The following is a 144,179-nucleotide window of genomic DNA, read 5'->3' as shown; positions in this document are numbered from 1 at the left end:
GTAAGGTTTTGTATGACCGCTGTATGTTGCCACCTATTAAGCAGCAGAATACGAACCGTTAAGGCGATCAGCATTTAAGGTATATCAAGTAACAAAATCAACTCAATATCGAAAAGAACACAAAATAATCATGCAGAAAGTTTTAAATTTGTCGAACGACAATAAGAAAGAAAGGAAAAATAGATATTCAAATGCCTCTAATGAATTCATGTACAACAGGGAAAGATGATACTAAGTTCACATTGAAGACTGTATACAATATAATACATAAGAAATATGACAACTACACGGTTTCCATAAATATTTTGATGACCGCATCTATCACGGTACAAGTAACAGGAGTTTATGTATGGAAAGAAGATGAACTCAATCTCACAATTAGGTTCTTTTGAGACATAATTCATGAAGTTTTAATTGTAACAAAACACCATCCAACACAAAAAAGTAAATTAGAAAATGTTCAGACTTAAAGGCGCACTGCTCATATTATAGTCATGGACATCATCAAAATTGTTCTTTGACAGGTCTTCGTATTGCCCACTGTCCTTCAACGAAACATTACTTCTAATTTTGTCCTCGGAATTGTTGTCTGAGGAACTCTCAAACTCAGATAAACAAATTGAACCAGATGTAGTGTCTATCTGGCAAAGGGTATCAATATTAAGACCTACACTGCCGATTGAACTGTTTCTAGAAGAGCAGGTTCTGAAGTCTTCTGCAGAATTTAATGGGGTTAAAATGTTTTCTGTCTCTAAAATTGCACTTGTGCTTGTCTGCAAATGATTTATAACAGATTTATCAGTTGATTTATTCTGACTTATCATTTCGGCATTGTTCTGATGTTTTCTCTTGGTTTCAGTGGCAGACAGCAACCACCGAGCTCCTTCTGAGTTGGTTGTTGCAACTTGGCTAGTCTCTACAGAAATTTTATGGGAATTTCCGGTCTCAACATCTTTGCTACATTTCCTATGATACTCCGGCCATGAATTTGCCCTTTTTTCATGGACACTATTTGTTTTTCCATCATTTTGTAAAATAATCATTGAGTACGGACGACAGTTTTGTATATACTCATGAGAACAAATTGCTAAGGTAGGTTTTAATGGATGTTTTACCTCTGTGTAGTGATGTGGGGCTTCGATGTTGTTCATTTCTGTGAATGATTGGTAAGAGTGAAGCTGAACTTCAACTCTTTCCTCCAGAATATCAAGATAAGATCTGTTAGAAAACACAGGGCTATCGGAATATGGCATTAAACTTGGATCAAGGCGATGTGCAGTTTCATTATATCGCATAAGTGTTATTTCATCAATGTAATCATAACTTGAAGAAGTGTCTATTGTGCTTGGTCGATGTTCTTGGAATCTCTCAACTTCGGCATTTTCGTTTGGTGCTTTTATTTTTGCAACATTCAATTTGCGACAAATACAGACAATGCACAAAATAGACAAAGCTAGCACAATGATAAAGCATGCTCCAACCAAGCCAGAAAACACAAATGTCCAATTCAATGCCAGACCTGACGAAAAAGAAAATATGACGCTTTTTATTTAAGCCACAGAGCAATAATGCATGGCATAAAATTCGCACTCGGGTGTCATTTCATCACAACAATGCGATATTTCGTTAATATTTCGCGGCATTGTCTTGTCAGGATAACCCCCTCATTTTTACGTTTGGCATTACAACTTATTTGTATAAGTAATAGATTCCAAGTAAAAAAAACCCACTTGATAAGATTCGATTATATGTGCATTATAAGAACTACACGTAGTTAGGGGTTGTTTGATAAAGTCCTAGCTAAGTACTCACCGGATAGGAATTTTGACCCTTTATCGTTTGCGTTCGTGTTGACACTTGTTGAGTCAATATCTGATTCAGAGGTATGAACTAGACAAAAGACAAAACAAGACAATGAAAGATTCATGCACAGCTTGAAGAAAGAGATTTTAAATGTTAAAAGAATATTCATAATGTTTTCGTTTTAATTTAAGAAAATTAAATAATTGCCTTTTTACGTTGTAATGCTTGCTTATATGAAAAGATCGTAATTAAAATTTTAAAAACATAAAATTTATTCGTGTTTAAGTATGGAAAAAAAATTGATAGCTACAAATTTACTATTAATCTTTTCCCAAGTATAGTCATGTTTACCTATACATTATATCATTTCACAGACTTATTAAAAAAAAATTAAATTATTTTACTTTGCTTTTTTTACTTGCTTGTAATGTATGTCAACGCAATTTTGGAGTGTGTTATTGGTAATATATAGCATAAATCGTAACGGATTTGTTCCACGTTTCATAGTTTTTCTTTCCCCATTTCTCTAACCAGCATCTTGGTGGATGTTTCTAGAAAAGCAAAGGTCGCGTACCCTACCGATGCATATAGTCCATGCTCCCAGTTGTTAGTACAGTCCGAGTTACTCAATTACGTTTGTTACTTTGAATGTATTCTTTTGTTATTTTATGTTCTTTGTTGTGTGTATTTTTTCCTTGTCTTGTTTGTGTTCCTGCATTACATACTTTTGATTTCCGCTAAAATCTTTGTTCCCTTGTTACTCATTCAGACATTTTGGTAATATGGTTAAGGTAAAACAATTAAGCCAAATCATTACCTAGCACATTAGTGAAAAAACAAACAAGAAGCTCTGTCTAGATCTAAATCACATTTTGTTATAGATGCTGTAAATCTCAATTATGAAATTTTCAAAAATGTTAAATACTTTGATGTAGTAGTCAATACTTTTAACAGTTTTTACAAGTTTAGGTTTGTCGTAGTTTTAGTAGGTATTTTTGCAATTTTAAATTCAATACCTGTGGCTATTACAGGCGTGTTTGTTTTAGGTATTGATATAATAACAATTACACCATCGACATACATGCTATACTGTAAAGAAATGTTTCAATTTGCTTGAAGGAAGGTTAAATTAATTCATAAAAACTTATTTATATTAAAGAAAAGAAGAAAGTATTTTCACCTTCTATAAAACTAATCAAATTACTGTTACAAAAAGATACAGTAAATAAATCCAGTTAATAGATAAACGTATTATTGATAAAATTTTGAAGAAAAAAAAGAAAAAATGTCCATGATATGCGGTCTGTAACTGATTGTGAATAAGAAACAAAAGTGAATTCAATGGGTTTTGACATGCATGAATTTACTTCAGTCTGTTTTATACATTTTTAATTACAAATGTATATATTTCTTTTTTGTAATAGCAAGGAGATAAAATTATTTATTAGCAATGACATTATAAATGATCAAATACTTGTGAATGTACTTGCCATCTGATACTGTCCTGGATATTTCTGTGTTTCTTGTTGAATCCGTTGTATTTGGCTCTTCTTTGAACAAAACAAAAAATAATATTAAGATGTATATAGTAAACAAAATAAGCCAAACAAGTTATACTGTCAATATTTTGTTGCGCTTTCAAGGATGTATACATAAGGTAAGGGACACAATAATTACAAATCATTTGAACGTTTGTATTCAGCATTTTAAATTGATGTGATATAACCAGCAAAATAACTTGGACTGATTTTATTTTGTTTTAAATGAAAGCTTGGTAGGCTTTGGCGAAATTGAATATGATACAAAAATACCACTGATTTTAAGAGTTGTGTCCGTTACCTTATTTTTACCTCCTGAAATAAATGACTACACATATTATTGACAGGGAAATCAATAGAACAAGGATTAAAACATTAAAGAACCTATGAAATAACAAAATAACATGCATATAGAAACAAAAGTAAATGGGCAAACCGGACTCCAGTTACAACTTGGAGAATGAACCAGGTGCAACGGTAGGGTATGGCTCCTCTTCTGTTCCAAATGAAGCTTTAGTTAAGGTTCGGGTCAAGTAAATAAATAAATAAATAAACGCAGGAAGTAAACAAACAGAGCTTGGCTTGTAAGAATGATTAATAGATGGGTTCTGCATTTAATTGTGTGTAATACCCACCAAAACAAATAAAAAAAACTTCTCATCATACCGAGCACGTTTCCCCGTTAGAATGTGGCTATTCCTTACGACCTAAGGATCGATATGTATGCGAAAACCTGTTGTCTGATAACTTTTTTCTATTTTAAGTAACAGCAGTCGTGTTTTTCCACTTATCAAATACTCAAACAGTCACGTAAAGAAACAATCACCTCAACTGTCAGTGAAATATATCTTGTAGTTACTGAGGAGAATATATTTTCATGAAGTATAACCAAAAATAGCAACGACAACAAAACAACTAAAAACAAAATCCACAAATGGCAATAACTGCAACATGGGTCATCAGATTTTCACGAACGTTAAGTGATAGAATGTTTTTTATAATGCTAAACAATTTACATCCACGTCATAATTCGGTCAAGTCTTACATTTTGTTTTAGATGTATGTGAAAAAGTGCTGTCTGAACCTTCTGTTCTATTCTAATAACAGTAGCCATGTTTTTGAACAAATCAAAAACGAAGCATATGCTTTTGGCAATAAATAACCACACTTTACTTTCATTGAATTCAGTCAAGCAGTTTCAGTTTCAGAGGATAAGGTGTTTGAAGAAATTGTTAACGCGGTCGAGGACAGACACAAAGTGATGGCAACAGCTAACTTGGAAAATGGCCAGATGAGCTTAAATTGTACAAATTGTATACGTGTTTGCTTTTGTGAGTATATGTTTGCAGTGTATGTGCAATTACACCAAACATGTGTTAATTTCTTTCACATTATCTGATTAAACCAAAACGTACGAATTTTTGTGGTCGACCTTAATGATAAGGTTATTTCTCTTTGAACGGCTCCATGATTGTCCCGTGTTTCACACCAATAGATCCCTAGGTCATCTTCCGTTACATCATTGATTCTCAAAAAGTATTCTCCTATTGTATTATTTCCTGTTAAGTGAAATCTGCTACCTTTTGTGAATTGTGGATTCAAGTTAGTGCCTATGAAAATTGCTGTTCCGTTCTGTCGCCATGTCGACAAGGAGAAAAAAGTTAAAAGTGCTACACATTCCAATGTAACAGTTTCCCCAATGTTAGTGGATATAACGTGCTCACTCCGAGTGACTCCTTGATTCATCCCAACGATAGCTGTAATTGTTTAGATATACAAGATCAGAATAAATTGAAGAAAGTTTGTTCGTAAAACACAAAGATTAATAAAAAATGATTATAAACAGGACATAATGCATATGTACCTCTTTGAATATCACAATGCCCTGTTTTCATTTAATTTTTGACAAAAAGATTTGGTTCGGAAGCAGGCGTATCTCTCCCCCACCCCTCCGACACTTTCATAGCTTGGCATACACTATATGCGTTGATGTTTATGATATCGGAAAAACACTCTTTGTATTATACATCACATGCGTACTTTACAAACATTATTATGTCATTGGCCTTTCGAGACGTTTTTGCACATGGAATATAAGATTGAAGAAAAAAATGGTTAAACATTGTACATTGTTTATTTGATGTTGTACAAAAGCTGTTATTTCCCCTTTTTATCTTATAGAAAGAACATGGTGCTTATGCGGCCACCTTGTTGAATTTTGTTACATTACCACATGTACAAGTTTACCTAATGCGTTTCATATGCTAAAAATAACCTTTTCCAGACGAATGAGTATTATAGTTTATTACGTTTTTTAAGTTATAGCCTCATTTACATTTATTATATAGATTAATGACAAAACGTAAGGAAACGGTGACAATTGTATACTTTATTTCTGTTGATACATACATGCAGATAACGTCAAGCCCATAGAAAATGTAATCGTAAACATAACCAAGAGGCTCCCAGGAGCCTTAATGGCTCACATACTTATTTTGCTTTGCATTTCAAGGGCAATAACGTTAATAAGGAGATACTCGACAACTTTGAGACATGAAGACTTGGAACATTTCATCAATTGAAAGTTTCATTTATACTCGTCAAGATATTAGCTGAAAACTGCTAAAAATGCTTTGATTTCCGCGCATTTTTGTAGGCCTTATCGTAAGGATCATTTCAGGTGTTCACGTTTCCTTCTATCTTTAACTTCTATACGCTGAAAACTGTAAAATCAAACGATTTTTAAACTGTCAAGCGCAATTACTCTTACAAAAAGTAATCTGACAACTTTGACCCAATGCAGAGTTTTGTAGGTCTAATAACGAGGATCATTTCGAAAATTGATACTTTAACAGTTTTTGAGATATATGAGAAAAACGTCTGTACTTGCCTTCTGATACTGTCCTGAATATTTCTGTGTATCTTGTTGCATCCGAGGCCTTTGGCTCTTCTTTGAACAAAAACAAAATAATAATTATAATAATTAGAAGTACATAGTAAACAAAATAAGCCAAACATATTTAAGTTATACTGTCCATATTTTGTCAATAGTTTGTTGCACGTTAAAGGATGTATACCTACGGTAAGGGACACAATAATTACAAATCATTTGAAAGTTTGCATTTGGCATTTTACATTAATGTCATGTAAGCATCAAAATAACTGATTTCATTCTGTTTTAAATGAAAGCTTGATAGGCTTTAGTGAAATTGAATATGATACAAACATATCACTGATTTTAAGAGTTGTGTCCGTTTTGTCTACCTCCTAAAAAAATGACTACATATATTATTAACAAGGGCATCAATAGAACAAGGATTAAAACATTAAAGAACAAATGAAATAACGAAATAACATGCATATAGAAACAAAAGTAAATGAGCAAACCGGACTCCAGTAACAACTTGGAGCATGGACCAGATGCAACGGTAGGACAAGGGTCCTCTTCTGTTCCAAATGAAGCTTTAGTTAAGGTTCGGGTCAAGTAAATAAGTAAACAGAGGAAGTAAACAAATAGAGCTCGGCTTGTAAGAATGATTTTTAGATGGGTTATGCAATTAATAGTGTTTGACATTCACCATTAATCAAACACAAAATAAATAAATAAAATATCAAAATAAAACAAACAAAAAAACCTCTTATTTGAATCCTTATGTGGTTGAATAAAGTAAGAAGAATTTAAGCCAAATTGTCGAACAAGATAAACGCTAACATAAATGTAGTCTTTGTGTAAATTACAATCCTTACCAACAGAAGTTGTCCTCGCATAGAATTTTTTTTCTGATGACCCCGTTGAAACTAAATGATAAAGTATGGTACACAACAGGTCGACAGCGAAATTAAAACCGAATATGACAAACAATATTAATTTTTGTTCAGAATTGTTAGGTAAACATATGTTGATTTTTTTACTCCTGTGCTTTGAAAACAATTTCTACATGTAGTGCATGTTTTTTCTGCAATTTCTTTTTTTTATTTACAAGGTATTTCAGATATAATATATGTAACTGATCATACTTTCTGATAAAAAAGAAAATGCTTAGAATATTGTGTACGTTTTATAAGCAAGTGGTCACTTAATTAAACTTGAGGATCCTTAGAGCCTAAATCGCGCATTTGGTTCATCAGCTACATTTGATTTTTTTTTTAGAAGCTACCCTATTTTTTTCAAGTCAATGTATAAAAAACTTTTTGCAGTACATGCAGTTTCTGAGTAGATTGTTAATTATAATATGTTTAAAAGCAGGGAAAAAAAACGTCGAAAATGGCAATTACTATAGCACGGGTTAACAGATTTCAATTTAACAAAACATGAACTAGATAAATCTCATCATACTGAACACTTTTTCTTCGTCTGAATTTGGCTTATCCTTACGACTTAAGGGTTGAAATGTATGCGAAAACCTGTTGTCTGATTTTCACGAAAGTTTAGTGATTGAATGTTTTCATGACGCTTAACAATTTACACCCTCGTCAGAATTCGGTCAAGTCTTAGATTTTGTTTTTAGATGTATGTGAAAAAGTGCTGTCGGAACCTTCTCTTAATAACAGTAGCCATGTTTTTGAACAAATCAAAAACGAAGCACATGCTTTTGGCAAGAAACCTTAAGGAAGAATAACACGAACTTTAAGTGAATTCTGGCCAACAATTTCAGAGAAGAAAATTATTTTTTTAAAGTAATATAATTAAAAATAGCAAAAACATTAAAGGCAATAACTCAAACAAGTGTCATTAGGTTTCTCGAAGATTTGGTTTCAAATAAATCTCGTCATAATGGGCACCTTACCAAATATAGAAAGATACACATAATGCAGAACATCCTAATAAAGAATCACACTTACTTTCATTGAATTCGGTCAAGCAGTTTCAGTTTCAGGGGAGAAGGTGTTTGAATAAATTGTTAACGCGGACTTAGACAGGCAACAAGTGATGGCAAGACCTAACTTGGCAAATTGCCAGGTGAGCTTAAATTGTACAAATTGTATTCATGTTTGCTTTTGTGAATATATGTTCGCAGTGTATGTGCAAATACACCAAACATGCGTTAATTTCTTTCACATTATCTGATTAAACCAAAACGTACGGATTTTGGTAGTCGACCTTAATGATAAGGTTATTTCTCTTTGAACAGCTCCATGGTTGTCCCGTGTTTCACACCAATAGATCCCTAGGTCATCTTCCGTTACATCATTGGTTCTCAAAAAGTATTCTCCTTTTTTATGATTTCCTGTTAAATGAAACCTGCTTTAGTTTGTGAATTGTGGATTCAAGTTTGTGCCTATGAAAATTGCTGTTCCGTTCTGTCGCCATGTCGACAAGTAGAAAAAAGTTAAATCTGCTACACATTCTAACGTGACATTTTCCCCTATATTAGTGGATATAACGTGCTCACTCCGAGTGACTCCTTGATTCATCCCAACGATAGCTGTAATTGTTTAGATATATAAGATCAGAATAAATTGAAGAAAGTTTGTTAAAAAAAATGAAGACAAACTGATAAAAACGATTATAAACTGGACATCATGCATATGTACCTCTTTGAATATCAAAATTTCCAGTTTTTATTTAATGTTTGATAGAAAGCTTTGGTTTGGTAGCAGACGGATCTCTCCCCTCCCCTTCCGACGCTTTCATAGCTCGGTATACACAATATACATTGATGTTTAGGATATCGGAAAAAAGTTTTTGTCTTATACATCACACATGTACGTGTACAAACACTATTATATCATTTGCCTTTGGAGTCGTTTTTGCACATGGAATACGAAATTGAAGAAAAAATGGTTAAACTCGTTTATCTTACGTTTTCATAAGCCAAAACTAATATATTCCACACGAATGAGTATTATTGTTTATCGCGATTTTTAAGGTGATAACCCCATTAACATTTCTTATAAAGATTAAATACAAAACTAATGGAAATGGAGATAATTGTATAGTTTATTTATCTTAATACATACATGCAAATAACGTCAAGCCCATAGAAAATGTAATCGTAAACATAAACAAGAGGCTCCCAGGAGCCTGAATGGCTCACCTGCTTAATTAATTTGCCTTTCAAGGGCAAAAACTCTAATAGGAGGTATTCGACAATTTTGACTCATGAAGACTTGGAACATTTCATCAATTGAAAGTTCTTTTGATCTATTATACTTTTCAAGATATAGGCTGAAAACTGCTAAAAATGCTTTGATTTCCACGCATTATTGTATGCTTTATCATAAGGATCATTTCAGCTAGGAGCGTTTCTTTCTATCTATCATAGTTTTAAAGATATTGGCTGGAAACTGTAAAATCAAACGATTTTTCGACTCTTCCAAGAGCAATAACTCCAACAAGGAGTCATCTGACAACTTTGACCTAATGCAGACTTTTGTCATTTCGAAAATTGGTAACAGTTTTTGAAATTTATGCGAAAAAACTTTTGTCTGACCCTTATGTTCTATTTTCAGAAACGGCAACCATATCTTTTTTCAACGAATCAAAAAATCACCAAATTAGTTTTTATAAAGGACATCTTAAGGAATACTCAACCAAGCTTGGTTATAATTGGTCAAGAAGTTGAAGAGGAAAAGAGATAACTTTAAAAATAGAAAAAAAAGTCGAGAAAGGCCAACAACTCCAACATGGCTTATAGATTAAATGAAAATTTGACCAGTGATAGATTTTATCATATTGAACACTTTAACCATGTCAGAATTTGATTAAACATAACAGTTTTGGAAATATATTTTCGAAAAACGTTTGTCTGAGCCCCATGTTCTATTTATAGTAACGGCGGCCATGTTTTTCGACGGATCACAGATCTCCACATCAGTTCGCTGCAGGATACTAGTTCCCTAAGGAACATTGAGATCGAGTTTAGCTACAATTGGTAATGCACTATCAGAGAAATTGTGAAAAATTGTTTACGATCGTCGACGACGACGACGGACTATAAGTGATGGCAATAGCTCATCTGGCCTTGGGCAAGGTGAGCTAAAATAGGTAAAACCGTCGAGAAATGGCAATAATTCCTATATGGCTTAACTGATTAAAACGCAAATTTGGCAATAGATAGCTCTCAGCATGCCGAACAGTTCCCTTAACAAACAATTGGATAAACTAAACGGTTTTGGAGATGCTACATTATGCGAAAACTTTTGTCTGAATCCTATGTTCTCTTTTAGTAACGGCGGTCATATTTTTCGACGGATCAAATTTTCGGCATTGTAGAACATCCTAAGCTAACATTCATACCAAGTTTGGTTCTGATTGGTCTAAGATTTCAAAGGAGAAGATGTTTTAAAGAAATAACATTAGAAATAGGGAAAAACATCGAGAACGGGGTATAACTCCAATATGGCTTAACAGATTAAAACGAAAATATATCCAGAGATAGATTTCATGATGATTAACACGGAAACATGAACAGAATTTGGATAAACTTAACGATTTTGGAGATATATACGAAAAACTTCTGTCTGACCCATGTGGTCTACTTTTATTAACAGCGGCCATGTTTTTCGTTGGATCAAAACTTTTCACTATAGTTCTATGCAGAACATCCTATGCATACCAAGTTTGGTTTTGATTGGTCGGGAAGTTACAAGGGCGAAGATTTGTGAAAGAAATAACATTAAAAAAGAAAAAAAAACGTCTAAAAGGGCAATTAACATGGCTTAGCAGATTGAAACGAAAATATGACCGGAAATATATCTCATCATGCTGAACACAGCTACATTACCTAAAATTGACTTAACCTAAAAATATGTGAAAAATTTCTGTCTGATCCCTATTTTCTATTCTAATTTTAGTAACGGTGGTCATGTTTTTCGACGGATCATAACTTTGCACATTAGTTCTATGCAGAAAATCCTACGGATCATTCATACTTATATAGGTTCTGATTGGTAAAAAAAATCAGAGAAGTAGATTTCTGAAAGAAATAGCATAAAAAATAGGGGGGAAATGTCGAAAAATGGCAATAACTCCTTCACAGTTTTAAAAAAGAAAAAATATCCAAAAATAGATCATATCTTTCTGAACAATTTGAATATGTTAGAATTTGGTTAAACCTTACAGTTTTGGAAATATATATATATACGAAATATTTCTGTCTGACCCCTATGTTCTATTCTATTTATAGTAACAGCAGCCATGTTTTCGACAGATCATAATTTTGCACATAAGTTCTATGCAGAACATCCTACGGAACATACATACTAAGATTGGTTAGGAAGTTTAAGAAAAGTTTTTTTGAAAGACATAACATTAAAAATAGGGAAAAAACGTCAAAAAAAGGACAACAACTCCAACATGGTTTAACAGATAAAAAGGACAATATGACCAGAGATAGATCCCATCATACTTCACACTGTTACATGAACAGAATTTAGCTAAACTTAACCGTTTTGGGAATATGTGCGAAAACTACTGTCTGACCCCTATGTTCTATTATGCGAAAACTGTTGTATGTTTCATTTTAGTAACGGCGGCCATGTTTTTCGACAAATCAATAATCCCCACATCAGTTCTATGCAGGATATCAAACGAAACTTTAAATACCAAGTTTGGTTTCAATTGGTCAAGTAGTTTCAGAGGAGAAGGTGTTTGAAAGAACCAACAATAAAAGTAGCAAAAATCGTTGAAAAGGGCAATAACTCCAACGGATAAAAACCAAAGTTTGACAAGAGATAGATCTTATCATGTTGAATACTGTTACTTTAACAGAATTTAGCTAAACCTAAGGGTTTTGGAAAAATATGCAAAAAATTACTGCCTGATCCGTGTATGCTATTTTTAGTATCAGTGGGCATGCTTTTCGACGGTCCAACATTGTCCACGATAGTTCTATGCAGAATATCCTAAGAAATATTCATACCAAATTTGGTTCTGATTGGTGAAGAAGTTTCAGAGGAGATTTTTGAAAGAAATAACATTAAAAGTAAGAAAAACGTCGAGAAAGGGCAATAACTAAAACATGGCTTAACAGATTAAAACGTAAATATGACCAGAGATAGATCTCACCACACTGCACACTGTTTCATGAACAGAATTAGGTAACCTTAACGGTTTAGGGGATATATGCGAAAAACTTATGTTCTATTTTTAGTCACGGCGGTCAAGCTTTTCGACGGGTCAAAAATTCCAACATCAGTTCAATGTACAATATGCTAAGGAACATTCATACTAAGTTTGGTTCTGATCGGTCATGCTGTTTCAGAGAAGAATTTTGAAAAAAAAACTGTTAAGGACGTCGACGACGGACGTCAGGTGATGGCAATAGCTCACATAGCCTATTGCCAGGTCAGTTTAAAATGTATTTGTGTACGTAAATGAAACGTACTTGAAAATACATGTAACAAGCTATAAATTAATTCCTAACTTACCTTGCAAAAAAAGAAGTAGATAAGGTCGCATGATTACATGAATAAAATTGTCCGGAAATTCCCCTTCAAGTTGATTGTTTGCAATATTTCGCAAGTTTCCATTATTCTGAATTGTCCTTTGGTAAGGTGCTTTTTCAGTCGATTTGAAATGTTTTCATGACACAAAGTACTTTTGACATAAATTCGTATTTTTTTAATCGATGATAATCAATGGGACTAACCCACGAAATGAAGCATGGAATACCTAATATGACCATGCGCAAAAAAAGCCCTGTTCCGATCAAGTGATGTGATCGATTGATTTTGAAAAAAAAAAAAAAAAAAAAATACGGAAATATAATTTAATTTCCGTGAATGAGACAAGAATAACAATAATGTTTGAAAATAATGCGGAAATAATAGACTATTTTAATGGTACAGAATATACATGCACATGTGAACATCCGATTTGTAGATCTCGTGAATTCTTTGTCTAAAATTCCATTGTGGTACTATTGCCATTAAATGTATTTGTTTCAAATGAATGTGCGATGGTTTAAAAGGGCCAGGCTGGTAAATAAAAAACTCAATTGTTACGTTTGTTTCTTGATATGATTGACCTCCAGAAAACTAATAAGAATGGAAATATCTAACAAGAACTCTATTTCCCATATTTTTACAGGACGAGAGTAAAAACCCCTACGAGATAATTGACTTTTTTTCCTAAAACGTTCATCTAAAACGGCATACACTTACATATATATTTGAAAGAGATTATCAAGGGAACCAAGGTTATAGCGGTCCTAATCAAAAGAATGTAATCCAGGGACAAAGACCAGATATTGAAAACAAACACAGACATCAAAGAACACAAAGTAACTAAAATCATACATACAAAGTAACAAAAGCAAATGAGCAACTCGGACTCCACTAAAACTGGGAGCATGAATCAGGTGCACCGGTAGGGTAAGCGTCCTCTGCTTTTCTAGAAACACCCGCCGAGTCAAGTCCGGGATAAATGAGGAAAGGAAAACTATGACACGTTTAACGAATCGGTTCTCATGATTCAGATGGATACAACGTAACGATCAACGAGGTCAATAACTCATGATAACGACCATAAAACTTCTGTAGTAATGACTTAACAACCCTGTTAACTAATTGTACGTGTGAGAAGTCTAACACTAAACAAAAAGTCTGCATAGTTACGGCAAGCTCTGGAAAAACGTATGCGTTCTGAAATGAAAACACAATACGCAAGTGCTGAAGATCGAACATTGCCAGAGTTGAAAGGAAAGTTGACAATACGGAATTAAAAAGGAAAAGATTTTGTGGTACTGCCGACAGAGGTGTCTGTTCTCGAAACTGTAACACACCCCAGAAGGATTCAAAATATGCCTATATGTATGCGACCACTGACCCAGAAAATAATAATTCCATCAGCAGGTGATAGTGCTTCGGAAGTGTAAACGAGGGTTATCGAGGCATGCATCTATATGTGGATGACTAGACTCTGACAACTTCATGTGTCTTTTTGGACCTGGAATGCAAAGTGCAGATGCCCTAATTTTGAAAAAAAAACACAAAAAAAAAAAACATAACAAATCTACTTATCTCCTTAAGTGTATGGCAGTGGTGGATCCAGGGTGAGTACAACCTTCTGAAGGGGTTGGGACCTATATCCCCTTTTTGTGGCAAATCAGGGGTACAAAAATAATAATTGTACAATGAAAAAAAAAACTTCGGGTGAAACATTCCACGTCTCCAACCCTATACTATAGTATGAGTATCTCCTTTCAGGATTATTAAAAAAAGTTGTCAATATCATAGCAATTTAATAATAGATTTATACAATACTGTAGGTGATCCCCCTGTTATGTATGTCTATTTTTAGTTATTTTTGGGGTTGTAATAATCAATACAGAAGAAATACTACTGAAGTAAATCAGCGACTGTGAGAATTGTGACGCCTTCAGAAATTAAAAAAAAATCAATATCAATAGATGTTGCCATCTTGAATTAGCAAAAAGCAAGATTAACCGTAGTAGAGAATCGATCATAGTATAATATGCATTAAATAGCAAGCGGACATGACAGAGAACACACATAACTCAAATCCGGAAACAAAATGATTTAAGGCTAAAAACCACTAATTCCACTTCCCATAGGCTTCTATGCTAATTTCACAATATTCAATGGCTTCTCTGGACTTTACCTTAACTTTAACCTGCAGATGACTATATATCAGCATGATTCTACATATGTCAGCTCACAATCCTCAGAATGGCATGTGGGGTTAGCAGACTTGCAGTGCAGTACTGGTCACCGGAAGTGAAGGGTCTATAAATAGCATGGGAAATCCCAGTGTTTTCACAAGATAGGGGTATATTTAAAAATCATTATGGAGATTAGGCTTCACATCACAAGAAGCAAAATGCACCTATAAAATGTACAGAAATGTTTTTCCTTTCAGAAACTCTTTAAATTTTTAAAATAAGATGAGAACTTTTTTCACAGCACTAAGAGGAACAGGGGTAATTTCTGCGTAGGACTATTTTTGCGTACGTTCCAAATGCTCATTGGTTGAATTGGTGGTCTGTAACCTTAATGATATTTTTAGATAAAAAAATCCTGGTCGATTTTGAATCAATTTATTTACAATTAAACGATGTAAGAAACCACAAGGGGCGTTTTGATTGTATATATTAGGTGTAATAAATCAAATAAAACAAAAATAATAATAAAAAAAAAACGTCTCTTTTAAGTCAAAAGCTTTAAGGTAGATCAATTTTCAAAATCGTCTCTTTAAGTCAAAAGCTTTAAGGTAGATCAATTTTCAAAATCGTCTCTTTAAGTCAAAAGCTTTAAGGTAGATCAATTTTCAAAATGAAACGTTCTCTAATTACCATGGTTGTTTGAAATGATTACGATCACAAAACCTTTGTTTAACCGTATGAGACAATGTTAAATTATGTGGTACATTGTAATAACCAAAGTTCAAAGAGACCACAAGAATTCATTATATTTTCTATACGTGTGAACCATTTTGAATGAAAACAATGTTTTATTTACAAATTTTATCCTGTTTGTTACATATAATCCTTTTCCAGAAAGCCATCGTTCTACTTTTTATAACAATTGGAAATCTACCTAACTTTTCATACAAAATTCAATTTGGTGTACTCTTTTTAATCCAAGTATTGTACAAAAAAAAAAAGATTCAAAATTACCATAATTATATTGAAATACCATACTTCACAACCATAAAGTAATACTTTGGTTACCATATAGTGTCAAAAAGTTCGTTCTGTATATCAATTTCAACTTTTTCTAAATGCTGTACATATCTTTTCTACATATTACGAAATCCCCCCCACATTTACCTTGCCTGTTTAAATATTTTACTAAAGCTTTATAATTTCTTCCGTTTAAGGTTTTCCATGAATTTTCAACACCTTTAACTTATTTTTTCTGTCACTTTACTGAAATTTTAATTTTACTGTCTATATTGTCGCTAATTTATCTTTTTGACGTCTCTTGTTGCGAATTAGCGAGACCTGGTAGGAAAACGGAAATTCCCTTTATTTTCACACCATGTGAGCATGTTCTAATTATAGCTATATATGATCTTAGCTGTAAAGAATCAATTATAAACGGTAAGTACGATGATGTCCTAGAGCTGACGTCAATGAATGGAAACCAGCATTTCTAAAAAGTTTCTGTTTGTTTTCTGTTATTGCAAATGCCAAATTGTTATCTGCCGGTGCACATGGTAAACTGTTGACGTGTTGTGATTGTGATGCCTGGTTGTGTGACAAAGGCGCTTGTTTCTGTCTATGTGAGGGAAATCCTATCAAACATTGGTCGACTATCTATGCCCAAGTAGAAGATAGTCGACCCCTGTTAGTATTTTCCCCACATATAGACAGAAACAAGCGCCTTTGTTGTGTGGCAGTACTGACTTGTGCACCACAACGCTGCGGCTGTACCACACACACACACACACACATTAATAGTGATCCTGCTGCCAGTTCGTCCCAAGTTTCAATTAATGTAACTCCTCTAGCTTATATTGTTAAAATGGATAAATATTGGATGAAAGTCAGAGTTGGTCCAGGAGAGGGGGTAATGGGTGTATGCCAGTACTCCTCCTTTCCAACACCAAGAAAAAAAAGAAAAAAATATACTAAATATTGTGTTGAATGTGGCAATTTATCAAATTCATTCAATAAACTTGTCATAATCTAGTTTCTTTTTATACTGATTCTCATATTTTGTTTTGTGTGTCTATTGTGGATTTTAAAATATATATCTTCGCTATGAAAAACTAAAATTTCAATAGATCCAAAGTGAGACAAGATGTCTCAAATCTGAAAACTGTATGATAATCTACAGAACATATGCAACAAAATTACAAAATAATTTGGGCAATTGCAGAGCTCATTTTGAGCACACTGATTATTTAAATATGATGCAATAATAAACTCTTGAACTGGAAGTCGTAGAGACATACATCTTAGGATTACTTGACCTTAAAAGGGGACATAACTCTTAAAGATGATAATGAAATCCTTAGCATGGTCAACTTTTAGTAGAATATGATGACATCTACATGTTCACCAAGTATGATCATGCTATCCTGAAAAATGAGTTCGGGAGACCATGTTGACCATGTTGATAAGACCCTAATAAGCGGGAGATAACTTCTATAATGGATGATGAAGTTTTTCATTGGGTTACCCTGTAAAAGTCCTAAATGAGATCTATCGATGGGTCAAATTTTGTAATGATATCTTGAAAGGTGACGAAATAGGCCGTGTCAAAGTAAATGTTGGAAAGGGAAAAAGACTAGCACTTTGTGACCTTTGACCTTGGATGCAAATGAAAGGTCTCAAAGATTTTTGATAAAGGTCCCATGTCTCTACAGCTTGTGATTCTCGAAATATAAATTTTTAAAACTTTAGTATGATATTTCAAGGGATATAACCACTGTATGGTTTGATAACAAAATACAAATTCATGTCTTTTTTTATTTGATCATCTGCTTATGTACATGAAACAGTTGTTAGATTGATTCTTTCTATTATCGTTTTCAAGATATGAGCAATAAAAAGAAATTGTTTTAAAGGGACATAGCTCTTAAAGATGATAATGAAATCCTTAGCAGGGTCATTTCCTAATTGAACATCATGATATCTACATGTTAACCAAATATAGTCATGATATCTTGAAAAATGAGTTTGGGGGACCATGTTGAAAAAAAAAACAAACGCCAATAAAAGGGTGATAACTTCTACAAAGGATAATGGAATTCTACACAAGGTTATTTTATAAAAGTCCCTAATGAGCTCTATCGATGGTCCAAATTTGGTAATGATATCTTGAAAGATGAATAGGGGAGAGCATGTCAAAGAAAATTTTGCAAATGACGAAAGAATGAAATAAAAACAGAAAAAAACAATGAGGTCTTTCCCATATATTAATATATATTAATAAAGACCAAACATTGATCTACATGAATCATCAATTAACAAAGAAACATGTATACATTCATATATAAACAAGTGCAAGTACCATCAATATCAATGCAATAAACAATATGTGTTGTAATATCAATGTATATAAAATATGCATTGTGATATCCCAGTTGAGGAATTGAGTTATCTATCTTGGACCATTTTTAGCACTATTATAATAAGATCATGCAATATAAATACAATGGTTAAATGTTTTATATTCTTGATTGACAGTATACATTCTGTTTACACCAGATATTATAACTTTAGAATCATCTATATCCATACTAGTCGATAAAAAATAAATTGATCTTCTTCAGACATTGAGGAAAATGAGGGAACTATATCTAAAATATTTGCAAATAGTTCATCCTGTTCCTTTATAATGAAATTTGATTAAATTCAATTTAGTCCTAAGGCCAGAAAAAAAAAACAAAAAAAACTGTGTTTCTGCTTACCCTATAGCTACTGGCACTTATTTTTTGTGTCTACCCTTAAGTGTCTGTCTTTGTAAGAATCAGGCAGTAGGTGAAACATGGTATGAAAAAACCCATCATTTTGATAGTGTAATTTGACAATTTGCACCAACAGAATCAAAGAAAACAGAGATTTTCCATTTCATGCTCGACCTTTGAGTTACGGTTTCATTGAAATGCACTGAAAATTAACATTTCAAGGGCAGATAACTCCGTCCGAAATCTCATTTTCTAAGATTCTGTTGAAAAATTTCTGAGCAAACCAGTGATGCATAGATCAAATAATGGTCTTTTCAAATAGAGACAGTGTCCTTGAGTGATATTAAATTGTCAGATTGGTGGGTTTTTGACCTGCATTTCTAAATTCTCAGTAAATACAGTAAGATCTAAAATGTGTAATTATGAGTGTTTTCTTTTTCTTTGTAGTTTCAGCTGCCTTGAATTGATCATCATCTCCTTTTTTCTTTGTGTTTTTATGTCAATTGGTTAAGCAGGTTGACATCCTCTGGTTAGGCCGAGAAAAAAATACCTGTGTTTCTATAAACATGTTTCAAACAACTAGGAAACTCTGAAAAATTTGGTACACCCTAAAAAAGGCTACATATTTTTGTAATTAAGTTGTTTTATGGGTCTATACTATTAAATGTGTAATTATTCATTCAAATCTGCCTGCTCTTAGGAGATAATCAATATTGAAAATCCAGTAGATTCTATTGTATTTGAGCGTCATTTACAGAGTTATCTCCCTTAATTTTGAAATCTACAGTGCATTCTATACAATTTTTATCTCCTAAGAGCACGGGTTATATGAAAAACCATATGTCAATTTCTGTTTACTATGACATTTCAAACAAATTATCAAAAATAAAAATATGTAGGCTTTTTACCCATGAATCACATTTTGCATGATCCTTAGCTGGAGTGCCACTTTAGAACTTGTCAAAAAATGGCCAAAAATCTTTTAAAGTGTAAGTAATTGTAAGAATCAGACAATATGGGAAAATCAGAAATATGCATAATAATAAAACGCATGATAGGAGTGTTCATTTGAATGCACTATACACTTATGAAAGTTTTTTTTAATATTCATTTGCTTATTTTTGCTATTATTTTCATATTTTTACTATTATTTTATAATTATTTTTTATTATTATTTTTTGTTAATGATATTTTCTTTATTTCTTCATTAATTGTTTGTAAAATTATTTTTAATCATTCATCTATTGTGCATTACATTATAAAATCTAAGGGAGATTATCATAACTGATTTCTATGGAGTACAACAAGAATAATATACGGGAACACTTCTATAATTGTTTTGGGGCACAATTGAACACCTCATATTTTGTTTTTCCATTTAAATGACTATTGGGGTTGCCAATATGATTTATGGGAATGGCAATTGTAGTTTCACCAAGAGAGTCTTGCTCACTGTAATGTTATATTTCTTGATGGGCAACAGTTATACTATCCATTGACTGTCCTGAAGTTTATACAAAAGGATCTCCTGTCATATTCATGGTTACTATAAATGCCACCCTTTTAATGACACTCCAAATACTTCACATAAAATATATTTTTATTTTTACTTAATATAGAAAAACAGATAGAAAGAAAAAATAAATAAACTTAAATTAATACACAGAGGTACCTAATATAACCTGAGGCAATGCTGAAATTGATAGTTGGTATCAAGGAGTATTAAATAAATCTGCTGTTTCCTGAATGAACAGCCCACAAATGTTTTAATATGCTGAACCATGTCTGATCAAGTTGTATTGGATTTTGACATTGTTCAAGGATAGACCCCTAGAACATCTGGACTTTGATCACATGTAGCCAATGAGACTAAAGAGGAAAAAAATGCAAAATATAATAATAGTAAAAACTATCAAGATCAAAACAAATGTACCATTCCATATAAAATTGAAAATTTGTGTGACACATAATAAAATCAGCCCCCTATTGTTCTTTGCTTTTCTTTTTTCTTTTGGATACATTATTTGATTTTTTTTAATATTGGCATTTTGCACTGTAAGTAGGGGAGATAATGTGTGTCCAAATTTTGTTTCAGTAATTTTTGTTTGTTTTATAGGGAAACTTTTGAAAAACTTACATTGGTTATTGTGGATTTTTGCTTAATTTGACTTGTTATACTATACATTATACTATATATGCTATCCTCTTTAGATTTATGCCTTTCTGTTCTTGTGATATGTTTCTCAGAGAGAGTACTTAGGCACAAGGGTGTAAAGGGAGACAATTCCTGGATACATTGTATTTACAAAGTAAGCACTACAAATTTTATAGGTTATTAAAACTAGTCAAATATCAAGTTATTACTTGCTATTATCTTCATCCTTTTTACATAATCATTTAAAAAAAGCACATAAAATTCCAGCTGGCAAACAGTTAAAACCACAAACCATCTTGTGCATGCCACCCCCTTTATATTGTTGTTTGATTTTTATATGGAAGTGATAAACCTGTCATTTGAATATGAATGTCTTTAAACATTATGTCAGTGCTTCAATTGCTAGTACAAGATCACAAAATTTTGTTTTGTGTGCTGGCAATCTCCTGTGTTGGTGTGTTAACATATAATTTCATTTTAGAAGTAACAAGCTCTTTGATTGGATAAAAAAAAAATTAGCATTTCTAATAGACCAAATTTTGTAATGTGACTATGACATCATCAACCTATTTTATTGATTTACTCGTTGAATTTATACTTAAGTTGAATTATAAGGAATGACTAGTATATTTTTTTGGTCTATTTGAAATAATCTCAATGGCCATGGTGCACACTTGAAAATAACCTACCATACAGGTTATTTAGTGTGCACCACATGATTGAGGTTATTTCTTCATAGAATGAAAAAATTGAACAGTCATTCCTTAAATAGATATAAAGTCCTTGAACTGATTCGCACAATTATTTGATGGATCGATGACCATAGACTGATTGATCCCTGACTGATCAATGACGGATGACCGGAGACTGATCTAATCACAGTTTTGTTATGTAAAATGACGTTGGATCTGTTTTAAATTAAAAAAATTTAAAATAAAAGTATAAATTGATGTTTAAATATATTTCATTATGTAAAGATGTGTAAAATTGACTAAGAAAACAACAAAAACTGTAAAGTACATTTACTGTGGTCACGTCATGCTATCACCAGTTAAATGGATCGATTTGACGGATCAATGACTGACCAGAAACTGATTGGTGATCAATGACCGATCGTAATTTTTGTTGCATAATAGGGATTTTACATTAAGCAAGATGTTGTGAAGGGAAATAATTCCACTTAGAATTTAGTTAAGAGTTCTGTTTTATAAGGGCATAGTATACCAGTACAGGTAAAAAATGGTGATGTGGTGATTTTATTTCAAGATACCTGAATAGGTCCTTATTGCATGTTTACTTTAAGTTGTTTACACGTTTGAATGCACTTCACACTGGTATCTCTACCTAAAAATTGTAATTATTGTCTTTTGTATTGCATAAAGTAGTATTTCCAAGAACCAATCCACATTATAGCATTAAGTAAATTATATTTATTAAGAGTCTTAGGAGTTTACTGTGTGCCTCCTACGAAATTGCTTAAGGAGGTACTGCATGAAAATAAAATCTAAATGTGTAAATTTTTAAGTTGTTTTTTTTTCCCAATTTTTTTTATTTGATGAATTTGAGTTATCTTTCTTGGCATGTTGAGGAATATTGAAAACAAGTTCTTTGTTTACTTAAACTTTGTATACTGATTAAGTGTCATAAAATACAGATCAACTTCTAATTTCAGTTAAATTGGTTTATTTACTCTATAGTTATGGCATTTAGTGTTGTTTTTACCTTCAAGTATTTTGATGGATTGGAGTTCTCTTTTACAGGAATGGAAACAATTTGTGAACATTTAAATGCACGCTGGGAGCAATCGTTTAACGTGCATTTAAATGTACGATAGGAGCATTTGTTTAAACGCACAATAGAATCGTGCGGGAAACCTGAACGTCTCAAGGAGTGTACTTATGGCCAATTGACATTATTGCAATAATGGTGAAACAAAAGTAATTTTAAAAGGTGATTGATCACTTGACCATTTGATGAGTTTTTCATGTTTATGGCTTGAAATGAAAATATTTTCTTTTTTTAGCAGGACATAGTACCAGTGTACTAATGAAACCTCTTTTTTTTCTTTCAGATCCATCTTTAAGTGAATGTTGCATTTTTTAAAAGTAATGAGTAACATACCTATATATAAGGCACTGGTAGTACTTGGTGTGGTTCTGGTTTCTAGGACTGAAGACCAAGGTATGTACTTCCTCAGAACCATTCCAAGCAACTATTTAATGAATCAGCAACCAATGATTTCATATTTTTTTTTATTCCAGTTTTCTTTGTATGTGTTATTTTTGTTATTTCATGTTATTTATTGTTTGTGACTTCATTTTCCCTGTCAAGTCTTTATCCTTGGATTAAATCTTTCAGTTAACACTGGAATCTAGAAATTACCTCAAAGTTTGTAACTACTTGATTTTCTTATCTTTTATAGTTGACTGGAGAGTAGTGAATAAAATTGAACAATATGGTGGTAATCTGACTCTTATATGCACATTTAACAAAACCTTAGAGAATCATGAAGATACTGTGAGTAAGAGGTGGTATAAAGGACATAAATTGTGCTCTCTCAATAATCAAACAACGGATAAAACTAAGTATAAAGCAGTGGTTGATACAGACAGTGTCAACCTCACTATAATTAACTTCACCGAAGAAGATATCAACCATTCATACCACTGTGAAATAGGATTCTATACTTCAGAGATGAAAGTTCTATCATTGGGGAGTGTTTTTAAAGGTAATTTATGTAGGTAAAGGTTTCTTATAATAATCAAAAGACAGCATTGACAATTGCATTTTAAGCAGCTGTTTGTAAAGAAAGTGACCTTCTCAGTCATACATTTAGATCTCATGGTAGTGTGTTTGTCACCACTACTGGTGGTCATGGGTTCAATCACTGGCTGAGTGAAACACACTGATGACTTTAAATTGGGAGTTACTGCTTCTCACCTAAGCATGCTACATATTGAATATCAGTCGAGTGACAAGTCATAGGTTGGTTCAGTCAGAATAATGAGTCAGAGTAGGATTAACTACATGTACATGCATATCTGCGGAATGTTGCTTCTAGTAGCTAGTACAACCATTAAAAATTCTAACTCAGCTTCATACTAGAGCAATGCAAGTGATCAAATGTTCTTGTCCTGAAATACTTGAAAAATCTACAATAGGAGTTTTACCACAATCAATATAATATCAGACTACCTTTATTTCCTTAACCACAAGGGCAAAAGAAGTACAACAAAAGCTATTTAAATTATGCAATTTTTTACCTGCATCAGCAACAGTAAAAGCAGGTCTAGTAGCTACCTAATTCCATCTGTCACTTTTAGGGATACCTATTTTAAGTAATCTCTAATTCAAAAAAGTATTCACCTTGCACTTTGTTTACTTACATATTACTGCATCTCCTATTGTATACAAATTTGATTAATTTTTTCCAACATTTTTAGCATGTTGAACCTAGCCATTTTCAGAAGCATTTTTATATATTTCACAGGGGCAGATTCAGGTGGGGGCGTGGCAGGCTTGCACCCCCCACCCTAAAATTTGCATAGCATGGGTTGTCAGGGGTAGATTTAGGTGGTTTTAGGTTGAAACTTTAATTTCTTGCTAATTTTACCACAAAAGATATCTACATTGCTGAAAAGATATCTACATTGCACCCACTCGAGAAGAATATTTCTAGATTTTTAGTGTGCACCCCCCTCCCAATCTAAAATCCTGGGTCCACCCTTGTTTCTTTAGAACATTTGTAACCCACACTGTAGTTTTTTTTAACTTGCTCAGTGGTTATGTACCTAATCTAGATTCATATTAGCTGACAAATATATGACATGTTTTGGTCTTGTTTTAGATAAAAAGATATCCTCTGAGGATGATGCATCTGAAAAAGATGGGAACGGTACTGTTATCATCTCAGTAATATTAGTTTGTTCTTTGTAAGTTATTAAAATTAATACAATAATAGAAATGCCGATGATATTCAATGCTTTTTTTTCATCTTGCTACACAAAGTAGTGAGGAATGTTTTGATACTGTCCAAAAAATACATGTCTGTCAATCCGTCTCTCCATATCAGATGAAACTTAAGAACAGATCGATGCTTTTTTAAAAAAAATTGCATAGTTGTTTTGCACCATGAAATACGGGTTTAATATATTTGTCAGCAAAACCTGAAATGTATTTACTTCAAGTTAAGCCATTTTGAACATTTTGCCATCCCCCCTTTTTTTTACACTAACATGGCATGTATCACTTAATGTTCCATTATTGCCCTATTTTCATTTTTTCATATGCCCAGCTCAGAAGGAGAATGGGATATACTGTTTTACCCTCGTACATATGTATTACTACAGTCACAAGCTTGGACCAACATTTCCCAATATTCATTCAATAACAGTGTATTGTAAACCAACTAATATTCGTGTTAGTAAACATTTCGCGAATTTTACTCAATGGACTGATTTGCGGATACTAATTTTTGCAAAATTGACATCACTAAAAATTAATATTTGCACATCTACTTCCAACTTGTCAAATAAAATACAAATAAAAATGAGTTATCTTTCTTTGTTTTGTCATGTCTTCCTATGGATATCCCTCCTATATGACCGGGAACCACCATTTATTGTATACTTAACATTATTGACTTTGTCTTTTCAACTGCCTATCAGTATTTATAGGTGAATGTCGATAGTGCTGCCAAACATTATTTTATTGTGAATTAAAAATAAATATTTTATATAGCTACCTTATGTTTTTTTCAGATATTAAGACAAAAATTAAAATCAAAGAAAGATAACTGTATTTGATCAACTGGAAGTTGAAAATTCGCTGGAAAAAATGTACAAAAGACACCCAACCTAATATATCAAATTTCCCCAACTTGTCGCGGTTATAAACTTTTGCGATTTTCACAGCCTCTCGAAAAACCACGAAAGTTTATATCACGTGAAAATTTCTTGGTATACAGTATTTATAAATGCTGAATTATTATAGATTATTTTTTGAAAAAGTCATATTTGTTTACTTAGATATTATAGAAACAACATTTGATTATATTTTCACATATAGAGTAGTAGTATATTTCAATCCTTGACAAAAAAACCAAAAAAACCTTGTTTTTGGTTCGTAGATAGTATCTGAAAATAGTTCAGAAGTTCTATGCCTTTTCATTTTTAAGTATTTGTCAGACTTTGTTAAGGTTGATGCCCATTGTTGATGTTAAGTGATATGACTATACATATTTAGCAATGTTTCGTCTATTGTAGTCTTGTTCTTTCATTTGTTGTGTTGATGAAGAGATTTGGCTACAAAAGATTCTGTAAAGATGAAAGTCCATCAGTAGGAAATCAAGATAACTGTAGTGGTAAGTTCTTTAACAGAATGCAAAAGAAAAACTTCTCAGTTGAATGAATAGCAAAAGTTATCAACATTCCTTTTTCCTCTATGAGTCTGACACATGATCTGTATCGGTATTTTTCACACATGATCTGTATGGGTATTGTCTTTTCTTCAATCAAATGCAGTAATTCTACAAAAATGCTGGTATTATCAAAGTATCAAAAACAAATGCAAACATATAGATACAACACCAATTATATCTAGCCCTGAGGAAGAACGAGGAGAATATTATACCAATGTTTGTTATCTGTATGTGAGGGTGTTTATCCTTAAAAAAAACATAGTAACACTTCTTTTTACAACTACTGGTTTCACCAGCTTGATATTTTGACAGATTTTTTACATAATTGAAACCAAGTGGAATTCCAATCTTTCCAAGAGACACAAAGGCTTATTATATTGAGGGTTCTTTATTATGTAGAGGGACACAATGTTTTGAATATAATATAAAATAGTGGCACAGGTGTAAGAGAGATAACTCAAATTAATTACAAGGCAAGAAAGTTCCAGCACTCTATCAAATACTTCATAAACTACCAAACATCATATTTATTATAATTTTCTCAGCAACATCGATAATAAGCCTGTCTTCCATGCATGAATTGTACCTTATAGTTACATCTTGTATCATTTATTTAAAGGTGTTACTTTTATCACTGCTCTAAAAGTTTATTTTATTCTCTTAAATCGCTTATCTGATTATGGATTTTTAATCCTGAAAACAAGTTAAATCTCAGTGAAATAAGTATAATAAAATTTACACTTTCAAGCGATTGAACCCACACTCAGTTTCAACCTTTATTTTACCACCATAAAGGTGCTTAATTAAAGAGAAAAAGAAAGTAGAGTTACTTAATACCTCAAGTAGAATAAATATACAATTCTCCGGGACATAAATTTGGGCATTTGATATTTGGCATGTGGGTAGATCACGTTAAAATGATGTGTTTCATATCATGGATAGTGACCTATGACCTTCATTTTTGACCTAAAGGTCAACTTTAGAATTTTTTGGCGAAAAACTTGTGTCCAAGCTGTCACTTTTTTTGTCTTTCAGTGTCGGCTTATGATATTTGGTAGATCTCATAAAGATGATGTGCCTTGATCAATGGATAGTGGCCTAAGAGGTCGAATTTTTACCTCATGGGCATATTCCTTTTTTTTTGGTGATAAACTTGTGTTTATTTTTTTATTAATTTTTTTTAATCTTTAATGCAGGCTTTTGATACTTAGCATGTGGGTAAATCACTTTAATTCACTAGCATGTATGGCTTAATTGCCACAGCAGTGCCCACAGAGTTAGTTTCCATCTCAAGGAGTTTTAGTTTTTTTTAAACCCCATGGATATGATAAATCACTGTTCACAAATAAACACTGGATGTCAGGTAAGAAGCAATTTTTATCATTTTAATTACAAATTTTTCATGAATCAAACATTGTATGTGTGGCTAATATAAAGAACTATAATGCAGTGCATTATTTCTTATAACAAACTGTATAGTTGTCAGAATAGAGCTAATCCCATCTTAAATATGCTGCATGATACAACACATTTTCAACTTCCTTCCTCCCCCGTTTTATATCTTGATTTTGAAGACAAGTCGAATATATTATATTTAGCATTTGTATTACCAACTAGGTGAATGAGATAATAATTACTTTAATATGATCATTATTCCTTATAAAGTGATAAGAGAGAATCAGAAGAGATAATTGTGCTTTAATTGATACCGAAACAGTTCGGAGGGATCATATCTTCAGCTGGAACTTTCCTGTATCATCACTTTTTTTAAACGACGGGTTTGGATGTATCATGATGATAGACTGGTACCCTAAATTGAGGGTAAATTCATTTGATATTATTAAGCATTTTGCAATTTGTTTGTTGTATATGGTAGGCAGATGTCTTGAATTTTTAATTGGTGGTGCTATTTATAGAAATAAACACTGGAAAATGATTCTTAACACATGTACAAGTTAACAAACATATTTTTTGTGCATAAATTTGTTTGGAAGCAAAGAACGATACATATTTTGTTTATTATGAGTGTCATACATACCTGTATAGTGCTCTAAATCAGCCATACATACAATGTTTGATTCAATGTTATGAGTTACATAAAAAGAGAGTGTTAACTCCTGGACAGTGATATACTGTATGCGGTGGGTTTTAAAAAAATGGTACATGTTGGTACTAGGGTGTGATTAAGTATTTTACACATTTGGTGTAAGTGCAGCCTTTTGCTTGGGTCATTGTACTACTCACTGGGTACTGTCAGATATTCATTTCTGTATGAGTGAAATATAATTAGCACTCACCACAAAGCAAGCATGAAGCTTCATGTTCAAGTACCTAGCTTTTGCTGTTTGCAAAACTATTAGAGTTACATGAAATCAATTGCAATGACAATTCACTTTTTAAACTTTTTTCTTTCATTCCAAATAGATTTTGCAGAGGAGATGGTTGGTTTGAAAGCTAACAACTGTGCTGAAAATATTGGTGATCAGGATCAAGGTCAGTATTGTATAAAAAATGGTTGGTAGTTTAATTTTATTGTCATCCTTATTCAAAGGTTATCACATAACTTAGTATATACAGTGGATCTTAACTTGCCTGAACTAAGGTGGCTTGTATACCAAGGTCTTTTCGAAAACACTGTAAAGTACAAAAACTTCCCCTATATTAAATCAATGTAAATAATCTTGGTTTTAAATTTCTTGAACTTGATTTTTTCAATCATTTGTCTAACACTTACCGGGTATATTTTTTGAACTTTTGTCGAACACTCATACTGAATTGTTGGTGCACAAAGTAATAATTAGGGCCCTGCCTTAAGCAAGTCACCCTATAGTGATCAGTCTGTCCGTCTGTAACAAATATGTCCGCTCTATATCTAGAGAACCATTATGATTTCATACTTTACACTTAACATGTATATTAACCAACACCAGAGGGTGTGTCGTAATGTATGTACAACTTCTTAGGTCAAAAATGAAGGTAAAAAAACTTCGGTTTTAGTTGGTTTTAGTTGACAACCCCATGTCCTGTGGTGAAGATCGTGTCCACTCTATATCTTGAGAACTGTTATAATTTCAAAGTTTATACTTGACATATATATTAACCAATACCAGAGGTTGTGTAATAATGTATATACAAATTCCTAGGTCAAAGGTCAAGGTCAAAAACTTTGGTTTCAGTTGACAAGCCCATGTCCTGTGGTAAAGATCATGTCCACTCTTTATCTTGAGAACCGTTATGATTTCAAAGTTTATACTTGACATGTACATTAACCAACATCAAAGAGTTTGTCATAATGTTAACGAGACTATGTAATAATCTAATAATGCTTCATATCAGCTTTTTTACCACATGTTATTGACAGGGGGCATACAGAGATGGCTCCCATCTCAATGATATCTAGTTCTTGCTCAAACTCTTCAGTAATCAAAGGTGTGAAAAAATGAAGCCCTATCATTAATCAAAGTGTCATTTTAGGTAATTACAAGTTCTATTTTGTTCACCACTAATTTAAGGTAGTTTTAAACTAACATGGTACTACACTCCTTTTTTGCATCGTTTATCATGCATTTACACATTGTTTGGCGTTCGTTTAAACGCATGATAGAAGTGTTCGTTTCTACGCATGCTAGAAGCGCTCATTTAAATGCATGATTGAAGCGTTCTTTTAAATGCACGCTGGGAGTGTTCATTTAAATGCACTGTACAAGCATTTGTTTAAACACACGATAGAAGCGTTCGTATAATTTTGTACTTTGATTATTTCCTTGATAAAAATGTAATTTTTATATTTTTTGCTATTATTGATTTATATAATTTCATTAATTTTATTTTCTATTTTTTCTATCTTCATTATATGTCAATATTATTATTTTTTGTCGTTTGTCTATCGTCCATTTAAACGCAGGATAGGAGCGTTCGTTTATCATGCATTTTGTGAGCGTTTGGCGTACATTTGGGTATTGTGTGTGCAGGAAATCTAAACGTCTCAAGGATTGTAATTGAAGTTTGGGAATGTTCCGAATTTGGCAAATTGAAAGAGACAAAACCAGTTAATTCAAAAATTTTACTCACAAGCTGGAACTTTTGTAATTTTTTAAAAATAAAACCCAGTAACTTTAATGTCTTGAAACCACAAATTGAAACAACCTATGGAAAGCAAATGAAAAACGTCCAAAAACTAACAAATGTCATAGGAAGTATGCAATTTCTAACGAATAAGCCAAACTTTGATGGTGACTGAAAATAATTCATGAATTCTCAGAACCTCAGTTTCTCTAACTCTTGATAATTCAAAGACAATCAGTGGTCCTTGTTAGAGTTCCAGCTACCAAGATTTGACAGAGAACAAGCTGGGTTGTTTTTATTATGACAGTAACTGACTCGCTGTTTAATTCAAAAGAAAAAAAAACAAACCTTTTTTTCATTAGACTCACCTTATATATTTAACCTACAACATTGTAGCAGGTCTAGTAGCCGCTTGACACCATCTGTCCCTCTGTCACACTTAGAGGGTACATTGTTTTGTACCTACAATCTGTTATCTTCAACTCAAAAATAATTTAACCAGTATTATTCAAACCTTACGCAGTGATTATATACATGTGGAAGATACCACCTATTATGGACAAAGTGGTCAAGTATTTAATATGAATTTTTACTTATTAAATTAATTAGCCACTTTTTTAGCAGTATATGCTATCATTGGTACTTATACTGCTGAAAAAGTGGTTATTTGTAGCCCACACTGTAGTTTGTTTAGCTTGTCATGCTTATGTACATGTAATCTTTATGTGCATATGGAAGATACATGTATTAATGTGCTGACAAAAAATGATGCTGATGGAGGTCCAGACATGTTATGGATCTTGTTCAAATTAGGAGAGATATTTATTTGGAGCTTTTATTGCATTATGGAAAAAAATAGTCTTGTTTTCTGCTAATGTGTCAAAATTGCTGTTTATTTATTGGAAATCATCTGCAGATTATTAAAATGCCCAATTTATCATACGATATCTATTTATTAATGGTTTCGAGTCAGAAATATCATTGGAGTTTTCTGGATGCTTTCAGCGAAGTACACACTTTTGGGTCAGTTTGCTGTTTTGAGGCATGTGGTCTCAAGAAGCTTTGAAGATAGTTGCAAGCTACTGGGTTGTTTGATACTGCAATTTCTTTAGCTAGGGAATGGTTGCAGTCCCTTGAACAGGTGGTGTGTGACCTTCTTCAGGCTTGCTTGAAATATAGTGTTTTGGAGACTAGGAGTTTCGGAAACTAGGTGTTCAGAGACTAGATGTCTGGGGAGCAAGTTGCTGATAGACTAGGTTCAGAAACAAAGCACTTCGGAACTAGGTGTCCTAGAAGCCATAGGTGCTCCAGGAACTTGGGTTAACGCAAAGTTAATTTGATTTGTATATGCGTTTGATGTTTAGGCTTTGGGTTTAATAGGCAGTTCCGTTAATTTAGAACAATCAAGTTATAATACATGTATGTGTCATAAATATTGACGCACCTCGCTCTGTGCAAAACAAATGCAAACAACATTTGAACTTAGTTTCAATTTGATAAGTAATCAAACATACTGAAAATGCTACACTGCCAGCAAGACAACAGTGGGGTAGGTAGATAGGGAAATTATTTTATTTATCAAAATTATTTTACATTGAGTTTATGGGAAAACAATCTAGACTTTTTATCAATTCAAAAAGGCCATACCTTTTTTAGAATTGGCACAAAAAATTAGGGAAGGTAGGGTAGCAGGAAACAGACATACTATTATTTTTTTGGCCTTAAGCGTAGCTAAACAATGTCATAAAAATTTAATTTCTTTTCTTGTGAATGCTCACTATTTTCATGGCATGTATTACAAAAAAAAAAAAAAAAAAAAAAAAAAAAAAAAAACTCCTTACAACTTAAAATTATTTATAACAAGCTTGATACTACCTTATGTTTCAGTAAATGACTTTTTGGCATACATGTATGGTGAAGTTGATACATGTAGCTAGTAATCAGAAGTCAAAAAGTAGGAACAGAAAACCAGTTGTCATGGTATTCAATTTGGCTCACAGTTATGGAACTTAAATTTAAAAAAAAATCTTCCATTTTGGTATGAACATAAATACATTATGCAGTAAAGTGAGGTTGTTTTGGGACAGTTGTATCCACCAATTGAACTGCTATTCTGCTCATCATTTATCCTCTTTTCTTAGGGAATGTGATAAAAAGTATGGGTAGCTTTTAATAAGTACTAGCTCACATCTCGTCTGTCTAGTTCTTTTTTTATCTTTGGCTTTCTATTTCAGGTTGCAAAGATGAAGCCAGGTGTTTTTCTTTTGAAAAGTTGCTAGGTTTTAAAAAAAAGGAGAAAATCCATCTAAAGACATTGTCGTAAGCCAAACAATTGTCATTAATGATGACGTGTTAAATGGTAAGAATGTTTACAATGTACTAAGTTTAACCAAAAATAATTTCCTGATTCGCAGACCTCCTTGTCAGGTTGAAGGGTGCCTCATGTCTTTTAAATATATTTTGTCATATCAGTAACATATAATAAAAATAACACCTTCATAATTTTTTCTTTTTTTGGGGCAATAAAAAGGTAAAAAAGTACCACATTTCTGCACTGTACAGTGAGGTACCATTTTACAGATAGAAGCCTGGGATTTTTTTTAGGTTTGAACTTAAAAGAAATTAACATTTTCCTGATTTCCAGATAATAACTGAAGCAAAAGTGATTAATCTTTTTGTAATTTTACCACAAGACTACAATATTAGGCTAGGACTGATTTCTGGGGTTGTGACTTCAAGAATAAGTGACAAAAACAAGCATTTTCCTGAATGATGGACATAGTAGATTTTTTTAAAAATTATACCATTAGATGCCACACCACAAAAAGAAGACTAGTGTTAACAGATTTTATACCCTGCCACATGAAGTGGTGAGGCATTATGTTATATCCCGTTTTGTGTTTTTCATTTAGATATTACATATTGCCTCTTATTAAGTATGAATCTAATTGCAAGTTTTTACGATCTTTGACCATTTCCATACTTAATTGTAAAATCTTATTTTATGTCAAACATTAAATACAGTCAAAGTTCAGAGCTGGTTTGAGTTTGAAGAATGTTGTTTTCAGACTTGCCTTGATTGTTCTGGGTTTGATCTATTAAGTTGCAACCTTGCTCTAAACTATTGAGCTACATATTGTAGGATGTCTCAGTAGTTTGAACTGAAAAAAATCTACTCTTGTCAGTACGTTTAATCTGTTATACCTCATATACTGGAAGTTTTTATGCATTGTATATTTTTTTTCTCTTCCAGACAACTGATAGTACAGAAAAATGTTGGATTCCTGATCCAAGTTTGTCACTTTTTTGTGTGCTCTTATTATTTGTTGCTATTATATCCTTGTTCAAAAGCCAGTGTTGTGACGGAAGAAACATATATAGATGGCTATATTGTACTGAAGGTAGATCATGATCATATCTAAATTTTTGTGTTCATATATTTTTTTTTGGAAAGAAATAACATACTTTGGAATTTTGGGATTTAAAACATATAGGTCACCAAATTTAATTTCAAAATAATTAAACCTTAATGTTGGGAATGTTTTCCATGATTTTATATAGATATAGATAATGAATGGAATTTTTCATATTTCACCGACTTTTATAAAAGAATTATAAAACTGTGCCATAAAAGTGCTTTAAAGTTTGTAAGTAAAATATTTATCACACATTCTTTCATATATGAAAAAGATAATTGGGGGTAGACATACTTCTTAAACTTAAATTCCCATAATATTTCAGTAGTATGTTTTATTTACCTACATTTATCTCCCTTTGAATGGGATTTTTAGAATCGTTTTAATTACTTTAATGATTACTTTTTTGCACCATATTAAACAAAATTTACTCATTGAAAATGGATATTTCTGTAAGGATTTCCAAGATAAATGATTCTCCATGTACATGATACGATCTTCCCAAATGGTCATTTGTTGAAACATTAGTTTTGACCTGCAGTATGTTAGTTATAATGTATTGATCATTGCGATGCCCATTTACTTGTATATTTTACATATCATGTTTATCAAACTTTACAATTTGGGGACAGTATGCATGCAGAATGATAATTAAGATAATCATATTGAAGAATTTTACATGTTTTCAAGCTTGTAAGGGCAAATTCCCATAATTAACTTGCCTTTGCATTTTGATACAACCCTAATAACAAAACGTTACAACTAAATTTGACCTGTCCATATCTTAAAAAGGCAAATTTACAAACACTTTGATGGTATACCTGGAGGTTAGAAGGTATAAATATTTTAATAATAACATCAAATCTGTCCATTTATTTCTTCAAATGTCACACCTAATATACATTTTGCCTAATTCTAAAACAGAAAAATACTTGAAAAGTTAAAACCCAAATGAACCGATTCTTATATTGTAAGTTGAGGTATTACTAAGTTAGATATCTTAATGTTTTGTTGTGATGAATTATGAAGTTATGTTGAAGGATGAGTTTTGTTTTGTCAGCCCATTTAAGTCTTTCATACATTATAATTATATTGTTACTTGTGTGTTTGTTTCCATGTGATCTGTTGAAAATATGAATGAAATTCGCCATCTTTCTACTTCATTTTTTGATGTACATATGTACATTCTGTTGAAAACAGTCTAAATAAATCAGTTTTTATTTTTAGGTTTTTGTGTATTTAAAGCCATGAAATGGATAAATATGTGCATTATACACATAACTGTATTGTTATTTTTTTTTTAATTTAAATTTTTAATTAATTAAAAATAAAACGATTATGCAACCTTTGAAGGCTTATACAAAATTGTTATAATTGAAATGGTAGAAAGTGTTTTTGACAGTTTTGGGTTAAGGCCGTTAAGACCTTATTATGTAGTATATTTTCTTCTGCTTGTTGAAGACTAAATATTGTCCTCGTCTGAAATATTGCTGCTCGGACGCTAAACCCCAACAAACAAACAAACTCTCATGGAATCTAGATTTACAATTGTCATATTTGGCTATTTCTTAAAAGAGAAAAATGTGCGATTTTTATTGGTAAAACATGGTAATGTGGAATTCATGTATGTGTGTTAAAATGTCAAGTGGGCATTACGACATGGTTTTGCCTTCTGCAGATTATTTAATTTAAAAAAGACACACAAGTTGTTTATGTTATTGATAAATTGACTGTCATTGGAAAGAGTGATTGCCTTTCATATAGACATTGCTCTCGCTGCCTTTTGGCGTGGTTTCCTTTTACAAATGAACGACAATTTATTGTATATCTATTACATAATCGCCTGCATTTGGCAGCTTGAGTTGAGATCATTGTGCTATAATTTGGCATAATTTTGTCCTTTTACTGTTGAATTTACTAGATCGAAATTGTTGTCAAATTATTTACTGAGAGAAATATCATCTCTGGAAGTACTTAGGGTTGAATAAATAGCACATTACTTTAAACCATTCAAACAGTAGAAGACATTTGGCAAATCACTTAAAGAGTAGAAGACAATTACTTAATAAATTTTACTCTTTTCCAAATTAAATAAACGTAGATACATGTTTATAAACGTAGGAAAGTTGTAAGTAGGTCAATGAGTGTCAATGCTACATCAGTTTTCAAAGACCCTGATGTAGCTAAAAATTGTGTACTATTCATGACAAATATATTGTCGTACAAGTATAAACAGCCCAAAGCAACATTGTTTTTGTCGTCGAAACGTATAACATCCCATTTTTACTATCAGAGGTAGTCGAAGAAAATAATAGCAGTAATAAAATCTATGCTGGTACCACACTCTCCAAAGAAGAGATAGTAAAAAGCCATAGATCTGTGCTATCCTCTTTTGGTGTCTCCACCGAAAACGATACTTGTATCGGGCTAGAATTCTTACAACTCGTCGAGTGTTTCTAGAAAAACAGAGGACGCTTACCCAACGTTTGCACCTGGCCCATTTTTCATGTAAAGAAAGTATATAAAAAGGGGTACATGTATCGGTAGTGTGTAACCAGAAATCAGATACCAAATCAAGCCAACTATAAAACAAGAAATCTTCTATTTATTAGTCTATTCTTTATGTGGAGTTACACTGTATCAGAATTATACAATTATGATATATGCATATAAAATTTCATTCAGACTAAATTTCGATGTCTTCTGAACCTTTCCCAGAAACATTTCTATAATATGTTGAGCATTCAATCTAGGACACAAGGACATCTAGAGAAAAATCTGTTGCAAAAAGTGTTGTATAGTGTATTAGGTTTTAAATATACGAAAACTATACAGAACTATTGTAATGCTGCAAATATGTAATTTATTTATAGTTCATATTTCAAGTGCTTTCTTGTATTTCTTATCTCATGGAAAACAGACACACAAAACAAAGAACATCAAATAACCAAAATAATACGAACAAAAGTAAACTCGAACTCCACTGAAAACTCGGAGCATGGATCAGGTTCTCCAGCAGAGTTAGCGTCTAACAATCGACACAAATGTTTTTATTTCCAGGTAATTACTAGAGTAAGTATGAATGAATACCAGGTTATTGAAATCTCATAATTCCCAATGAACAGGCATTTGCACTCATAAGAAATGATTCAAAAGCCTCTTTAGCCGAAATAATGATTGATTGTTGGGGTTTAACGCCGGAGCAGCAATATTTCAGCCATGTTCAGGCGATGAACATGGAAGGGATGATAAAATGAACATGAAGTGATGATGATGATAAAATGAAAAGGGGATGGGACACGAGGAGAATGGGGTCGACACATTTTGATTGCGACAAAATAAAAGGGAGGGATGGGTAGGTTTGGGCAATTTTGCCTCTTGTGGCGGAGCACAAAAGTTCCTACTCCTATCGAATACCACATCTGGGTTCTTAAACGTGCGAGGAACGTGGCATCTTTCCCAACACGGTGCACCACTATGGCTTGCGGTCAGGTTTTCCGTATTATAGCCATTTAACCCCAGCATGTAACACGCCAAGGATACCCCATTCCACCACCTGGTGCACACATCCCAGTTGCTCTGTGGACAGAGCGCCTAGCCCCCGGCTAGGTTTCTGAGCACTATTTTGTCGCCTTTTAGAACAAGCTTAGCGCTGCTGCGGGCCTATTCTTTTGACACCCGGACCTGCACGGGGTCAGCCGAAATAAAATGGCCCCCTTAACCGATTTCTGTAAAATTCAATTTCATCTAAGTTTCTATTGGTCTAGTGGATTCCTGTTAATCGCATATTGTGTCTGTAGTCAAAACATAATATGCAATGAACAGATATTGTCAATATTAAAATACACACCATTTTCAGTGATTAAGATGGATGCTAACTTTTCTTCTGCCTCATTAGATGCCTGTTTAAGTGTTTAATCGAAAGGAAGAAAAAAATATTGCTGTAAAAACAAATTTCCACGAAAACACTTGAGGCTTTCATTAACGATGTGTAGTTGTTTCCTATTTAGGTACAGTTCTGAGAAATTAAAAAAATATATATACTTTAGAGGAATTTTCAATGTTTTGGTCAAACAAATAAGAAGTTTCTAACATAAAATGTGAAATGGATTTGTTTTTAAGCCCTCATACGTTAAGCCTTAAGACTGATGCGTTATGCCAGAGCTTGCCGAAACTACGTAGACTGTTTGTATCGCGCAAGAACTCAAACAAATAGACTTACTAGATTGAAGTCATCATTACATAAGTTTTTTGGTTGTCATCATGAACTCGTGGGTCGTTATGTTATATCCATCTGCACTATGAAAACGGGTTATACTTTTCTTCCACGTTTGTCTACCCCGTACTTGCCTTTTTAAGAGCAACTCGGCGGATGTTTCTAGAAAAGCAGAGAACTCTTTCCCTACCAGTGAACCTGGTCAATGCTCACAGTTTTTAGTAGAGTCCGAGCTGCTCATTTACTTTTGTTACTTTGTATGTATGATTTTAGTTACTTTATGTTTTTTGTTGTGTATGTCTATTTTCCATGTCTGGTCTTTGTCCCTGGATTACATTCTTTTGATTACCGCTATAACCTTGGTTCCCTTGATTACTCTTTCACTGTAATGTAAGCCAAAATTGGAAGTATTGAAATGGATGTTGATTAGGGAAATGAATGTTTAAATGTGGCTTCTAACCCATTCCGAGAAAATTGTGATTATACCACTTTTATAAATGCGAACTAGATGTCGAGGATTAGAAAACAAATATTGAAATTGCCTTTGCCCTCCAGATTCAACTGCAGCCTTTCAAACTTGAATTAATGAAATGATAGTTGAAACTGAGAATCATAAGGTTCAAAAGTCTATCGCAATAATATCAAACAGTATGAATGTTGCAATAGGAAATTATTATCTTTGAGATTTCAGACTCGAGATTAGTGTATAAAGTGTATCAAATTGTGAATATGTTGAAAAAAAAGAATTAACTCATATGAAAATATCGGGCCGACATTATTATCATCAAATACTTTAATTACAATAGTAAAATATGTCTCTAGTTGCAAAAAATATAACTTCCTCATTAAAAAGCAGACTTGTGAAAAATATTAGTATTTTTGTGTAAAATTAGCTAAATACTAATTAATTCCAGACTTCTCACAGTAAATTCACCATGAACGGAGACACTGTTATTTCCTACTGGAAGTGAACGTCCGTATTAACCCGGTCGTGAATTAAAACAAAACTGTAAATGCAAAGCTAAATACTCGTTTAATGCAATTTGTTTTTTCTATACATTTGTATAAACCGCGTTATCTGTATAGGGTTCAAATACTAGTTTTTTTTTATGAAATCGAATATTACGAGACGTTTCTTAATCAGTAATTTTGTGTAAATCTAAATCAATTGTATTCCAATTTTAGAATTATCAAGGTTAAATCACCATGAACGCAGTCTCTGTTTTTTTTCCTGTTTGGAAGTGAACGTCCGTTTTAACCCGATCGTAAATTAAAAAAAAATCTGGTTTTATGAAATTGGTTATTTCTATATAAACCGCGTTTTCTATATAGGTTTCACATTCTCATACAGATGAAATTTTACATTACTAATGTTCTTATGAAATCGGATATAATAACACTTTTTTCATTATTGTTTTTGCATGAAAGAAATATAAAGTACATTTTTTAAGTATTCAAACAATGTGTTATTTATTGTCAAGCAACCGTCGTATATATTTTCATATGCGTTTTGTTGGTTACAAGACACGCCATGACATATATGTTTTCATTCAAGTTATGTATCGGTTATAACTTATAAACTGTAACGCAATACAACTGTTTTGGATAGCAAAGCAGGATCATTACATTGTGACCTTTTTAATGACCTAATTATTAAACTATATTGTTTTTTACACAACATATGTTTTATTTTCGAAAAAGCAGCGAATCAATGTTTTATATTTACAGATTTGATCTTTGCTACAAATTTTAAAAGTTAAGCTCAATCCACAAGTTTTAAAGAATCGTAATAAATTGTGTGTTAACTTTCTAATCACGGAATGGCATTGTGTATGCAAAATAAATTAAAAACAAAAAAAAAAAAAAAACAAAACAAAACAAAACAAAAAAAAAACATATAAATACAATTTCTCAGCAAATGTTGCGTATTCAAGAATACTTTTTACACCGCAGGGGATAATAAGAAATACCTGCTGTACATCTTGGCACATTCTTCTTCTGTGAAAGATGGTTTAATGAATTAGTCCTCCGGTTTTATAGTACAAAAATGTTCGGTTGATGCTTTTGTTTCAACATAGTGTTTTGATACATACGAATCCTCAGTACTGTGCGGATTTTAGATTGTGTATATTTAGATATAACCCACATAAAGAACAATTTACGTAAATTTGAAAAAAAGACTTAATTTGATTTTATAAAACTCAATGTACATAATAAATAACAAAAAAATGGGAAAAAATCTTCGTAGATATGAAACGGCTGAATTGGATGATACTATCATCCGATTTGTTATCCAACATAATATTAAAGTAGTAAAGTTCAAGCTTATTGTGCTTCATCTTAATATGTCGTTAAAAGAACCGTTTGGATGAGAGTCATAACATAACTTCCTTTTCTACTGAAAATAATAAAATGAAACTAAAAAAATCTTCTTTACATTTGAAGGAACTCTACCCGGAAGGATATTTATAATTTTGCTAATTATTTTCTAAAATCCTGTCAGTTAAATAAATTCTAGGACCAGTACAATAATTGGCGCTACAGATTTGTAAATTAACAGGTTTTGCAGTAATGTCAAACCTATTAAAGCTGACCAGAGAATAGTCTAAATTTGCTACTCCATCACGAGTCACCAGATCAATAGTGTTGGTATGGCTTTTGTTGCTGGTTGTTACTCTAATAGACGATCCACACAAACATGTTATCGTTTTTCTGGATTTATACTGTCTTGTGGGATTTGACTGACTGAGAATGTTTTTTTAACCACACTTTCTTTGCATTTTGTTCTGAATTCCTGTGGCCAAGAATTGCAATTGGCTCTCTTTTTACAAGACGTTTCTATGCCACCATAAATATTTTTTAAGTCGCCAAGAGAATTTCGATGATGTATTCTTCCACATTCAGATGACCAAAAGACAAAAGAAGGAGCTTTGGAGTTGTTTATCTCCACGTAATGATGGACTGCTTCTGCATTGTTTATTTTTATCATAGATTGGTACGTATGAAGTTGCACATCTATTATGTGGTCCACACGTTCGACATAGGATCTCTCAGAAGACGCAATACTATTTACGGCTCTAGAATCCCGGTTTGACACTCTCGAAACAATGCTTTGAAATAGATCAGTATTGCTCAGTAAATTGTTGACATCAATATAATCATATGAAGAAGTTTGTATTGTACTTTGTAGATCTGTTTGATTACTTTGTTCTATCGGTTCAGTTCGTGCTCTGATTATATCAGCCTTGTATTTTCGACTAATGCATATATTCCAGGTGATACATAAAGCCAACAAAAGGACAAAACCTGCTCCTGCCATACCAAAAAGTACGAATTTTTCATACATTTTCAGGCCTAGAAAAGTAATTGATAAACATGAATATAAATTATAAATCTTTTTATTGTCACGCCAACGCAATATTTTGTGAATGAAATTGCGTGATATTTGACTTAAAACAAAAAATCGACGATGTTGTTTTATATATAACTTATGCACAAACTAATCGTATTCTCAGTAAAAACGTAAACTTACATAGATTAATTACAAGGAGTATATATTTGAAAGAACAGTTCTCACCTGATAAAAACGTCTCTTCCTCATGTGTTCCTGAGATACCAGTTGTTAAACTAATATCTGGTTCTGTGGTATGATCTATACAACCCATGCCAAATAAACAAACAAAAACAAATTAACAAATTCTCTGCATTATTTTGAAAAAAAATATTAATTACGTTTTTCCAGATTCCCAAGTAGTTCACAAAACGCAACAGTTCCATCATTTTGTTATTTATGTCTTTTATCTGCAATCCTTACTCAAGTCCAGAATTGATTTGAAATGACTTATTATTTCAGATACTCCCCCCCCCCCTCCCAAAAAAAAAAAAAAAAATGAAACTGTAAAAGATTGGGTGTCCGTTACCATAGTTATCACTCTAAAAACACGTTCATGAAGATAACAACTAATCTTACCCGCGATATAATCTCATGAACAATGCCTATATATCTTTATTTTTGATTGCTTTATAATTGCAAAAATATTTGTATTAGAAGGTCCAGGTGAAAGAGTATACCGAATGAAAATATTGTTTCAATCTAACATTGACTGCAAAATGTTCAAAATTGGAAATATTATTAAATTATATATGTATAATAGTGAAAGGGTAAATATTTTTTATTCTTGACTGTTTTCAATCTACTATTTATATACGCCATTGCGCAACACTGTCTCTTGTAGTAATTTGCAACCTAAGTAGTAGTTGAACTTATGTCTGCTTTAAATGCTTTAGCTGACATGGGAACTGCAGCACACCTTGTTGATAGTTATGAATTCTCTGTTTATGGTCGTTTCTATCTGTTTCTATATGCATATGTACTTTTAGGCAAGTCATCAGCAGCTAGTAACATTATTAGGTGTTATATTTTGTACACTGTCAAACTTGGTAAATTTCAGTAATATATCTAAGACTTAAGTTATCATTTAAAATTTGCAAGATCTAGATTCGGCATTAACTATCAACAAGTATCAAATAAACCTGTGAAAACCCGAATATTGTTTTCACTTTTTTGGTATTATATTTTGATGTAAAGGTCCTTTTAATGATGCGTAATCACATCTTGCATGACAAGCAAGGGAAGAAACAGGTTGAAAGAACCCATTTCATTGTATGATGCTGATATATGAAGCTTTAATTAACTTTCATTCTGCACTTCCTGTAACTTATTAATTATTTGTTTCACTGTGCATTGTTTTGTTATTCTATTGTACAACAGTGGATTTGATAACATTTGATCTCTCGGTGTTTCTTAAAAAAAAACATTGACTTTTAACATTCGGCTGTTGATTATTGTCCATTAACTATTTCCATTCTCTGAGACATTAATTCGTAGTGGTCTATCATTGTCCAACGAAAAGGCAAGGTAATCAATAGACTTATCAAAATCACATAAGGTAATGGAGACTAATAAATATAGATAACGATATGAAAACAAAATTTCGAGATGTAACAGGCTCAAAAGTGGGTATTCCGTTTCATGCATGTGACTGGTATACATGCATAGGACCCCCTGGGTAATCTGACAATACATCTACGTAAGGACCAAACAATTACAGTGTGTACATTTTTGCCGCACCGTGATGCTTTGTTAATCGAATCACGGAGAATTTTGTTCATACACTGCATCATGAGTGTCATAAACCTAGATTTAACCCAACATTTCGTTTGAAATGTCTGTACCAAGTCATGACCATTGCGATACCAGGTAGTCCTGTGGTGTAATATCTATTTTGCCAGATTTATTTTGAACTTGATTTGATTATGGATCGGATTAGTGTTCGCGATTCGTAAGGGATTTATTTGGATGATTATCACGCTGTATTATTTTAAGTTTCACTTCGTCTAGAATATCGTCTTGGATTGCAAGCGTCTTTGTATTTAAAAAAAAACGTTACGTACCAAATAAATTATCAAAAAGAAGCTTCAAACCTATAGTTTTTTTATCATTTCTTGGATATTTATATATGAACAGAATAGGTCGTTGTAATATTGTTTACTATTTACCTATACATAAGGTTTGAAATTTCTAGAGCGTTTTTTAAAAAGTTCCTTTTCCGGCGTTGTCATGGACTATAAAGTAATTAAAAGTATATGTGTACTTTTTTGGTCTTTTTGTTTGTAAATTGGTACAAATTGAAAAATAGGTATCTTGACAAACTCAAAACAACATGTCAAAAGTTATGAACTGGATTCTCATCTTTTAAAAAAATATCTCGTTTCATCTGTACATTATAAAATTGAATATATATCAAAATATAATAAATATTAAAAAATTGGGAGAACAAAATATAATCGAAATACAATACCGAAAAATACATGTCCAAACGGTCTATTTTTGGAACTTTTTTATAGTGTTAAGCAAATGACAATGCCATCAGGACTTCTAAGTCGTGCTTTTTACGAATATTTTTTTTTTAAATAAATGCATTTTCCGGGTGCATTTCATGGGACAACAGCAGAGGAAATAACGATTCTGGTGAAAGGAATAAGAGCCTTTTACATGTAAGAAAATTGACAAAAGTTGGCCGAAAACATGTGCAACTGCGTATTAGGCTAGTCAAAATACTACAATAAGATAGTTGAACATACTTTTATTTGCAATATATACAAAATATTATTTTCGCCACTTTTGTTGTCCATTGCATACACATTTTACTTTGGATATACTTATATATACATATTTTTTGAAATGTGTGAAAGTAACAATTACCAAATTGAAAACTTGTTGTTAAGTAAAGTCCTCCTACTATTATTCCTTTCGCTAAAAAAACAAAGAACTTTCTCTCGAGATTAAATGACAGCATATCGCAGCTTTAAAAAAACTAAGAGCTTAAAATTGATGAAACAAACATGGTTATAAAACAAGTAAATAAAACATTACAATACATATTTTCATATAAATTAGTTGAATTTTCAGTTCTGTCAAAAGTAGCATATATATTGAATTGATTCAAACATGTTGATACTTTTGTATTACACATGACACTACTACAAAGGTTACGAAGCAGACAAAGCACACTATAACATAGATGAGTACTCCTGGTATGTCTTCTAATTATAAAAACATGATGTGTGATTATGAACCGAAGATTGCAAATTTAAAAATTCACTTGAAATATATAACAAAATGAATTGTCAACAGCAAATGAAGTAAAATGTTAAATGCAAAAAGTATTAGTAAAAAGTTCTGCTTTATTTGGAGTCCCCGGTAAGTACTTATACTCCTTTATGCACATATATATATGATGTCAAGCCTTCTATGACATATAAAAATTCTTGGAGCAGTTTAGGGTCGTCTACAAATGATGTCCAACTACCCTAAACCATTATTGAAATTCTTTAGCCATTCAGAATAAAATATGCTAATTGAAGCGATTATGTATAACAAAAACGATCTAAGTTGGTTTTTCTCCTTTTAAAGTCTTAGAATAATAATCAATAGTATATTTCTTCATGTGAATCTATATATGATGCCACAACTATCCTTTAAAATTTAATCAAAATCTCGTGATCAGTGTACTATAATCTGTAATTAAGTTACAGTATCTTCTTTTGAAATCCCTCGACTGAAATTATATATTTCTTTATTCACTTTATGTCTTTGTCGAAAAAAAACTTCCTTCACAATGTCATTAAATCTATTGAGTAGTATAGGCAGAGCTGTGTGTACGAAGCTATTACATGTAAAACCCTAAAGTTGTATTACCTTCTTCTGTTGTCCTATGTCAGTAGTCATACTCCTACATGCACATCTACATATGGTATCCAACCTTCTTATAGATAATAATCAAAATCACTTCACCTGCACTTACAAGGTTTCATCATGTAAAACCTTTTGCAGTTTTCCGGAAGGCACATTTACATATAGTGCTCAACATTCTTTTTGGACCTCATCAAAATCTCTGTTGTGACTTGATGGTCCATTGCCTTTACCACTTTCAGCACTTCATTGTAAGGTTAGTTGGCTTGATGGTTGTGTGAGAGACTGCCTTAATTGCATGTGAATTGACAGTTGCTGGAAAAGCTGGGATGTACAGCTCAAGAAAAACTGTTCTAAGCTGAGAGAACTGACTTCTAAGGACCATTTTGTCTCTATCATTCTTGTTCTTGGGGACTAAACTGCTTCGAATTGTACGTCCGCCATAGCTGGTTTTCGTAATTTATCATTATATTTCTATTTAAATGCTCATCTTTTGTGAAATTAATTTTAATTCAAACAAATTAACGATATCACTTTGAGTATTGTCAAACCCCGAATTGACCAGATTAATACATGATATAATATGAATTAAAGTCTGCTTGATTTTACGTTTACTCAACACAATAGTATGTAAAAAAAACAATTGCAAGTCTATCCAAGCTGTTATCTATGTTATATCAGTTCTTTTTAAATAGTGAATTGTTGGTTTTCGATAAAGGCTATCAGGTTATTTCAAAGAACATCACTGGTGTATTTCACTGAATAAACAATACATGCTTATGTGAAAAATGTCACGTCCGAGAGTTAGGTCAATAAACGAGAATTCTCCTAAAATGTTGCTTCAAGCTTCCTTAATAATGTGACTGGCGGGAGACATCATTAATTGATTTTACTTGTTTGTCGTTAATCTTTTATATAATACACATTTTAAGTACATGTAAAACCCAAGAAGAGTTTCAAATAACGCATTTGTACATTAAGTGTATGGAAAACAATAATGTCATATGTTATTTATTTCTCCTTTATACAACTTTAATAATAAAAGGAAGCGATCTTGAAATGTCATTAGTGCCAATGCTGTGTTAATGAAGTAAAATTAATGGCTTACAATTATGTATATCAACAAAAATTACGTCAATGCATCGGAAACAAGGGCTCGTGTTAAAAAAATATTTGAACTTTGTTGTCCTACATGTGAGTAAATCGTCTTAAACGTGTGATATCTTACTTTAAGATATGCGTAAAAGTACTATTTAAGGCTGAAAAAAAAATTACATTCATGTTTTACATCAACAATGTGTTACAAAAGAACATGTTGAGTTCACTCTCTAGATACATGTACATTAATCATACACTATTGTAACATCTCAGTACTTTATGTAGGTGTTATGACAAACGAAAATGAAAGAATGTTACTCACCGAATTTGTCGGTTGTTTGTATTTCAAATGCACTTGTAAAATCACTCTCGACAATGGTGGTATAAACTATAATGATAATAAAAAGACAACAAATAATCATCTACTACTTAAAAAACAACAGTTTTCCTAAATATTTGTAGAAGGAATTGTCAAAAATTATACATTAAATGTCAATGGTGAAAAAAGAAAATCCAGCAATACAAAGGACAATGCAAACTATAAAAAGTAAAAAGTTGAACATAAACTTCAAAGAAAATGAAGATAATATGTGTATATATCAACGCCTTAACATGGTTGTAGTGTGATAAAAAATGCGTTGTGAGTCATAAGATCTACCTCGTATGTCCTTTAACATGACCTCTCGTACTCTTCAGACGTGGATTGTAAAAAAATAACTACACTACTGAAGCTGGTGATTGGCAAGTATGGTGACGTTGTCAATCCAATAAGACGTGGAATCGATCTGACTATATATTTCCCTTTCTGTGAAATAGAAACTTTATATCGGTCAATCAAATTGTGAAGATGACCGAAAAACTTCTACTGTGATGATCTTAACAAAGACTTATACAACTGATTCAGAATCTTTTGCCACTATATTTGTGCTCTACGAAGAAAGCCCGTTTACAGATCTCAGGCTCGACATTACCTGATCAAAAGTGTACTCCATGGACTTGAGGTGTTGCTATTGCCTCTTAGAAATGAGACGTTTACAGTTAGTCAAAGAGTAATCAAAGGAACCAAGGTCATAGCGGCAATTAAAGGAATGTAATCAAGGGACAAAGACCAGACATGGAAAACAGACATACACAACAAAGAACATAAATTAACTAAAATCATACATACAAAGTAACAAAAGCCAATGAGCAACTCGGACTCCACTAAAAACCTGGGACCATGGACCAGGTACACTGGTAGGGTAAGCGTCCCCTGCTTTTCTAGAAACACCCGCCGAGTTGCTCAAAATCATCAGTTTTGTCATAAAGTTGTAATCTGACTTGTATGGCCCTAACCACATCCGACATATAATGTAATGAACTTTAAAAACCCTTAACATCGATGCAGCATTCCATGCATCAAATATGGTGCTAAAGTATAGTAAAATATTTGTTATCTTTGGTTAGTAGCATCTGTATTTAGAAGTGACAAATGTAATGATAAATTCAGCCTTTTGACATGCCTAACGTAAATTTGACACCGAATGAATATGTAATTGTTGTTAATGTCAAACAACTACGCATTTCGTGTGTCAATGTTTATTAACTTTGAAATTTTCAATTAAGAAGGGACCTCCTCAGAAACGAAATGGAACCGTATTCTTTAAAAGTTGCCAGACCACCTAAAATATGTAATTGTCAGGTAACTTCTACATTTGATTTATATTTGTTCGGCGCTAATATAAATGTACACATATTATTTTTTTTTACAGTAAAACTTAATGTTCCAAACCCGCTTTTGTACGTTAAGTGTTTAGGGAAACTATAATGGTATTTCAGTATTCTTAGCGCTGTTTTAGTATTTGATTCCTTTTTTTTCACACCCATGTTTTACGCATAGCAAAGAAAATCGAAAATGTCCAAGGTTTTAATTTATAGCAATTTGTAGAAACAAAGTACCAGTTTAGTATGCACATATATATTTTATAAAAATACATTTTACATAACTAAATAAAAAAATTTCAAGCTGTTTCAGATACTTGCTAGTGATTCATTTTTATCTTATCTACAGTTTTTATGTGTATTCATTTTATCAGGTTCGCTATATTGTGTATGTAGATCGTCTCTTTTTCATGTGTTAACGTATAGGCCATGTTTTTGAATTTTGATATATATGAATCATTCCATAGCTGACGCTTCGTTTTCTGTTGTCGATATCCAATAAACAACATTTTGATCATATTGGTGTAATGTACCCTAACACTTCATCCTTCAAGATATGGAAGCTTTTAAGAAGAAGTGTAAATGCAAATGACTCATCAAATTTGTCTATAATTTAGAAATCAATATTCAAATTATTTAATGCATTGGATGTACCTCCTAATCATTTTAATTGAGCCTCTTCCTCATTTAACTCATACTTGAATCTAATTCAGGGTCATTCTAGATATCTAATTTCGGAACACTTGAGACTTATAGCCGGATATACCAAGTAATCGTGGGCCTTGTTTATAATATGGTTAGTGAACGAAATCTTCTATTCGAGTGTTTTATTGGTGACAAAAAAAATATAAAAAAACTTTTTTGAGCTTCGAAAAAGGGTTCAGGTAAAGTTTAAATTTGTAAAAATGAATATTTGTTTTATACACTTACGTGTATTTAATTAATATCCTGCCGGATACCAGGCGAGTAATATCCTTAGAGCATGTTAACAAATAGTAATAAAACTTATCACAGAACGGAATTCTGATAGTGTATATTTTACAAACGCTTTTAAAACAATAATATGATATGAAATCATCTTGCACATTAAATGTATATCATAATATACTTTTACAATCGTCGACTCAGATGTAAGTCTGCAATTCTAACTGTATAGGAAAACATGCTTGTTTCTCAAATTCATAAAAAGCAAATTGAGCAATAATGCATGATAAAGATTTATCACGATTTCAAGATCACACAATGATTCCCGAAAGAAATATTATTTTGTAGTTTCATTATTTGATACTTTAATGATACTTTTAAGAATAATTTCAACACAAATACCGAAATATCAAAATAAAAGGTCAATTTAAAGACAGTGGATATCAACAGAATACAGACACAAACCCAAACAAGACACAAAAAGAAACCAATGGAATAAGCAAAATAGAAAAAAAAATAATAAAAAAAATTAGAAAAAAACTAAACAACGCACAAATGATATAAAATGCTCTTGCATTACGAACTTCCACATTAAAACCAGAAGTGAGGTAGTTTGCCCCGGACGAGAAATCATGTTCTGCTCTGCTAGCGGTATCCACCATTGTTGCAAGTGCGTAAAATTAACACTTGACAATATCATAGGTGAACGCAAGGCGAACTTGAGAAATTTTGAGAAAGTAGTTGACATTATTTGTTTTCACTGTATGAAAAAAAGAGGAGCAAGACTATGTCGGGATTCCCCCCCCCCCTAAACAAAATTGGTGTGATCAATAAATTTGAGATGTCCAAAATTTGCACCTTTAGTCATGAAATAAACCTTTTTAGTTCATTTGGTGGCAAAATCTGCAGTGCTTTTTTTTTGACAATTCGATTAAATTGGAATATTAATTCATTCATTTATTTTGCTTTTCAAGGTAGTATTTTTATTCTTACATCCAATCACAAATATATCTTTTATAGTTTGGATCGACAGAAGTCTCTTCACATTTAGGTTTGTTTGCCCTTCATTAAGGCTGTACGGCGAAAACGTTTGCCCAACTTTCTGCGTTTTATTAAGTTTTATTCGTTTTTTTGTGTGCATTTTGGTTCCTCGTTCCTTTTTAAATGTGTCTTTCATTGACGATATATATTATTCAAAATATATAAGGTGTTATATAAGACACATTTAGCTATCTGAAAATACCTTATGTCTATGTTAGGTTAATTCAGTAGTCATATCCAAGTATGTTTAAGTCATCAGCCAATGGTTAATTTAAAAAAAAGAGTGTAGGTATATAGGTACTTGAAAATCATTAAGAAGTCAAAACGTTGGTTAGGGAATATTATAGGCTGTTCGCCAAAGGACTAATGAGTCATACTAATGACTAATGGCAGAAGTCATTTACATTTCGTTTTTGTCATTTTTGTTCATCAAACCGATGCTTAATCATTACAAAACATCACATTCAACGAAACTATACTCACAGTAGGTTGTTCTTTGACTCAATGATAAGCGTATCTGTTTCTCAACGAGACCCTTTTCTGTTTCTGTTTCACAGAAATAGCTCTGTAGATCTTCTTCTGTTATATTATGGATTTTTAAAAAGTACTGGCCTTCCTTATGGTTACCAACAATGCTGTATTTGTAAGTTTCTACAACATCGGGATTTAAATATGATTCCTGGAAAAGCGTAAATTCTCCTTTTCGCCATACTGCTTTCTCAATTTTAAGGTGTGACCTATAACACTCCAGTACGACTGTTTCTCCGATATTTACGTATTTTATGTGTTCATTTAGAGGTTTGCCTTCAGACATCTTCATTACACCTTGTAAATATTAAAGTGAGATAGGTGAAATAGACATTCTGAAGTCAACCTTGGCATAATATACATTAAATATACCGTAAGGGGATACATGCATCTGTTCAGTGGAAACATGCGTTTGGATGCGTAATTTTAAACAAAACCGCACAAAAGCAAAATCTGTACGTATCTAAAAATTGATTTCGATGGTGTCAAGAGCTAAAGCCTTCATTTCACAGGTATAAAAATGAAAGGATGATAATCATAAGAGAAAGTAACTTCAGTTACGAATAACAGGAATGATTGTTTGACCATACCGACATTTGTTTATATAATTCGAATAATTATATAATGACTGAAAAACATGACGTTTTATTTTAATCCATCTTCAGGATGAAGAAAAGTGCTCTCTTAATCTCAGTTTTATTTTTTTATCATTAGTTTCTTGTTTTTAGTTTGAAAACGATAATTTGTAATGCACGGATGTTCTCAACCGGTAGTTCAGTAACCAGTACATAAAATCATTAAAAATCAGATGTAACGCACATAATAGGGGGTATCGGTACATATAATATGTCATTAATCATATTAAGATGTATTTAGCAAAGTTCAAATGCTACATTTAATGAATCACTAAAACTATGAATGAAAAGTTTTGAATACGAAATGTCCTAGATTTTGACTTTAGCGGAACGTTAAATGTGTTCCGACCACTATCATTAAATTGCTTTTTCATCAGCTCACCTTTTATATACTTTGACTATATAGGGTCAAGCAGCAAAAATATATTTGAAGGTACTCGCATAGTTTTACCAGAGACAAGAGGAAGATTGAAAATTTAGGCAGACTAACGGATTTCATGCTACGTTTCATTACAGACAACTGTTTTTTTAAGCCTTAAAATTTAGTTGATACACTTACCATGCAAAAGCAGCAGTTTATATAGTAAGTTCATCATCATAATGCTTCCACTCTCAACACTGATATTGTTAGAAGATCTTGCAGTTCTTCCTTATTCTACTCCAAATACTAAAGTACTAAAGTACTTGTGATGAGTCATCATCATTACCTGTAATATTACTATTACATTTACAAACTTTATATTTTTAATGAACTATTCTTACGGAACGATAATGATATTTTAATTTACAACGTATTACAATAATTCCCTATGTGTCATATATAGTCAGCAAAAAGAAAATGTAATCTGAGAAAATCTAACATGTACCTATTGATAGTCCAATGTGTATATCCGTATGATTGTGTTGAATAGTAATATGTATATATATATTTGAATATAGTATTTTAGGAAAAAGCCTCTAAAGTACCAGGAAATATTTAATTATTTTTTCTGTATAAATTAATTGCAAAAAATGATTTCAGGCGTTTCTGCTGGTACATGTAGTTTAGTAATAAGATAATTATTGAAAGTTAGTTTGAAGCCATCCTTACGATTAGCAAGCGTCACCACTTCATTTTTAATGTGTTCATACAACATAACGGCCCTATTGCATTTTTTTTTCATGCGAGGTGGATGATGATCTTGTTGGATGCACCCAAGTAATGAGAGATCTGAGGTGTAGTCCGCATACGATTCATCCAAAATGTAAAACAATTTTGATTATACATAGTTTCTGTTTCTGTTTTTGGTTTTTTTTGCATTTGATAAGATATCGTACTGTATATTTAGTGTCTGATATTTGTTATGAAGCCATGTTTCACGTTGATCAGAGCACACCATTTGGCATATTTTAGTTATATATTTTCCCTTCCAAAAAAGTGTTCAAAATATCATCGATGGGTCGGTGTCAGTTTGAAAGAAACAATGTTTCCTTTGCCCGAAAGAATACGCTATTAGCCCGTGGGCCAGAACAAGAACTCCAGACCCCTTTAGAGGGAGTTTTGCAGACTTATATAATTTGATAGATATGTGCATTAGAAACATAAATACGTCTGTAAATGAATGCAACGTTGTCATGGAAACCAGGGTCTTAAAGTTGGCCACAGAGTCATTTCTAAGTATTCATCTATAAAACATTTTGCTGTCATCCAAGTAAAACAAATTCTTTTTGTTAATAAAAATGAAATCAAAATAAAGACAAGATTTTCCTCTTTACTATTAGGGTATAAAAAAGTTGCTAACTTTATAACAAACAGAATAGAACAAATTCTATCTTAAATGATAACATTTACCATATACAGCTCAAACTCCACTCTCTTGACACAAGTATTTCCAGTTTTTTATATGACATATTAAAAAAAGATGATATCCACGACATGAATTGGTTTACTTCCATTGAAACTCTTGGGGTTACTTTTTTAGTATCAAAATTAATAGCTCAATCATATGTATAACCAGGGAAGACCTATATTACACACATATACATTACCTAATATGTTGATTAGTCATCATTATTATAAGTTTCCCTCTATTCAGAGATGAACAGAAAATTAAAAAAAAACAAAACAAGTATAAAATGACAGTTAATGAATTTACTGTAAGTTGTCATCAAAATATCGAGAAATGATCGCATTTAATATTAGTTTATGTACAAAAAGAATTTTTTCATATGGCAGTTTGGTAATTTTGGAGTTCGGAGCCTTCTATATCGAATAAGATTGTTTTTTCCTCACAAGGAATATTCCACATAAGAATATCAAGTCATCCTTTTGTTCCGTAGGTTTCTGTGTTACAAAAGAATAAAACAGCAGTATAAATATCTGGGTTTTTTTAAATTAATAACTGAAAAATGGAAACAAAACTATCGTTCTTTCAAAAAGAAGTACTGGTAAACAATGGTCTCCTGGCTTATTGAACAGTGAAATGTAAAAACAAAATGTCGCTTTAAACATGCTTGCTGAATTCATTTCAGTTGTAAATATTTGCTAAACTATTTTGTATTATTTCAGTTTCAAATGCTTAAGATATGATGAAATTAAAGTGTCCTTACAATTGAAAACATGTTTTAGTGGATATTTCTCCAATAAAGTTCTACTGGAATACGCAACAATTCAAACCAATCAGTAAAGGGCAGACTTCCACTTGTCTCTTTTGTCTGTACTCATAATCATAAATTACTACCAACACAATGTATTTTTCAGGAAAAGAAATGTCATGACTTTACACTGTCTGCAGAAACAGAACTAAATTAAAAAAAGATTGAAATGTACAAATCTGAAATTTCCAATTTTCATCATAGTTCATGTTGTACTTGTAGTTTCATAGCAAGTGAATCCATAGTAACATTGTTTGGTGTGGTTTCAGTATAGTTTTGTAAATTTATAATGCCTTAACTGTTATTAGGTGAAAAATGGAAGGACTCAAGTCTAATGGAAGGGCTTAAGTCTTCAGTCCTATATGTATGAGTTTTAACTTACAAAAACCATGAGCCTCATTTATAATTCATACTTACCTCTAAAATGAGATTTATAGTTTTATCGTAATTAACATAGAAAATATTGGTCAATTTCCTTCATATATACGATAGACTTATATTGCCTAAACTAGCGGGGGTGTGGGGGACAGTCAATTTACCCCCATTATAAGTAATATTTTACCAAACAAGTAGGATTTTGTTATATTAAAACCAGGCTTTAAAATCACGCCTGCTTGCAAACAAATCTTTAAGGATCTCCAAATTCGATGAATTTCAATTGAAAATTTTGTAGGGCTTTAATTTTAAAATCTAAACTATGAATCATAGACTCATTTTAAAGCTTAAACAAAACTGAGCATTTTCATGGTACCAAACATCTGTTATTTTCTTTACTGGAAAACTAAGTTTTTACAAAATTATGTCATTTTCACATCACGGCCATCACTATTTCTTTAATCCTGAGATAGCGCTGCACTTATTCCTTGCCAAACAGGCAGAAATGTGTTATGAACGCTATATAGGTCTTCAAAAATCCCTCTAGGGGAGGGGGTATGCTGGCCACGGTACCATATTCTGGAACGGCTGCAGTTCGGGAAATGAATAATGTTCTTAAGCATCTTTCTCTACTGTTTCACTGGCTATCCAAAATAACGAACCCGCAACCCGCGTTGGAGTAAATATAGCTCAGATTATACCTATGGTTTTACAGGATATTAAAGGCAATCAATTTGGAATTAATGCAAAGCTGTCAGTTGCGCATCGTTGACATCGCAAGGTTATGTGTACAATATTTCCTGACATCCGTGAAAACTATTTTTATTTCAAGAACATGTATAAAACATGAAACAGACCCACTTAACCAAACAAAAAGGGACAAAATCTATCTGGAGCTGCTCGTGAGTGTTAAATACATAAAAATTCGAGAGCAAATGTTGCTCACTTCTATTGACAATGCGCACTACATATTATAACATACATATCCAGGTTTTTCACTGTTTCTTGTCGGTATATGTTTCTTCATGTTTTTGCTTTTTTGAGTCATTGGTCCTTCTTGATCCTCACTCACTTTTGTGGTTATGGTGGTATACATCGGCGTACTTTAACATGAAGAACGTTTCGCAAGTGACGTTACATGTATTAGACCAATAACCTTAGGCAATTAAAAACGGTAAAGAGCTGTGTTGTAGTACAATATTTACAAGGAAGCGTCTTAATGAATCGTTCAGAACAACACATTGTAGCGTTGTATGCTTTAAATGCTTATTATCACTAAGTGGAAATTAAACAGACGTTGAACCCTAAGCAATTCAGAAGTGTTGGCATAACATTCAAACTTTATATAGCTCTTAATTTGAATTATGAATAAATATTTGACACAGTATATAGTTCTGACCCGAATAAATGTCATCAGTTAACTTTTAATTGGAACGAGACGAAAGAAAGAAGAAATTCATACGTTTCTGCGATAACGAAGGCAGTAGGGTACAATTATTCGACCAACTTGAAGGAAGAAACATAAGACGACGAGTTCAAGAATTAACATTTCGACAGACCAATATGTATCATACTATGTTAAGATCTTTATTTAATTTAGCATTTAAATTGTTGTCAAATGACTGATTTGTATATGTATATGACTTTGTTGAAAAGTATTATGTATACTTGCTGGCAAGATGTTTTGAAAAAGCCTTTAAAACATCAGGAAATAGTTTTCCTGTATAGATTAATTAAAACATTTGACTTCAAGCGTTTATTCTAATAATCTGATAGAAAAATTATGCTTTGAAATGTTAATTGTGACGCTATGTCAACAATTAGCAAACCTGTGGAATGGCTTTAAAAATTAGAAGATAGTGATCAAAAACAGACTTTATTAAAAAGAAACTTCCGTAAAGGTGCATGTAAAAAAGAAAGGAAGTAACTTTGCAGAAAAAAGTCTAAATTAAGAGAAAATACAATGTTTTTCTCGTCAACTCGTTTATATTCGTTGTTTATACAAAACGTTACAACAACAACAAAACACGTTTTTTAAGGTAAAAACTTCTATTTACTTCCGATCGACATCGAGACAGACTGATATACATTTTCCCTACTCTTGTATGTCTATATATTTCGAAAGCTGAATTAGAAAGAGAAAATTCGCATACTCCTTTTAATTAAGTCTTTTTTCGTTGATGAGATCATATATATTGATTTTTATTTTTTTTCATAAATACCCCCATTTGTATGCTTGTGTTGTGTTTGTGTTGAGACAAGGTACCTCTTCAGAAATGTACAGTAGGTTTTGTACTGTGATTGTTTATGATTATACTTGGGTATACATTCTATTTATGTAGGAAACGTTTTAAGAATATTTCAATATTTACGTTAGATGTATTTATTCCGAATCTATTAACTAAATTAAAATCTGCTCAATGTGAGCAAAAAGTAAATAAGTATTATTCAAATTAAAATCTGCTAAATTTTTTCCAAAAAGTAAAAAAGTATTATTCGAAATTGTGCTCTTACTCTTCATTTTTAATTTGTTTAAGTGAATACCTAATTAAAGTGAAAAAAAATAACCAAAACTTAAAAACGTACAAAGCTCATAAATAGTCAATGCTTTACTACATAAACGGATTTTGTAGTAGGATCTATTTCTAAGGTCATGCGTGTCCGACAATTCGTTATAATGGCGTCAGGTGGGGGGTCAAATGTCGATCCAAGAGTAAAGATAAAATAAATTGGGCTCATCATTCGAGAAGATTGAGGGCGACAGTATCAACACCAACAGTTCATAGAAAAAAAAACAACTTTAGACAAGCTGCCTCATAAATATGGACAACTACCTCTCGTGCAGCGTCTTCGAGTTATTTGATCGCAAAATCACCCTGAATATTTTAGGGATGATTAACCACGGTACCGCTGCCAAGATCGTAATTCGATGTGATATTTGAGGCGAGGATAAGTCGGGTCCCACCAGCATAACCAACAGGTCATTAAACGATAGAGAAAATCGAAAATATATATGACATGAAAGGTCAGCTTGTCTTCGTTAGGTATCACTGACATGGATATCCCCTTCCAGTTTGTTTACAGTATATAAATTCATCAATTTATGTTTACAAATAAATTATAGTTGATTTATAAATCATTATCTTTTTAGAACCCCTCCCCTCCCAAAAAAAAAAAAAAATAAAACAAAAATGATCAAACCGAATAATTACTATGTACAATACTCGGCGTCACATAAATAACATACTGTTAAAATTTAAATAAAAATATTTTCTACGACTTTATTGACACCTACCGTCGTTTAAATTGTCTTAAATGACTTGCTCATTCGTTTAGCCAAACGGCTTCTCCCTAAATAAGTCGCTTATTAGCTTAAATCATGCGTAACAAATCCTTACGGGAAAATCCCATACTAAAATCCGCCATGTTGGTTTCTACGGGACGATTTGTTTACAAACGAAGTTCGTAAGTTCCCGTCGAACTCCGGTGACAATCGTCTGCTTGATCAACTTCTCGGTATTGTACGTTGTTCGCATAAAATAAATCCGAGATATCCGAAATAACGCCGAAATGCATTCTGGGTTCTTCGGTTTTTGGACAAACCATTTAAACGTAAACAACATCTCCTAGCAACCCGATCACTGTGAACATGGCCGACTTTTTACAATGTAAATATTGGCACCGAGAATTAAAATCTGACCGGAATTTAACGATTCAATGTTTAGGGAGAAGCCGTTTGGCTAAACGAACGAGCAAGTCATTTAAGACAATGTAAACGACGGTAGGTGTCAATAAAGTCGTAGAAAATATTTTTATTCAAATTTTAACAGTATGTTATTTATGTGACGCCGAGTATAAATAATAAAATTAACAGCTTCCAGTGAAATAATTGTTTAATTAGGGAATAAACATTGTCAAGGTCTCTTAATTGAAAAAAGTTTGTTTTTACAAGACAAATAAAATAGTAAAATAGTAAAAAGTAAATCTTATTGGGTCTGACTTTTATTTGAAAACAGTTATTTTCCAGCAATATTGTAATGATTAACGAAATGATAAGGCGCGAAGGATACACATTTGTCCTTATATTCCATTATTCCAGACAAGACAACCCCCTGAAACATCTAATCACATCTGTCGGAAAAAGGTTAAGGCAGTTGATAACAAACACTAATAGTTAACTACCACTCTTTAGAAGTTGTATCTGTCAGTAATATAATCTATCTCTTACGGAAAATTAAAATCAAAACTAATACAGAGGGTCAAAACCTAGTTAAAATGTATAATTACGATCTATCAAGCGGTTTCTTGGAGTAGTAAATAGGTACATCTACCCCCATCGAATACAAGATAGTCTCCATGATACACTTATGGAACATTTTAATTGAATCAGCGGGAAAAACTGGTAGGGACAATCCAACTACTTACCAATGATTTCTTCAAAGATTTATAAAACATCGGCAAAAATATCAAAGCGTCGATAATAGTACTATCCAAATAAAAATGAACCATACACGGCCTAAATTGGTAAACACATAATAGACAATGTCTATCAACCACTGCAGTGCAGCAAATAAAGTAAAATATAATAACAAATAAAAAGTGATATAAGGGAAACCTGACATCCCATAAAAAATAAAGCATTAGCAATAGATCTATATGTAAATATAATCAAAAATAAAAATAATAATAAAAAAGGAATATTACGTCAGGTGATCCAGAGCGCGCCTGTTTCAATGCAGGTAAGTTAAACACAGTAAGTGTTCACTTACAATAATGTATAGCTTCCCGAAATATTCTGTCAAAGTGGAGTCTAAAAAAGGTCCGGTAAATAATAAGGGAGCAACTCCATCTCTAATTCACACATGGGCGATACCATTTCTTTCAAGAAAGTTTTTTTTTAACCAAAATGGTTTAAAGAAATGCAAGGGTACAAAATGTACTTGGATGAATGGTGGATTGGATGGACACCTTTGTCAAAATTAAACTCTTATTTTTAAAATACAAGTCTTTGGTCCATATTTGGTGCAATGCTAGAGAAGAATAAAACATACAATGCGTTTCATTGCATATCAAATTTATTCTTATTATTTGTAGCTACTACCACTATTAGAAATGTACCACCGGTTGTCATGAGCAACCAGTCCGTAGTCAAACATTTGTTAGAGGTATTAGACCTGGGATAAGGGTGGTAATTCAATTTTTTTTTTAAAGATTTCCAATCATAAGAATATTTGGATGAAACTTGATTTTTACGCTCTACATTGATAGTGACATTAAAGAAGAAAATCCCATGTAAAGGTTAATTTTTTTAATTCACAAGTGTCAGTGTAAAAGAAAGTAGTGGTCATTTTCTTTTGAATAGGTGCACTGAAGAGTTCTATTTTTACTAGGCTGGAAAATGTTTGAATTAGTACCTATATAAAGTTGTCAAATTGAAAATGATATATTCCTTGCAAAAAAAAAAAATAATAAAAAAATAAAAAAATAAAGCAAATATATTATCTTGCTAGTTTTTTTTTAATCTGTAACTTCTTATATAAAATGGTCATCATTTTTGAAAAAAAAATATATGAGTTGGGTACGAGTCGCCGGGCACTAGAAACATTTGAATGGTTTTCATATTTGTTATAACATTAAATTTGGGTTTCTTATTTTCAGTTTTAAGGTGTAATATGCTTTATTGGGCTCCCTCCATTGTTAATGTAGATCGACTTTGTTTCCAGTTTTGTCGTTCAGCTCATGTACTTTAGGACTTTTTTGAATTGTCCCATTGTTGACATTTTGGTATTCGTGCCGATATTCAAAATGCTTTAAATATCAATACACTTCTATGGAGATGACATGAAAATAATCGAATCGAATTAATTTCCAAAGCATTTTCTATACATGGGAAGCTACACTTAGTTTACCGTATCAACATTGTTTCCTTTGTTGGAGCTTGTTTGAGAAAAGAGTAGGCACACGTTCAATACTAGTGCGCTTACCCATCTTGGACTTGGTTTTCTTTTTTAAAAGAGCTGTTGTACCTAAAATTCTCACAAGAAAGGTTAAAAATAATGTTATGTTGCTGAAGTAAGGAAATGAATAATGTTAAAATATGAATTATGTGATGCTCTACATTTTAAATAGGCATATACCCTTGTATTTGTATTTCGATAGTTTATTTTTTGGTCTTGTACACTGTTAAGTTGTGGATATAAATCTTCCTATATAAATGATTCTTATGCTACTAATGAAAGGGTTTTCCCTTGAAACACGCGTTTACACCATATCGAAAATTGCAATATATTTTATTGGTATTTTTGTATTGGGAATGGCTTGAAACACTACTTGTGTCACTTTGACCAAGCCATTAGCGCAATCTTGAAGTATGAAGAAATGAAAACTCTATTATCTTGGAATCTAGTATAAATTTACAAAGCATCATTATCGTTATAGTTTCCGAAATGAATATCTTGCCTTAAGGTACTCAAGCTGGTCCTGTAGTACAGCAATATTTTGTAAACTGTCTGCATTTTCAATGTCAACTTTGAATTTGCCGTTTCAATGATTTTTTGTTTTTGTATCGGTCTTGATATTGGAATCTCATAAAGAATATTTTTATTATATTCGTTTGAACAATGCATTCCTTTCTTTAAGCTACTAGCACATAATGTAAATAAAAATCCATACTTTATCCTACCCCCTTTAAATGCGTCTATCTTGGTTCACAGATGACTAGTTTCGATGATGGCACTTATCGCCCACGACATTTCATCAGGATGAGTTGAAATTATAATATAATATTTGGAAATGATAGACATGTTATAATTCAACCTCAAGGTCACTTCTGGTCACTTTAGTGGTTATTTAGAAACATTTATTTTAAAACCGAAAATGAATGCAGAAAGCGAAACGAAAATAAATAGATTTTGGGTTAAAAATGTTCATAACAAAATATGAACATGCAATAAATGAAAAACTGTAGTATAGTTATTTTATTAACGCATAAAATCAAGAACAAAATCTAATTTGTTTGCGTACAATAGTGCTTTTAGAAAACCAGCCCTTAGTTATTGCAACAATCATATTGATATAATGTACACCTTTTGTGGCAACTATTATTAGTGAAAAACACATGTGCACGATGTTAAAAATCGGAATAACAGACTTTCAGACATATTCATGCGAAAGAAATTACTACAAAATGTCTCAGTATAGTATTAATTTTCCGATAGACTTCTATAGTGGAGTGCATATTTTTAGGATTTGGAAAAAAAATATGAAAATAGATTCAATAAAACTTTCACTTATGTAGCATTTCTAAGGACATGTGAAAAAATAATTTCCCACAAAGAAAATAGGGTGAATCCACGAAGATCGGACAGAAAAAGTAGTCTTGAACTATAAATAGCCATTTTCTCTACTTTCACTTTCGTTTTGCACTCATCAAACCCACCTTTTTAGTGGAACATTTTTATGACATTTATGAGATTTTCTCTTAAGCTTTTATTATGTTAAATTTTCTTTTAAAAAATATTTCATCTAACAATTTGATATTTCCTCTATTTTATAAGTCATTGTTAATATCTTTTGACAAAACATTAGTTTGTAGAAAGGCAAAAAGAAAATGCACTATATATTTTTTTTATAGCATCCATGTTTTGACGTAAACCCGCTCAGGGATGTGCAATGCGATACTGGTACCATGAATTTCAAATGGTTTGAAAGCCCTATTATTAAAATGAATTGCCTCCCTTTGAATACATCTTTGACTTTAAAATAGGTTAAACAATTTGCATACAATGTACGTTTTACTTTATTGAGGAAGATAATGGAAAATATGTGGATGATCATTTTCATTTTTAAAGTTCTGGGATAATGTCCCATCAAAATTTCATCCAATTTGAATGTTTCTGCATCATGAAATACTGCCGCATAAAAAGTGGAGTTTCACAGATCAATAGCATAGTATATATTTATTCTCTCCTTTGATGAAAATCTTTTTATCTCTAACTTTTATAGCTGAAACGGACTTTCACGTCATTAAATGTTTTGTTTAGCCTACACGATCTTAAGGTGAAGCTACTGTGAGAAAAGAAATAAATACGGATTAAATGGACAGCTGAAACACGCTACGGATATTATATATATTTTAATGATAAAAGGAGTGTAGCTTGCTAGGATGTGAAGCTGAATTAACAGGCGCGTAGCTGAGGCCAAATTGAAGTGTAGGCAAAATTATGGCAGGGGGTTGGGGGGGGAAGCCAAATTTTGTAATGTGACGTAATCAACCTTTTGATACTAAAATTAATTAATGGAATGACAGTTATATTTTGTTCGGTCTATTTGGAATAACCTCAATGCTCGTGGTGCACAAATGAAAATAACCTACATAGCTAGTTATTTGTATGCACCATATGCACTTGATTGAGGTTGTTTCTTCATAGACCAAAAAAAAATGACAGTCATTCCTTAAAGTACAATGTCAATGCTCAAATAGAGAGAAGACTTTCTTCAGTGATAGTATGATATCAAACCAGTGGGTTTCGACAGACAGATTCGAACTTTTTCCAACATTGCCTAATTCTTACAAAGACTTGTAGTCAACTGACATAGAATACCCAGTGGTAGAAAAGAAATCAAAAGTACTTATCCTTCAAAGTACATTCCCACTGAAATAGCGGGATTATGAAAATCAATGGAGAAAATTTGTTTTTATTTATAAATGAAATAAACAAATTTTAAATCATATTAAATGGGTGTATGTTGAATAAAGTTAAAAGCAATTACACCTTAGTGTTATGTTTTACGCTACCAGCTAGACATATAAAGTGGAAAAACTTAGAGGCATACAAGTATGACTGATAAATTTGCTCGTCTGTTTATTGTTAATCTGTTATGTGTGTTTTAGTGTTTTCAATTAATATGTAAGATGAAACGACTTCCGACAACACTATAATGTACCATATCATACATGTATTGAGTAGTTTCGAATTGGTGCAGTCCCGCACTTAGCCCTGTAAAGAATATCTTCATTTGTACCTTTACTTCTACATTTTATAAAACTTTAGGCAATAAATTATTATTGTCTCTTGTTCTGTAAAATAGGGTTTTACTTGAATCAAACTTGTATAAAATTCGGTGATCGTCGCGCCTCCGAGTATGTTCCGCTCAAAACAGAATCAACAGAGATGAGACAGATTTATAAATAATATGTTACCGTTTTCTCGTCAATTACATGATAACACTGCATGAGTGACTATATATATCTTCAGAACCAGTTAAAACTCACTAATATTTCTCATGCTTAACTACAGAAAGACAGACATACAGACAGACTGTTATGTCCTAAGCCTAATTGAGTTGTAAATTCCTTTATTTCATAACAAAACTTCCCGGAGGAAGGTAAAAAGCTACAAAACAAAAGGGAAATATCATAAACACATGTTCCAATAAGTACAGAAAAATAACATAAATCAGCGTTAATAATCATAAAAGGCCTATGAATATCAGTATCACGTCAAAATATGTCAAAACAATCAATCCTAGTATGTGTTTTCATTGAAAAATAAATTTCGAAAAAAATTGGAGAAATTGGAGCCTTTGAGACTGGTGAGCAAAATGAAAATTCAATGTGACAAGTCTAAACTAAATGATAAGAACACCATAAAAGTGCATTTTACGTAGATGCTCAAAAATGTTGTGCCTACATATCTTCTAAAAGCAAACCTAATTGTCCTATAACAACAAAAAAATCTGAGCATAACGCCTAATAGGTCCTTTAAAATATCTATGTTATCATTTACTTTTGCAAAAAATGTGATTCTATCGCTTGGCTCATTACTGCCAAATATTCTATAAAATGCCTAAATATCGAAAATACAATAATAAACAATGCATAAACATTACGGAAATATCATGAATAATAATCAAATGTGTGTAGTCAAACATATATACACTTCAAAAGACATTGAAAACCTGATTCGGGTCACAAACTCGAACGACCCTTTCATCACCGTTTTGTCATGTAAATTAATGGTTTATATCAATAAAAAACAATTATAATGCATTCTATTAATTGTGAATAAATCAATCTTAGGCTAGGAATGTTTCTTACCCTGTGGAGTTCTATAATTTCTCAAGTTTTTGTGTGAATAAAATGTAAACATGTCAATGTTCCTAAATGTGAGGGGAGTTATCGGGCTTGGGAAAGAAACGCTAAATAATGTACTGGGACACCACACAGACAGACAGACAGACAAATCAACAGATCACCGAGCAATGTGTTAAATGTTTCTGAGTACAATAACTGAAACATAATTAGCACGTACCGTACATGTACAAAATTAATCATTGTTGAAAACCTTACATTACTTTTAGTTAAATCAACAATTCCTATCACATTTGCGAAGTTTTAAAATATATACACGAGAAAAGTAAAAGTGGAACTTTTTTCATTAGAATTCATGATTACGAATAATACTAAATTAATATGGGAAAGTTTGAAATAAATGCATCTATGTAGGTATCAACTCTCGCGCTTTCGACTGCTTTCGGCTGGAGTCTCCCAATATTTCGTCATACATTCCGTAATCGCCAAGTCTTGTCCGTCTCCCGGTGGGAGCTTAAAACCTGCAGCTTTCGAAATGCTCGCTATTCAGCAGTCGTAATGATGGGGATGAAAAGAGAAGTTAAGAAGACCAGAAGTGACAAACTTCAATTTTGGATCAAAATAGCAAGGGGTCCCCTTTTGTAGAGTTTCCGAATATCAACATAAATCCAAATCGTATCTCCGCTAAAATGCATGAAAGCTTGGCATATCTTAAATTCAGGTTCGAAAAATAATTTCAATAAATGTCACGTGTATATTCATACAACTATACTTCAGATGATACACGATCAGGCCATGCTTATATAACTTGACAACCTACAAAGCATTGTCGCACCCCATAAAATCCACCACCCGGGACGCGCCTGCTTTTGTTTTTTTCAAGATTTTCAAGAGGCGGATAACAAACTCTTGGAGACATGGATTGAATACAAAAGTAATACAAGACGCAGCTCACTAAAATAAAAGACAAATTTCATACAAAACATAGACGCTTAAATTTATATTTAAATATTCGAAAAGACGCAAAAAAAAAAAAAACAAAAAAAAAAAAAAAAAACTGAACTGCAGACAACAATTAGCACGACAGGACCGATTAGCACAACTGTTAGTTAAAGCCTGTCATAACAAATACTAAAACTACACGTAGGCTATTAAGCACAGATATTTACACATGAACGTGAACAATTTACATGTACATTCATATTCCTCCTGAGGGGTGTATCAAAGTACTTCATCAAACAACAGTTTTTTATTTTTATTTTTATTATTATTTTATCTTACTTCATGATAATATTTCCCGTGTTTTGATTAAAAATAAAGTAGATCAAATCTAAATTTGAAATACAAATACAACTAAGATTCATGCAGTCTTATATCTTGTTTCAAAATTTTGTTGACGTATTCCTTTTTATGCCGCTAATATTGTTAACGACTTCTTGCACTCGTAATTTCAATACTTTATATTTGCATATGATTTGCATAATTACATGTATATATATTACTACTCCGCGTTATGCTGCAGATCTGTGCCGTGATTACCACCATAGCGTCATAGTTCTAGCTTCATACGCGATCAAAATGTACCTCTCAAATAACATACTCGTTTTCTTGCTTGTATGAAAACGGGAAGTTTACATGAAATAATCGGTTAGCAATGAACATTTACCAGTATCCGATTCAGGCACATGGGGTCGTTACAAGACTATATAGGTCATATACATTAGCAAAACCCGAAATCTATATTCATTGCCAGTTGTTTAATCTGGTTCCTAATCTGATTTCCTGATCTGTGTAAAAAGCGACACAAAGATCGCTAAAATGTCTATGTGTGTTTTTCGCGTGTATAAGAAGGGGGAATTAACATTAAAAGATGAAATGATCGGTTAACATTGAATTAATGTAATATTACCAGGTTTCCGATTCAAAACACAGGGACTCCTTATAATTGACTATAAAGGTCATATACATTTTCAGGCCGATATCTATGTATAGCTGTTGCCAGTTGTTTAATTTGGTTCCTGGTAACCAGTTGTTTTGATTGAAAACATTCGGGTCTTCACGGTTTCGAAAGAGTAATCAGATCAAGGGAACCAAGATTTTAGAGCATATTGCATTCGTGCCATTTTGGATGTTTTGAAGTATGCTAAAATCAGTGGCAGAGTATATTTTGATGATTAGCGACTTCGAAGACTTCAGTCTTTGATTTATGTTAAGAAGAAGAATATGATAGGTAGTTGGCTGAAAAAGGTGTCACGCACGGCTTCCTAATTGTTTGATAGTAGTTGGCAGATCTTTAGCTATGTCTATTTATCATTTGAGTCAGTGATGGACTCCTTGATTTATGACAGGAATCTTTCAATCATGGTTCCTTTGATTGCTCGTTCTTCGTTGGCATTTGATTTATGTGAGTACTAGTACTAGGCCAAAATGTTTATACTGTTATTATAATCATCGCCATTTGAAAATTGTCCACCTTACGAGAAGAATTGTCAAATTCCGATTTATTCTCGCTCATAAAGACTTACACTAACAATAAGATAAACGATCTTGAAAAGAATTTAAACGAGTCCACCCATTTTTTAGCAAAAAAGGTCAAGAAGGCGGAAACAAATTTCAAATTCAAAGGGAACAGAGTCCAGTTTGAACTGAACGTGGATATTCTAGATAATCTGGATTCTGCTGTTTATTGTATTGAACAATGGCGTACAAGAAAAGCCGTCAGATATATCAAGGATTCGCAGGATTTGTTAACGAAAAGGAACAAACACATTAGGATAGCAGACAAGTCGGAGGGTGGTTGGCAAACAGTAGATGAATACATATCTGACGAGCTTGCTAGCGATTCAGAAGATGAAAAGCGTATTCGTGCAGCAGATAACAGAGCCGTTAAGAAAATCGAGTTTACAAGGGCAGAGAAGGAATCAATTCCACGAAAGAGACCAGTCGAAGCTATTTTAGATTTAGTTAGGGGTGGTTTGGTAAAAGAAGTGTCAAACAGACCGCTCGTAGTAAACCCACTGACCTTATCGGTAAATGCTAAAGGTAAACATAAACTTGTTCTGGATTTAAGGCATGTCAATAAACAGGTGTTAGTAAACAAAATTAAGTTTGAAGATTGGAAGGTCGTAAAACAGTATGTAAAACATAATTCTGTTGGTTTTTTGTTTGATTTAAAGTCAGGGTACCATCATATAGATATATTTAAACCTTGTCAAAAATACTTAAGTTCTCGTGGAAGTTTCAAAATATTGATTTTGGATTAAAATCGAGCGGATATGTGTTTACTAAGATTGTCAGACAATTGGTAACGCACTGGCGAAAAAAAGGGCATACAAATAGTCGTTTATTTGGATGATGGATTTGGTATTGCAGAAAACTGTACAATAGGTAAATTACATTCAGATATTGTTAAGTCTGATTTAATTGCATCTGGATTTGTGCCTAATAAAGAAAAGAGTATCTGGTTTCCCTCTTCTACAGTTCAGTGGTTAGGATTTATATGGGATTAACAAGAATGCGTTTTGCATATTCCTGAGGCGAAAGTTTTAGATTTGCAAGAACTGATAAGCATTTTATTAGCTAATTCTAACAAGATCAGAATAAGAACTCTCGCCAAAAATTGCGGGAAGGTTATTTCCCTTACACCACCTATTGGAAATGTTACACAAATTATGACTAGAGCTTTATTTTCAGTGATCAATGAACGTGATGATTGGGGTCAATTTATTAACATTAATTTTTTAGTGATGTAGCTTTTGAACTTGTTTTTTTGGAAAAATAATCTTCAATTGTTGATTCCGGTCCCTCTGTTAGTCAAAGAAAGTGAGTATAGTATTTTTTCCGATGCAAGTGATACAGGTGCAGCAGGTTTCATTCAAAACTCTTCACATGTCATGTACAAATCTTGGACATTTTCAGAAAAGGTAAAAAATTCTACATGGGGAGAGATTAAAGCAATTGAAATTTGCTTAAGCTCTTTTTGTGATCTAATTTATGGCAGCACTGTAACATTTTATACAGACAGTCAGAATGCCGTCAGTGTTATAGAGAATGGTAGTAAAATATTAGAACTACAAAGTCTGACACTTTTTATTTACAATTTTTGCATAGCTAATTGTGTTTCGCTATATGTGAAGTGGGTTCCACGAGATCAAAATAAACGAGCAGATTTTCTAAGTCTAATTATTGATGTTGATGATTGGGGTATCTCTACTGAATTTTTTGATTTTATGAATAATTTATAGGGTCCTCATACAATTGATAGGTTCACAAATATGGACAATAAAAAGTTATACAGATATAATTCTTTATATTGGAATCCCGGTTCAGAAAATATTGATTCATTTACAAGTAACTGGAATGGACACAATAATTGGCTTGTGCCTCCTGTTTCTATGGTATCTAAAGTGATAAATCATTTAGTTAAATGCAAAGCTGTGGGTACATTGGTAGTGCCTAGATGGCCTTCTTCGCCGTTTTGGCGTCTATTATTCGATGAAAATTTTATATATAAACCTTATGTTAAAGATGTTTTCGAGTCCCATGAGACAAATAGAATTTTTGTACCAGGTCAAAACAAGAATTCTATTTTTGCTAGAGGAGATTTTAAGGGTACTGTGTTAGCTGTGAAATTAACTGCTGTAAATGTCTAATTATGTGGTTCTATTTACAGATTAGTTACTGTCACGGGACAACAGTTTTTATTTTTGTCGCTGGATTAATGAGATTCATTGGACTGATGGTCACTGGACTGAAATATTTTATGGTCACTGGATTTTTTAACGGACAGTGCACATTTGAGAGTCACTGGACATATTTTCTGTTTTGCAGAAAATTTTTTCATCTGTTTTTTGGACACAGAAAGAAGTTATTACACATCCCCAGTTGAAAATTCTTTTTCAAAAACTCCCAGCTACAGTATTAGATGCAAGAGCCAAAACAACAGTTTCTAAATATATTGGTTCTTTTAAACGATTTTTGATATGGACAAAGAGCTATCCAGAAATATCGACAGTTCTTCCATGCAGTGAATTGTATGTGAGTTTATATTTGCAACATCTAATAGATACTAGTAATCACTTTAGTGTAGTAGAAACAGCATTTTATGGCATAAAATGGGCACATCAAACAGCAGGTCTCAATAATCCATGCGACTCTGATATTGTTAGAAGCATACTTGATGCATCCAAGCGTATACGTGCTAGACCTATTAAGAAAAAGACACCAGTAGGCCCAGATATTGTCAAAAGACTTTTTAATGTATACAACAAACCTGCAAGAACACTTAAAGATTTACGCTTGTTATCTATGTGTGCTTTAGCTAATACAGGTTTTCTCAGATATATCGAACTTTCCGATATTAAGGCTAAAACTATTTCGTTCACAGAGAAGTATTTAGACATTTTTATAGAAAAAAGTAAAACTGACTGTTATAGAAAAGGCAAAAATGTTTTACATTTCAAGTTTAAGTAGTTCATTTTGTCCGGTCAAAATATTACAGTCTTATTTGACAGAGGCAGATATTGATATGAATTCAGATATGTATATTTTTAAATCCTTATCTTTTTTGAAAAAATCGAAAAGTTATATATTACGTTCGAAAAATAAAAGTTATCTTAAACTCGGGCTAGAGAGCTAATTAAAGAAGCTCTAAGTAAAATTGGATGTATCGAAAAAGAATTTGGTTTGCATAGTTTCCGATCAGGCGGTGCTACAATGGCAGCAAAATATGGAATCTCAGTTAGGTTATTTAAAATGCACGGTCGCTGGAAATCCGACCAAGCCAAAGATGGATATCTTTCAGAGGATTTGAATAATCGTTTATTAGTTTCACAAAATCTTGGCTTGTAATAGCAGCTTTCTTTGTACATCGACATGGTCACCGTGCCTGACAAAATCAAATATGATTTTTGATTATTTATGCCTATATATGAGATAATGGTTACTAGCATGTGAGAGGTCTTTGCCTTGAAAATTGGGCAGTTATGCACATAAATATTTTATGTTCGGTTGAACAGGGTGAATTTAGAATATAAATATATTTATGTGCTATACGGGTAGTAATTTTCATAGTTCAGGCTGTTGTTAGATTTGATATGAACCGATTTGCCATGCACGGGCAGTATATAAAGAAATTTGGCACGTTTTTAAATTATCGAGGTTTGGGCGGTGACCACGTCGGATAGAAATATTGTAGACATATTTACATTTCAATAATATATATTTCTTATGAGTTTATAGTAATGATAACATTTGTTTATTTATAGATTGTGTCAGCCAGTGTATGGTTTATGAGGACTTTTCAGCGAAAATTAATAATTCTGGACTATTTTGTGCAATTTGTGGACACAGCATTTATTAGATAAGTGTTATATATGTGAAAATAAATTAGCATGGTCACCGTGCCTGACAAAATCAAATATGATTTTTGATTATTTATGCCTATATATGAGATAATGATTACTAGCATGTGAGAGGTCTTTGCCTTGAAAATTGGGCAGTTATGCACATAAATATTTTATGTTCGGTTGAACAGGGTGAATTTAGAATATAACCCTTTTTATTATATTATTTTATCTTTATTGTGACCACAAAATTGACATTTTAACGCCTGTCCTGAAAGATTTGTAATATATTCGTCATAATTGTTACCTTAAAATTGAGAATTAAGCGCCAAAAATGAGCAGCCATTTAAAATACATTGATATCTAAATCAATAGTGCCCAAAATATCTTTTTTGCAGTGGTTATATGCTTAAAAAATATTGAAGCATTAATACTCCAGGGGTTTTGACATTTAAAAATATGTCAATTTACTCGGTTTGTCGGTGGGATCTATACATATACTGCATGTAACGCAAAAACCGTAAGTGTATTGGTGAATTGAATAAAATTAATGTAAATTATTTTCTTTCGAAAAAAAAAGAAAAAAAATCAAAACCGAGGTATAAAACGTGGCAAAAAAATTCAAAATCAGTTTATTTTGGGTGACAAATTTAGTCGTAAATGGTAGGTGTTTGCAATACGGTACAATGTACCTGAAAATAATATTTAAGTTGATGACGGGGGATGAATACATGGTGTACCTGCACAAAGCCCAGCGCCCTAGACAACTCGGCCAGCTAGGCTATAAAACATAGCTTTCGCTGGCTGGGGCATTTCTTTTTGTATGTTTAATCTAGGACTGTAACTTAGTACACGATGTATGGTAATACGGGACAGTTTGTCTAGGCCAGGGAATCCAATAATGCCAGACGTTACAACGTTCACCACAGTACGAAATCTCATCTATGGGAACGATACCAGCAGCATAACATGCGCAATACACAAAACAGACATTGTTTAGGCCGCCCGCGTGTCACATCTGTAGCCCATGATCGTTGTATCCGGTTGTTCCACCTGAGGAATAGGACTGTCGCTGCTACATGTACACCAACAGCCAATAACATTCCTTGAATACACATACCATATAAAATCGCATACATAACTACGAGTTGCGCACAAGAAGACCGTACTTTGGAGCCACTCTCATACACCAACACCACCAGACGAAGGTTCGATGGTGTAATGCAGTTCGTGACTGGAACCTACAGAACTGGAGACGCGTCTTGTTTAGTGTCAAATCTCGTTTTCAACTTGAAAAATGAGACGACAGAATACATGTCTACAGGCACCGTAATGAACATTTCGCCCAGAATGTCGTAGTAGAAGTCGACAATTTCAGCGGAGGCAGTGACATGATGTCGGCAGGCGTCTCATACGCCATTAGAACACAGCTGGTACCCATTCAGGCAACTTGAATGTTGTCCGGTATCGCGAGGAAATTCTTCAGCTGCACTTATTGACAGCGATCTACGTCAACAGAAGAGCTTTTCTAGCATAATTATGCTAGACCACTCAAAGCGCATCTTACTATTGTCTTTTTGGAGCAACAATTTAAATTATTTTTTTTCTTATAGTGGTAAAATGTAAATAACAATGTGGTAAAATGATAAATACATATTGCCTACAATAGTTTGGAAGGCATTTATTGAACCTCACCTAAAAGTGAAATGCTACATACGTATTTCGGTAAAAAAAAAATAAAATAACAGAATAATGTTTCATCCATACCTGGCATTGGAATATGCCTACTTACTTGAAAGCATTAAAGTTTCCAGGTCTTCACTGTCCCTTGATCAAATATAAATCCTAGTTAAATATACACAAATATCTGAGTTTATGCTGTCTGCTGTCCCATGGCTTCAAAAACTCACCTAAGGCGTTTTTGAAACTCGTGCATCCGGTCCATGCTCCCAGTTTTTAATGGAGTCCGAGTTGCTCATTTGCTTTTGATACTTTGAATGTATGATTTAAGTTACTTCATGTTTTTTGTTATGTGTGTCTGTTTTCCATGTCTGGTCTTTGTCCCTGGATCACATTATTTTGTATACTGCTATAACCTTGGTTCCCTTGATAATTCTAAACATGGAGAGAGAGAGAGAGAGAAAAAAAAACGAAAAAAAAAAAAAAAAAAAAAAAAACGACGCCTTTTTGAATAAGGGAATAACATTGTGGTACAGTAAATTAGAGAGCAGTTTTTTTTCAGCCACACTCGTCAAGGTGCCTTAACTGTGCCAAAAAAGTGTACATGTATGGTAGAGAATGACAATTGTTTCAGACTGACAAATTTGTTCTAGAAACCAATTTCTGTAATTACACCCATTTTGATCAGTGAATAGGCAACTCCTAAAAATTCTTGTTTATCAACGCTCTTCCGGTTCAATTATTTATATTTTATTTCTATTTATGGGAAACATGTCACTGCATTTAATCGTAGCTTTTTTTAACTTGAGACCCGGAAGTTACAGCCATTATAGCTTGCAACATTGAGTTGATAAATAGTATTTAACAATTGTTTTACTGCAGAGGTTTGTAGATTAACATTATTTTTTCGTTGGTCTTATTTTACAAGGAAATGATTGCAAATATTGTCTATCAAAAGGAGCGCCTATTTACATTGTGCTATTTTTCACAGGTGATCTTTGTAATTTCCCCATTGTTTGGGATTTTCTATGTGTTTTAAATAGCATAATTTGTTATTCTATTCTGGAAAAGATCATTTCTGTGTGTAAATGAAATTGGATAGATATCGTCTAACAGGATGTCTTCTCTACATGTACATATTTTTTACTGATATGAACTCGTTTCCTTTTGTCGTCTTGTTTTCCATCACCGAGTTCTAGTTTTTTCCTCAGTCATTTTGAAAAGAAAGATTCTAGCTGTTATATAGATTTAGCATCATACGAAGGGTTCAAACCTTTCTTTACATTAACATTCCTGAAGCATCTACAACGTAGATAGTTGTTTTTGACTGCTTATATTAGGAAAAAAGTGCGGGAACATTTCATCGCAATTTTTCCATATTGTATAATAACTGAATTGCACCTATCAACATCTTAAAAAGGTAAACTTTACACACACATTGATAATTTTTTTCGGGAGATCATGAAGTATAAATACTTGGAAATGCAATACTTCTTCATTTTTTTTTTATCTTTATTTGCCACACCTGTAAGAATCAGGCAGTGGGTGAAACATGATATAAAAACCCCACCATGTTGAAAGTTTAATTTGACTATTTACATCATTAGAATCCAGAAAAAAGACACGATTTTCAAATAAAGGTCTTTTCAAATCGAGAACTCATCATTGGATGAAAGAGTAATCATACAGACAAAGAGCAGACATGGAAAAGAGACAAACACAACAAAGAACACATAATAAATAAAGTGATACATACAAACTAACAAAAATAAATGAGCAATGACTCCACGAACAACTGGGAGCATGGAATAGGTGCATCGGTTGGGTAAGCGTCCTTTGCTTTTTGAGTTGCTCATAAAAAGTACAAGGTAGAAGAAGGAGGGAAGGAAATATGTGACACATGGAACAAATCAGATTTCTTGTTGCAGATGCATACACCGTAATGATCCAAATTATGTCAGATTGGTAGGGTTTTGGAATTTGGAAACAATACATATTTAATGTATTTTGACGCCTCACCTTTTTATTTGACACGGACTACTTACTGTAATTCAAAGAACTCATGCAAACTATGATAAAAAATATTGCCATTTTCATGGTATCATTACTCACCAGCACTGCAACACTGAATGAAATACTGGTATGGTTGTCAAATTTAATGAGTTTCCAGAATTTAGAACTCAGAAAATTCAAATATATTACATATAAATTGTGTTTGGCAAGAAGTAATTAGGGAGAAGATTGTCCCATTATAGACATAACTGCTGTAGTAAGTATTAAATGTCCGTGGCTACAAGTACCTTGAGATAAAATAGAGCACCCTTCCTTTCTTCAGACATCTCATCATGCTATATACCATTCCACATGTCTAAGATTTCAGTCATTTTCATAATGAAAAAAATATTTAAAAAAAATACATGTCCTGTGCATGTACTTGAAATGATTTTTAATTAGAAAATAAATATTTTAATCTACAGTTCTACTGAATATTTGTTGAAATAATGTCAGGTTGCAGTCTGATGAATTTGATACATTTTCAAAACTGTGTAAGTAATAATAATAATAAAACAACATTTAGACATTAAAACTGGTGAGCTAGCATCTAATAAATATATAAACTTAAAAAAGTTTTATAAAATGTACATTTTCTTTCCCCAGTGATTTATTTAGGCAATAAAAATTCTTGCCTCCTTTAATATATTGAGTGTTAATACCTTGTTCTATTTAATTAATTTTTTTCTATGTAAAAAAAGCACACTTTTTCGTATTAAAATAGAAGGAACTATCCTACACAAACAAAAATCGTTATGTCATAATTTAAAGTATTTGAAAGAGTAATCAATGGAACCAAGGTTATAGCGGTAATCAAAAGAATGTAATCAAGGGACAAAGACCAGACATGGAAAACAGACATACACAACAAAGAACATAAAGTAACTAAAATCATACATACAAAGTAACAAAAGTAAATGAGCAACTCGGACTCCACTAAAAACTGAAGCAAATAATTTCAGACTGATTTTAATGGCCTGATCTGCTAATTGTTTTTAACAAATAATCAGAACTTCTCCCTTTTTTTACCTTTGAGAATTAATAACTAATTTAATGCCATAAACCCACCCATATCTTGGACAAAAAAATATTTGTAATATTTATTTAAAGAATAAAGGCATTTTATAATGTTTATAGGTGGTGTATACTAATGATAAAAATAACAAATGGGTGTGTATACCATGTTCAACAGAATTTTCGCTGTCTCAACGTAGATGATATGTTATGAAGTCCGATATAAGTTTCGTTCATACGTATGGAAAGGGGGGAGGCTTTGAGCCAGTTTATGACTAATCCCATAAAAATAATGCATATAAAATATATGTGTGTAGCATAACTAACCTGTTGAAATATGTTATTGTCCCACTTTTACAATTTGTTGTTCATATCAACAAGAATTTCGGCGAAATAGCACTTAATTACGTCACTGACAGCATCGAGCACATGTCATTTGGGTGGTCTCAAAAATTTGCAAACAAACGGAGATTCAGATTGTGAAACAGTAAGTCCCCTAGTTGGTCAAAGATCATTGGTCAATCTACAGAGAAAATCTCTCAAACTTTGATTATGATGTGTTAAATACGGCTCTGTCATTTTTTTTATTGGGTAATAAAGTAAACAAGGTAAATCTCGTTTTCCAAGAAGGAGATGTTTTTCAATCTTATTGCTCATTGGCCAAAAGAATTCATTCCAAATTTGTTTGTTTACTTAATCACCAAGGGCTTGTCGTTTGATATTCATTCAAGATTATCGTTATCTAAAGGTAGGTGTAACTAGTTTTGTTAAATAGGGTTATTTTTAAATGAAATGGATTAATCAACACTATTTCCCGTCAGTGTGTTTCATAATCAATATATTTTGTCCGTCACAAAAATCGTGGATAGAGTTAACACCGTGAGTTTTGATTTGATTATTGAACTTGCATGAACAAAATACAGCATGTCCAATTAAGTAGTCAAAATCAATCAATCAATATTTCCGACAATGAATCAACATGAGTATATAAATACTATTTTCCAAAAAGTTTACCATACAAACAACAAATAAACAATAAGCGGAACTTAGCATTAGAAAAGTTATGTTGCCGCAGAAATAATCACTATGGTAGCAGTCTTCATAAAAATGAGATTATTGCTGAATTATGCATATCAAATTCTTATTCATAAAGAGTTACTGTCCAAATAACCATCATTAGTTTTTAACTCGGTTGTTGCACCTTTGAGATGAAAATTATAAAAAAAAAAGTGTACATGAGATTGTCACTTTGCAATCGTGTTTGTTTGATTGATTTTTGAAGTAGGTGTATGCATGGTATGATGTCTCAAAATTCATATATGTCTTAAGACGGTACAATTGTTACGTATAGACAAGAGATATTACATTATTTAATTGTTTTTATTGCACCATAAGTAAACTCTTCCATAGGCAGTGTATTAATTTTATAAGGATGGGTGCTTATGTGTAAATCAATTATAATTTCAAGAGTTGTTTACTTATTAAACATTCATTCATTCATTCATTCATTCATTCATTCATTCATTCATACATTTATTTCCTCCAGTTCATGAAATATAGCAAATAACAAAACATTATTACATGTAAAAAATGGAAAAAGATATCAAATATTTACAATTATTTCATGAAACATGCAATTGGGGATATCTGTTTCAGTACAATCCACGTTCACACTATCATGAACAAGTCTAAATTGGCGGTTGTATTCTGCGGCGCGTTGTACAACATGAGCATGGCATAATTTAATGAAGTTGATTGCTTCATCTTCGCTGCTTTGTATAGTGATCGGTATTTTCCCAAGTAGAATAATAAAAAGATCATCATGGGAGTATGAGTCAAGTTCTCTAAACAGTTCTAGGTCGAAGTTTTCGATTATCAAGTCCCACCAGATATGTCTGAAGACGTTGGTTGCAGAACATGAACAAGAAATATGGCAAAAAAAGTCTACGTATTGACTTTTACATATTAAACATATCATTGGTGAACCACTGGGAACGTCCGTCAACAGTTTTGTTATAAAATATGACCTTTTTATTTCATTGACTGTTTTTGAGTTTCTCCAATATTTTACAAATGTGACAGTATTATGTATTTCGCGAAATTTAACAAAGTCACTATCGTTGTTTATGCGAGTAGACCATTCGCTGGCTTGTACGTTAGACACGTTCTGTTTAATGATTCTTTTCCATTCTTGTTTTGAGGGGAAGTGTCCATCTTGAATAAATCCAAATAAATATTCATGTAAACTATATTTATGAAGTAAGGTTACTACATCAGGAACATAACCAAGATGTTTACGATTGGGGTCCATCAAATATGAGAATAATCGATTTAAGAAGATTGCTTTAGATAAATATTTGTTGTCTAAAGTGCACACTTTTGAAGAAAGAATAATATGCGTTTATCAATCTCACTTGTGATAGGATGGAAGCCTAGAATACTTTCGCACATGTCCGAACGAGTATTAATTTTGTGTTTCAGAATGTTTTTGACTACCTGGTGTTGAAATCGGTGAAAAGTAAACAAGTCTTGCGCTTTTGCGAGGTTGGACCAAAGTTCACAACCATACAATGTAGATGGAAGGATGACAGCGAAGTATAATTTAACAAGAACACTCGGGTTTGTTGTATCCGAAGAAATTCCATTTAATGCGAAAGACGAGTTCTTTCCTTTTTGACAGACTTTACTATTTCTTTCTTGATTCTTCATGTAAGCATTTAAGATTATACCAAGATGGGTTTCGTTGTCTGAAATAGGAATACACTCCTGTCCTATAGTCCAGTTAAAGTTGGATGTAACCGACCTCGGGTTAAGCGTAAATATCACAATGTATGACCTCTGTGCGTTAAATGTAAATCGCCACATTCGTGAGAACTTAAAACAGACATCAAGCATACGTTGTAACATAACGGAGGTTGTACTAATACAAGCAATATCATCAGCTAATGATGGGGCACAACTTACAACATTATTAACCTCAGTATTTGAGTTTGCATTCTGAAGATCAGTTAACAAATCATTTATAAACACTACATATAGTAAACCTGAAAGGACACCACCTTGTTGAACACCTTCATTGACAAGAAAAAAGTCAATTGACATTGATTAACAATAATTGCACTATATGTATCATTATGAAGGTTATCTATCAATTGTCATAATTTACCTTTAATACCTAATCTATCTAATTTGACTAATAACCCTTTTCGCCATACTCTGTCGAAGGCTTTTCGACTATCCATAAAGGCTACATACACTTTACTTGATAATTCTAAGTTAAAGTACACAGTTTCTTGCAAATTAAATGATGTAGCGAGACAACTGAGCCCTATTTGAAACCCCTGTTGTTGGGGATTAGGAAAGGTAATGTTTTCTGAAACTACATTTTGAATTCGAGAGTATAAGACACGTTCAACTATTTTAAGAGTACAGGAAAGAAGTCTAATAGGCCTGTAGCTATCCGGTAAGTGTTTCGGTTTGTTGTTCCCTTTATACAGTGGAACAATCAGTCCATGCTTCCAAGCTGTAGGTAGTTCAGCGGTTTCAACAATAGTATTAAAAAAAAAAAAAAAACAGGTTAAAAATTTAATAATAGTTTTACCACCATACAAAATATGTTCGTGTTGAATTCGATCATTACCACTTACTTTTCTTCGTTTAAGATTTTTAACTATGTTGGCTACCTCATCCTCTGTGATAGAACCACCTGGAAGAGTGTCACCACGCACTAGAGATTTGTGAATGTTTTCATAAGTTTCTTCTACCCTACGTTTGTTCTCAGCGTCAAAGTTCTCATTTTCACTTTCGCTATACAAGCTTCAGCTACTGTTTCCGGAGTATTACCAAGTTTGTCATTGAACACTATTTCAGGGTAAATTCGCTTCGATGTAGGCCTTGAACGTTTCATTAACTTCCAAAACAGACGAATACCACAGTCTGCTGCTTCATTAATATCATTTAATGATTTTAGCAAAAACTTTTTGGATGCATATCGTTGAACGTTTCGGAAATTGTTTTTAGCTTTTTTGTAGTTTCTGTAAGATTCGTGAATCATTAACTCTTTCTAATTTAATTTTGCAATTCTACTTTTTGCAAATCCCCAAATCGTCATTTTTAGAGTTAACATATTATATTATACACCAAACTATGCGGAATGAAATGGAAAAACAAATATAATAGTTTCATTGTTAAGATAGTAAACATATTCTTTAAGATTTGAAAAAAAGAAAAAAAATGGGAAAATTTATTCCAATAGGAAAACTTGATTTCCAATTGAATTATCGACTTTCCAATTGGAAAACCAGTTTTCCCATTGGAAATTGACAATTTCCCATTGGAGAACGAGTGCTCCCATTGGAAAAAAATTCTTCCCATTGGAAAAAATTTCATCCAATTGGAGAAAATAAATCCAATTAAAGATTTTTTTCCAATGGGAAAATAATTTTTCCCAACGGAATTTTTTATCGCCAAAGGGAAGTATACTTTCCACTTGGAAGATATAATTCTCAAGTTGAAGATAACAATTTCGATTGGAATATATATATGATACTAAGGATAGCTTGAATTTCTCCGTTATTTCGTATATTCATGAAATAAAATGATTTGATTGATATACCTGCATAAGTCATGAAGTGCAAAGTAAACCTGCATTTTCAAATTACAAAATTTTAATGAAATAAATACAGAGAAATGTACATGTACAGATACAAATGCGTGTGATTTTATAGGGAACTAGTTAGCATTTCTTCACATCTTTTTTCGGGAAAGGCATCCAAACTAAATATTTGATGAACTGATTTCCACTACATGTATTTTTCTGAAGTCTTTCTATTCCAATCCCATCTCATTTATTTGGCAATAAATTCACATTCTTCTTTATACAGCAGTCAGTAGAGAACTTATAAATGAGTTACAAGTACACTTGAATCGGCCAAATGCGATGACTTTTCGTACCGTGTTGTCAACTTTCCTTTCATATCTGGCAACATCCCTTTAGCTCCTGCTTTTGGAATTTTCTTATAAATCACCCATACTTTATTCCAGAGTTTGCCGTAAAAACAGACTTTCGTTCTGTGTTACACTTCTTATAATTAAGATTTTGGGTTATATGTTGCAACAAGATTGAAGTGATCACTGCAGATCGAGTTTTATGGTGGTAATCATGAACTCGTGGGTCGTGACGGTGTATATATCCATCTGCACCATGAGACGAACTTCTTCACTGTGTCTTAGATTTCTTTCCTCTTTTGTGTACCCCTGAATTGAATTTTAATGAACAACTTGGCGGGTGTTTTCAGGAAAGAAGAGAAGAATGCTTGTCCTAGAGGTGCACCTGGTCCATGCTTCCAGTTTTTAGTGGAGCTCATTAAGTTTTGTTGCTTCGTTGGTTATTTCTTTTTTGTGTGTGTCTGTCGGTTATTACAATAATTACAAATTATGACTGACACCTTTGTTTATTGAAAATTGAGTTATCTGCCTATAATTTCATTTAATATCATTTTAAGAAGTCTGTTGATTTTCTCACGTAATAATTTGTTTAAGAAATCCTGTGTGTTTAGAAGTGGTCTGATGTTTATTCGAAATTATTCCTTTCTGTCACAGCAGTTAAAGCCCATGTAATCCTGCTTACCACATCCTTTATACAGAAACATCGTACATTATGAGGTGGCATGCAACAAGATAACTTACTACAAGCCATATACAAAATTTGCCGAATATCTTAGAGAATCTTGTATATAACGGAAGCTTTGCCTTTAAATGTACCTGATGAATTACTTACAAATACAAGATTTAACCACTGTTCAAGTCTCTAAATTTCCGAATCCTACCATGATTTTAATGTAAATTTGTTTACTGTATTTGCTGTATTTTTGTGATACAAAAAGTTGGATTTTATTGGTACTGCAGAGTATAGTACTTCAAGTGCTTCTAACTATTTTGTTCTATCTAGTAGGATTCCGGAGTCCTTTTCGAGTATTCTGATACCACATTCATTTTACATGGTAAACCCAGCATATGGTGTGCGGCACTCCGCATTACTGCAGAAATACCACCTTTATGAAGAGCACATCATTCTGGTCTCAACCTAACAATTCAATAGGAGGGTTACATTGTAGGTTCAGAAGAAATTCGGAGTATCTGAAGCCTGAATGACTATCCTAGCACTTCATAACAGTTAATACTGTTTTTCTTCTATTACTCATAATCTTGGCGATTGAGTGCAGTTAGTACCGATAAAAGTGATGCAATCATCGAAATGGCTCTATATAACAATACACACAGGCTAAATGAAACTTTTAACTATTCAGAATGCTAAGAAGATGTGCCAAATGAGATTAAAGCTTAAACGGAAATCATTTTAAAACTCTTGTAAATATATCGTGATGTAATGTTTAATTGTTATCTTGCTCACCGTACCATTCGCGATTACTCAACCACTTCCTACAACTAACACCTTTCGGCCAAAAACATGGTGTTTCGATAAGTTGTACATTTTCTAAATTAGCAATAAAGTTTTGATCTGGGACGAACTCTTGAGATAATAGTAAGTCATTTAAATCAGTCAATGTATTACCGGTACATATCTCATTGTTTACATTTTCGTGAACACGAATCGGGGTTTGTAGGTTGGTCAACACATGAAGAAATTCACTATTCTGAGGGGAATACTCCCTGAAGGATGTCTCCTTTTCATAGAAATCACATATATTTCCATTCGAACCTATGTCCGTAGCTATTGAGGGGCTTGAATTTCCAAAATTCTGAATTATCTGGGAGCTGTCACACAAACCGTCAAAATCGGCCGCCATTTTTCAAATCATCAGGTTTACCATACAAACGACAACTAAACAATAAGCGGAACTCAGCCTGAGAAAAGTTATGTTGCCGCAGAAAGAATCACGATGGTAGCAGTTTTCATAAAAATGAGTTTTTTTTTACTTGTGATTTCGAAAAAAATCTTGTCACATGACACTACATGTAATTCCCTGACAAACATCTTGACACACTCTCACAGGTGTGACTATGCACAGTGAATGAGTAAACGCTGTGATGCTTTACAACATCCAAAGGAGATCACAAAGAATAGCAAAAACCCTTAGTCCGTCATGGATTACAAATACCACATTTGAGTGCAACCCGGGCGGCCCGTGCAGGTCCGGGTGTCAAAAGAATAGGCCTGCAGCAGCTCTAAGCTTGTCTTAAAAGGCGACTTAATACTGCTCAGAACACCAGCCGTGGGCTAGGGCGCCCTGCCCACACAGCAACTGGGTTGTGTGCCCCAGGTGGTGGAATGGGGTACCCCTGGCGTGTTACATGCTGGGGTTTTACTCCGATAAATAACAGTGATATTTCGATTCTAATATGAATAGTTTCTTTGTATTTTTTTGCATACACGCAGCCTATGTGTTGCACGAAATATTGGTCACATGTTTACCATTGTTGTGGTCTGTAGTGTTGGACATGCACCGGCAATGTAATTTGATAAAAAAAGAGTTGTTGTCATATGGGGGTTCTTACCACGTTTCGTTTATTGCTTGAAGAATATATAAATCAACCCATGAAGGGTTTAATGTTAAAACATTTCGTAAGAGTACTGAGCAATTATAATTTTACGTGCATCCCACCACTCATCAACTCGAATATGATTTTCATGTTCCCTCGTACTAGTGCTTCTTATATTAAAATCAATCATTGCCAAAAAATAAACTGAACCTATTGCACGACGAACACATCTCAAATTTGGTATCATTTGTTTGATAAACACAATTATTTTCATGTAAGAATTTTAATAGAAAAGACTAAATGTAACTCCTACCCTAAAAAACTTATTTCAATATGAACTAAAATGTTCAATTACAACATATCAACACTGTAAAACTGACCTGCATTTTTGCATTTAGATGTAAACATTTAATCGATATAGCCAACATATGTATCCAGCTTAGGGCACTTAACGTTTTTGTTTTGGGGTTAAAAGTATAATATAATGGTAAAAAGAGCACTTTCCAGAACTTCAGATTTTTTTCTATTTCACCCGTTCCAAATACACTTATATCATGCTATCTGTCGAATGATCTAAAATGATGAATAATAAAACATATTTAATGCATCAATAAGAACAAAATTAATCGTATAGTTATGATTTGGGCGGTGGAATTGAGCATGCATGCTAGAAGAGATATTATATACTTACATAACTTAATTAGAAAGCCAGAGAGGCATAATGTATCGTTTTTAGATGCTTTGAGGAATATTATAGGGATACCATTGTTCCACCTAAATGGTATTGAATATGTTTGATTTTTAAGCACAACACTTTATCTCACTAGACAACGCAGATAGTATCTAAGTGTTTATGAACGTATGAAAGCTTGTTTGAAGAAGGCATTTGAAGAAAAATGCAAATTACAGATAGAATGGATGACAATCTGAAATTCCGAAAATACCCTTTTATATAAGGTCGTTATTGTGACCTCAAAACTGAACATTAAGCACAGATACATCGATATTCGTTACAATAGTGCCAATGTTGTTTCTGTCTTTTTATGGTGTTCATAAGAAGAAAAATAAAATCGCAATTGGGTTCATGTTGTGATATATTTTTTTATGGGGTTGTGCGGCAGTTTTTTTTTTACCTGAAATGAGTTAAAATGGCAAACATATTCACACATTGGCTCATTTGAAGTAGAAGATACTGTAATCGGGTACTGTACCATATAAAAGCTTGTTTCAATTACGCTATTTCCACAAATTGACAAATACAGTGAAATGGAATTTGAATAAAAAACCTACTAAATCATTATATTACAACTGTAATACTAAGTGGAAAAACTAAGCGCCTAAAGCCAAATAGTTTTGTTGGATACACCGTGGATGTCAAAATATAACCTATACAGTGTTGTTATATGGTAAATGAGCTTTTCATGTCTTGCTGAAACCTGGTTTGCAGAAGTAGGGTAATTATTTATTATTCTAGGAAAATTATTACTTGAAATAAAATCTTCTTGATTTCGTGATGTATAATATTAAATTATCTATCGAATAATGCCAAATTGAAGAAGTTTTCATATATAAAATATTTCTAAATGGTAGGAAATCATTATGACGTTCTTGTGTGGGTGGTGTACATGGTGGACTCACTATAATGTTTTTTTTCTGTATTGGAATAAACAATGTTTATGCATTTTCAGACAGTGCTTTTGAAGTTCAGCAAAATGAAGATCGGATGTCTATGTTATTTGGAAATAAGGAGACAAATTCTTTTAATGTTGCAAGTCTTGCTGTTTCATCGTTGCATTGCTGAGACAAGAAGTAGGTAATTAAATTTTACGTGTATTTAGTATCCCGGTCGAAGTTTGGATAAATATTGATTTTACTCCATTTCGTGAATTGATAAATTGGATAACAATGTGTAGTAATTGTTTTGTTCTGTGTTGTCATATCATTAATATTAAAACTTTTGACAAAGACGAAATCATAAACAACCAAAAGTTCTTCACGTCTTCTCTCAACATCTAAATAAAATATGAGGACTTACAGTACTTGTATTGGATCCCCAAACTCCAAAAATTATGACGCCATAACATGCACTTGCTATTTAATCACTATTGGTATCTATTCTTCACGCTGCAGTGGAAAAGGGAGGATTATAATTAGCGCACAGTAAAAACTGTTTGTTGGAATAGGAGGGGGCATTGCTGTTGTAAATTTGTACTCCTCAAGAAGGAAAGGAAGGATATGTGGTATACTACCAAAATCAGGAACTTTACTTATCATTGGTGGTGCATGCGTCTTTCTAAGATACACACAGTTCTATCATTTTAGCAAACTCCGTGGTTAAAAGGTAACATTGAATTCAACACTAGTATGAGAAAAGCGGCCCAGTATAATAGGTTTGTACACGAGTCTCCATTGAAGATCTGGGATTACTTCCAAGTTTGAGAAATTGAAGAATTTATCATAAGAGAGGTAGACAATCTGAGATGACGAGTGTAAGAACCTATTTCGTCCATTTTTACATACAAAGGTGCAGATTACGAGAAAAGTCAATGAGTAATTTGCAAAAACATACGTGTGGTATAACTAACTCATGATTAACCACGAGCGATTAACAGCAATAACCCCGTAAATTTCGTTATATAGTCATTTCGAAGTCTTTGTATAATTTGAATATATTAACATGTAATTAACATGTAATTCTGCGAACAAACATTTCGATTAATTTATTCATTGCCCCCCAAAAATTTACTTGTTTACATTTACTTTGCCTGTTGCGATTGGCTATTTTACCCATCACAGGTCGCATGCATATGTCTGTCATGGATTGTCTGTAATACAACAAAATTGAAAGGGTGAATTTGAAGAAGACTTTTACATCCTCATGAACAAATCTGTCTTCGGTGAGATAACGAAGAACCTGCAAAAGAGTGTTGATGTATTGATATGCAAGTCGTTCATCAAGCGAAACACCGTTTCAAGCTCACCAGAAAGCCAGGGTTTAAGTCATTCGACATTGTATACGATGGTTTAGCATCTGTAGAATTGCAGAGGTCAAAAATAGTCTTAAACTTCCCAATTTACAACTATTCAGAACAAAGCATCGTTGCCGTTTAACTGAATAAAACTACACGATCAGCCTTTGACGAGAAACTGTATATTCTACAAGATGGCATATATGTAAGACTCGGAACCGCCATGGGACACAGAGGTACAATGGTAGCACGGAATTGCGATGGTAGTACGCCGAGGTGCTTTTATTATCATGCTGAACTGCGATGGTTAGACATGATTGTTGACTAACAATAGCAACGAGAAAATACGGTTTTTGTTTAACTTTGCTGAAATGTTTTTACTCTCATGTAGATTTCTTTACGTTGATGACGTAAATATATGATTTTCTTGAAATTTAACTGATATTTTATCAGTCTACATGCACTCAAAAAAAAAACTTTGCTCTCAGTTCATTTAAACTTCAAATTATTGAGGATATCATAGAACAAAATTAATTTTACTTCTTATTTTTCCTACACCCAGTTTGAATAAAACAGTCACTTTGAGACGACGAGTACTCTTTTGTATGAAAATATTTCTTGACTAACATAATTATAGAACGGCTGTTGGTAGCTATTATTGATTAGAGCATAAAATATATGAACCTAATAAAACACAAGTGATCTACAGTATCTGTAGAATTTGCAAATACATATGAAATGTTGTATAAGACAGCGCTTTTTTTCTCTGTCACTCTCTTCACCATAGCTAAAATTAGCAATGAATGACTGATGCCACGGAGGTCTAGATTGTATTGATTAATGGGCTATACGTAACACGGAGAATAACGTGCTAGTCCGGAACTTAATTTTTGTCTTCGACATTGTTCAACACTCATTGAACTCGTATCTAGTTTGTCTTTCAACTATATAATGCGCTCTATTGTTCGTGGGAAACATGTCTTACTTGTTCAAAAGGTAAAAATTTATGATATCAAATTTATAAATAAGCTGCATCTTCTTTTCCGATTTGTTTTTACAACGATAATAAACTGGTTCCGGTAACTCTTTTAATTATATTTGAAGTAAGCATAAGTAAAACGCATATATGTATATGTACTGGAGAACACAATAATATGTCAGTCGCATAGTAGATTATTTTACCTCCAAGTATATGTCGGGAATACTGTTCAAATGTTGATATTAATTATAGATATTGTCAACGTATCATAGCATTTGTAGAAACATCTAAGAAATTTAGATAGCCTGAAAAAGCATATCAAACATGATGCACGCAATACCATTTTCTGTATCATCTGTCTACAGTTTATGTTTCTCGGAGTACCATTTTGTATCTTTAAGTTTTGATACTGCATTAAATACATGTATGTTAACACTTAAATCAGTAATGATGCAATGCTACACTTCTTTTGTTTGACAAAAGTAAACTAAATGTATGGAAAAGTACTTGTAACTGATTTGTATTACCTAGACACAACTAATGTCAGGTTAAACTATTTTGCGTGAAATTAATGTAAAATAAATCATTTATGTGTACGATCGTAGTGTACGAGCCACACATAAGATTTTTTCCTGATTTCATTCATATGTCTTTAAGGGGCCCATTTTGCACAAGATTGAGTGCTTTGATTAAGCTACAATGTAAAATATTGTTTACATAAAATAAGATGAAAAAACAAGCAACTCCAGCTTAAATCACTGGAAGCTTAAAAAAGGCCCGCTGCTTACTTATATTGAAAGATTATATCGAAATCTAGTTTGAATTTTATCTTATTCAAACTTCAGGATGCTCAAAGTGCCATGATGTTTCTCATATATGAAAGCATATAAGCATTTTAGCCGAATATTCTAATTTCATGAACTTTCTGTATTAGTTTACTTCGTAACATCAATTCGGGCTTATGCGCATGAAATATTGTGGCGACGTTGTATTTGGTGCAATCAGCACGAGTATCGCACTTCGGCGTTCCTACCACACTTCCGAGTCTCACATATATATATATACATACGGCAAAGAGAGGAGTATTATATCAACAGACACTTCAAAATGTGGCGTCAAATCAATATTATTGATGTTGAAGATAATGAAGACGTTAACTTTATTAAATATGCTATATTATTTAAAGACGAGAAGGAAGACAATGGCAAATGAAGTCCATAAATATGTCAAGGATGAACTTACTCATGAAGACGCCAAGCAGAAAGTTTAAACAATCTTAGAGAAGAAGATGGATGACCTGACAGCTTAATTATGAGTTCTGATTCAATACATAATGCAGTTGAGAAACGGGAATATCACCATAAAGTAATTAAAATAGTTGATGATTTAATTAAAGAGGGTATGGATTATAAGAAGGCTTCCAAATTGCAACTACAAAAACATAAACACATCGATGTAGGGGAATATGAAACAAACGACGCAGAGAAGGGGCGATAACCATGCAGACGACGGTAATTAAGAGGATTGATGCTTATATAAAGCAAAAAAAAAAAAAAAAAAAAACAAATATGGGACATGCCAAGTCTACGTTGTTAATAATCCGATGTAGATGGCAGTCTGCGGACAATATTAAAGGATATTTATTTCAACCTATCTAGTCCAGCTGGTTTTTGCTGAGCCTGATAGTTTATATCGTTTGTAAGGAAAAAAGTGAAATTTGTGCTCAGTAAATACAAAATTTGGAAATGGTTACAATGAAAAACTCTGAAAGCTTACCGAGACCAGTGATAAAAATTACATAAGCGAAATGGGGTTATAATTCGTTGCATTAATGATCAATGGGATGTAGACCTGATGGACATGACGAAATTTACAAAAATCAATTCAGCTTACAGTTTTATACCTGGCGATTGATATATGTAAAGGATGTGACCGTTGAAGAACAAGAAAGGAAAATAAATAGCAAGAGCATTGGATGATAAACTATGTGAGAGGCGATTACCGACAAAAATATGATCGTATAAAGGACAATAATTCAAATCACGATTCGTTAAATCTCTTCTCAAAGGTTTAAATATCAAACATCTGTTGACACAAAATTTGGAGATAAAGGAAAACTATGTTCTTCGTGTCATTAAAGCGATGAAATTGAAACTGTACAGATACTTAAAAAAAAAAAAAAAAAAAAAAACAAAACAAAAAAAAAAAACAAAAAAAAACAAAAAAAAAAAAAACTGAAAAAAATCTACTTTTTTCTTTTTTTCTTAATCCAAAAGGATAAGAAAACTATTTCGCTTTAAGATCGTATAAACATCTGATCACTTATATAAGAAATCCTTTAACGAGGGGATCTGATTGAAAATGGACTGGATAAATGTTCCAAATATCACAGCGTTTATCAAGAGGTGGCCTACCTGAATGCAGCGAAAAATAAACATATTATGAACAAGGAATATATATTAAACGAATTCTTCATATGCATTACAAAAATCACTAAAGATTCTATATCTTATTCTATATCTTATTCAACCAATACATTGATCGCTATCTGAATATATATAAAAATCTTTGAACTAAAATGACAATCCACACGTACATTTTATTTATAATTAATACCTGTTACTATAAGTAATAAATCAAACTCAATTAGTGATGCAATAATGCTGATATATCAATTTCATGACTGATTATCTTCTCACTATAATGTTACGAAACGTCATGGTATGGTAGGTGCTGTCGTAGATGTCTTTGCCGTATAACGATGGTTTTCCTCTTCTTAATCTAGTATTTGTATTCAAGCTGTCGGAAAGTACCTTTTTTATTACTTACTTCATTGTTCATAATAAGAGATGAATTAACCTTAAAAATAAGTGATTTTCAGTCCCACAGTCTTCGGTTCTACTGTTCAGGTCCGGGTTTTTGTGTTAATATGACTAATCAGCTTCTTATATGTGAAAATAATGGAATAATAGGTGACTCTAGATTCGTTAGTGTATCGTTATTGTGATAATATTTTTTTTCATTCTTTTCCGTTTATCTTCTATATATTTATCAAATGATTATAATAGAATAGTAGCCATTAAGGGTTCAGGAGATATACATATTTATATGGGACTTTTCAAAAATGTATTATCAAGGTTATTAAGGATCCGCTTCATTTCATTTATAAAATATTAGTTAACTTTCAAATAAACACATGTCTATGTTGCGGTAGTCTTTAGATATGCAGATTTTGACCATTTTTATTTATAGTTCATTGGAAGGTTTTGGAACGAATTGAGCATTTTGGTGACAATCTGGTATTGATTTGTGCAATAGATAAAAAAATGCAACATCTTCGGGATACTATGAGATGGTATAAAGAACAAAGACTGATAACGTTTAATAATAAGTCCGATGATAATACTAAGTATAAAGCACAGATTGTTCCCGGCGGTGTACAATTGACTATACTGCATTGTTCCTCTGGGGATATCAACAAAACATACCATTGTATAATTGGATTTCACAAGTCGAAGAAGGAGATACTGTCTGCGCAAATGATTTTTAGAGGTAAATTGTTTTTAGACGCATCGGATCAGTTCGTTCACAATCAATTAAGTACATAAACTAAATTCATTTATTAAAATATACATGTAAAATGACGAATTAAAATTCTGCCCAGTTATGTACAAATGTTCTGTATAATAACGATATATAGTTTCAAATTATTTGGTTTGACTGTCATCTAAATTATATAATGCATATTTCTCATTCTTGTATCAATTTGAATGACTTTTTTTCAGATACAAATGTTTCAGAAAACACACAACAACTTGATAAGAGAAGTATTGTTTTTATTTCTTCTATTATGTAAGTTTATCAACGTACGTTTATGTTTATATCAATATAATTTTATGTACGTTTTCACCTATGTTTGAATATTAGTTGTAATCATTTCTACGTACAATATACAAATAATGCAATATCAATTATTCCATTTACCTTCATGGTTATCATTTTTCTTGATAAATTGTTAATACAAGTTCCATTTTCGTTTACCGAATCGGTTATATATAGATTCTCCTTCCGTCTTAAGGAGATTGCAGGATCTTTCCACTCGAGACAGTTAAATTTTAGATTTTGACCCACGAATTTTATCCTTTAATCCCTAGGGAAAATGAGGGAGAATCTGTTTCTCCCATGAATAAAACCATGAAAAAATAAATTTCTCCGAACATCAACTTGGTCATCACGGGCATCCCCTCTAGTAATCAAGTCATTGCGTCATCGATATCATTATTAATTAGTTGATGCACTTCCAACTAATCTTTTAAAATATGAATAACATTCGCAATTCAACAAGTATTTAATCGATCAACAATATGAATACCAACTGTAAACATGGTAAACATTGTAAGCGTGGTATGCATGGGAGTCTTCAAGCGACATTTTGATCTCCCGGCACGTGGCAAGAAATTATAAATTTTTAGTCACTCGCTCGTGCGGTGTGAATGAAGCCGATAAATGGGAGAAATATGAGTTACATCGTGATTCAATGAACGTTTTCATGTTTGTTAAGGCATAACATTGTATTTTCCAACTTTGCAATTCGATTAACTTGGAAACTACGTCATCAACCAAGACATAATATTTATACTAGCGGGAAAACCGGTCCTCGTTGCAATGACCACTTTTTTAAGGTTTTCAAGCGGAATGATATAGATTTGCAATTTCAACTTTACCCTTAAAACAAATATCATTCAAATATTTGTAGTGTTATAACTACCATATATCATCTAAATTTGACAATTTTACATATAAGGGGAAAATACGTTTTCTTCCAAATTTCCAAATGACAATTTTGGCATACGATCCTGAATCCTTAAAATCAAATTTCATCATAATATGAGCATCCTAAATATTGGGCGAGAAACTAAGGTTTTCCCGACATTGGAAATGTCAAACCCATGTTAAAATGAGTACAAATATACGCTCGAAGGGATCATGTCTTTTCTAATATGACAAATACGGTATTTTTGTGACAAAACATTTCCCTAGGCGTAGCCAAAATAATGGCTGTTCCATTTAACATCACCCGTATGCAAGTTGGATTAACGTATACTTATGTCATCGTATGAGTTAAATGTGTGTATTTATATAATTGATTTGAATTAGATAACATCTCAGCCGTTGAATTATTGCGGTAACTTTTGTAAATGAGTGTTTTGTCTCGAAGCGACAGGGAAAGAAAAGAGAAAGTGCGCAGGTGCTTAAAGTGAGGTTGTACCGATATATACTTTTTGAAGACGTAATACTAGAATTTTCCTTCAGACATGTTGAACTCTATAATTATACCAAATTTCAAACTCATACTAGCCACCTTGGTTTTCAGATATCACAAAGCCCTTTTTCGTTTTTTTTTGTCACAATTTCTGGAAGTTTAAAAAATATCACACATCTAATATAGATATCCGCCGCATGCTGGGATCTTGTGTTCAATGTAATAGTTAGGGCGAAAGTGAAAGGATAATAAAAGTCATATGATCATGCATGACAATTTTGATAACACATAATATAAATATTGATTCGTATTTGTGAATTTTCCATATAAATACTTAATTGTTCGTACTTATTGAATTCAATGAGGAAAGACACCAAGCATAAAAGCATTACATAAAAGGCATTTATTTTTCAATAACCATGTCTAATATACTTGAAGAGGCCTAGTTTGGCTTATTGATTATAAAAACCTGATGTAATTTCAAGTACTATATTTTCAATGTTATTACAAATTGGTTTAATTTTCATTATTTTCTCTGACAATGCAATGACTGAAGTATGCATCTTAAATGTTCAAACGATCTGTCGGTCTTACAAATATTTCTAATCTGCATTTATCTGCTATAAATATTGCATTTATCAATAAAAGTGCTTTTTAAAGATTTAATCTGCAGCAAAAAACTTTGTAACTATTTCTTTTCTAAATTTTAAGCAGAATTTGTAAATCAATTCGTCCCTTAATGAGTTGACCGTATAACATTGGATAAGTAAATGAAAGAGTAATCAAGGGAAGCAAGGTCTAGCGGAAATCAAAATAAAGCAATCCAGGGACAAAAACCAAAATTGGAACAAAGTATCTATTTAGGAAAAAAAAAGCAACATCCACTAGACTTATTGTTATAACAACATGACGTACCAAAATTACGTCTCAAAGAGTCATTTCTATACTATTTTAATTAATTTCTTGTGCAATTATAAGATGAGGAAGTGCTTTTCTTTCGTCCGGATGGGTGCTTGAACAGGTTCTATTTATCGTCAAAAGTTGTCTTAATACAATATACTATAGGTTTGGGATCAGTAAATTACTGAAGCATGTGGTCAAAATGTTCTTTAAGGAAAATTTAATCCCCTTTACTTCGGCTAAACAACATACCGATCGTGAAACTGGATTTGTTTTCTCTTCTATGACAAAGGACCATATTATATTGTTGATCTTCTTTTCATATTTGATTGGTATAGCCTCCTGGAAATTTCATAGCCTAAGAGGGAAAACGATTTGATTTCGAGGACCCCATAATTAAAGATGTATTTTTCATCTTCCATATTTCTATGCAGTTTTTAATCTTGTTTATCTATTCGAGTTAAATAGTATCTTATTCTACATGTGTACCATATACTCATGTAAAACCTCTTAAACCTTTACCACTTGCTTAGTTTATGTAATAATGTTTTGTTTGTTTGTTTGCGCAATTTACATATTTTTTTTTACCGAAAAAAAAAAATACTATTGTTCACCCTTGACGTCATATGTGTGTATGCAATACTGAGAATGTGAACAATATGTATATCCTATTTTGAAATTATTGCCGAAATCAAGAAGGTTGTAGTAATCTTTTCCTTTGAAATGTTTGTCTACCATTCAATAATCCTTATAATCAGTATTAAAAATAAATTGCATTGCTGATTATACTCGGAAAGAACTTTCGAAATAATCTTTTATTCGGTGTTTACTGGTGTAATTGGTGGCTATTTAGTTAATAAAAGAGTGATTACGCTTCTATGTTTTAAAATAATTTGAAGGTACATGTAAATTTTTTCAGCGATTTGATGCACAACTCTTATACAATTTACTGATAATACCATACCGACCTCAACTCCTGAAATATCCCATTTCAATTATTTAATGTTTTTTTTTTTTAGAAGTTCTCGCGATTTAAAGGGCATTCACACTCTGAAATGTTTCTCGTCTCCTGGATTTGTCTATATTTTTTAACGTTCCGTATCTTCGCTCATGTCTCACTAGTAAGCCCAAAAGTTACTGAAACGTCCAAAATGGCCTGAACATAGACTAAATTTACGGAACATATTTTGTCAGTGTTATTCAGTGATTTAGTGTAAATTCATTGCATTTGACTCAAACAGTGTTCAGTGTTTTCAGTGAAGCGTTCAGTTTGTTCAGTAGCCGTTTAGTAATGTTCAGAGACTGGGAATTACTTATGACAAGTAGTAAACAAGAGAATGTTAAATATGTTTAAGTATACGAAAATATCATCTTAATTATTCTCCGTTGATCTTCAATATAATTTTGCATGTATTAAGAAGATGCAAACGTTTTGTTTGAATTATTCCCAATAAATATGACGAAATACCTCTTGCAGTTCTTACAGCATTTGCCATTTATTTTATTTGATTTTATTTTGGTTTTCAGTTCGTCGACAACAAAAAGATGATAAATTTAATTTGACGGGTATTCACGAGACTTTGTTATAAAATGCAGGCGTATAATATACACAATGAATGAAAAAAGAAAAATGAATAATCAGGTTTTAGGTCTAGAAATGAAATGTTTGTTATAGATATTCTCTGCTTAAGTAATCTTACAGAAGAACTAAAACATTTTCTTCGTATAATCAACAAACCCTGTTATTAATTGCCTATTTTTAAGTGAGGCTAAATCTAGTTTTATATTAATTGGTCCGATACGCAAAGTGCTGGCAAAATATTCCGAGAGTAAAGTGTACGTTTTAGGCATATCGTTGTGGATTTATCCCGGGGAGGCCTAATTTACTAACATAAATATCTGACAACAGTGTTATTGCTCAAGTATACATCATAGTCAATCATCATGCACTTCGAGTGTTTTTTTATTGTGAACTACTTTAGATAACATATTTGTTTTAAGCTCCTGGTCTGACATTAAATGTAAACATATTTTTAATAAATGATCTTATGTTCAAACATTTTTGTATGCTTCTGTTTTATACCCAGAACCAGTTAAGTAAGCATATCATTTTTGCATCTCTAAAGAAGAGATCCATGTGATTATTTTTCTTTCTTTCTTTCTTTTTTTCTTTCTTTCTGTACTTGAAACAATATCGCCACTTGCCAAATGTATTTTTTGAAACAAAATTTTCATTTTAAGTTACATATGTACATGGGTATGCATGTAATAATTTGTTCATGTAAGAATTCAGTCATAGTATATCTAACAACGTTGTGATAGTATAGAGCTCAATGCACTCTACAAAAGTATAATCCAAGACCCCTGTCAGGGTTAGCTGCCGTTCGGAGCCAAGGAAGAAACGTTACAGCTAATTTTAAATTTGGTATAATTGTCTAATTTTGGCTGAGTTTCTCACACATTATTTTCACCTTCAAAAAAGACAAGCAGATATTAGAGAACCAATATAATGCACAATTTTGCACTTATCTTTTTTGCACGGAGGTCGGTAACGTCCGATAAAAATGCAAACTTATTTTTCCTATAATTTCCTATTTAAATATGAAAAATGCAAAATTAACACGACAATCTATTTCATATACATTTAGATATGCCCCTTTAATTTGCAAAAAAATAATAAACGTCAAGTGTAACGTTCTTTTCAGACCTTTTCAGGTATATATTAACATACCATTAACATTTACTATAAACTTTGAATAACTTCATCCTAGTGGAGCGGTCAAATGGGGGAAAGGGCTTTAATTTAAGAGTTTAATGCACCCACCGAACAAACACCTGGATTTTTTTTAGATTTGTGATGGGTACATTTAAGTTCATTTTAAGACTTGTCGTAAAAAATCGTACGGTTGAATGTCCAGTTTTTGTAATATTCATGTTTGTTGTAAAATGTGTACCGAATTTTATGTGTAATGTGTATATATTGAAGTTAAGAAAAATGCACAACGGTGTCGGTGATTATTTATTTATTTTTATTGCATTTTGAATTTAGAAGTAATTTAGTGAGTAAATATCTGAAGAAACCTAGACTTTTCAATTATTTTTGTTTGTATTTTTTTTCATTGCTGATATAAAAACTTATTCATTTTTTTTTCATTATTCTAATGAACTATCGGGTTAGTACAAGCTGTTTAGTTGTATGAGGCACCGACCATTTTTATATTTGGCGGGGCTCGGATTTTTGCTCTTGAAATAATATTTTTAATAGCAAATGCATTATAAATATTTTCAGGCATACCGTCGATATTTCTTTTTTGCCAGTCAACTTTAAAATAACCATTACATGGAAATATTGGAGGTCATATGAAAGTAAATATTCAGTCTAAACAGATATTTCATTACTGGTAAGACCAAATAAAATTGATAAGTAAACTTATCAAATTGGACTGGAATTTCAAAATCAGGATTTTTATGTCAGTTTCTAGTCTGAAATTATAGATATTAAAACACACAAACATTTCATTTCTTGCGACTATTTGTTTTATGATGGTTTTTCCCTGAAATTGATGTGGTTATGGATTAAGAACATGCAATATATTTACACCAAATAGCTAAAGTTAAGCAAATATCTAGTAGAGCATAAAAAAATATAATCCTTCCAGCCACTCTATATTTTTGTGAAGGTTGGAAGAAAATCTTCCATTTAAGTTTACTTGGCATAAACAAGACACGGCTTTGTCTGTAGCCAAGAATCAGTCAAGGAACTACCCCAACGTGTTTTTTCTTAAGCAAAACAGAGTCCATGCCATAATTAATTAGGCATGGCCAATATACATGGATATATTGTTTTTTCAGCATCCCAAAATATATCAATTAGATAGGAAGTAATCCATGAATATTTTCATGAGTGTATATTATATCCAACACAAATTCTTACACACCTATATTTGTTCAGTAGTGCAAATATATAACAATATAACTTATGAATGACTTCATGATTGTATTTCAAATATAGTTTATTAAAACTATCAGGAATCGATCATCCGCTACCCCACCAGTATAAAGTAAAAGAATAATCAAGGGAATCGAAATTCTAGTGGAAATCAAAAGAATTAAACCCAAGAGCTGTAACAAGATAGGCTAAAACAGATATACACAACACAGAAAAAAAAATAACCAAAATAATACATACAACGTTACATTAGTACATGAGCAACTCTACCATATCTTAGAGCATGGACCAGGTGCAACGGTACAGTCGGCATCCTTTCTAGAAATTTCTTCTAAGCGGGTATTTTAGTCTTTCATATTATTTTATGTGTGATTTCGCATTTAGCAGGTTGATTGCTTCGAACCTTTTGTCCTTGTAAACTGACAAATCTAAGCTTAGAGAACGTACGAGTAAATTTGAGAAGCTTTTTGAACAATAAAGTTAAATATATCATACGCTTGTACATGTATGTCGCATATTTCAAGGATAGAGACTGTCCTCATTTCACATTCTATACGCTAGATAAAATAATAGAGGGTAATTTTAAATTCATAAGTATTAAGAATTATTTTTTATATTAATTGTAAGTTTTTGTTGTCAGCGTGTCCTAAGTTGTGGTATGACGATCCAATCATATTGCAAGTTGTAAGGTTATACGATATAAATATGATAGATTGATTGTTAGTTGGGGGTTCAACGCCCGAGTAGCAATATTTCAGCTACATGTATATTTAGGCGATTAACATGAAATTGATAATAAAATGAACATCAAATGATGATGATGATGATGAAATGGAAAATAGGATAGGACACAAGGATAATAGGGTCCACAAATTTTAATTGCCACTACAAACATGGAGGGATGGGCAGGGTCGGGTATTGCAGCCTCCTGTGGCGGAGCCCTGTGGTTCCTACTCCTATCGAATACCACAACAGGATTCATTAACGTGCTAGTAACGTGGCATCTTTCCAAACACGGTGCACCACTATAGTTTGAGGTCAGGTTTTCCGTTTCATAGCCTAACGATCCCAGCATGTAACACGCCAGGGGTACCCCATTCCATCACCCAGGGCACACAACCCAATTGCTCTGTGACCAGATCGCCTTAGCACCTGGCCAGGGTTCTGAGCACTATTTAGTCGCCTTTTAGGACAAGCTTAGTGCTGCTTCAGGCCAGTTCTTGTGACACCCGGACCCACATGAGGCCGATATAAAAAAAAAGGAAAAAGCCTGACCGCGAACCAACGTGTGCCATGCACTATGAAAAATGGTGAACAAATACAGAGCAATTTATTCATATGAAAATAACATATTTTAGTCATAATTTTGACTTCTGTCAAACAGATTTCTTGTAAATATTGTAGTAACGTAGATATATAACTGTTATACATAATACACATGTATGACAACACCTATAGAAAGAGTATTTTATGGCCCTTTTTTTCTAATTTTAGTATAGGTATACCTTAATGAAGAATATGCCTTAGTATAGTCACAAACGCATGTATAGAGACCACGAACTACTTTTTTTTTATGAATTTCTTTATTCACTCTTTGATTTCTTTTCTAAATTGCAGAAGTTGCTGAGACTGGGGTTTTGTATAAAAATGCATCTATCGTGTTAGTCATTTAATATTAGTTATTTTAAACAAATAAAGAATAAATCTACAAATCCACTACTTTTTACAATAATTTGACGAACGGAATAGTTAAATAAACGAATGTTTTAGTAAAAAATGGGTTATTTTGAGTGGTGTCGAAAAACGTCATAATATGACATTAAACTACGTCATACAAGAATCATTGAATATTGCATTCAATTTACAACAGTAGTTGTTTACGATTATAAAGACGGATATTATCCTGCCCTTTTATCGTCGTTTAAATTACATCTTAATTTTTTTATTTATTCATAAAATATCCCCTCCCAATTTTGTCCCTTATTTTCATTAAACTGGACCACCTCCGACTTTTACGACAAATTTCATATTAAAGTAGAAATATTTTTCTTTGGAATGATGTATAAATTAGGTGTGTGTTCTTCCGGTGCATTAAAATCTTATTTTTCACACTTAAACCGTTCCACTATCACGAATAGCCATCTTCTGCATTTCAGTACAAATTTACTTAATTCAGAAAGCCTGTGTGACAAGTAAGTTCGTTATCCGGCAAATTTTCGAAATTTTGTTTACGGCAGATTCGAACCATATAATATATAAGAAATAAATTTAAAAAATGCATAATAATTTACGTTATAAACGAAAAAACATTCAACTAAACTACACCAGTATCTCCTCTGCTTTATCATTAGCCAGCTATTTTTATAACGTGGGGATCGAGTGACGGCTTTATTGAGGCATCATCCGAAAGGGAAATGTCCAAGGATTACATCATTGGTCAATTCATTTACAACTAACCAATGGGATGCGATTTTGTCAGCTATTTATAGGCCCTGGGTTGGTACCGAAAGTGAAAGCATTGCATCTCCTTGAATTCAACATCAGTATTTTATGAACGACCAAAATCTAAAGTTTCAAATTTTGTCTTCACGCTTTCTGTAGAAAACAATTGTCTGCATAAAATCTTGATTTTCCCAACTGTACCTCCAATAGTTAGTTTTGCTTCTCTAGTCGTGTAATTTTATCTACGCCCCTGTAATCTGAAATCCTGGATCAGCCCTGTGTCCTGTATTAGAGCTGCTGTACATGTTCAAGTTAATGTGAAATTGTGTTTTCCTGTGTCTTTTAGCTTTTGTATGTATTCGTTTGGTATTGGTTTTTCACTATCACCGTCGCAATTATTGATTTCATTACTTTGCTCCGATTAGTTTCCTAGTTATCTGACATTAAGATACGCTAACAGTTTACCAAGAAATTTTGAACAGCATTCCTTAAAATATACTTTCGAAGGGAAAAATCAATTTGAAAATTGTAAAAGGTTCAGTATAAAACAATATATTTATTATTTTTTTGTCTATAGCCTGATTCTAACATGAATCATGATAATGGATCTGTATTAATTGGTCTTATGAATGCTGTTCATCTTCAGAAAAATTGTCAGGTCGTAAAAAAATGTTCACAGTTGAAAATAGACACCTCATATCCCATTTTTCTTTAAAATCAAATAAGGAATATCATGGACATAAAATTCATATCTACTAGGCCTGACAATATATGTGAAATATCAAGATCCTATTATGAAAACAGCTTGACGGTAAATCTGCAGGTTGTAGTTTCACAGCAAAATATTAATTATCTATCAAGAACCATTCCACTTAAATCAGACCAAAGTTTTTTCTTTGATAAATTGCTTGTTGTGCATATGCAAGTATAGAACATTTATAAGTTCCAGTGGCGAACTTAATAATATGAATACTTTGAAAATTAAAACTATCTTTCTGTAAGGTAGATCATACACGGAGTATCCTTTTCTGTCATCTTGCAAAATATTAATTAAGATTCTAGCGGAAACCAAAATTAAGGGACAGAGCCAGACAGAGAAAACAGACACACACAACAAAAACATAAAATAAGAAAAATAATACATACAAAGTAGCAAAAGTAAATGAGCAAATAAAAAAATGGAGGTAAATGGCAGGAAAAGTCGTGTGATTTAATTTTCGCTATATTCGCGGTAAAAGGAGGAACGCGAACATTAAATCACGCGAACTATTTTTTTTTTATTTTTGAGGGCACTTTTGTTTCAAATAAAACAAATAAAATTTAACAATTATTCGAGTGTTGTTTTATCCATCATTGTCATTTCAACCAACAAGGATTAGCTTTTTATTTTTTTTTCTCAAAACAAGCCCTCGTAATTACTAAATTAGGTTACTTCTGTCACCTGAGTGCGGTTGAGCGTCAAGTACACAATAACAGGAGTGCCAACCTGTCCTCGGACCAATTGTCATTTAATTATAAAAAAAAAAATCAATTACAAAGGTGAAAACAACCATCACCTCATTCTTTAATCAACTTGATGACTTGTTTCCAGATGTCAAATATAAATACACAAGCTTGGCATATTTAAACATTTCGTTGAATCTGGACATAAAATACGGATGAATGCAATACATAGCAGTATTTTAATCAGTAAATGGCTTTTAAACGCAGGGAAACATAAAACTTTAAAAAAATGATATTGAAATGAATAATAATTAATAAATAAACATTTCCACACCTCTATGTGGTCTGTTGCTGGTAATTGTTTTTGATTAGCCTTTTTCCTCAATGACCGGAGAATTCATTGAACTAGCTTTAGCTAGATTACGGTAAAAAAAAACCCACCAAGTTTAAAAAAAAAAAATTAAAACCGAAATTTTCCTCACGCGAAAAAAGAAAAAAAGAAAAAAGAAAACACTTATACAGCATAAAAAATCCAATTTTAACCACGGAATAACATCAACATATTTAAGCTTACCTGCAATTTCAAGTTTGTTAAAAACTAATTCAAGCAAAGATATCGCCGTTTGACAAAGCAATCAGACAAACGGCAAACCAACACTTTTCTTTTCCTGTTCACCAACATTGTATCATTCAAAAGGCACTTATCACAAGTCATATTTTATCAACATTTGAATGTCGTTAATATTCAATTATTGTCTTAGAACAACAACGGTATATTGCAGCTTTGGTTGGTTTCTGCCTGACCCTAGAAGCAGCATGGGGAAATCATAATGCCTCTACTGCTATTTTTGCATTTAGTACCGTAGAAAAAAAAACAGTGGATCGTTTTAGTTTAGTAATTCTATGAATCCTTTATATTGTGGCATTTTCTAAGTATTCAAAACATGTTTTCATGCATGCGGACTTACCCATACGATTTTTGATCTGTCGTTTCAAAAGATATGGCACGGTCATGTTTCATTGCTAATTGCATGCCCAAATTAGAAATATGTAGACTAGTAAACCTTTTTAACTACTAGATATGGAGATTAAAATTCAAAGGTTGTATTGGTGTTGTGTTTAAATGATAGTTGAGATTTTCCAAATATTTCGTTTTAGACTTAATATTAAGCTATGCGTCTTTTGTAGAGGTGGACTTGTGTCGTTGTTGATCCTGTGTACTGGTTTTTTTTGTCTTTATAAGTGGTGTAATAAACAAGGAATTGGTAAGTTCGTAAAGTGATTTTCACTTTATTGCTAAACGAAATTTTAAGCATTAGTTTAGTGAATAGCTATGTAATAACAAAATTCCACTTTTCTCGTTATTTTCACAACAGCTCCATCTTTTAATAATTTGACAGATGCTGAAAGTATGCCATATTTTGGATTTAATCTCAGACACAGACACAAACTTTCGTTTTTAAGCTTCCCCCGTTGCTTGATATTAAATGTTCATATTTTTCCGAGCAACTTTTCACCACAGCGGCTTCACTGTTTGTCAGATGATTTACTCATCCTTGTCATGGGTTGAGTATTATAATACTAGACCTTGGCAACATTACCTTAATTTATCTTTTGATTAGACATTTTGTTTCAAAATTTCTACCACACTTAGTTCTGTCTTTGCTTGTTAATTTGACAAAATCATTTCTGTGGGAATGCCAGATTTTCAGATGTTTTCCTGCTCAGAAAAACAAAACATCTTGATTTAGGAATAGCATAAAAAGCATAAGCAAGGACATAAAACTCATTTTTAAGAGGGTATATTCTACGACTATATTTTAGCCTTATGGTAATTATTTTCCCAAATTTACAAAATAAACAAAATGGGATAGAAATATCTAGAATCTAGGATGAAAATTCATATATTTAATTTGTTACACCCACCTAATGACATTTACATGTACCTCAAATGTCAACGGAGTTCATGCTATTACTTTGCGCCGCGCAAACAGTAGAAGGTTTGCTTTGACATGGAAATAACGAGACTGTGCTCAATCTATTCAAAGAAAGATACGAAAATCCGAATAAACCCTGCACCGACAAATGATGTGATTAGCTTGAGATCGTACTGAGACAAACTTCAATCGTATGTGCGCGAATTGGAAACGCTTATTCAAACTTCGGAGAACTGTATGGGTCACTTAAATTACCAGTTGTTTTGGAAAAACTACTTTCAGAAATCAGGAAATCGATCGCACGCGAACACAAGAAAAATACGCTAACGTTTGAGAAATTACGCACTTTAATTAGTAATGAGATCGACGTACTTGAAGCGGGATATGAAGTAACCGAAACGACGAAGTTACACGCTACAGCACTTTTGACAGGAACCCAGCAAATGACAAGCAACATTAGAAAGCCGACTACTACACGTACTTGTTCATTTTGTTCCGGAGACAATTTTACGATAGACCGTAACATAGAAACGGACGCTGCCACAAAGATAAAAATCGTAAAGAAAGGGCAGATGTGTTTTAATTGCCTAGGTTTGCACCCGCATATAAAAAAAGTGTAAACTGATCTACAATACTAGTATCTGCAGAAGAAGGAAACTACAATAGGCCCGACAGACAAAGCAAAACCACATAAGTACGCTATTAGTTGAAACTTATGTCGAAACCAGTGTAATGTACGCATCGCAACGAAGTAGAGGAATTCTATACAAAACAGCTATCGCGCCATTAATGTACAACGACTAAAGAGTAGATTCGAATATTTTATTCGACGAAGGCCCTCAACTTTCCTGCACAAAACAGAATTTAGCGAATAACGTTGGAGTCGAACCGACCGGAAGAGTCAACATTCATCTGTCAGCCTTTGGGGATACGTCACAGAACGTAGAAAACTTAAATACCACAACGAAAGTACAAACTGTCAAAGGAGATAAGTGCGAATTGACACGCTTATCGTACCATAGATTGCCATTCCGTTAAACAAAAATATTTCAAATGGAACACAGAACTTACAAAACTCAGGAGATTTCGCACTTGCACATCCAGTACGAAACGGAGAACGATTCAAGATAGATTTCCTTGAGGCGGAGATTACTATTGGGAAATCGTAGAAGATCGAGTGATCCGAGGTAGCGAATCCATCGCCATCCAATCGAAAATTTGATATTTACTGTCAGGATCAGTTAACAGAAAACGTAAGCCAGACGTCGGCATTAACTGTATTGCTAAATATGGTATTATCACACTGATTTAAGTAGGCAGAAATTGACAATTTCTGGAAACTTGAGTCCATAGGGATAAATGCAGACATACGTATGATATAATTAACCACATGACGAAATACCAGAACGAGGCTATATTGTACGAAAACTGAAAATATACGGCTATGTTACTTTGGAAAGAGGACCACTTAGATTTGTCGTCGAACATTTCAGTAGCAAAAAGTAGAACAAGAACATTATAAAACGTTTGGGCAAAGAACCATATTTGTTACAAAAATACTCAAATATTATCAACGGACAAGAAATAAGAGAATTCATAGAGACGGTTTCAAAGGCAGACGTTTATGACATCAAACGTATTGTTCATTACGTTTCGCATCAATCGGTGAAAAGGGACTCAGAACTTACGCCGATCCACATTAATCAAACACTTTGATAGCAGTTCAACAGACATGGAAATAAAAAGTGCTCACACTCTTACATTTTGCAAGAATATGACATTTTTGAAGAATTTTGACCGAAATATATTAGTCGCAGTCATCCACATAATAGCTATATAACAAAAAAAGCATTTTATTCAATAATTTTAGGCTCTCATGGAAATCAAAAGTGTTCGCACTCATACATTTTGCAAGAATAAGATTTTTTTTAAAGAATTTTGGCTCAAAATAATATGTCACACCCACCACATGATAGTTATATTGAAACATTTAGCATTTCAGTCATTATTGTTAGAGCTTCATGGAAAGTATAAGTGCTCGCACTCATACATTTCGTAAGAATATGACATTTTTGAAAAAAAAATGACTCCAATTAATTTGTCACACCACTATATGATAGCTATATTGAACAAAATTAGCATTTTAGTCAACAATAATTTACCCTCAAGCAAATTAAAAGTGTGCGCACTCATACATTTTGCAACAATATGACATTTTTGAAGAATGTTGGCTCATACAAACGTGTCGCAGCCATCACATGATAGTTGTATTGAAACATTTAGCATTTCAGTCACCATTTTTAGACCCTCACACATTTTTGTATAATTTTGACAGAAATGTATGAGTCACAGTTACCCACATGATTATTGTATTGAAGAAATAAGCATTTTAGTCAATAGTTTTAGACCCTCATGAAAAATGAAACTGCCTGCACTCATACATTTTGCAGAATTTTTACTGAAATAATGGATTCACAGTCATTATATAAAAAGAACATTTTTAGTTTCTACATTTTCTACATGTAAGACTATGTAGGGAAATTGGAAGTATTATCACTCATATTCGTTACTTAAAGTTGCATTTTGAAGAATTTTGATCGAAATATTTAGGTATCAGTCACCCAGTTCATGCAAAATTATCAATTTTAACATTTTTTTTGAATGATTTGTGACCCATATGTTAGTAAACGTGGCTTTCACTCAAAAAGTACTTGAACTTTGTAAGAATTACTGAACATCTGAAAGTTATCTGTTACAATTTTTACACTTATAACAGAAACATAGACCTTCAATTTCATAATAAAAAAAATTGATTTAACAATATCACAGGTGTATGACAGAATGTAAAAAAAATATACATGTAAACAATGATAATTTTTGAACAATGAGTGACTGGACCGTGATCATGTGTAGAATTAGTTTCGTGCAAGATTTAATCTTTATGCGTTTCTATCACAAACATTTACATGTTTGTTATTCAAGATGACAGTTTGTTATTATTCTATAGATTTTCTCCACAATTCATTACTTTTTTCTAACATCAATAAACTTTGAGGTCGTAGGATTGACATTCGTGGTGTGCCGATTAATTTGGAGAAAGTTAAAGAGTTTCTTTCACAGTGTTATCTTATCGATATATTTTACTCAGAGAATATTCGGCAATTCACTAAAATCCTTATATAGAAAACGTCTTCACCCTCGTCACAATGTCAAACGAGAGAATAAGAATCGATCATGAACAGAGTGAATAGGCTGATCGTGAAAGGGAAAATAGTTCTTTTTTACTTTTATTTTAATTTTAGCACATCTTTAACTTGTACAAACAAATCGAAAGAAATGTCAAAATAATATTCATTTGCAAAGGATACAGAATAATGTGTTTTATTTCAATAAACGTTGACCCTTCACTTGCTTCTCTGACGATGAAGATAGAATTCTTCATATGTATTATCAATTTGTTCAATAGCGATTTTCCCGCTTGACAATGTGATAGGGGACATCTAGTTAAATAAATAATTCGTTCGTAAGAAGGTATTTTCATGGTTAAACTATGCGCGTTAATAGTTTGAACTGTCAGATGGATTAAATTATGCCTTTTAATTTTTTTATCAGCAATCGACGTTTTTGATAGAGAAAACGCTAATGACTACACGAATGCAAAGCTAGAGCTATGTAAGTTTGTTTTTGTTTATTTAATATACTACAAATAAGCACAACACTCTTATGTTCATTTGACTAGGAGAATGAGCTTATACTTAAGTTATGGAACGCTTTCAATACATTTTAAGTTACGCTGTATTGTAAACGTTCAATAACATGCAAACACAAAATAGAATATGAGTTTATTTCTTAAATTAGCTTACACATCCTGACAGACATTATTCCATGTTTTTATTGAAAAAAAATATAAGTAGGTTAATGTAAATTAATTTCAACAGGGACAAGTGTGTGCATTAATTTGTGTTACAGCAAAACATCAAATCATAATCTAAAATAAAAGAACTGTGTAGCTAAGAATAATGATACATCTATAGATCAAGTATTTTAGAGATTAAACAGGTTTGCTTCATTGGTATCATTCACGTATTTTTCGCCAATAAAAACGAAAACACAAAAATACTTTTAATATAAACACTTTACATGAACTGCTTTCTTTCAGGTGAAATTGATAGTGGTGTAGGGATATCATTATATCCGGAAAAAAATGGTTCAGAGATCAACCAGGATCATCCCCAGTCTAATACAGAAGACGGTTTGTATTTCTTAATATAAGGGAGTAGTAACTTGTATAAGGACGTATTATTACCTAACGTTTTTACCTACTACTGTACAAAGCAGTTTTCGAACGACCACGACCAACAGCTTTATGGTATGTTTTTATGCACAACAACCAGCTCTTCAGTTCTCTATTCGGGTGTCTGCCGCCCGGTACAGTCTGCGTAAATAGTTCAAGCTACTATCGGTGGACCTTATTTAGGTTCCCAATGACAATGATTTTTTTTAAGTTTCCTAGGTTTCACTTACAAGACTAATGTTAAGCTCAAGAATCCATCACAGACTCCTTCCAAAAAGACACGATTGTTGCTTATACTCAAATAGGTAGCCTGAAACCAAAAGTCAGTGTAATATTAAAACAAAATACTCAATAATCTTAAATTGAAAAGATAATAAAATATCCAGACAAATTTTCAATTACAACAAAATAACCCCTTATATTTTATATTTAGAATAACTGGACAGCTTTTATTTTGTTACTATGAACGGTAGATACGCAAATATAAATATAAAACTGAATTTACTTAACTCCAAGATACGTTTCAGCAAAGTTTCATACACGGTTTTATTATGTGAACTTGGATTTATTTTCTTCATAATTTAAGACATCTTTAAGAAGTATAAACAGATAAAATTGTGTCTATGTTAAGGAGAGATGATTATATAATATGGAAGAGTAATCAAGGGAACCAAGGTTCTAGCGGTAAAATTCAAAAGTAACAAAACTTCAAATGTTCATAACATGCCTAAAACTGCAGATATTCGCAGATATTCGCTTGCATCTTTTTCACAAAGTCAATAAAAGCGACATTTCTACCTGTAAACTGAAGAAAGCCTGTACTATTGCAAAATGCATAGTGTAAACTCTCCATTGAATGATGATCAAACGTTCTCGTCAGAAGTCATATTCAAAATCCGATAAATAAGAAATGTACGCTATCTTTTAAGATCAGGTTGGTGTACACATTTTATTTTGTGACCACCTATATTTCTAAATCAGAAAGTTTTGTTTCCGACTCCTAATAGGGATGTTTTTGAATTAGGAATAAGACATGAATTTGTTAAAATGTTGTTTAAAAAGCTTTCCGTCTTGAAAAAGTAATCAAGGGGACTAATATTCTAGCGGAAATCAAAAGAATGTAATCCTCGGACGAAGACCAGACATGAAAAACAAACACTAAAGAACATAATACAACCAAAATAAGTGGGATAAGCGTCCTCTGCTTTTCCAGAAACACCCGCCGAGTTGCCCATAAAGAGTGTCAAGTCCAGGATAGACGAAGGAGGATGGACAACATTAATACGTTGAACAAATCAATTCTCATGGTGACGATGGGGAAGATGGATACACCGTAACGATCCACGATTTCATGGTGACAACTTCTGTAGTTATAACTTCAATCTTGAAACAACATAACCCTGTTCCAGAAGCCTAATGTTAAGTTGTCTAGCGCCATCCGTTAAATAAATTATTGCTTATTCTTCACATCACTTGATCAACATTTTATATTACATGTATATAGGGCGAAATATTCCTCTTTGCATTGTTTTAAAAATGGTTGATTACAATTTAAGAGGCAATACTCCATATCCTCTTCAAATAATAACATTTGACAGACATTCCTTCGATATTGTTTGTAAGATTTGTAGTTGTGCTGAAATCGTCAAAAAATAACAAAAGTGTTGTTCTCTGGTTTACTGATAAATGTAATGAATGTCACAAGGCAAAAGCTTGGTCTGTTTGTTTTTTATTTAGTATTCTACAAGTGGATACATTACATTTATGTCTATTTGGCAAGGTTGCAGAGCTTACTGATAAAATAACATCAATATATTTTCAGGTTTAACCCTATTTTTATCTCTACAATAAATGGGAGCAGTAAATAATCAATGCTTTTATTTCATAAAGAACCTACATACCCTGACTGAAATTATTTCAATAAACAAATTAATTAGTACAATGAAACTTCAAAGGAAACGAAGTATATATTAATTTTAGTTTTATCATATATTATATCAAGATATAAAATCATTTCAAATAAAATAACTGTGAAACTTAGAATGATGAAATTGATCGAGTCCTTTTGTGGTTAAACTTGTTTGCAGCAGTTGTATCTAACTGTGACCACATTCAACTATTTATTTTAAATGTCAATGAACATTTGTACACAACATGACTTCCAATATATACTTTACAAACAGTGGTTTTTTTTTTTAGACCAAACTGATCCTGCAGAACAGACATCATTGTTGCTTAAAACAATTGATTCAGAAAGCAACCACGATGAATTCCAGATAAGAATTTAAGATGGTTTGTATTCATTATCACATTGTACTCTTGGTTGCGTAATTTTATAAGTGAAACCTCTTTAAATTCCAAATTCAAGGGAAATCAGTGAGTCAAGAGATGATTATAACATTCCTTAAATATTTTTACAATTGCCACTTTACATAAACTTCGTGCAAGAAAGAACACATCAAACATATGTCACTTTGTCCATCCGTCCGTCTGAATTCTCCATTCTATCAGCTACCTCTAATCAAAGTTATTAAAATTTAGGTATGTAGCTTCATAGTAATGTGGTATACATAAAGGAAATTTGTTGTTGGGATATGTTCTTCTTACTAAATATATGCTATAATACTACATCCTTTGGATGAAACGTTTGTGTAGGTATGAAGTCACAAGGACCGCCCCTTGAGGGGAGAATAATCTGTCATGACAAAAAGCCAGTGGCGTTGGATAGACTGATATATATATATAGTTTTTAATTTAATATGATTTGAAAGATATTTCATTTTTGTACTTCAGAATATGCCATGTTTAATTGAAAGCCCAACCTTCATGTTTATCGGTGCTCGCTTCAGGAAATAGTATGCATTATTAAAATATCTCCATTAATTTACCGGTAATTGATTAATTAATAACTTTTGGCATTACCATTATCAATTTTCTACGATTCTAAAAAAGATATCTCTTGCGAGCATCTGTTTTCATACAAATTGCCTTCTAATTCAATCATTCCGCAAAATAAATTTATATCGTCCCATTGGAACAACTTGTAATTTTTGGTAATTCATCGCGTAATTTGGGCAGTTGAACCACACTGCCGTTACTTCCAAGCGCTCAGGTGAATTATTTTGAAATCGGATCCGGAATGTTTTTTCCGTATGGAATGCGGGAAATATGAATCGAAAAAACTAACTGTAAATATTATCCCTTACTCCAAGATAGCTAGTTTTGCTTTGTTTCAAATAAAACATCCGTTTTTCAACTATTTCATAATTTACATTTGTCTACCCCGGACTTGACTTTTTATGAGGAACTCGGCGGGTGTTTCTAGAAAAGCAGAGGACGCTTACCCTACCGGTGCACCTGGTCCATGCTCCCAGTTTTTAGTGGAGTCCGAGTTGCTCATTTACTTTTGTTACTTTGTATGTATGATTTTAGTTACTTTGTGTTCTTTGTTGTGTATGTCTGTTTTCCATGTCTGGTCTTTGTCCCTGCATTACATTCTTTAGATTACCGCTATAACCTTGGTTCCTTTGATTACTCTTACAAGTGTAATTCTATTAAGTGAACTAGCAATTTCTTGTTTCCCATATACAACTGTACATATTGTTACTAACGTATCTGCAGTCGTATTTATCATGCATTTTGGACCTACTTTCACCTACCTTGTTTACTTGTAGATCTGCATAATATTTATCTCCAGTTAAGCAAGTGCATTTGACACAGACATGACATATCATTGTGCATAAACGATTGAACCAAGGACTTTGTGAACATACATACATAACATTTTTTTTTATTCAGTGTGTGTGACTTCATGATGCATTGTATATAATAAAAGAATAGGATATTCATGCTACTTTTTTTCTCAACATCTTAAGCATTTTTGTGGTCAAAATCTAACTTTTCCTATTACTTGCAGTTCTATATTTTTTTTATTGACTTTTAAAATAAATATCATATATATTAAGTTAAGTGTAAACTTGTACACCTTTTGTATCTTGTTTCTTTTTCATGTTTTAAGGGGCAGCATTATGAATTATGAAAATATAAAATTATGAATATTTGCAACTTTGCTAAAGTTATTCTTGCCAGATCAACCAAGGATGGCAATGCTATTGAAAAATTCAACAATTTCCCAGAATCAGTTCAATCAAAAATAACATCAGAAAAAAAGAGGAAAAGTTTATTGGGGCAAAATACAACAACTACACATCAATAACCCAGAGACATGAAAATTACACTATCTTCATGAATAATTACAAGAATCTAAATATTGAATCTTATGATACTTTCAAAAATATGTTAAAAAAGGTTCAAAAGTATGTAACTGAAAGCAAATATTTCTTTAACAACAGCAAAAATGGAGAAAAAAAGAAATTCACAGATTACTTCTGTCCAAACAATTGGTTGCACCTTCCTGAAGCTGACCACAAACAACACACTATAGACAACTACATGACAGTTCATGCTAGCTCTTCCTCTCTACACAAAAGCTTTTCAAATGCTTCCATTCTTGAACAATCTGGTTCCATGCTATTGAAAAATATTGAAAATTGAACACCACCTAACACAAAACCATCTCAGAAAAAAGGACAAAAAGCAGTTGAAACAATGATGAAGGTTCTACAACCAGTTGTTGAAAGAAAGTATGATACTAATTTCAAAAATGCTGTAGCAGAATCCTTGTCCCTTCAACCAAAAGAAACTGCAATAGAGGCCAAAAAAAAATTAGTCATCAAACTAAACACCAAATTGAAGAGTCAATGCAAGAAAATGACAATGACTTAGACCATCTTTTGAAAAGTGGGCAATCCTTTGCCCAATATGAAAGGGACAGAATTAATTCTTGCTTTATAGGTAGGGAACAAGCTGAAAACTACCTATCCCATCAAGAAGATCAATGAAAGTTTTAAAAAAAATTCTAAAAAAGAAAATCCAAGACAACACCTGTGATATTGGAGTGAAAATTGCACCAAAAGCTGTACAGCAAAAAAAAAAAAAAATTGGGCCAGATGGCAACATTATAACAACAACTGTTCAAGTACCAGCCAGAAAAATTTTTACAAGAGAAATCAGGATATTAAAACAATTAGGTGTTGTACGACAAAAAACTGATCACACATTATTCTTTAAACTATGGCATGATCACTATGCAATATTAAATCACTCATATGTTAGTTTCATGGTAAGCTTATTATATGAAACCAGCACATTTTTAACAGATGAGGAGTATAAAACAAGTTATTCACAACGACAACCAGTTAATGTCCAAACAGCTGTCGAGCGACCTAACCTATACATTTTTGGCCAGTCAGGTAAGCATATAAATATACAATGAAAATAAAAAAAATTACCACTGATAAGATGACCAAGTATTCAAACAAAATAAGCTCCATGTACAATCATACCAACCCATACAAAAGAACAAAATTCCAATGTCCCCCATAAGAAAAAAAGTGTGGAAAACTTTAAATTCATTGAAATTTTCTAAGTTGAAGGGTCATAACTTCCATAAAATCAATCAACTGTAACCAAAGTCAAACTTAATCTGTAACTTCTCTTAGTAAGACTACATACAATAAGATAAAATCAAAAGGTAAAAGCATTACAAAAAAAGTGTGGAAAACTGTAAATTCATTGAAATTTTCCAAATCCAAGAGCCATAAGTTCCGTAAAATCATTCAACAGTAACCAAAGTTGAACTTAATCTGAAACGCTTCATAATGGGGCCAAATACTAAAAACAAACTCGTTTGGTAAAAGCATTACAAATAAAGTGTGGAAAACGCAGACGAACGGACGGACGAATGGATGGACAGAAGGGCGGGTCACAAGTAATAAAATGAGAAATGATTCTATATGGTACACTCCTTGAGACATTTAGGTTTCTACTATAAATGCTCACCAGAAATGAACGCTTCTATTGTGCTTTTAAACAAACGCTCCTATCACATGACGAAAAATAATAATATTGACATATAATGTAGACAGAAAATTAAATTAATGAAATTATATAAATTAATAATAGCAAAAAAGTATAAAAATAACAGTTGAATCAAGGAAATAATAAAAGGACAAAAATAAACAAGAGCTTCTATCGTGCGTTTTAACGTATGCTCCCAGCATGTATTGAAACGAATACTTCTATCGTGTGTTTAAACGAACGCAAAACTATGTGTAAACCGACGATAAATGATGCCCGAATGCTAAAATGGGAAACGTGAACGTCTCCTGGAGTGTATATCAAAACACAATGTGCTAGTAAGTACAATGTAAGTATACAATCATTAAACAAGTACATCCAAATATATTGTACAAGTAAAAGTAAGCCAAGTACAAGTATATCTAACTACAATGTGCTAGTAAGTGAGTAAAGTATATATTACTATAATGTGCTAGTAAGTAAGTCGAGTATATCAAACTACAATGTGCTAGTAAGTAAGTCGAGTATATCAAACTACAATGTGCTAGTAAGCAAGTCAAGTATAAAGTCATTAAATGCCAGCAAGTAAGATAAGTATAAAATCATTAAATAAGCACATGTACATAAAAATGTACATCCAATTATAAGTATAATGTGCAAGTAAGTAAGCTAAACACATCAAACTAATGTATAAAAGTAGTAAGCTGAGGATGCAATGAACAAAAACAGAACACATATCTACAATGTGCTAGAAAGTAAGCTATGTTTACAGTCATTAACCAGATTATACAACCTAGTTTTTCAACCATACACTCAGTTTGATAAGTGAACCCTTAAGTAGCATTAAGAAATTTTCTGCCTGAACATCAAAATTATGACAAAGTAAATACCTCACATTCCAAGGGTCCCTCCGCCTTTGTTTAGAAAGAGATTTACAATCAATTTGCAAAACCTGTCCCCAACATTTGTATACATTTCTTAATTGGACCCACTTTTAAAAATTTCTAGATCTTCCCTCTGGCAAAAAGAATATTATTGTCCCAGCTATTGACCAACTCTTATTTTGCAAGAAACTACATAATCGCCCATGTACTGAAATATCTTTGATAAATTTAGAAATAAATGAAAAGACAGTTGAAGAAAGAAAAAGAAAGGCAGAAAATTGTCAAATAAAAGAGAAAATAGATGATAATAAAGACAAAAAACCAAAAAGAATTTGGCTAGCAAGATCAATACTCCACTATACAGTATGGCAAATTGTGAAAATAAATGGTTCCCACACTGCAAAAGATCACCAGGTGTTCTATGGTAGTTATGTAAGAAACATTGGTATAATGTGGGACAGATTTTCCCTCAAGAGCTATTTTAATTACTCATTAACATATCTAAATTTGTATTGAAATCAGAACTGGTCAATTTCAACTAGTGTTCAAGGTGATACAACATTCCCATACTCTGAAAAAAGCAAAACAGAACCTAGGTCCTATTCCACGTCCCATTATTCAGACTATTTTGCCTGCTTTGAACACTATTTTTTTTCAAAGAAAGCGTTCCAGCCACCTGAGACACTTAGTTTGGTAAACAGGAAATAAATATTGAAATAATTAAGCCGAATTTATTGAGTTTTTTTAAGTGAAACAGAATCAGATAACAGTTCATTGATTTTTCAAGGGATCTGACCAAATTCACACATCATTTTATCAAGTCAGTGCACTGTTGTTGTCTTGAAAATAGAACACTTAGAAGAAATATGCAGTGGTCAGTAAGAGAATGTCTTGAGTTGAAGACATGACACTTAAAAAATCAAGTTACTAGGATTAAGATACATGTATTATTATAATCACTATATTCGGAAGTACAGATAATCATGAAATGCATCAATGCATTTGTTGTGACATTTGCTACTAATTTACTGTGAAGCTGTTCGTAGTGTTGTCAAAATTGATGCTACTACTGATGTTGCCAGCATCACATACATTTCAACAAACTTTTGATTTAATTTGAGACCACACAATCTGTAACAGGATCGAGAACATTATTTGACTCACAAAACTGAAGATCAAACCCTAAACTGCTCAGCGGCAACCCAATTTGGCAGAATTAATCCTTTATTCAAGTCACTTAACTTATTATTTTAATCTAACTACCTTCTACAACACAGGTACATGTAGGCGGTCCTGCAACACAATCTAAACAACCAGAACTAATAGAGCATTTGTATAGAACACGTTCTAAACAGGTACAGTGCCAGATTCATAGTGGAGATCTTTATTAAAAGACTTCTTGCAGGAAAAATCATTAGCTTACGACCAAAAATAGGGCGAACCTGTTTAGGTTAACTTCCATGAAATCCAATTTGTGTAAAGGGGGAGGGGAGGGCGCTACAGACCAGTACAATTGATCAAATATTTCATACCAGTCAATTGCCAGCCTTTCAACAGTCTTAGAAGAATCAAATTTTGTGTGTGGACGACCGTATCTACTCAATGAAAGACATAATTTCTGTCAAGTAATCACCATATGCTATAATAAATACGATCCGTTGACGCCTATGAAAATGAAGAATAGTCGTTGAATTTGACGAAGTACGCTCAATGTCCTAGATGCAGTTGATTCAAATAAAAATCTGGCAATAAGTCGCGACATTTCAATTACAAACAGTCTCTCAATAAATCAAAATTTCACGCAGACTTCAGAGCAATTGATCAGCAGGTGCTCTCCGAAACATGGCCGCTGCAAAGCTTCGAGCTGACAATGATTTTCTTTTCATTGGTCAAAACTTCGCGGTTGGGTGGAGTTATGTTAGTAGACGAATTATTCTAATCATGCATAAACATCACACTTTCGTCATGTTTTTGTCAAAGAGAATAAATTTCAGCGCTCACATTTTACAATATAGGCTACTTTTTATTAATTTTCCTTCAACGGTAAAATTATGTTACTATTTTATACTGTTCCCGCTGTTCAATGTATCGACGCCGTATTGTAAATACTAACGAGTTGAGAGGGAAGACAATGTCAAAATTGTCATGTTTCATACTGTAGGCAGAAAATGCTTTAACTATTCTGCGGAAGCCAAATATTAACTTCTTAGCAGAACCAGTTTTTTGAGTGATAGTAAAATATATGGCGCATTTTCTTTGCTCCTTATATTGGAGTATCTGAAATCTGAATTGCACATTCACGCTTTACTCAATTGAAATGTATCCTGTAAAGAAAATGTTGTTTACAACTAGCAGCTACCTTTCAATTGGAAGGTTAGTATCTTTCAGTACTCGTAACTCTTTCAATGATTTTCTTTTATCGCAAAATCATAGCTCTTTTGGTGATAATGATTTGTAATGTACATTATGTGTAATGTTTCCCTTTCAGATTTGATTTCAATGTCTTGGTAACTTGGGTGTATGAATCATTCAAATTGTTAATAAAACTACATCTTTTAGTATTTAGTACTTGTCAAATAAATAGCTGTCTGTCTGTTTAGTAGAGCTCATACCTACTACATGAAGCAGTCGTTTTTATTATCTTATAAATTCAAACAGACGTATATAAATTTTTAAATATCTAATAGTGTTGACATGTGTTATAAATATTTAAGAAATGCTTACACTAGTTTCTCAACAGTTTGGTAAATACTGAAATATCCTCACATAATCCATATGAAATGTTGCTAAAATTACCCATATTATCTCAAAGTCAAATTAAGTGATTAATGTTGCTTACATTAAATTCAAAAGTATGTTTCGTCAAGGTTATCTTTAAAAAAAACGAGAAAACCTATTAACTACAAATATAAAGTTACTCTGTCTAATTTAAACTTTACCTTTTTTTTTCAGATAACGCACATGATATCAGAAGTTTATGCTTGGAGAAGTAGATTTAAAAAATAAAAACAGGACGTGGCCACGGGAATCAAATAAATGTTACGTGTGAAGTACTTTTGTCGTATTTTCATTTTAGTTTCCATCGATCATAAGCTGGAACATTTTTTTTTGTTCCATCGTTCATTCCTCCATTTCAAAACATATTTCAAGATTTTTGTCTAACCCTCGAAGATATCAAGCTGATCCTTGATATGTTTTAGTGCTTTGTTCTTCTTCACTTTTAATTAAAAAAAATTCACAGGCCATGTTCTTAGCAGTTCTTACAAAAATGACAATTTATTCCATTGTAATGTTTTTGTCTGTATCATAATTTAGTGTTGTGTCAAACAGGCACTTACACTTTTTTCTTTTTTTAATTAGTACCCCATCCCCTTTCCTCATGCCTTATTGTATCTCTTTAAAGTTACATTTGTAATAAAGTATATACTAAATACTAGGGCAAAGGAAGATTAAAGTAATAAGGCAAAAAATTCTTTAAAGTATTTTTCGAAAATCACAAAGGGCAAAATGGGAGTTTGAAATGACATGAACTAATTAAAAAAAACACATTTTTCCCTTTTGTTTAGTCCCCTTCATTTAGACTGTTTTGGCTAAGATAGTGATTACCGAATTGATGTGGAGTTACTCAGACACCCCATCCGCGAGTCCTAAATGGACCTGAACTTAATTACTTACTTTCATTGGGTTGGATAATGAGTTACATATTAATATTGTATTTTCCGTAATTCGTATCGTTGCATAATTATCATTGAATGTTGAATTATTATTGTTTTCACGACAGAAGCACCCAGTAAAATTAAAGTATGCATGCACTAATATTATCCAAAGCCATATCTGTTTGTCGATCTAAGATGTAGTTATTTTTTTACTTCGTTGAGATTATTTGTATTGGGTATTTGATTTTGCAATAAAAGCTTTAAAGAAATCATTACATTGAATATTTCATGATTGTATTACTGCTCGATGATCCTCGGTGTTGTTATACATGTTTTGGCAGCCATGTTTAATTGCGCAATGCATCGATATGTGTATAAATTATACTCTACATGTCTTATAGTATGTATATACAATCTGCTTCTAATATATATTTCATATGCATGCTATTGTCTAAGGGAAATCTTGCTGAGCATTTTGCAGTAACACACGTTGCCTTATTTTCTTATGTTTAAAAACAAAAGTTTTCGTATTTTAACGCTGTGATTATTGGTCTACCTTATCATGGTATGTTTTTTCTTTTTGTTTTGGTTGTTTGTTTGTTTTGTTTTTGTTTGTTTTTGTTTTTGTATTCTTAACTGATTCCAGTTTCAAAAAGTATCAGTGAACCACAAATAACTGCATAAAATGCAGTTAAATAATGTTTTTGTCTCACATTACGTGCTTTCGGAAACAGAGGAGCGACGTGATCTATTCTATTTGTCAATCATATGACTGATTTGTTCTGAAGATAAAAAAAAAACAGAAAAAAAAAATGAAAAAAAAAATGAAAAAAAAAAAAAAAAACAAAAAATAAAATAAAAGAAAAACAAACAAACAAAAAACAAAAAACAAAAAACAAATCAACATTTTTTAGAATTTTTATTTTATGTTCACTGTTAAATGTACATTTCTATTTTATATGGCTGATAATATAATTACAATACAATCGAGTGATGTAAATTGGTCTTTAGACCAGAAATGAAGTACTCACACTGTTGATGTGTGTACTTCTGTGATACAATTGGTGGTCTTAAGACCAAATATTTTATGAAGCAGTAAAAGCATCATGACTGAGCGAGACACTTAAGTTTTAATGTAGGTTTAAGAACCTAAATTATAGATTTGGTCTAAAGACCAACAACTTATGTACAATGAATACTATTATTTCTATCATATGGTCTAAAGACCAGGATTTTCATACTTGCATTATAGGCAAATTGATACAAACATGTCATACACTGTGTATGTTGCTAATGAATTTGGTCTATAGACCATAAATCTAATAATATGGGCACGTATAACTCAAATATATGTCTAGCCTCGGTGGCAGCATGCATCCAGCAAACATTTACAAAACTTTTAAAAGATGTATAATCCAATATTTGAAAATTCTACTTTTTCAGGAATTGCAATTTCCGCATTAGCGTGATACAAATGGCATGGAATGATAATTTCCCATATAAAGCAAAGTTTGTCCTTACTACTACTTTAGTAAATTCTGTGAGATATAAGTACATGAACAAGGACTCAAGCAAGAGATAAAATAAATAAAATGTCATGTGTTTGTTACAGTAATTTAAGGTTGGAATGTAATAAACATATGACGAATAAATCAGTCGATTTCTATGATCCTTCTCCTTTTCTTTGATGTTGTTTTGTCTGAAAAAATAAACAAACGTTTTACCTTAATATTAAGTCAACGATGAAAATTACTTAAATCAAATTTTGAAATTTTCTACTTTACTTTAATGACATTAAGCTGTATATAGCTGTATTTGAACTCTACAAAAATAGAACATTGGTTCGAAGAGATATATATCAACCATGTTACATGTTAATGGTACATACCTTTCAACAAGTTGGATTTTCGTTTTTGTTTGCCCCTTTCAGTCACTGTTTTCTGTCTAACTTGAATCTGAAATAGACAGGAAGATATAAAAAAAAGACTTTCAAAAGTAATAATATTACTTACTTGGTATGAACATAAACGGTAGGTCCGTACACAGGAGCAGGTGGGGTGCGAGCGCACCCCTTTTGAAAACCAACAAGCACTATTAAACTGTTGTTTCAACTGTGACTATTAAAGTCGACATTTTGTCTGTACTCTTAGTTTTAGGCATAAAATATGCAAGTAAGTACAACTACTAACAAAACACCACACTTAGATGTTACTAAGGAGACCTACATGGTATATAAAAGGTTTAACAAAAATACATGATATACTAAAATCCATTATTGCTAACTACATCTACAGGTACCTGAACAACAAAATTTTCTCTCTCATGTTCCAACCATCGTCTTATCTCTGGTGGGGGGAGGGTATCTTGGTCGGGGTGTTTCTATGGCAGGTCAATGGCTGCTTTGGTAACAGTGGCAACACTTTGCTTTTGAAGTAACTTCTGCCCTTCTGTACAAAGGGTTGCTCTTTATTTTTTTTTCTAATCTTTTAAAGAATGCTGTCCACTACTTTTTTCCGAGTGGTTAATTTGATCTGTAAACAAACAACACCAATTTTTTAGTCTTCCTTTGATGCGTTCAATATTAATTAGATTAAATTCGGGATGTAAAATAGTTGGTATTGATTTTGGTAAAATGGGTATTCCATTTCTTGAAACAGCGATCATACCATTCTGTTCCATTACTCAAGCACTACTATGGAAAGCCTTGTAGTCCATTTTCACTTTGTTGGAAGCCAAATCCCGAGTGAACTTATAATGTAGTGGGACAGTATGCTTTCGAATGTCATTTATAAAGGGAGTAAGCCATGAACGGATATAATAAATTGGTGTTACATCTTTGACATTTGGAAGCATTTCCTTAAGCTTTGGTAAAGTTCCTGCATTATGTTGTCGGAGTTTTTCAGCAATGCGAATGAACGCAGCATCAACATCTTCATGCGTGTGTCCAACCGGCAAAATGATAGATGATCCTACACATGGAATGTGTAGTTATGAAACATTGAATCAGCCAAGAATCTTGTAGAATTGTACTTAAATGAAGCAAATTCAAGTCAACTCAACTGGAATAAAACACTTGGTACATATTGAAACGTACTTAAATACACCTTAATTAAAATACGTTTTTTCTTCTTGTATTTTCGATAATTTGTGTTTAAAATTTGAATTAAGTGATGCTAATAAATAACGCAATTTGAAATTATAAAATCGAATTCTATGTATTTTATCTGACCTCGTTAAATACATGCTGATGAACCTACAACTCACAAAATGCAAGAATGTATCTATTCTTAGTTTTCCCTCCAGCAATTGTCTGCTTGCAAATATAGAATCGGGGGTAATTTATTGTCCTGTAAATTAAACTTTTAATCAATATTACAAACCATCCCTGTTGAGCATGAAAACTACAGGAAAGAAATTTAAATGAAACATATCCTCACTGTTACTTAATGTTTAAAAATATAAGTAAGCAAATTAATTTTGACAAGTTCTCGTAAAAAAGTTTTTCACATACTAGCTTTAAACTATAGTAATTTAACAGAAAAGTATTGGTTGTATCTTTTTGTCGTTGAAAACAGTTTAATGTAAATGTAACTTGCCATCATTTTTGAAATCTCGTACAAAATCATAAGAAGCAGATTCATTGTAAGATTGGAATCATGGGCATATTGATTCAAGTCTAAGAAGGTGAAAAATCTGTTCTGCTCGTGAGCCAAAACTCCTGTAACATGTGTTGCAAGTAAATCCACAGCACTGACAGCCTTAAACAGAAAAATGGTATGCACTTGAAGTCTATGAAATCTATAGGTATGCTTGGTCCCTAACACATTTAATTATCACTGTCAAATTTCGTAAAGAAAAGGCCTGATGTGAAAGAAAAGTTAAAGTTAACGTTAAGAGAGTAAACGAAAACAGAACCTATGAGTTCTTTTTTTACAATTTTAAATAGAAATACTGCATGAAATTAGTCGATTATTACCTAGACTTCGGGTCAGGATATGAATCGAATCTCGCGGAAATAGTTCTACCACACTACTTGATATTGAGGTTTTAAAATTGCACCCTACTAGATTATAAAATGAATATAAAATTAACATGTTTAAAAGTGCATATTTAGTTCTTTCCATATATCTGCCAAAAATAAATTGAAATTATCTTTGCCATTCATCCAACAAAATGAGGAATATTAATTTTTGCTAAAATAAAATAAGGAAAACAGTTTAATGTAGTAATTAAAAAATCAGTCCACTCAAGAGACAAGGGATAAACAAAACTAAAATTTAAAACAAGTGTGTTTTTAAATAAAAAAATATATCTATTACAAAAATGTTATGATGTCAATCAGCGTGCCCGAAACTAAAACGAAGAAAAGCAGAGGCAGTTGTACACTGCAGCAAGGTGGCACCCTTGGTAACCGAGAAAGTTTTTTTTCTTGTATTTAAGATAGATATGAACTGTCTGTTACATGAAATTACATACGTCGAGTAATAAAATTAAGAAACCAATTTAGGAAGAGATAAGAAATTGGACCTGCTTTAAAAGGTTTTTGGAAACATTATTTGAAAATCTCAAGAAATAGTTATACGATCTCTTATAACTTATATATGCACAATGCAGTAAACCATCTGTAAAAACGACTCACACTGATCCATTCCATCAATTATCAAGCTCATATATTGAGAAGGTGGGGTTTTGGCTGCGTTCATTTTGTTATAATAGTACTTCCGTTCTAACCTATTGATTGGGAAAAAATAGTCTTAAAACTTGCAATTCGAAATACAATTAATGCATTTTTAACAATCCGATAAACAGCAAAGACGAGCACATGTACTTGTATTACATTTACGAAAGAGTCCTGCGGTAGTGCTTTGAAGATATATAATTCTACGACTTAATCCCATTTATTGACATCGCATGACAAGAACCAGATACAAAATGTATATATTATCATATGGCGAAATGAGAAAATCAAATATGACTGTTATAGATTAACGTTTTAAGTAAACGCATATTTGCTTCATATTATATTCTCTTCTTTCATGTCGAAACTTTTCTCTTAATACAGGATCATGGGCTGTTTCAATTTACCTCTTCAAACTCGAACACTTTTAGAAAGAATTAGTCCGAAAACAAAGAGGTGGAACTTCAATATGCAATACATTTATAATAATGTTTAAGTCGACATACATGTACTTGTAGAAGATGATAACTTATGGCTATTAAGTACTGCCAGCTAAAGTATCATTGTAATACTCTATGTACCATGTGTTTATGGAATATTAGATCACGCATGCATATTCAAATGTCGTTAGGTATTCTTTTAAACATATATAGATATTTTAGTTTCTGTTTAGACATTTTTCTTCCGTGGTTTCAAGTGCTTATTTTTATTTGTGCAAAAATGCCGGACTTCTGCTTTATGAAATACTTACCTGTTTGACTTTTAGATTTGAACCTGGACATTGTTTGTGTATATTGTGTAAACCTGTAGATTGTCTGCATGCTATATCATAGTACTAGTATTTAAATTCGAGTACCACACAGGCAAAATTATTTCACATGATTTTCACACGAATTTCACATGATTTTCACCTGAATTGAGCAAATAAACTAAGTGACACATGAAATTTGTGTGAATGGAGCCTTCACGTGAAATTCACACGAAATGTTCACATGAAATTCGTGTTATGTGAATTTCACATGAAAATCATGTTAATTTCATGTGAATTTTACATGAACTTCATGTGAAGCTCGATTAACATGACTTTCACATTAAAATATTTGCCTGTGTACCAAACTCTTCTGATAAAATAATTAAGTTCATTGTCTTTCTGTCAGGAAAATAGTACTTGTTTCATGTAAGTGTTGTTGTGTATTTATTCTGTGTTCATATATATTTGGATATAACCCTTCATGTTTCAGGGGCATTAAGTATGTGCAGGGCCAGATCCAGACAGTTTGAAAAGGGAATGTCAGCCGAGATTTTCTCGGAAAAAAAGGAGTGCTAGGGCATTATTTGCCATTTTATGTCAATTTCACATATGGAAATGACAATTCTTTCAAATAAGAAAAGGGGGAGTTCCAACCCCCTGCACCTCTCTGGATCTGCCACTGCTGTGTCCTTATATACTCCCCCCTGCACCCCTCTGGATCCGCCACTGATGTGTTCGTACATGTATCTCTTTAACTCCAATAGCAGTAGGAATGTATGTGAATATAGTACTGCATAATTAGTAAAGGCCCTCTTCAGATTTTACGTTGTCTTTTATATTTTGTATGCATTCAAAGTTTCCACAAGAACATGTATAAAAAACTGAAATTTGTAAACAAATTTATTTCCATATAAAGGTAAAAAATAAATATTTCGATTTAAATATTTTTAGAACAAAATCTCGAAAGCAATGCTAGGTAGTAAATTATTATTTTGGTGAAGTAATTAACTGCAGCATCTTCAATATGATAAAGATGTGTAATTTCAATTTGTTTGAATGGGTAAATGACTTAATAAACACTGTAATAAGGTAGACTCTCAATTTTTAGCCCATTCTAGTCATTATACAAGTACAATATGTGTATTTCAGTGTTATTAAAATTAGATCCATAAATTGTTCAATTTAGTCACTACATCTACATGTAGCTAGGATTTATTAACACTCAGTTCTATTTGCTGTTTTGATGACGTTTCTCATCAGTCAGTTTGATTTTATATTTCATGATTTTGAAAGCTTTAATCAAAGGAAAAACCCTGAGAATTCCAAAAGTCATTTAAACAGTAGAATGGAAAGTTGTAAGATACTACGTGTAGTGACATAATAGAACAAATGATAGGTTTTATTTAATTAGATAGCAAGTTTGCAATGGTTGATTTTTGTAATGATTTTATTATCATACCTTGTCCATCTGGCATAAACACAACTTCCATCAAAACATTGTGATAGACTTTGACTTTAATATTTACGATATTCAGGCATCATAAGTCATGGAATATGCATGCAGTATGAAGCATGAACATTAAGATTTAATTAAAGAATTTTACATATGGTTTACATGTTTTCAAGCTTGTAAAGGCAAATTCCCTTAATAAAGTTGCCTTTGCGTTTTGATGCAACATTAATTACAGGAAAGTTTCAACTATATCTGACCTATCTATATCTTAAAAAAGGCAGACTTTACACGTAGTTTTTTATGGTTATGTCAGGAGGTTATATTTAGGAAGTATAGATACTTTGATAATGCCATAAAATCTCTGAATTTTATTCCTCATATTCTACACCTTATACACATTTTGCCTGATTCTTGAACAGAAAATAACTAAAAAGAAATATGACCCAAATGACCTAAATGAAGGATGTCATAAATTGTAAGTGGAGGTTAACCATGCTAGATTTCTTAATGTTCTTGTTGTATTGAATTGTGATTTTTTTTGTTGAATTGTGAATTTATGTTGATGGATATGAATTTTTTGTTAGCCCATTTAAGTCTTTCCTACATTATTATTATATTGTAACTTGCATTTCCATGTGATCTGTTGAATATATAAATGAAATTTGTCATCTTTTTACTTTTTGCTACTACTTGTTTCTGTAAATATGTACAATCTATTGTAGACAGTCTAAATTACTTAGTTTGTTATTTGTAAGTTCTTATGTACTTAAAGCCATGAAATGGATAATTATATGCATTATACACATTACTGTATACTGTTATTTCTTAAAGTTTGTTTTATGATAAAACCATTATGCAACCCTTAAAAGCTCATACAAAATTGTTATAATTGAAATGGTAGAAAGTGTTTTTGACTACTTTCGGTTAGGGTCGTTAACACCTTATTATTTATTATGTCTTCTTCTGCTTGTTGAATACTAAATATTGTCCTCTCATGGAATTCATAATCAAGATTTGCAATTGTCATATTTGATAATTTCTAATACAGTCATTATACCGATTCACGCAACAATGTGATCTATCGATGACCGTTGACTGATTGATCGCTGACGGAACGATGACCGGTGACCGATCTGTTCGCAGTTTTGTTATGAAAAATGACATAGGATCTGTTTTAAATAAAAGACAATAAAAATAAAAGCATAAATTGATGTTTAAATCTATAACATTATATAAATATGTGTAAAATTGACGAAAAAACAACAAAAACCGTAAAATACATTTACAGCTTTGTGGTCACGTGATGCGATCACCATTTAAATGAATCAGTTTGACGGAACGATGATTGACCGGAAACTGATCGGTGATCGATGACCGATCGCACTTTTTGTTGCACGGATCGATTCAGGTACTGTAAGAGAAAAATGGACGATTTTTATTGGTAAAAACATGGTATGCATTTATGTTTGTTAAATTATCAAGAGGGTATTACCACATGGTAATGGCCAGAGCTTTATCACCTGGTAAACCAGGGTGTTACTAAAAAAAAACGGTACAACTAGATACAAATATGTAGGTTTTTGTAACAAAAACAAAAAAAAATCCAAATCATCTTCCAAAAATACCGAAGAAGGTGTTATCAAAATGCTGAAATATATATATATATATATTATATAAGATAAATAATGTTTAAATGTGTCGTCTAACTCATTGCGCAAAAATTGTGATTGTACCACTTTTATAAATGTCAATACTATATGTCAAGTTTGAGAAAAAATATTGAATTTAAACCTCTGCCCCCAAGATTCAACTTGGATTATTGAAATGATAGTGGAAAATGAGAATCATAACTGTTCTAGAGTCTATCAAGATAATATCAAACGGTTTGATTGTTGCAAAACTAACTCATTATTTTTGAGATTTCAGACTGGAGATAAGTTTATAAAGTGTATCAAATTGTGATATGTTGTAAAAAAAAATTCCTTCTGTATACTGGAATAATATCAAACGACAATATCGGGCCGACATTAATAATCATAATGTACTTTCAACGAAAATCAAAAAGTTACAATAGCAAAACGTGTCTCTAGTCGTGAAAATGTGACTTCCTGGTTAACTAGAAGATTTTGTGAAAACCATTCGTATTTTTGTGTGAAATAAATAAATAATAATTAATTTTAGAATTCTCATGGTAAATTCACCATGAACGGAGACACTAATAATTCCTTACTGGAAGTGAACATCCGTATTAACCAGTTCGTGAATTATACATATACAACTGTAAAAGCAAAGCTGTATACTGGTTTAACACATATTGTTATTCCTTTACATTTGTATAAACCTCGTTGTCTGTATAGGTTTCAATTCTCATATACATGAAAATTTCCATTTCTATAGTTTTTTTTTATGTAATCGTATATTTCGAGACTTTTTCAATCAGTATTTTTGTATAAAATTAAATCAATCGTAGTCCAATGTTAGATACCGGTTAAATCACCATGACCGGAGACACTGTTATTTCCTTATTGGAAGTTAACGTCTGTTTTAATCCAAAAAAAAAAAAAAAAATAAGTAAATAAATAAACAGAACAAAACAAAACAAAACTCTAAAGCTGAATTCTGGTTTAATGCAATTTATTTTTCTATAAACCGCATTTTCTGCAAAAGTCTCATACAGTTCTCATACAGATGCAATTTTACATTACTACTTTTCATATGAAATCGAATATAACGATACCTACAAGTTCGTAAACTATACCGTGTTATAGGTGTCACACTTTTTATTTGCGAAAACGCAGCGAAGTAATGGTTTATATATAAAGAATTGATCTCTGTTGCAGATTTTAATAATACCATTTCAATCAACAAGAAGTTTTAAAGATTTAACATACTGGACTAATATGAAACGACAATGTCAGGCTGACCTCATCAAAAACTTGTCTCTATTGGAAAATACATGATTTGATTAAAAAGCACATTTCGTGAAAAACTACCATTTTGTGGAAAGGCATATCAATTGCAGTCTATTTTAGAATTCCCACGATAAAATCATCATGAATGGAGTGTTATTTCCTCACTATTTCCTCAGTAAACATCCGTATTAACCCGGTCGTGAATTTAAAAAAAACCTGTAAACACCTGTATACTGGTTTAATGCATGTTTTTATTTCTATATAAAGAGCGCTTTTATATAGTCTTTAAGTTCTCATACAAATGCAAGTTTTCATTACTTGATTTAAAACAAAATAAAATTGATTATTTTATCTTTTTTTATCGTTTCTTTTAATTATTGATTTTGCGTGAAAGAAATATAAAATACAAAATAATAATAAAAACCTTTATTTAGACGGGATAAAAACATAATACTACATTATTCTAGTTTACATAGTGGTCCAGTATTATAATACATATATACAACGTACAAATACGATAAAAACAATGATATCATGGTTAGCTTTTCGTAGAAAACTAAACACTTCTGAATTGGGTTTTAAAAGACGCTAGCGTACTACAAACTTTCTAACGTTTTCAGGTAAATTGTTCCATAAACTGGTACCAGATACTGTTAGTGAATGAGATCTTGGAGTAAATAACAAATTATTACGATTCTATCTAGTTTTTCTAGGGCTAATTTCACGTACATATTTAAATATATTTATATTTGTAGGAATACAACTGTGCAGTACTTAAAAACTAAAATAGCCTTTCTAAATACGAAATAGTCAGGTATTGGCATCCATCTAAATACAGAAAATAGGTTTTGTAATGGAGTCATGATATTTTTTACATTAGGTATAATGCGAACAGCCGCCTTATGTAGCTTAAAAATTACGTCAATTATTTTTGCGCTACACCATACAGTACAATAGTAGTTAAAATATTGAAACGTGATACTGTTATAATTTTAAAGTAAAAATTCATTTGGCATACATGGCCCAAGCCTTCTTGGTACACCAATTTTTGTGGATATTTTCTTGGAAATTATATTAACGTGTGTCTTCTAAGTTAAACATTCATCTACAACAACACCCAATAATTTGGCTGAGGTAATATTTTCTATTATAACATCATTGATTCTGACACAAATATTATTAACTTTGCCAATTTTTGGCTTGTTCCTACACAGGCAAAATTATTTCACTTTATTTTCACCTGAATTGAGCAAATAAACTAAGTGACAGAGTTCACGTGAAATTCGGGTAAATGGAGCCTTCACGTAAAATTCAAACGAAATGTTCACATAAAATTCATGTTAGTGAATTTCACATGAAAATCATGTTAATTTCATGTGATTTTCACATGAATTTCATGTGAATTTCACATGAATTTCATGTGAAGCTCGATTAACATTAATTTCACGTGAAAAATATTTGCCTGTGTATAGGTAAATATTGTTTTTTTTTTGTTCAAGTTCATAGTTAATTTATTCGTTTTTGTTGGGTTTATAGAATTAAGTAAATCTTCAAATAATTTATCTTCAATAATTCATACAGATTAAAAGCATATATCAGTAGAGGTGTCTTCTACATATATAGTTGGATGACAATATTTAAGATAAAACGAAGGCCCAACTATAGAACACCAACTTTTTGGGGTTTAGATAATTCTCATTGCCAATCAACACACTGTTCTCTGTTGCTCTGTTGCAAAAATAAAATTTTAACCAATCAATATTGTTATATATTCCAAATGACATAAGCGTATACAGTAAGACATTATGATTTACAGTCAAACACTTTGCTGAGATCAATAAAAAAAAACACCAATAAGTTCACCTTCATCAATATATTTTAACCATCTATCTATGAGATAATTCAATGCAGTTTCACATGAGTGTTTTGGTCTAAACCCTGACTAGCATGTAATTATAACATTGTTTCAGGCAAACAATTGTAGAAAGTATTGCAAATATGCCTGTCTATGATTTTGCTGACAATTAGTAAAATAATGACAGGACGATACTTACATATATTGACAATATTATCATCCCCCTATTTTACATTTTGTAAGTATGCAAACGATGTGCTCTTGTATTGGTCCAACAACAGCCATATATATATTTTTGTTAGTCTTTGTTGGTTACAGGAGACGTCATTACATATATGTTTTCATTTAAAACTTGCCACATTGTAAGTTTTATCTCGCTTATTACTTATCAACTGTTGCACAAAACAACTGTTTTGGATACTAAAAAAGGATTAAATTTCTGACTTATTTTATTACACTGTTATTAACAAAAGAGTAATCAAGGGAACCAAGGTTATAGCGGTAATCAAAAGAATGTAATCCAGAGACAAAGACCAGACATGGAAAACAGACATACACAACAAAGAACATAAAGTAACTTAAATCATACATACAAAGTAACAAAAGTAAATGAGCAACTCGGACTCCACTAAAAACTAGGAGCATGGACCAGGTGCACCGGTAGGGTAAGCGTCCTCTGCATTTCTAGAAACACCCGCCGAGTTGCTCATAAAAAGTCAAGTCCGGGGTAGACAAACGAGGAAAGGAAAACTATGACCCTTTGAATAAATCAGTTTTCAAAACATTGATGAATTTGTACGTACGAGAGTTGATATTTATTATATATATTATATAACAATGCTTATAATTAAATTTTGTCTAGTAAGTATTGATTAAGAATGAAAACAATACTTGTAATAATACAATACCTACTTTATAATCAAGAATATGTGTGAATGGAAATAAATTCTTTTGTAAATTGTCCAACAACTTATAACTTCTTAAAAATTTACAGATCATGTGTGTTGGTGGTGAAATGCGTCTAGCGCGACTTGGATCAAAGTTGTAGATCTACGGTTGCTGCTGGCTAGTCTACTTGTAGGTGAAATGGAAAGTCGAGTGTGTAAATCTTTCCTTGCCAGTACAAAGACACTACACTACCAAGACTCCTTCAAATGCCTTTCCATAGCAATGCACGTCAACTGTGGCCTTGTATCTCAGATTAAATTTGGAGGGGATCTCGGATCAGTAAGGGTCCCAGAGATGCAATGCGTAGGCCCACCGGCGTGTGAATATGCCCTAGCACCCATCAACCTTGCCTATGCAAACTATGGGGTAAACTAGTATCACTGCCTTGTGGGTGGCTCGGGAGAGCCAAAGGCTATGGAAGTAAATCCAAATAGAAAATCCAGGCAGATGCAGCTTGTCAGCAGTAGGAATTGCAATCATCTATGTGAAAGTTAAACCCAGAGAATAAATCCGATCCAAAGGAGTGGTGGTTTGGCATAGTGTTAACTACTCTATCCTGTAAAAAAGTCAATTACGGAAACTGTAATTCAGGGAAATACTCAAAACGGGACAATACCGATGATCACCATATCACAAATGGAAGCATCACTGCTAACATCACGAATAGACCATCATTATTGCACCCGAAAAACACCTAATACACTGGGGCATGGAATGCGCGTACCATGCATGAGGCAGAAGAAGCAGTTCAAGTGTAAAAAGGAATAACATTTTCAAGAAGTCTTAAATCTGACCCAACAGAAACACCCACGTTTCACGAAAACTTTGGAGAAATAATGGACATTCATCTCGAACCACCAACAAAAGACGAAATCATGAAAGCCATCCTAAAACTAAAAAAAAACAAAAAAAAAACAAAGAATCTGGAATTGACAACATAAATGGTAATTTTTTTAAGGCATATATTAAACTAGTTACAGATGAGATACACATTTTGTTTTTAGAAATATGGGAATCCCAACTGATTGGTGCAAAGGACTGATAGTCAAGTTACCAAAAAAGGGTGATAGAATGGACTGTTCAAACTGGCGCAGAATAAGGCTCCTTTTATTTCACAGCAAAGTCTTTTGCAAGATCATCTGCATTCGACTTTATGAAGCCATTGAGAACTCCGAAAACAACAGATCAGGTTTTGGTTGCATTGATATATCTTTACTCTACAAAATATCACGGAGCAATGCATAGAATGGAATAGTAAATTACATTTAAACGTTATATACTTTGAAAGGCATTTAGAGTGTACATCGTGAGAGCCTCTGGATCTTAAATCTTAACTTATTCTAAACCAACTTTACACGCAGCTTTATAGATGACAACAAGCCCGGTAAATGGTTTAACAGTGGAGTCAGACAAGGATGCATCATCTCACCTATGTTATTCCTTGTAACAATAAATTGGGTGATGAGAAAAGCTGTTGGGAATCGACAAAGGGGCATAAGATGGACTTTAACATCTATGCTAGAAGATCTCCAGTTTGCCGATGACATAGCTCTACTATCCAGCAATGCCGAACATCTGCAGAGAAAACCTGACCTGTCAAAATACGCAAAACAAGTTGGATTGAACATCAATAAAAGAAAGACAAAAACAATGCATCTTGTTCCTTCCCCAAAAGAAATCAGTTAAGACAATGGACCACTTGAAGAAGACAAAGATTTCACCTAACTAAGAAGTACATTAAGAAAAAGCAATGCATCATCAAAGGATATTACTAACAGACCTCAAAAGGCAAATGTCGCATTTCAACAAATAAATAGAATATGGAAGAATAATAACATCAGCCTGAGGACAAAAACCAAATTATACAAGAGCAATGTCATATCAGCCCTTCTGTATTGGTCTGAATGTTGGCGAATAACACAGAGAGACAGCCAGAGACTATTAGGATTCCTCAACAAATGCCCGAGAAAGACCTCCAGAATATATTGGCCACAAAAGATCAACAACCTGGCATTGTATGAAAAGACTGGTCAAACTGACATCATGATCCAGATAAAACCTCAACGATTAAGGTGGTTTAGCCATGTCAACAGAAGAGAGGCAGACAATATCATCAAAAAGCTACAAAATGGACACTATCAGATGGCAAACAAAGCAGAGGACGACCAAGAGAAACATGGAGGCGAACTAAGACATCAGAGTTCAAAGACATGGGTAGAAATGGAGAGCATCGCCAAAAACTGAGAAAACTGGATGTCCCTGATTATAACCTTATACAAATGTATAAAAATATGAAAAAAACCTTTATAGACATGATATAGCTAAGTTAGATGATTTATCATCCACTTTGTAATCGAATATAATACTGACCTGGAAAAGTACAAGTTTATTATGTTTTATCTTGATATGTCTTTTACAGAACCCTTTCGATGAGAACCTTCAAATAAATATCTTTTCTACTGAAAATAACAAAATGAAAATACAAAAAAATCTTTACATTTGAAGGAAATCTACACGAAAGTTATTATTCATCTTGTTATTTTTTTTTTGTAGATTTTCGTAGAGTTCACTCCCTTTGTGTGAATTTTTTTTTCCGAAACTATTATTTGGGATCTACTTGAAAAAAAGCTATTCAAATCCCTTAAACATAACGGACTCGAGATAGTACTGACATAGGCTGGGCTATCAACATATCTGCAAATCCTATCAGTCAAATGGATTATATGACATGCACAATAATTTGTTATAGATTTGTAACTTAAGAGGATTTGCAGTAATGTCAGACCCATTAAAGTTAACCTGCTAATAACTCTAATTTTGATACTTTATCACGAGTCACCAGATCAAAAGTGTCTGTACGGATTTTGTTGCTGGTTGTTACTTCAAGTGACGACCCACATAGTTTTGTACCAATGCAAATATCTTGTCGTTGTATTGTATTTAAACTTTTTGTACGATTTGTTTGACGAAGAAATTCTGTATAACTACACTTTCTTTGCATTTAGTTCTGGATTCATGTGGACAAGAATTGCAAATAGCTCTCTTTTTACAAGACGTCTCTTTGCTACTATAAATATGTTTTAGGTCGCCAAGAGAGTTTCGATGACGTGTCCTTTTCCATTCAGATGACCAGAAGACGAACGAAGGAGCTTTTGAGTTTTTGATCTCCATGTAATGATTGACTGCTTCTGTATTGTTTATTTCTGTCATAGATTGCTACGTATGGAGATGTACATCTATTGTATGGTCCACAGGTACGACGTATGATCTGTCAGAAGACGCAATACTATTTGTGGCCTTAGAATCCCGGTTTGGTACTCTCAAAAACAATGTTTTGTACTAGATCAGTATAGCTCAGTAAATCTTTGTCATCAATATAGTCATATGAAGAAGCTTGTATGGTACTTTGTGGAACGGCTTGTTTATTTTTTTTTTCATCGGTTCTGTTGGTGCTATTATTACAGCACCCTTGTACTTTCGATTAATGCACAGATTGCATGTGATTGTTAAAGCCAAGAAAAGAACAAAACCCGCTACTGCCATACCAAAGAGCACTATTCTTTTCATACATTTTTAGGCCTAAAAAAGTAAACGATTACTTGTATAAAACAAATCTGTTTTATTGCCATGGCCACGTAATATTTTGTCAAAGAAAGTTTGTGATATTAACTTTAAAACAAAAATCGACAATATTATTTTATGGCCATAAATAATGAACGAACGAAACCGAATTCTCAGTACAGCCTCAAACTTTCATAGATAAATTCCAAGGAGTAATTTTTTTAGAAGAAAAACTCATCTTTTAAAAACGTCTCCTGTTAACCTGAGAAACCAGTTGTTAAGCCAATATCTGTTTCGGAGGTATGAGCTATTGAAAATGTTACACAAACGACATTTTAGTTAAGACTAATTCAGAAAGAAATAAACGTAATGTTAAAAAATTTGTCCATTGAAACAACAGATATAAGAACCAAATAAAGAGTGCAACACAGAGAAATATTACTACCAAGCGTTACTTTTGAACAATACTCTAACGAGTCTGACTAGTTCAAAATATAATGGTATCTGAGTTTGATTGACCCAACTTGTGCAGTCGGCAGAGATTTAAATTATCAATGACGGCATTTAAACACCAAGGAGACTGAACTTCTATCACCAATTCAACGATCTATAAAACTAAACGTTGATACCAGCTCCGTATTGAATATATAGCAAAAACTTTATAAAAAAATATTGAGACCTTTTGATTTAAAAAGAAAACGGAGGTGGAAAAATGAGAAAAAAAGATATAACAGAACAAATATCCTAGCCAGCAAAAGAAACGATACAACATGTTTTCAAACTTAATATGTTATCGTTTATTAGAAAACATTCAGCGTCATCCGACCTCGAACAATTTTATACTGTCTGTTCAAGCTTGTTTTTGAGGAAGCGTGACGTCTAGTTCTAATTCTGCTTTTCAATCTTTAAATTGACCGAATTTTTTACTTATTGCAGAAGCCCAAAAATTGACACCCGTTATTGATTCACTCACTGACCAGGCGGAAAAATAATTTTCCGGATTTTCATTTTATTCGTTTCGGAACAATTTTGTGAAATGAACTGATAAATGCTTTTTTGTCTTGTTTCCGAATATAAACTGTCAAAGAAGCTGTAAATTAAAAAAAAAAGAGATATATAAGAATACTGACAATTAAACTTTGCATCTTTTTTTTCTTGACTTGTTTATGAAAAAAAACTATTTTTACAACAAGTGATGCTCACCCACTGACAATGTAGTTATATGTGTCATTTTCTTTGATCTAGTTAAGTATGAAATAGGATCACAAGAACATGAAATATGAGTGATCTTAGGTGCGTCAGAAGAGTACATTGTAGGTATGCACTGGTCAGCCAGCGGCACCCGTCATATTGCAAGTGAGTACAATGGCATGGCTGTCAATCAGATTCTATGACAACCATAAAACTTCTTAAGTGATTATAGCAAAAGTAGCCAAAGAAAATTTGTTAGTACCATGGCTCTACTTCGAAATTAAGTGTACAAATCATGTGCACGACATTTATGAATAAATTGTTGACTTTGTAGGTAGTTTTCTAAACTTTCTATACTGTCATCTACATTCATCGATTTCAAATACAGTAGTTTACCATTCCACTACAAATTGTATTAAAATATACATTTCACGTATGACCATGGTCTTGGTGCATGTGTTGCAAATTTGTTTTATAAAGACTACATAAGAGGAATTTGCATGACACTATATTTCTTTCTGTAGAAATACAGTACAAGTCCAGTCTAGACTGGAATAAATTTCTGTTGATCATTGGTCTGATAAGCAAATACATTGTATGTCAAAGAATTTCACATTAGTCATTAGAAAGCATTTTTAGTACTTCCGCATTGTACCCTTCAACTCATTGATTAAATAATTTTAATCGGAACATTCGTTCCTTCATTCAATTTGCCTTTCAAATGTATTATAATTCTTTTATTTATTTTATTCTAAAATATATAAGCTGTTGTTTATGAGACTTTCAGACACATGATGCTATCTGAAGATATCTCATTGTGCTAAATTTTCTTCAGTGATTATATCCAAAGATGACGAAAAAGATCTTACAAATAAGTTACAAACCTTTGTTTTTGTTTTCACCATTTGGGTACAAATGTAGGCTAGTTTTCGGTAAAACACTTGTTTGAAAATATGAGTTATAAAGGTACGTGGAAATAATTTTGAAGTCGATGAATAGGAAGGTTTGGGTGTGTTCGTCAACGGACTAATGAAGCTTGCCTATGATTAACTCTTTTTTTTGCTAATTTGTCAATTATGTTGATCAAAGCAAAGCTAGGTCTTACAACATTATATACTAAAACTGTACTCAAGGTAAGTTGTTCTAAGGTACAATAATAAGATAATCTGTTTTTCATTGATACCGTTTTCTGCTTCAGGTTCAAAACAGTAATTTTGAAGATAATCTTTTTCTGTTAGATCATGAACCTTCAAAAAGTGTTCAACTATCGCATGGTCATCAAGAATACTGTATTCTTATTGTCAAGAAGAGTATTTAAACGTAAATCTTGGTAAATCGTTACTTGAGTTCTTCGCCATAATATGTTGTCAGGTTTTGAATGCAATCTCCAATCCACTCCAATACGACTGTTTCTCCGACGCTGACACATTTTGATTACATCTTGCACAAAATATTACGATAAGAGATCGCTGACAGAGAAAATAAAGGGCGATTTGAGCGAAATAAAAAGAATATATTTCGATAAAGACTATACAGGGATAATAAACACATAAAACAAAGATCATGATATTAACAAATCAACGGGTACAAATTAAAGAAACTAAAGTAAATGAGCTACCAGGATTGCACTAAAAAATGATGCAGCGGTAAGTTAAGAGTCTTCTAGAAACACCTGACGTAGTGGGTAGACGAAAAAGAATATGAAAACTTTAACACGATGACGGATTTGGTTTTCATGATGCAAGAGGATACATCATTATGATTTACAGTTTCATGATGACGACTATAAAACTTCTGTAGAGAAGACATTATTTTATAGCAACGTAGTTATATTCGTGAAGCCTAATTGTGAGGAATCTAGCATGGTACAAAATAATCAAAGTGGTTTTGGCAAGTATGGCATAATGTATGAGTTATGTTTTGAAAAGTCCATACGCAGGTACTGAAAGGATGCTGCCACAAATGAAAAAAAAATGACAATACGAAATGAGAAGTCATCGCGCTTGTCTTATAATCTGGTCATGAGTTTCTTTCTTTTCATCGACCCTCAAGTGTAGGAGAAGATATGAAAATGACTTCATTGTGTCTTTAGTGCCCTTATCTCAAGTTTTTTTGGGTAGATGCAATGTATACAATTCCAAAAACATTTTGGAGTAACAAAAATGTAAAATGTATGAGTATGGGAAAAAGTGGTATAAAGGGTTAAACAATCATATGTCTCGTTGCTATAATAATTTAGTATTGTGGGTTTTCAGAAGATTTTCGATTTTTTCAATATCCACATTGAATTGATACGTTCAAGACAAGGTATTCAGACCGAATAAAACATCATTCAAAGATAACGATAAGACGGTAAAATTAACATAGTAAACGTGACATACAAAGCGTGAGGTTTTGTCTCTTTTTCAATTCTTTTGCGGGATATATATCTTGTTTATATCAAAACAGTTTAGAATGAAAAAGACTAAATTAATCCTCTTGTGGTTAATAAGAGCGACATACCTAGTCACTGTGCATAAGTAGGACATTTCAAGCAAAAAGAAATGTCGTAAAATGACATCATGGTGATGTAGCACCGTGTCCAGTAATCTTCTTTAAAAGCATTCTTTAACTGGATAACTTATTATGTCTATATAATGTATGTGGAGTTATTCCATAGAGATAATTTTAGGCATTATGATGTGTTTTGTTGTTGTTTCAATTCATGTTTCCCCTTTCATAAAATGGATTGGCTAAGGCTTTATAAAACTATTTTAGCCCCATCGCAGACATGCCCCTGACAACAAATAGGATTGTACATTAGTATATGGTTTGCATAATTACATATTACTACACCACCCTCAGTAGCAGATGGGTGCCATAGAACCGTCATTATAGCTTAATACGAGATCAAATTGTACCTCACAAATACTATGCACATGTGTTCTACGTGTGTTTTTAGTTGTATGAGTGTTTTACATTAAAAAATGAAATGATCGGTAAGCATTGAAATTTCTGTAGTATAGCTGAGAGAGAAACGCCTAGTCTCCGATTTAGTGGTTGTCGATTGTTTTGATTTAAAAACATTTGAGTCACCATCGCAACTTCGCTTGAGTTCGTACCATTTGGACTCACTTGAATTTTGCAGATCGTAGCCGATCGACCAACCGTTACGTTACAACAGTATAGTTCTAAAATGCTTAGTATATTATAGAAAAACGAATACACGTATTTCGCCAGTAATGTACCAATGTACCATGTTAAAAGATGTGATATAGAAAGAAGCCTGAATGTATATTATCAATCATCACCACAGCAAAGTCTTCTATAAATCAAAGCTAGAATTGGTTGCATAAAATATTCGACGATTAGTGACTTTAAAGACTTCAGTATTTGATTTTAAATTTATACCTAGAATGGCAAGTAGTATAATGCTAATTTTTAACCAAATATTTCTTTTTAATTTTTTTTTCATCTTTTTTTCTAAAATGTTGAAATGAGTATTCCCTCTCTATGAATATGGACCCAAAACAAAATACAAATGAAATAAATGAAATAAATGTTAATGTAAATTTTTTTTTTTTAAACTGAAACCAGAAAATCTAGTAGGCTTATTTCAAGGAAATAACTAAGACGACCAGTGCAACAATTCATCAATTCATATCTCGACAAATCTACCTGTATTATGTATAAATTTTCCTTTCAGGCAAATGTAAGTGGCATTAAATTTTAGTAAACTCACCTTGCCAAAATAGCAGTTCGTATAATAAGATTACTGTCATAATGTTCCCACTGATAACAATAATGTTTTCAGTAATTCTTGCACTTCTTCCTTATTCTGTCAGTCATTTAGTAATTTAGTAAAGTCATCAAAGTACCTGAAATGTTATAATTGTTTCACTAAACATTTACAAATTTTAAAAGCATATTAATTTGTTATAAGCTTATTTTTGTATGAAAAATTATTATAATTTGATTTATCACAATAATTTTCTATGCAACAGGAATAAAGCACGAAATTTAATCCGCGAAACGACCGATTGATTTGTATGTATATTGCCATAGATGTCACAGCGGTACGAGTTCGAGTCCCGCGGAGGGAACGACAAAAATTTGCTTCGCAAATTTGACAGTTCTAACATCGTTGGGAATTTTTCAGACCCGTCTATAAGTTTACGTTATCTTGTATCAATTTGATCCGATGGAGCAGTGTAGAGAATAGAGTCGTCACATTCTGAGACGTTGTATAATATTGATTTGTTGTGACATGCATCATTAATTTGATCCTCTATCCTACATAATAACACCTAGATGAACTGTCCCGTACTACCATACATCGTGTACTAAGTTACAGCCCTAGATTAATCCTACAAGGAAGAATCACCCGGCCAGCAAAAGCTATACTTTATATAGCCTAGCTGGCCGAGTGGTCTAGGGCGCTGGAATTAGTGCAGGAGGTGTTGCCATAGATGTCACAGCGGTACGAGTTCGAGTCCCGCGGAGGGAACGACAAAAATTTGCTTCGCAAATTTGACAGTTCTAACATCGTTGGGAATTTTTCAGACCCTTCTATAACTTTACGTTATCTTCCCTGTATCAATTTGAACCGATGGAGCAATGTAGAGAATAGAGTCGTCAAATTCTGAGACGTTGTATAATATCGATTTGTTGTGACATACATCATTAATTTGATCCTCTATCCTACATAATAACACCTAGATGAACTGTCCCGTACTACTATACATCGTGTACTAAGTTACAGCCCTAGATTAATCCTACAAGGAAGAATCACCCGGCCAGCGAAAGCTATATTTCATATAGCCTAGCTGGCGGAGTGTTCTAGGGCGCTGGACGTAGTGCAGGCGGTGTTGCCATAGATGTCACAGCGGTACGAGTTCGAGTCCCGCGGAGGGAACGACAAAAATTTGCTTCGCAAATTTGACAGTCCTAACATCGTTGAGAATTTTTCAGACCCTTCTATAAGTTTACGTTAATTTCCATGTATCAATTTGATCCGGTGGAGCAGTGTAGAAAATAGAGTCGTCACATTCTGAGACGTTGTATATATATATATATATATTTATATATCAATATCTTGATCAGTAATATTTACCTGATTAAGTGCTGTTGGGAAACAGCCTTTAGGCACCAGGAAATACTTAGTTTTTATTTCCTGTATAGGTTAACTTGCATGTATCATTTGAAGCGTTTACACTTATACATTAAGGATGTCAATTTTGTCTTTAACAACTAATCGAGTACTCTGCACGCCGGATTTAACACAGACCCCTACATATCTGATATAAATCTAGACTCTGACGTTATTTAGATAAGCCCTACATGTATTATAAGACCAGTACCAGTCTTTTTTTATAAATAGTACGGATGTAGTTATGTTAACCTTGGTAAAGAAGGGAGGATATAAGTTATTTTAAACCTAAATGTACGTTTTCTAAATAACGACTTACGGCATTTACACTCCTCCGGCTGTGAATGAGATCAAAAGGACAAATCAATGATTATAATAATTATTGAACAAACAAACGTATTTAGAGGTTAGTCGAAATATTGTCGCTGTCTCAAAGCCAATCAACTGTTTAGCGAGGTACCTCACGGTGTATTTTGACTTTGTTTGGGAAAATAATCTTGTCAACGATGGATGGAGATGATTCGCAGTTTGCTGCTCAATAATTCCCGCTGTAGAAAACAATCTTTCTGATTGACCTAATGTAGCCGGAGTGGATAACGCACTTTAAGCTAGGATGGGTAACCGAGGAACTCTGTCCTTATTACGAGCCCACCAATGTAGAGGGTTAACAGCCGAAGTCATACTATCCGCTTGCAAAATCTTCTTTATTGCAAGATTTATCCAGTGACTGATGAATAAGTCAATCAATCTCACTCGGTCTTCTCTATCGTTTTTTGTTAAAGTTTCATATTGTTCCAACGGGATTTCATCGAAGTTTGATTCAAGGTTATTCTCTGCCGCTTTACGTCGGTTTTTGTCCAGAAATTTCTGTCGCCTTCATATGGCGAGTCCACAATGCAGGCTACAACTGACGTGATTTGTCCAATTTTGCTCTCATTTGGCCTAAAGCAACGTTGCCTGTCTTAATTTTTAGTGTAATAGAAATCTCATCATCCCCATGGATTCTTTGGGGCAGAAACGTTTGATTCATTGCTCATATATGTTGCATCATCAGACATGTTTGTCACCACAAGTGATCTTCCATTCATGATCTTTCGGTAACATTCTTAGTGATTGAACTGTCTAACATAATGTCAAATCACGGCGCTGTTCAACCAGACGTTCTAGCACACGTTGAGTCGAGTTCCATATTGTAACTACTTCTTGGATCAGTTCATGTTGAGGCTTACCAAGTTATCGTTTTCGTAATTCGCTGTTTGTGTGGTTGAATGTTTGAAATGTCCTAGTTTGTGACACTCTGCAACAATCTCTGGTATTGGGTCGCTTTGGATAGCTTGTTTAAAACACAACATAAGTGTGTGTCCTAAGCAGCCGAATTATGGGCACCCAGTCCAGGCACATTCCATATTTTGTCTGCGTTGTCATGGGACGCAGTGTATATTATATCTTAAATTCCAAATTCAGATGTAACCGTCTTTAGTTTGATTGCAACGTTTTCTCCTATATGTCCTTCCGGCATTTCATTAGTGCACAACACAAGTTCCCATTTATCAATTAAATGATGTTCTGTTACTGTCAAATAACTGTTATTTGATGTGGATGTCCACCAATCAGTTATCAACGAAACAGACTGTACTGAGTGCTGATCCCGAATAAAATTTTATTTCTGATCTTCATACAGTTTTTCTATCCTAGACCGTTTGGTATTACGGGACGGCACATTGTAGCTAGGACTAACGATATCCATGAGGGTTAAGATGCTAAACATAACGTAGTCCTTGACGATCATATTGTAAATTGCCCTCGATAAAGCCCCCTGATCCACACGTTCTTTATTTCCTTTCACAAAACCAGTCATCTGAGTTTGGATCACATCGAGCAGTACTCGAATACTCGTTTACATTCCTCTTATACATGTAAATTGATATTATAATATTATGATATTATAATAAATATTGAAGTTTAGCGTTAAAATATCCATATCAGGACATTGTACACAGTGTGTTAAAACTACTTCATGATCGTTGATGAAATAATTTCCCCCAGTACATAATAAGAGATTAGGAGCCACCCCCCAAATTCATTCATCAAATGTGTGATATTTTTTTATGAAACCAGGCGCACGTTGATCTGAAAATACACAGATTACTTTAAGTCAAGTCACATTCACCACAATAATCACTTATTAGTTTGTTTTCATTAGTAAGGTAACTTATGTATATTTTGTTGTCGAGCAGAAATAGTACACACCCCATACGTGAGGTTTTGAATTATCATCAATCGGATGATTCCAGTCTGAAAGAATAGAAACATGGTCAATGCAATGCAAACATTTTGGATTCTAAAGCTAATGTATAAAATATTACAGATATGAGAATAAATTGTACTATTTTGTATTATGTGCATTGGTTGCGTTTACTATATCCGTATTTTTTTTTGTTTGCCTCTAAAAGGAACTTTTTGGAACTGTTTCCTTAACGTTGCTTATATTGAGCAGATGTTTCTTAAGTTAGTGGATTAAAAAAAATCAAGTTGTACACCTGATAAAAATATTGAAACTGTTACCTATTGTAAATGCATTGGATTAGTTCATGTGAAGGAAAAACAATCTGAACGATCTGGCCATCTTTCGCAAATAAATTGATTATCGGGTGTACTTTTATGATAACAAAGAAGTTATTCGTTCCAAGAGAATGTTTCTTAGGAAAACATAAACGAATAGGTAGTAAATTTGAAGAATTGACATGTCACTGAAAACTGGCTAAACTGGGTTCATCAATTAGAAAAATATAATTTCAGAAACCTAGATAATGAGCAGGAAATATTTTGAACGCACATAATTTTACTGTCAATGTCATCATGTCTGCGTTGTTTGTGTTGGTCCTGATCTTTTTATTATATTATGAAATACATCTTCCGCCATTTACATATCAAACGATTAAAGTACATCCTCTGTTTGAAAAAAAATCATGTTGAAACCTCATGCTTTCAAATTTCTGTATAATTTTGAAAATGATTCTTTATGACATATTAACATCGAAGTTAGCGGAAATGTTAATGTTTGCATTTCGTTGCTATGGAAACCAACATTTATTATCTACTAAATAACATTAAAATAACTCCATTATAATGATACTTCCTATTTTTATATATCCGTATTTTCAAATACAGGGCTATTAAAAACGTCTGTCTATTATTGTTTCCAACAATAGTCACGTTTTCAGTTTCAAAATCGTTGAACGTAATTTTCAATACAAACAACACACCGATAGTGTGTGTATACTTTAAAAGTGTACAGGGCATTTCACAAATAATCTAACAATCATTTTAAGTTAACATTTCAAAATAGTTACTGTAAAAGAATTCAAAAGAACATCAAATAACTAAATTTTAAAACTTCAAGGTCAAATTTTCTCATTTCACGGTAACTAAGAAGTTCGATATTATATTTTCCTTAATTTTTGCATAAACTTGCATTTTTCGAATGACATTGACCTTTTATTTTAACCACAAAATATAATTGTTTTGTATTACAGATATATTCTCTCTATTTAGAAACGCCCCGTGCAGGTCCGGGTGTTTAAAAGAATAGGCCTGCAGCAGCGCTAAGCTTGTCGTAAAAGGCGACTAAATAGTGCTCAGAAACCTAGCCGGGGGTTAGGCGCTCTGCCCACAGAGCAACTGGGATGTGTGCCCCAGGTGGTGGAATGGGGTACCCCTGGCGTGTTACATGCTGGGGTTGTCAGGCTATAATACGGAAAACCTGACCGCAAATCATAGTGGTGCACCGTGTTGGGAAAGATGCCACGTTCCTCGCACGTTAAAGAACCCTGCTGTGGTATTCGATAGGAGTAGGAACCTTTGCGCTTCCCCACAGGATGCTAAATTGCCCGACCTTACCCATCCCCCCTTTTTCTAGTGGCAATCAAAATTTGTCGACCCTGTTGTCCTGGTGACCCATCCTTTTTTTTATCATTCATTTCATGTTCATTGTCTGAAAATAGCTGAAATATTGCTGCTCGGACGTTAAACCCCAACAAACAAACAAACTCTATTTAGAAACATACTTAAAGTCATTGTTCTCAAAAGAAAAGCAAAAAAAAAAACAAAAAGGAAATAAAAATCTTTTGATATCTTTTATTTGTAGTTGCAAATTAAAGGTACTTTTAGGGTCTTTTTAACCAAGAATTATAGTTGCAGATTTACAATTAAGACAAATAACTGTATATGATTTTATAGTGTAGGTGCTTTAGATG

At 32.5% G+C, this 144,179-nt stretch overlaps 4 protein-coding genes, 1 long non-coding RNA gene and 2 pseudogenes across 10 annotated transcripts; 4 read left to right on the top strand and 3 right to left on the bottom strand.

Moving 5' to 3' along the window:
- Positions 1–180: 180 nt before the first annotated feature.
- LOC148616998 (uncharacterized) lies at positions 181–10,842 on the bottom strand. The gene is made up of 7 exons (XM_088585101.1): positions 10,811–10,842; positions 8,426–8,583; positions 6,232–6,291; positions 4,757–5,098; positions 3,294–3,353; positions 1,813–1,890; positions 181–1,519 (listed from the first exon to the last, which is right to left on the bottom strand). The coding sequence occupies exons 1-7, from the start codon at positions 10,840–10,842 to the stop codon at positions 450–452; spliced, it is 1,800 nt and encodes a 599-aa protein (XP_088441227.1). The 3' UTR covers positions 181–449.
- Positions 10,843–16,231: 5,389 nt separating this feature from the next.
- LOC148616997 (uncharacterized) lies at positions 16,232–34,944 on the top strand. Of its 4 annotated transcripts, XR_015922370.1 has the most exons (9): positions 16,232–16,348; positions 22,890–22,999; positions 23,241–23,546; positions 24,666–24,750; positions 26,083–26,180; positions 28,662–28,730; positions 32,537–32,661; positions 33,556–33,614; positions 33,661–34,944. XR_015922370.1 is itself a non-coding variant. In XM_088584224.1 (8 exons), the coding sequence occupies exons 2-7, from the start codon at positions 22,906–22,908 to the stop codon at positions 32,623–32,625; spliced, it is 741 nt and encodes a 246-aa protein (XP_088440350.1). In that variant the 5' UTR covers positions 16,232–16,348; positions 22,890–22,905; the 3' UTR covers positions 32,626–32,661; positions 33,556–34,944. The 4 variants fall into 4 exon arrangements, 2 of the variants coding, with proteins under 2 accessions (XP_088440350.1, XP_088440351.1); XR_015922372.1 differs by lacking the exon at positions 32,537–32,661; XM_088584224.1 differs by having other exon boundaries at positions 33,556–34,944.
- A 5,157-nt stretch (positions 34,945–40,101) lies between these two features.
- On the bottom strand, positions 40,102–52,009 carry LOC148616996 (uncharacterized). Of its 3 annotated transcripts, none has more exons than XM_088584221.1 (6): positions 51,983–52,009; positions 51,676–51,823; positions 50,437–50,778; positions 46,610–46,675; positions 41,512–41,586; positions 40,102–41,288 (listed from the first exon to the last, which is right to left on the bottom strand). In XM_088584221.1, exons 2-6 carry the CDS (start codon positions 51,713–51,715, stop codon positions 40,636–40,638), a joined length of 1,176 nt encoding a protein of 391 aa, XP_088440347.1. In that variant the 5' UTR covers positions 51,716–51,823; positions 51,983–52,009; the 3' UTR covers positions 40,102–40,635. The 3 variants fall into 3 exon arrangements, with proteins under 3 accessions (XP_088440347.1, XP_088440349.1, XP_088440348.1); XM_088584223.1 differs by having other exon boundaries at positions 50,437–50,604; XM_088584222.1 differs by lacking the exon at positions 51,983–52,009 and having other exon boundaries at positions 51,676–51,868.
- Positions 52,010–66,441: 14,432 nt separating this feature from the next.
- Positions 66,442–68,870, top strand: LOC148616995 (uncharacterized; annotated as a pseudogene).
- Positions 68,871–73,097: 4,227 nt separating this feature from the next.
- LOC148616994 (uncharacterized) lies at positions 73,098–110,835 on the top strand. Its single transcript, XM_088584220.1, has 10 exons — positions 73,098–73,126; positions 77,790–77,903; positions 84,500–84,620; positions 90,012–90,311; positions 90,545–90,611; positions 101,945–102,021; positions 106,306–106,365; positions 106,853–106,945; positions 109,187–109,279; positions 110,662–110,835. The coding sequence occupies exons 3-9, from the start codon at positions 84,524–84,526 to the stop codon at positions 109,273–109,275; spliced, it is 783 nt and encodes a 260-aa protein (XP_088440346.1). The 5' UTR covers positions 73,098–73,126; positions 77,790–77,903; positions 84,500–84,523; the 3' UTR covers positions 109,276–109,279; positions 110,662–110,835.
- Positions 110,836–110,973: 138 nt separating this feature from the next.
- LOC148616993 (uncharacterized) lies at positions 110,974–119,744 on the top strand. Its single transcript, XR_015922369.1, has 3 exons — positions 110,974–112,299; positions 115,068–115,145; positions 116,743–119,744. It is a non-coding gene; the product is annotated as an uncharacterized LOC148616993 (long non-coding RNA).
- On the bottom strand, positions 119,099–122,563 carry LOC148616992 (uncharacterized; annotated as a pseudogene).
- Between the last annotated feature and the right edge of the window lie 21,616 nt (positions 122,564–144,179).

Source organism: Perna viridis, chromosome 5 (genome assembly GCF_037379345.1).
Source record: "Perna viridis isolate PV_CMFRI_1.1 ecotype Kerala chromosome 5, ASM3737934v1, whole genome shotgun sequence".
Taxonomy (NCBI): Eukaryota; Metazoa; Mollusca; class Bivalvia; order Mytilida; family Mytilidae; genus Perna; species Perna viridis.
The sequence above is the reverse complement of the archived record's forward strand: the minus strand, read 5'-3'. Positions and strand labels throughout refer to the sequence as shown.

What these genes read in the sequence shown, in the direction of transcription:
- LOC148616998 (XM_088585101.1), bottom strand. Translation starts at nt 10,842, where the DNA reads ATGGCCGCTGTTAATAAAAGTAGACCACATGG. An exon ending in AATAAAAGTAGACCACATGG is followed by an intron (nt 8,584 to 10,810) that starts GTCAGACAGAAG and finishes AAACTAAAGCAG; the next exon opens with GTTTCATTTAACAGGAAATC. An exon ending in AAGGTCGACCACAAAAATTC is followed by an intron (nt 3,354 to 4,756) that starts GTACGTTTTGGT and finishes TTTTGTTCAAAG; the next exon opens with AAGAGCCAAATACAACGGAT.
- LOC148616997 (XM_088584224.1), top strand. Translation starts at nt 22,906, where the DNA reads ATGTTGCATTTTTTAAAAGTAATGAGTAACATACCTATATATAAGGCA. An exon ending in TTCTAGGACTGAAGACCAAG is followed by an intron (nt 23,000 to 23,240) that starts GTATGTACTTCC and finishes TATCTTTTATAG; the next exon opens with TTGACTGGAGAGTAGTGAAT. An exon ending in GTAATATTAGTTTGTTCTTT is followed by an intron (nt 24,751 to 26,082) that starts GTAAGTTATTAA and finishes CGTCTATTGTAG; the next exon opens with TCTTGTTCTTTCATTTGTTG.
- LOC148616996 (XM_088584221.1), bottom strand. Translation starts at nt 51,715, where the DNA reads ATGATGATGAACTTACTATATAAACTGCTGCTTTTGCATG. An exon ending in ACAAACAACCGACAAATTCG is followed by an intron (nt 41,587 to 46,609) that starts GTGAGTAACATT and finishes TGGGTTGTATAG; the next exon opens with ATCATACCACAGAACCAGAT. An exon ending in GGAAGAGACGTTTTTATCAG is followed by an intron (nt 41,289 to 41,511) that starts GTGAGAACTGTT and finishes TTACTTTTCTAG; the next exon opens with GCCTGAAAATGTATGAAAAA.
- LOC148616994 (XM_088584220.1), top strand. Translation starts at nt 84,524, where the DNA reads ATGAAGATCGGATGTCTATGTTATTTGGAAATAAGGAGACAAATTCTT. An exon ending in TGCGCAAATGATTTTTAGAG is followed by an intron (nt 90,312 to 90,544) that starts GTAAATTGTTTT and finishes ACTTTTTTTCAG; the next exon opens with ATACAAATGTTTCAGAAAAC. An exon ending in GAATGCAAAGCTAGAGCTAT is followed by an intron (nt 106,366 to 106,852) that starts GTAAGTTTGTTT and finishes GCTTTCTTTCAG; the next exon opens with GTGAAATTGATAGTGGTGTA.